General features: G+C 42.6%; 1 protein-coding gene across 1 annotated transcript; it reads right to left on the bottom strand.

Moving 5' to 3' along the window:
* Nucleotides 1-7,531: 7,531 nt before the first annotated feature.
* LOC308280845 (kelch-like protein 24) lies at nt 7,532-102,871 on the bottom strand (the record flags this gene model as incomplete). Its single annotated transcript, XM_080755163.1, has 10 exons — nt 7,532-7,630; nt 92,564-92,693; nt 92,794-92,935; nt 93,234-93,413; nt 94,807-94,941; nt 100,605-100,745; nt 101,083-101,251; nt 101,698-101,841; nt 102,459-102,650; nt 102,740-102,871. 10 exons carry the CDS (start codon nt 102,869-102,871, stop codon nt 7,532-7,534), a joined length of 1,464 nt encoding a protein of 487 aa, XP_080611289.1.
* Between the last annotated feature and the right edge of the window lie 41,308 nt (nt 102,872-144,179).

Here is a 144,179-nt window from a genome sequence, read left to right on the forward strand (position 1 = left end):
ATGATTCTTTGGAGAAAAGAAATACAATACGAAATTATTAAAAATAAATGAAGAAAAAAACACAGTGCCCCAAAACACTATGGGTGTGTATGGGGCCCTCCTCCTGGAGGAGGACTGATGGCATTTACATCAATCTAAATATTGAATGAAACAAATTAAAACTGTTCAGGGTGTTCATAAAAGCCTGATTAGATGATAAAAATACCATAAGTATTTTTTCTCTTTATTTTAAGTGAAATATCCCTTTAAACCCTCAATACTTAGTAAACGTTGTCTCTGTACCTGAAGGGGTCCACCCTATGTTCCTGAGGTTCTATGTTCCCCAGGTTCTGTTTCCCACCCACCCTCCCCACAAAAAGGTTCTATATTCCCCTCTCAACCAAAAACAGGATCTACTGTATGTTCCCCACAAAAGAATGTATGTTCCCCACTCAAATGCAGGTCATGGTGGGACATCTTGCCCAGGTGCCCAGATGTCTCCACGCCTAAAGGCTCTAACAGAGTCCAGGGTGAATTTTTAGGTGATGGCTAGAAAACTACACCGCGGTGAAGTGAATAGCTCTTCACCCTAGACTCTGATAGAGGCTTTAGTGCCAACTCGTCTATCTGCCCACTCGTCCAAATGCCTGCATGTCCCTATTGTCCAGATGTCCAGGTGCCCACTCGTCCAGATGCCCAGACATACCAAAAGTATGGTGTCCAGATGTCCCTAGTGCCCCCTGTCCCACTAGTATTCGTAATCTCTCCCCATTATTGGGTGTTTTGAGTTGTTATTAATAATTATAAAGGAATGTTTCCTGCATTTTTGGATAAGTGGGGAACATAGAACCTATTGTAAGTTGAGCGGGGAACATAGAACCTTTTATGTGGGGGTAAGTGGGGAACATATAACCTGGAGAACATATAGGATAGGCGGGGAACATAGAACCTTTTTTGGGGGGGTAAATGGGGAACATAGAACCTGGGGATCATAGAACCTGGGGAACATAGGTACGGTCCCTACCTGGAGGCTCAACTTTTTTCATTTTTTTCACAATGACCTCCTCTACCCGTTCTTGGGTAGCTTCCTCTCCTCGTTTCTTGACTTTCTTTTTCTTCTTCTTCTTCTCTTCCTTTAATGTGTCCTCCTCTACCCGTTCTTGGGTAGCTTCCTCTCCTCGTTTCTTGACTTTCCTTTTCTTCTTCTTCTTCTCTTCCTTTAATGTGTCCTCCTCTACCCGTTCTTGGGTAGCTTCCTCTCCTCGTTTCTTGACTTTCCTTTTCTTCTTCTTCTTCTCTTCCTTTAATGTGTCCTCCTCTACCCCTTCTTGGGTAGCTTCCTCTCCTCGTTTCTTGACTTTCCTTTTCTTCTTCGTCTTCTCTTCCTTTACTGCGTCCTCCTCTACCCGTTCTTGGGTAGTTTCCGCTCCTCGTTTCTTGACTTTCTTTTCCGTGTTCCTTTCTTTTACACCGTCCTCCTCTAGCCTTTCTTGGATAGTTTCCTCTCCTTGTTTCTTCATTTTCTTATTCTTCTTCATGTCCGCTTCTTTCACACCATCATCCATATCAACAGGTTAAGGAGAAAACAGGTAGACAGAGCACCTATTCAATAAAAAAAACTTCATAAAAAAATATAAGAAGCAGTTAGTTGAAGGAGCTTAAAGGGACTACACTACACCATGAATTTCACATTTTTCATTTTTGTTCTTGTGTTTTATTCTTTCCAGTCTATTCCAGCACAAAAAACAAACAAACAAACAAAACAATCATTAACTGCCTTTCATTTCAGTGATTTTCTGAATGGGCGTGTCTGAATGGTACTCTTTTGAAAATCGGCCCCATTCTATGTCACAGGGGGCTCATTTTCTATTGGCCCCTCTCGAGAAGGAGGCAGTACTTTTTGGGAGGCTGTATTCTATTGAGACTATATACCGTATATGAGGAGGAACCATGAGGTAAAGTGGAGTGCCTCGTTGCCAACAAAGGGCATTGGTATTGCATCTGAAATGGCTTGGAATTAGAGACAGACAGAACATTACATTTCAATATCTGATTTTAGGATGAAACTGTATGAAACCGTATTATGGACTAGGGCTGTCTTGACTCAGGATTTATCAAGTCGACTCGAGTCGCGGGGGTTAATCCGACGTGTCGACAAATCGTTTGTTAAAAGAAAAAAAAAACACGTCAACATAATACAATAAAACAGCAATATGAACATTGTTTTAAGTCTTTAAAGTAAATTAGATCCATTAACTACCGTGCATATTGAGACATGTTAGCGGCGCGCCAAGGACATTAATGGCGATAAGATTGCGTCCAGCCGTGCATAATTGTGAATTGTGGAGCAGAGTAGAAAGACAGAGATGAGAATAATGTATCTCTTTGACAGCACAAATGCGTGTCATTTATTATTTCCACAGGTTGTATTGCACAGCGCTGCTGTATCAAAAGAGTTATGTTGCCGATCTGGTGCGAGACAATAAAAAGAAAACAGTTCGCCCATTGCTACTCCTACTCCTAAAGTGAAAGTGTATCGCGCTGCTGCTTCTTGGACAGCTCTAACTACAACAAGTGGCTCCAGGGGCTTAAAACGACGCGTCAATTCGTCGATTTTTAGAAGACAGTCCTATTATGGACCATATAAAATATATGTTTTTAACTCACCCACCGCTATTTTTAAGACCCTTCTGAGGGTCCACACCGCCAGGATTTTGCCTACCTTTAACGTGGGCGCGCACGCGAATCCATTGCGCGATGGTTCACCGATTGCATTCACAATACGATCCAGGCAGGGTAAGCAACAAAGCACTACAGCCTTCCATCACTCAAAGCGAAACCGACGGAGCGCCACGCTGGTGTTGCACAACATTGAACCGGATGACATTTCGGCAGACAGGATACAGGCGTCGTTGTCCCGCCCCCCCCATTTCCGTTCTGGAACATCCAGATCCGTTTTTTGTGAATAGGGCGGGTCCACAGAGCGCTATGGACGGCGAATCGGCGATCATACTTTTTTGTTTTATAGTTATTAAAGCTAATTGATAGCTCGTCATATTCGTCATAAGCAGAGTGGACCCATAACTATAGCTCGTCAAACTCGTCCAATGTAGTGGATGAGTTAAAAGCATGGTGTGGCCCCTTTAAGTATCTCTGGGTCTTGTTCACGGATGAGAGAAAGGGAAAGACAGAGAAGGAGATCCAGAAAATTGTAGCAGCAGGGGCGTTTTTTGGCGGCGGTGAAGAAAAAGAAGTTGAGCCGGAAGGCAAAGCTCTCTGTCTATCGAACAATCTTCGTTCCTACTCTCACCTATTGTCATACAGTTGACAGTTTAGGCATTTAGCAGATGCTTTTAATCCAAAGCGACTTACAATAAGCAGGTAATACATCAATATAATAAGCAAGATAATGTCAGTACATCAACAACAATACAACACATGCATAGTGTGGGTCATGACCGAAGTATAAGGTACCCTCAGACGGGTGGCTGGTATATCCCATAGAGATAGGGTGAGAAGTTCAGTCACCGAGAGAGACTTGGTGTAGAACTGCTGCTCTTACACTTGGAAAGGAGTCAGCTTAGGTGTTTTGGGCATCTAGTACGGATAGCACCCGAGCGCCTTCCTAGGAAGGTCCTTAATGCACGTCCCATTAGGAGGAGACTCCTTGGCAGACCAAAGACCAGAAGGATTATATCTCCAAATTGGCCTGGCCTGGGAACACCTCTTTATACTCCCTGAGGAAATGGAGGAAGTTGCTCGGGATAAGGAAATCTGGAAATCTCAGTTGGAACTGTTAACCCCGCGACCCGCTTCTGGATAAGCGGTTGAAGATAGATTGATGGAAGTTACGCATCTCCTCCAGTACCAAGTTACCAACACACCTTTTTTACAAAGACGATTGAGAAAAGGTAAAATATTGTAACTTGCTGTCAGGCTGAAACCTCTTATTTAATTTATTTACTTTGTGTGTGTGTGTGTGTGTGTGTGTGTGTGTGTGTGTGTGTTTTTTGTAAATTAAATGCCTACTTAATTGTAAGTTTACCATGAGAAATGTCACAGCTTGTCTGTGTGTAGACGAGAAGCTGTGAAGCTGTGTGTGTACACATTTTTACAGACACATCACTGTGACATCACAGCTGATATCACAGGTGACATCGCCTATGTAAAAGTCCATTCATGGGTATTCCCCAGAATCCCTTTTATGCCCATATATGAAGATCCCTGACTGGCCAGATGGCCAAGACATGGCCCATATCTGGGTGGCTGGTTCAGATAGGGATCTCCATGTATGGGCATAAAACATAATTATTGTATGTTGTGATGCCATGGGAACCACTCTAACAGAATCCCTTTTATGCCCATAGGCCTATATGGAGAGCCCTGACGTCATTAACATTAAGCCCATATCTAACAGAGCGTCATATGGGAATGCCCATATATGGAGGAAGACAGCCCATATCTGTGCGGCTGGTTCAGACAGGGTATGTACTATATACAGTACACAGATCTCCATATATGCCATATATGGGTAACTGGTCCGATATACATCACTGGCCAGATGGCCAAGAATTGGCCCCTGCGGCGTCTTACTAGTTATACTACTACAGGCAGTGTCACACAAAAGCATCAAAAGTAGATCAAAGATCTACAAGCTTGAAATGTTTTGAGCTTGTTGATCTGCTACTTTTTATATTTTTATGAATCCTGAAAAGTAAAGGTTTTGAACATGAGGTTTCCACCTGATTGAGACCATAGTAAGGCATTAGCCGCAAGTTACAACACTCATTTTCATTTTATTTTTTAACATTTGTATATGTTGAATCTAGCGTTGCAATGCCTTCCATTGGCAGCCAATGCATCCAGTTTTTGTTTTTTTCTGATTGTATTAAACAACCTCAAACTCACCAACATTGCGGCTGTACGGAAAGCATGAATCATCTTCTTTCTATCTGCAAAGTGTTTGTTTCATAAAAACCCACCATAGACATGTTATGAGCTACTTTGTCAAGAAATTCAGGTGATTATTTTTTCTAAGTTTGGAAGAGCTTGTTTTAAATCACTCAACGGTCCTGTGTCTAAAATACACATAATGCAGTTATTGAAGACGAGCTCTTCCAAAGTTCAACACTTTGAAAAAAAAAAGAAAAAGAAAATCATAAACTAGAAGCAGTGTTCTTCCGAGCACAGGTCTCCAGGCCAGGCGTCCTGGTGGTGGTATAATAGGCCAATGTAAAAAGGGTGGCATGTGTTCTTCACCAATCTTAGACATTTCATGGCGCCACCATGAGGCTGATTTGAACATTTTGTAGTGTAATTTCTTCCTTGGCCTTTTGCGAATGTGCGTGCACAATTTCATTACAATTGCACACTGCGTTTGATTTGAGGCATTTTGTGCGAAACGGATCAATCCTGCAAAGTTTGGAGGCCAATCTTAGCCAATCAGGATGGAATTTTTAATATGGGACAGATCCGTCTTGATCATATGACTGCAGAGATACTGTGTACAGATTTGTGTTAATTTTGAGTAAAATCTGAAGGAGTAATATCCAAAACTGTGTCTTACATAAGTCGGCCTCCTGGTGGCGCTATAAAAGGCTGATGTGAAAAATGCAAGGAAAGGGTTTTTCCTTGGCCTGTAGGGAGTGCGCTTACAAAGTTTAAACTGATCGGTGGAGTTATAGGTAAAACCACGAATCAGCCTGTTATAGCACCACCATGAGGCTGATTTAAAAAAATTGAAGTGGCATTTCTTCCTCGGCCAAGTGGGAACGTGTGTGTGCACGATTTCATGTTAATTGCACTCTGCGTTTGTGATTTGAGGCATTTTGTCCAAAATGGACCAATATTACAAACTTTGAAAGCCAATCTCAGCCAATCAGGATGGAATATGGACAATCAGACAGATCTGTGTCGATCACATGACTGTAGCCTAGAGATACTGTCTACCGATTTACGTGATTTTTGGACAAAATCTGTAGGAGTAGTGTACAGAAATGTGTTTTGCAAACATCGGCCACATGGTGGTGCTAGAACAGGGCCATTTGAAAAATGTGGGGCAGAGGTTATGAATTGGCAACCAGCGAGTGCGTGTGCTCATTTTGGCAGCGACCGGGCCAACGGCGCCGGAGATTAGCTGGTAACAAACTCGGAGAACGGACGCACGGACGGACAGGGGCGAAAACATACTCTCCTTGTTTGAGATGGAAAGCAACCGTCTATAAGCACAACACGAGAATGAGATATCTGTCTAAAACATAGCGTTACGTGATCCAGAGCGCACACCGAGTGCTGTGCCCATAGGACAGCAGGACAGCATCTGCAGTTCACACACAGCTGAGCTGCTCGCTTGCTCGCTCCAATGGAATGTGAATGTGCGCCCCTCGCTCGCACACAGTGATGCTGAATTATCAGGAGAAGACACAAGTGTGTTATGTCTACCGGAGCTGAGGAGAGTAGGGGGAACTTGTGCAAGGACGCACTGTGATTGGGAGAAATCCCTTGAGCGGCAGTCGGTCGCAGAAGCAGTCCCCACAACAATAGATACTATTCTGGACCCCCTGGTTTACAACTTCTAACGGCGCCGAGTCAGCTCATGCGACCTTCGCAACGCTCGACACGGTGGCTCGCTCGCTCAAGATCGCATGAGATAGCGCGCCTCTGTCATGGTTTTGTCCATCCCTAAATCCACAGTTTGGCCAGGCGAAAAACACAAAGAAAGGAAAAGGAAGTCAACGGAGGAGTTGAGAGAGAGTGAGAAGGAGTATGAAAAGAAAAAAGAAAGTTTCAGCCTCAATGGCGAGATCGGTGGAATTGGCTTGTATTTGATGAGACCACAAATGTGGTATTTTGTGAACTCTGCAGATCAATGCCCGAATTTGCTGTTAGAGAAAGGTTAACGTGTATGAACAGAAGTGTAAGATAACACATTGTTGTGGTACTATGGTGAAAATAACATCCGTTAAGACGATGGTCTTGCTTGAAAACAAAGATATGCAAGCACACAACACGTCGCATGAACGCACTGAGGTCTTGTAGATCGGCGTTTTCAGTGTTGAACTGTGGGCAAATTGTTATCATACACTCCGGTCTCTAAATCATCCTGTCCTGTCATTTGTATAAAGCCCTTTGCACACAGACGCGTTTATCCGCACGGATAAAACAGACAATTTAATTTTTTTTAAAGTAAACAATGATTCTCTACGACCTCATGCACACCGGATCCGAATTAGTCGTGCGACGAGTGGCTGCGGCCGTGCGTTTTTTTCTCGATCGAACCTAGTTCGATTCGTGCGTCTTGTCGCATGCGGTAAAAAACTCATCACTCCTTTTATGACTCCTTTTGGGATCCGCAGCGCCGATTCCGCACAGCATTGCACACCAAATCCAATGTGTTTTATTCATACAGCAAACGGAAGAAACGCAACAGTCCTGTGTGCAAAGGGCTTAACTCAGTGGTTCTCAAAGTGGGGTCCACAGTTGACTCAATTAAAGCACAGCCAAGGCTTAAAAAGCTGCAGGAGGAGCTGCATTATTTTCATATGCGGTACCGTTAGTCCCCAGAGGCACTGAGGGAGTTGAGGGCACTGGCAGATGCACTTGAGGACAAGGTTATCAAGCCTACCAACCTGAAGGGGGCCAGGTGGTTGCCCTACAGACACAAGGCAACGCAGGTAGTTGTTAACAGCTAAGCAATTCTTTTTTACAGCTGATCTACAGGGGAGGTTCAAGAACCTTGGCATCTTTGCCTTCACAATGGCAATAAGCACTAGGGGTGCCACGGTTCGTGTAGCCCACGGTTTGGTTCGTACCTCGGTTTTGGGGTCACGGTTTCGGTACGGTACGGTACGTGTTTTGCATTAAAAAAAAGAACTTTCCAAAAATCTATTTTTATTTTGTTTCTAAGCAAATTGAATTATGACAGTGCCTCTTAGCCTTAACGTGTTTTTGTTGATTTTCCAAATGATTAAGTGACTATTTTTGATAGGCTATTGTGGCAGTCATTGTTCTAATAATTTGTGTGGATTGTCTATATGTTGCTTTTGAAATGCAGATAATCTATAAGCATATAAATAACCACATTTATAATTTAATTCATAATCAAAATCAACAAAAAAGTATCAAAATCATCCCAATTTAAGTTGGTATATGGCCATTTCCGGTTTAAAACGTCCGTTTTGAATTTAGAAAATGTCAGAAATGGATTCAGCATCCTCAATAACCCCCAAAACCACTCCAATATTGTTCAAATCGTCCAATCAGTTTTTGACATATTTTCCATTATTACAGGTGATTATGCTAATTTAATCTAATTATGCTAATTGTGAAAATTGCTCATCATATGCAAGTTAGCATCCGGCAGTTTCTAACTGCTGGGGACCCATACTCAACATTTCTAACATAAAACTTTAGGGTACACAATGGGGCTCTATGGGCTGGCTACTGGACTATATTGGCCATTGTCTTCAGTTACAAAGTGCTTTATTTATGAACAAATTGTTTTGCACACAACAAGAGATACTAGTAGGCTACAAGCTTGAGCAAACAGTTTTCATTACTATAACCAAAATAGACGGGTGTGTTCACTGTGTTGCCACATTTTGCAAGAGGAATAAGCAACCAGGTCTATGAAAACAAGACTTAAATAAGTGAATATAGGCCACGTGAGGTCTTTAACACATGGGATGCTAAGGTTTCTAACATTTCTAGCTGTTGCTGCTGCCGCCGTTTACTCAAGCTTTATTTTGAAGAGCCTCGGAAGCTTCGTACGTGTGCACGTGAGTGTCCGCTGACGATTGAGGAAGATAATCCATTTGTTTACAAACGCTCGCGAAACTAAAATCCGAACCGCGGCCGACCATCGCGGTAAAGTGTCGCCGTGAAAACAATCAGATCTCTGCTTCCCTGGCGTTCTTTTCACCTCATTCATAGATAAAGCCCTTTTTATGTTTCAGAGTAGAATGGAAATCAATGCAACCAGCTCGTGCCATTTTCTCTCTCTCTCTCTCTGAGCTACGGGGTGACGTATGGACTAGGGTCATTCACAGGGCATGCAGCATGCACGCAGAGCTGTACCAGTTAACCCCTTGTTGTCTCGTTCAGGAACAAGACAACTCCTTTTGGCAGGGTGACCCCTAGTGGCCTTAAAGGAGTAGTTCACCCCCAAAATGACTTTTTTTCTATTGATTACTCATGCCATGGAGACTAGAGTTCAATAATATTTTTAGTTTTTTGTCGCATTCCTAAGACAAAAATGTGATAACAATGAATTTACCCCCATTCGTTCCGGATGGTGACCCGTTTCGAAACGGGTCACCATCCGGAATCAATGGGGGGTAAATTTACTCAAATATTTTTTTTGTCTTAGGAATGTGATAAAAAAAATATATATATTATTGAACTCTACTCTCCATGGCGTGAGTAATCAATAGAAAAAAAGTCATTTTGGGGGTGAACTACTCCTTTAACTCGTTACTGAACGAGTTTGGCACCCAAGTTGTTAAACCTATATACGTCGGCTATTTGAAAGTGGCCGAACCGATCTACAAGCTCACCACCGCATCCACCATTATTTAGCCTACAAGCAACTTTACATAAAAACAAGCTCAACGTGGCTTATAATAATCAGACATGGCATCACACCATGCATATTCCTCCACTCACTCAATCAGTCAGTCACTGAGACTAGCGGGTGTCTGACACTCTGGCTGGGGGCTACGCTACGTTTTGCTTCGTTGCTTGCTAACGCTGCCTGCTATGGCCAGTTTAAAAACAGCCTGTAATGATGTATGGGACTAACAACAACAAGCAGATTTCTCCTGGACTTGTTCTCCATGTTACAACTACAGTGACATGATGTGAGCGAGGCATATCTTGCATGAAGAGGGTGAAAACAGTGTTGACTGGTGGTCAACACTGTCCACAACAAATATGACTCGGCTCATGTATCTGACTATTGAGGGGCCACATGTGAAGCTTTGATGCCAAGAAGACTGAGGTGGTGGGCCAAGAACCAGACGCCCAGGATTTACTGCCTGGGCATCAGAAGCCAGAGGGCATCAAAACCAACCAACTGAGGAGGAGATGAAGAACTTGTTTTGCTTGATTAATGCACTGTTGAAACAATTTGCTATTTGCACTTTTCAAATACGTATTTGCACTTTTGAAAGCAGTATTGAATACAAATTATTGAATCATATAATTTCATTATTATGGGGACCGATACATGACAAATTGTCCTGGGCCAGTGGCTACACTGGTGACAATCATGGGAATTTTGCGTAGGAACAAGTACAGGACAGGACAGTACAGTTCATTGATACAAGGTCTACTAAAAGGATTTAAGAGAAACCTCAATGGCTGTTTCCATTGGGGTCCTTTTGTACTGAATTTAATTATTTAAAAAAAAAAGAGAGAGAGAGAGAGAGAAAAAAAAGACACCCGTATCAAGGACTAGTGCGCACGTGTAAAGTGTGCGCACGTCGGGGGCAGTGATCATCAAACTCCATTGGCTCTGGGGGCCAGTAGTACATTTCCCTTAATGTCTAATGTATTTTTTTTAAGTGCCTCTGAGACATAGGCCTCTATTTTGATTGTCTTAAGTAACAGCTCTTATGCCTTAACTTAAAGGCCTGTCCATACTGTCTCCGACCACCAAACTTTTCCGACTTTCCGTCGTGCAGCTTTCTGAACTGTAATTCGGGGTAATGCTTTTCAGAAGATATGAGTGATGTCATTTTCTAGTTGAACTTTCCGACCAAAGGTGCAGTGGTCGGAGACAGTATGAACAGGCCTTAAAGTTAAGGCATAAGACAATCAAAATAGAGCCCATAGTGTCAACCCCATGGGTGGCTTGTATAGGGACACACACACACACACACACACACACACACACACACACACACACACACACACACACACACACACACACACACACACACACACACACACACACACACACACACACACACACACACACACACACACACACACAGGGGGAGGGGATAGATAGATACCTTTATTATCCCAAGGGGGAAAATGAGTTGCCCAGAGGCAGCACAGCAGTATAAGGTTATTTACAAAGTTACAGAGAAGTATGAAAAAAGATAAAAAGAAAAAACAAGTACAGAGTACAGTAAGTACAGTAAGAGCAAGGTACAACAGGAAAGGGAACGAATATATAAACATAAAGTGTCCTAAAGCAAGACTATCAATATAATACAGTGCCCAAATCAAAGTGACCATAACAGTCAATACTAGTTAGTGCAACAAGTATCTCTACATCATGTTAAACACAAGCAGGGGAGGGGGGGGGGGGGGGGGTCACACACAGGCTGTGTCACACACACACACACACACACACACACACACACACACACACACACACACACACACACACACACACACACACACACACACACACACACACACACACACACACACACACACACACACACACACACAGTAGTGCTGTTGCGCAGCCTCTACGACCACCGCTCACTTCACACGGGTGTGATTTTTTTAGATAAGACTAGACTTAAACTATTTCAGTCTCAGAAGACTAAGACTTGATTGATACTGTTACTATATTATTTGCAGAGCGATGTTGCACCTGGCAGTGCACTGTGTCACACACTAGGCAATGTAGGCAATGTAGCCTAGCCCTAGAAGTTTTACTTCTTTTGAGAGTTACTTGAACATTCTATTAGCTGTATTGGCATTACAGCCAAGATAGTCTTTTGTTTATTCTTTTTTGAGAACTCTGAATCTCAGTTCAGGCCAAAGGTGGTACTGCAATCAAAGTGGGTGACAATGTAAATGTAATCACAAGAAAAGATGAAATTACCTTCTGGGTTGCATCCTAGGGGCATACAGTATATTTCCAGTCGCAGAATAGGTGCTAAGGTAACAAAGGAAATCAACCAAAGAACTCATTTTTTACAGAGGATCGCCCTGCTAGTCAGTAAATACACATTGAAGACTCTAGCAAGAGCACTCATTCAACCCCACTTTGACTATGGAGTCCACATATGGCATCACAGCGCCTCAAAGGCGTTAAAACCAAGGCTCCGAACAGCCCAAAACAAACTGATTAGGATAGTGCTTAACCTTCCATTTCGGGCTCACCTTACACCTGAACATTTGTGGGCTGGCTCATGGTAGCTGACAGAGTACAGCATCTTGCAATGGGCCTGGTGTACAAGATACACTACAGTACACCACTAAGATACCCATGTACCAGACAAAGTAATTCCAAGATGTCAAGGATGTACACAATTCACCCTTTGTCAAGTCCCGCCCATTGTCCTGCCCCTCTCCACACCCATTGGTTGCTGTGTCTTGGTGGGACATTCAGTGGGACATTCCATCCACTGCCATGTTAATTCAGTTGCTTCATATTGTTATTCTGTGTGCTCAATTCTAATTTCAAACTTTGTTTCAGTCAATTGGAGCTGCTCAGTGGCAGCATAGTGAATCAGCATGTTTTTAAATGTTTTTATTTCTCCAAAAATTATGTTTTAGCTAATTCAACATAAAAAAGGCGGAACCAGGGCGGGACAAGGCAGATAGAGCCTGCTGGTTGGTCAGTCAGGGACCAACCAGGAGGCTAACAAAGGGTGAATTACAACACCAGAGGCAGCTCCACAAATCACGTCCCAGATTTGGCTCAAACAAAGGGTTAAATTCATTCTCCTGCTATGCCACAAAACATGTGTACTGTATACACGTAACAAAATGTACCCCTCTAGCTTTAGTTAAGTAACTATAAGCACTTTAATGTGTTGTTAGATGACAATATACTATAAGTTCTCTGGATAAATAATTTAGTGATAGTTCACCTATTTTTAACATGAAGCTGTGTGAAATCTTGCCATTAAAACAGTGGTTAAAAATGTATTAATTGATTACCAGAGTCCCGTGGTCAAGAGTTCTGGTCAGTTTTAGATGAATATTAGGCCTAACAAAAAAATATGTTGGTTTCCGGTTGGCGACCGACCCTATTAAATACGTGCGACCCAGATGATTTTATTGGCATTTGGAGTGAAAAAAAATTATAAATAAAATTAAGTCAAAATACGACCGAGTCGATCAAAAACGTCTTACAAAAAATATATTTGGTGCGACCACATTCGCGAAGTTTAATAAAAGTTTTCTTTCGTCTAAAATATCATGTGCGCAAATGTTTTGTTTTACTATTCATGCGTCATTGCGTCATCGCGAGGAGACAGCAGCGCACATTCCGCACAACAGCAGCACATGCATGTCCCCCTCCAGCCATGGACCTGTGTACAGTGTCTGTCGTCTGCCCGTGCAAACCACCTCCTAAAATAATTCGATTGAATACTAAAACGTTTGCAGACATAATTAAGGAGGTGAAACAGTGCCGATGTCAGTTTTCAACTTTTCATCTGCAGCAGGGAGACACGACCCAGCGGATACATGGACCCACATCTCAGTCGACATACTCTCTACGCCCACCGAGCCTCTAGCCTCTCAGGCTGGGTCTGTTTTGGCCATGTTCGACTTTAAATATTTAGCCCTGAGATGCGAGGAGGAAGCCTCGGAATCGGAGCCTTCTTCGTCTCATGCATCTGCCCCTCAGTCAGCATTTGACGGATTGTTTGCAGCCCAACGTAACGTGCACTTGCCCACCGCCAAACAAGCTCAGAACAAAAAGGAGGAGTTGTTTAACGACGTACTAAACTTACTACGAGAGAGATCTTGCCACATGTGTAGGCTATCTGTAATCAAAACAGCATGTATCTATTCTGCATCTAGCTTGAGGCAAGACCCAAATTAACTAAAGTCTTTGCTTCTGGGGATTTTTAATTGTTTATTGTTTGTTGTTTTCAGACACTATTTTGTAAGTGCAGTGTACATGAACCATTTAATGATTTAGAAATTGGTAACTCAGGAAAACAGAATATATTAAAAAAGAAGCATATCGATCATTGCCATAGGGAAAAAAAAAACTACCTACCCATCGTTCCCATGAGGAAATACAATAAAATTCCTTGCTACCCATCATGCCCACAAAAAAATAAAAAATAAAATAAAATAAATTCCCTACCTACTCAGCCCTAAAATGACAGCCAACCGGAAACCAAAGTTTTTTTCTGGTAATGGATGAATACATTTGTAACCACTATTTTAATGGCAAGTATTTCACACAGCTTCATGTCAAAAATAGGTGAACTATCACTTTAACGTTAATAATTATAATACATGTTGTTTTCAAAATACAACAATTGTTTTATCCCGCTGTTCTTATTTCAATATTAATAATAGGCCTGTGCATTATGCCTTCTGTAATCTGTGCATCATTGAAAATGAGGGCTCTGTGTTTCTGAGATAATATTTCCGAGATAATATTTCTTAAGTTTGAAAGAATAAAGTAAGGGAAATTTCTCTTTGCTCCAGTGAACCTTATGTTTGTATGTGCAGATAACTGCTCTTACTATCATCATCATCATTATTGGTGGTGTTGGCAATACTAATAAAATGATTCCTGAGTTGGCTCACACACGAATAGCTTGCCCTTTTTAAACACAATATTAGACATAGAACGAGACAACTAAGGTTTGAATATTACAGTCTGCTTGAGGTGTTATGCAGCTTTAAAGTTTAAACATATAGCATCCAGAGGTACATACAGCCTACTAACTAATCTTCTTCTACAGTAGACCTTTTATGCATGTTCTTTATCACTGCTTTTAAAGTGCCACACAGAAGTAAAAGTCTGGAATTCAAAATGTACTTGAGTAAAAGTACAAAAGTATTGGCATCAAAATATACTTCAAGCACCAAAAGTAAAATAGCTGATCTACAAGCTCACAACACGTTGCGAGGTATAAAATAGGGCTAGAGTGGTAAATACTCCAGTAAAGTACAAATACCTCAAAATTGTACTTAAGTACATACTAGAGTGAAGAGTCAATGCACTTAGTTACTTTACAACACTGACGAGTGACACATGAACCCGCGCGCGCACGCACGCATGCACGCACAACACGCGCGCACACACACACACACACACACACACACACAGTCACACACACACACACACACACACACACACACAGTAGCGATGTTAAACGTTTAATCACATTTCCAATGTTTCAATGCTTCTTAACTTTGTCAGATAAATGATTCAGATACATTTAGCGGCTCCCCCAAAAGCTAGCATGTTACAACCACAATAAAGCACACACACAAAGTTACTTGTGTTACTCATTGGTCAAAAGGTCCAATTACTCTAACGTTGCACTTTGTAAGTCACTCTGGATAAAAGCATCTGCTAAATAAGTGAATTATGAACAACAACAACATGTAAATTATACTTTATATTTAGAAAAGGAGACTCACCGACACGAAGCAGCCCTGCAGCAGCACAGTGGATTCTGTTTAGTAACACAGGCACAGCTGAGTTCGATCCACGTTAATGCAGCCTGGAACTCACCAAGTATGACCTGCTGCTGCCGCCTGCTGGTCGTGTGTAATTACTACATGTAAGTGTATGTGTCGTTTGCTTCTGGCCATTTGAAAATAGCAGATCTACAAGCTCACAATGTGTCGCGATGTGACGCACTGTGAGCTTTTAGAAATGTTATTTAAAAAATATATATCATTTGAAAACTTGAAATGGGATTCTGCACAATGAGTACTTTTACTTTTAGTACAAATAAAATAACATTTTGATGCCAAAACGTTTGCACTTTTAGTCAAGTAGGGCCTACATTTTGAATTAAAGACTTTTACTTGTAACAGAGTAGGCCTATTTAAGGAGTTCACTTCACCCCCAAAATTACTTGTTTTTATATTATTCATGCCATGGAGACTTGAGTTCAATTATATTTTTTAGTTGTTTGTAGTAGCATTACTAAGACAATAACTTGATTATAATAAATGTACCCCGAATTGATTCCGGATGGGGACCCAAATGCATACATTTTTTTGTCTTAGGAATGCGACAAATAGGCCTATAGGGGCTGTCTGACATCATTTTGTAGGCAGAGGAGAACTTTTGCCTATTTTTTACTATTTACTAATTTTTCTTCTCTTTGTTGTTGAAAGGAAAGTGGTAGAATTATACTTTAGTCGTTATTTTTGTCTCGGATCTGTTGAAATAGCGAGGGACAGATTTGACAATAAATCTGCTTGGAGGTCTGACTACAAAATGATGTCACGGCTTAAAAACCCCATACATATATATATATATATATGTATATATATATATATATATGTATATATATATATACCGTAAATCACCAATTAATCGCCCGGTGGCAAACTGCCGCCGGGTCCCATATATCCGCCCGGGGTCTGACCCCATTTTGCGCAATAAACGCCTGTTTCAAATAAGCGCAAGGTTCGTATAAGCGCCTGGGCCGTTATTTGCAATTAATATTATCCTTATTATGTTTTATGTAAGAGCCCGGGCTATTATTTGTTTGGTTGTTTGGTATTATTTGCTATTTATTTAACTTAACTGGTCATTTATGTTGCATGGCAGTGGTGCGCTGAAAACAGCAAATCTACAAGCTCACAGCAGTGCTGTGACAGCACGTTGCAACGCACCGCACTCGCTGTGCGGTAGCCAAATGTAGGCTATATATGGTGCCCAGCCCAGTGCTGCGCTCCCATGACGCGCAGGACGCACTGTGCGTCGGGGAACAGATTGTTAAAGGACACCAAAAAAAAGAGAGAGGAAAAAAGAAAAGGAGTCTGCTGCTCTCTGCGTACTGACCATCATTCATTACTGTCTAAAACGTTGCTACAATGCAAAGTTTGCGTGAGTATAGGCTACTTTAAACGTTGTGATGGAGAAAGACTGGCCAATTTAAAGACCAGCTGGATCAGAATGACTCATTACCTACTGTTGCTGCCTCTTGTTATCCAGTCCGCATTTTGAAGAAGTAATCCATTATTTTGAGGTGCAAGGGGAATGCAGAAAGCTTAATCATAATGCAATACCATAATGGTTTAATGTGAGGATGGAGCTGTTCAGTGGTCATGTCAGCGAGTCCAGTCCAGCACCAGCTGCTAGGACTTCTGCGCTAATTGGGTCGTTGACTCTTTGAACTTGACCTAGATGCGTCTTTGCTGGCATGCGGTAATAGATTATTTTGGAGAAAGATTCCCTTAGTATAAATATAGTATATATATATTTTTAAAAGGCTTTCATACACTCTTGATATTTTTTTTTTTTTTATGATTGGTACTTTATTAAGTTTTCCTTTTTTTTTAACAAGACAATAATGACAATACAACATACAAACATACACATACAAAAAATAAAAATACAAAAATACAATATAAATACAATATAAACAGTTTTCAAGCGCGCACAGGAACAACGGACATCCACAGTCAAACCCCCTATAAAAATGTTATTGTTCACGTTCACCAGTGAGTACAGGCTCGCTCACGAGCCGGGAACGCCGCCCAGTCCCAAGTCCTGCAGCAGGTAGTGACCCCACTTCAAATCGTATTTGTCCGTATTGTTAAGCAACCTGTAAGACAACCTCTCATAGGCCGCGACTTGACCTAAGGCTGCACTCCATTGTGATAGAGCAGGAACTGTTGGATTTTTCCACTCTTTGACCAGGAGCCTCCTGCCTAGCATGATAGCAGTCTGAATCCATTCGGCCAAACAGGGGGCAAAGGCGGACAGTATATTGGGGTCTCCTAAAATGAACAAGCTAGGATTGAAGGGGATGATCAGGCCTGTTATCCGCTGCAGTCTCTCGTGAATGCCCCCCCAATAGTCTTGGACTTTAGAGCAGCTCCAAAGCATGTGTACCAGCGTACCGTCTCCGTCTTTGCATCTCCAACATTCAGAGTTTTCAGTGAGGCCCACCCTAAATAGTCTTGAGGGAGTCCAGTAAATCCTATTAATTATTTTAAATTGAATCAGTCTAGTACGTAGTTCTCTCGACATTTTCCTGATATTCCCCAGAATTCTGACCCATTCCCTGTCCGAGATTGTCACCCCCAGATCCCTTTCCCACGGGATCTTGATTGCGTGCATAGTAGTATCGGATGCTTCACGAAGCATGCACTCTTGATATTTTTTAAATGAGGTTTGGTCTAATAGATCGCAATGTGCTATTTTCTGGGTGTTCATAACAATTATAATAATAATAATTATTATTATAACATTTATTATAACATTTAGATTATTATTACTATTATATAGTTTGAGAAAGAAAAATTTACCAAATAATGGCCCAGTGCTGGCCAGTGCCAAAATAAATAAAAGCCTGTTACCAATAGCCGCCTGGTCCCTTTTAAGCGCCCGGGGTCCGACCCCATTTTGCGAAATAAACGCCCGGGCTACTAATTGGTGATTTACGGTATATATGCGTGTATACATATGTATAGTATTTCTCTGGTCTCAGTTTACAATTTAAGTACTTTCTTTTTCCATCACTGCTACCAATCAATCACGAAGCCAAAGGCACCTGCGCAGCGTTACACTGATATTGGTGACCTATGTATTTTGGTTCCATTATAAACTTCCGTTAGTTGATCGTGCCCGCCCCTGATTGACCCATTCAAACACCTGCTGTCAGTTCAAGTTGGCTTTACTGGGCGAGCAAGACAAGGTTTCAGCTACACTTTGTAAGTTGGAATCAGGCTGAAAGTGTCAAGTTCTTGACTTGTAGGAACGAAAAATATATCTAGGTTGATTTATATAGGCCTAGGTCTATTGTGCTTCAGATTGCTTTGCATGCTTGTTATATTGCTTGTGTCTGCATGTTTTAAATACAACGTGAGCATGCAATTGTTGTTTACAAGGTAGGTAGCCTAATGGAAACAGCTGAATTAAATCAATGAGGGATTTGATGATGGTAACTAACATATAGGATATATAAAAACTAGCAGCACGTTTCAACAAGTGTTAGTGTTGTAGGACACTGTTTGCTGGTTAAAAGTCATGCCGCATGACTAAAAGGGGTTATTTTTTTATCAATGTCTCACTGCTATGTCCCGATTGATATTATATCTTCATTTATAATTATAAACACAATCCAGCTGTAATGTCGACTTGTGATTAGAAGTGACCAGTATTCACCACAAGGTGTCACCAAACATCCAACTAAAATGCCTACCTACACATTATCAGATACAGTCCAGTAAATTAGTCAGTGGTTCTGGTTCTCAAACGTTTTCATGTCAAGGACCCCCAAATTGACACTCATAAGCCTGCAGATCCCATTTTAAAATAAATGCCAGGGACCCCCATATGATAAGGCAGTTAGTAGTGTGGGCTGCAGTGCATAGGCTACACGTGGGAGAATGTTTTTTTTTCCCCTTTCTTTCTTTCTTTTGTACCAAATTCCTAATTCATTTGGTAATGTATCTGTGCAGGGCCGTTCCGGAGAAATGCGGGGCCCTGTGCGAAGTCCTGTGTGAGTCACAGTCAAGCTCAAATGATAAATAACAATAGTGTAGCATATGCCCAAAGATGGTGTATGAAACAACAGAGACGTCCATACATTAGCATAATGAATTAATAGTGTGGTCTCAGTTGTTATATGAGATACATAAAGGTTTCCTGTGCAAATAAGCCGAAAAGCTTACTCGGATTTCCTTTTAGTTGACCTTGTACCAGTGAACTGTACTGTCATGAACCTTTTCCTATGCAAACCTCTAAAGTCTTCAATCAATCAATCAACCAACCAATCAATCAGGGATAGATAGCACCTTAACTCTGGGGCTGCACGGAGGCACTCCAACACAATAGTGCACCAGTTATTTAACCACTAATGTTTCTTCAAAACCCTTAAGTGTATCAGTCATTACAGACAGCAACGTTAGCTTAACTTAGCTTAGCTCATTTGAATATCTTTTGTTTACAGTTGATCCTCTGGTGCCCCCACATCAAGCCCTATTATAAATCGGGCCCTGGCTATCAATCAGACACTGACAAGATCGTCAGATGAGTTAGATGAGGGGATTCCTCATAACTTTGTAGAACATTACCCTGGCCTTACCTCGCGCAGATATGATGCTCTCTCTCTCAATTCAATTCAATTCAATCAATTCAAATAAGCTTTATTGGCATGACAAGCATTCTTACATTGCCAAAGCATTACAGTATTATACAAAATAATAATATAAATAATACATATTCAAAATCAGAACAATATGAACAAAACAAAGAAAAATATAAGCATAATGACATTCATCTATTCATTGTGATCAACACTTATAGTGTTCACCCGTTGTCCCTCATTTTGTGACAGGCTGCTACATATTTTGCTGCCAACCTTGAACATTCGGCTTTCTCACCTAGTAAATAGGGGATTGCCTGGATGGAGTCAAATTGTATCTTTGTTTTTGTTATTTGTGTGAATTTAGGGTAGTATTCCTCTCTTATTTGTTTGTATTTGTCACATCTCTCATATCTCTCTCTCTCTCTCTCTCTCAACTCTCTCATAAGTAACGGAAGGGAAGGGAAGGGAACGCTGAATCGATGTAGGATCCCGTACGTGTCTCAAGACTAGATACATTAAATCCCATAGCCCGAAGGGACAGTCAGCCGTTTCACTGGTTGTTGCTGGTTGTCAGGGAGATATCACAGCCAATCGGTTGACAGGCTCTGTCCCCGTCCTGCAGATTGCGGTGTTTGTGTAAAGATTTAATATGAAAACAAAACTAAATCAATTAACCAAGCCTAGTGCGGGGCCCTTGCAGGTGCGGGGCCCTGAGCGACCGCACCGTTCGCTCTACCCTTCGCTCGGCCCTGTATCTGTGTGTAGTGGGAGAGGGAACCACTGAATGAGCCATTGATGAGACCAAGTAGGCCTATGCCTATTGCTTTTTCTTTAGCATTTTCCAACCAAGTTCATTATTAAAGTTATGATTTCTATATTGAAATTGAATTCTCCCTAGTCACACAGGATAATATTTGTAATTTGTCAATTTGTCTTAAAGGGGATAACCATCCTTTTTCAATATGGTACTATGTTTATGTGGAAATAAGAATAAAGTCCACCGTGATGACATAATCACGGTGTACATACTTTGCAAAAAAAAAAGAGAAAAAAAAATCTCCAGTTCAAGGCAACACAGAAGGGGGGACTTTTTTTTTACACATAACTCAAAAGGTATGACATAGTTCAATATCGAATATGGGTGGTTCTCCCCTTTAATTTGAAATGTGAAAAACTGACAAAGACAAACTGTTTTCAGACTTGCCTTCCATTCCTTACCTAATCCACCTAATAAAGTTGTTTTTTTGTGTTGTCTCTCTGTTTTGTAAAGACATATTGAGTACTGAGTGCAAAGGGAGACAATGATGGACAGCTACAGCGTTGAATTTGAGATGACCACCAGGCATCCCAGCAAGGTCTTAGAGGGCCTCAACAGTCTTCGGCTCAACAATATGTGTTGCGATGTGATACTCTGCAGCGGGGGAAAGGAGTTCCCCTGCCATCGCGTCGTACTGGCATCCTTTAGTGCCTATTTTCAGGTAATAGTGGGGGAGCCAATCAAGTGATTCTGCTGGTTGTAAATTTGGAATGATAATTGTTGGAGACATGTATATCGTCATTCTTGGGGTTCTCACAATGCCAAAAAAACATGTCTTCAATTTTTCTTTTGGGGTTTAGCATGTGTAATTAGCATAATTAGCCAATTAATTGCCAAAAACGGGAAATGGCAATAACTTTGCTTCTAGGTAACTTATAAAGGTGATCTAAGAGTCTAAGTCCATGTTTGTGAGGTCCAGAAATGCATATGTTACCATTGTGAAGTCATACAACCTTTCATAATTACCAAAATCAGCTTAAATTATGCAAAAATGAGTTGAAAATCAGGAAATCGCTTCATTTTTCACATTTAGCTGACTTTGGAGAGATAATCTGAGACTCTTATTGACTAATTGAGTATGTTTACATGTCCAGAAATTCCTATCCTGATGTAAGTAAATCATGCAACCTTTTGTCATTAGTATAATCTGCATACATGATTTATTAATTAATCTAAAAGTAGGAAATTACCTGTTTCTTTTTCTGTTAGTATATCCATAGATTAATTCTTGTCATAATTAGTCAAGCAACTGTGCTTCAGCTGTGAGGGATCACTGCTGATAAAGCTAATCATAGTTATTGAAAACACCTGAATGATGCTGCTTGGACACATCCTCAGTGAGTCACTGATGATGTCACTGATGATGTGTGAGTCACTGATGATGTGTCCAAGCAGCATCATTCAGGTATTTACTATGATTAGCTTTATCAGCAGTGATCCCTCACAGCTGAAGCACAGTTGCTTGACTAATTAGGACAAGAATTAATCTATGGATATACTAACAGAAAAAGAAACAGGTAATTTCCTACTTGACAGTGACTAACCAAGGATAATGTGTTTCTGGTCTGCTTTAAGCTGTAGTAAAATTGTAGAAATGAACAATTGATCTGAATTACAGAGTGGATAAAGGAAATATTTCTCACTGTTGTTACTACTGCAATACAGGCCACTTTTCATCTAAATACAGGTAAGCTACTTTTTTTCGTGATGGCCTCTGGGAACTTCATCTTTCTTCCCTCGATGAGCTATGCAAATCTTTGCTCATGACAAGCAGAAGTATGCCCGGTTGGTTCCAGTCTACCTAGCAGAAATGAAGGCCCTGCAGACCACAGATCCAGAGATATACCAAGAATTTATGGATGGGCAGTTCACTGTCAATAAAAATCAGATACCATTCTGCGCCATTGGGGTGGATCATGCCCTTGAGCACATCAATCGCATCATGAAGGTCACTGGAGGCCTTGTGGGCATTACTCAGAATGCTAGTGCTAGGGAAAGGTTCTTCTTGACAGCACCAGAGCCGAGTAGACGTGCTGAAGAAGCATGCCAGATGGCTGGCACACAAACAGCTACACAAAAGGAGCACCATGACTTGTCCATTGCTGTCTGGACAAGGCAGGAAAAGAATGTACTTCGATTGAAGCATGTGATCAAGTCATCTTTGAATCCTCTATGATGGCAAAGACCTACCCAATATCATCACAAAAGTTGTGATGCCACCCCACGTGGAGAAAGATGTATGCAGCCAAGACAAAATTGGCCAGCAGAACTATGTTGCTTTTGTGAAAGCGCGCATTAACAAAAATGAAATCAGTGTTTGGGCCAGAATGAAAAAGGTTCAACTGAAGATGTGGAAGAGTGCAGGAAAAGTTGTGAAACACAAGCTCGTTGACCAGGTGGTGGAATTGAAGGATGACAGGTCATTGTTTGCTCGAATGCTGATTGTTGCTCGATCACGGTCAGAGATCAACCTCAAAGAAGCCATTGGCCAGCACAAGTTCACTGCCAAACCACGTGCTCTCTTTCTCTTCTCTTCACAGTGACTGGTGAGCTTCGGCCCTGCACAGACAAGAGCAAGCTCATGACCATTCTCGAGGAGCTGCAGAATGAGAAGAGGACTGGTGACGTTGGTGTTGATCAGCAACCACAGAGTGCTGCCACTGACAGTTGTCCCCTGCCATCTAAGAGTGTAACTGTCATAGATGGAATGGCATTGGTACAGGCAATGGGAAAGCCATCATGGATCAAGATATGTTCCCAGTGGGCTGACCACTTCATAGCCATACTGGACAGGAAGACCAAAGAACATAGTGAGACCCATGTAGTATTTGACCGCTATGATATTGCATCTTTACTGAAGGAGGCCACGCGTATGCGACGCCAGGGTGGCAAGCCCCCTACCACTTATCATGTGGAAGACAACACCGATAGGGAAGGTGTCTGAAAAACAGTTCTTGTCAGGTATCCACACCAAAGATGAGCTGACTGTCTATCTTGCTAAGAAAGCCCTCCAACACTTCCAGGGGAAACCCAACGTTTTCATAATCACGTCAAGGCAATATGTCCACTCAAACTATATCGATGTAAAACATCTCCACAGCTCACAGGAAGAGGCTGACACAAGGATAATCCTGCACAGCCTGGATGTTGTCCGAAGAGGGGCAGCTCTACATTGAGTCCCCGGACACTGATGTCTTTGTTCTTGCAATCCGACGGTACAATCAGCTGTGCAAGGACACCTATTTCATCACCGGTGTGGGAAACAAAAAAACGTATCATCTCACTGGAGCCAGTAGTGCAGGCACTGGGTGAAAAGAGGACTTCAGCCTTACCAGGGTTCCATGCCTTCACTGGAGCTGACCAGACAGGCCATTTTGCTGGAAAGGGAAAGTTAACCTGTTGGCAAGCCCTAAACCGGTGTCCTGTGGAGGTGGTATCTGAATTTGCTACTCTAGGTACTTCAAAAAAGCTCAGTTCTGACACAGAAAAAAAAGATTGAAGCATTTGTTTGCCAGCTGTACGAGCCCGGTACAAATCTTGTGGATGTTGGTGAACTCAGGTGGAGGTTATTCACAAAGAAACAATTAGAAGCAGAGAAGCTGCCACCTACACAAGGAACATTACATCAAGCCATTGCCCGTGCCCATTACCAGGCAATGGTATGTTATCAGGACCACGTACCTAACCCACAGATGCCACCAGCAACTGAATATGGATGGGAGGCTGAGGGAGATCATCTGGTGCCAGTCACAACACGGATCCCCTAGCTCCAGCCACCATTACTCAACTGATCAAATGTGGCTGCAAGAAATCCCAGTGCATGTCACATTGTTCTTGTCGATCTCAAAATTTGAACTGCTCTGAGATGTGCATGTGTTGTAATGTAAGCAAGGCACAACTGTTGGGGATTGACGACGACGACGACGAAGATGGAGACCCTTCTATTTAAATGTGTTTACAGAACTTTCTGTACATATTAGTATAAACGATCTGATAATTCTGTGACCATTTCTCATATTGTTCTTTATTTTATATGAGGGATATATAAAGAAATATAGCTATTTCTGGTTTCGGTGTGATTATTACATAATTATTACACAGACAAAAGGTTGAATGATTCATGTATAGGATAATAATAATTCCTGGACTTGTAAACATACATCTTAGAGTTTGTGAGAAGCTTTCAAAGTTGACTAAAACAAAGAAATGCAGCAATTTGCTTATTTTCACCTCGTTGTTTGCGTAATTTATGCTAATTATGCTAATTAGGAAAGGTTGTATGACTTCACAATGGTAACAGATGAGTTTCTGGACCTCACAAACATGGACTTAGACTCTTAGATCACCTTTATAAGTTACCCAGAAGCAAAGTTATTGCCATTTACTGTTTTTGGCAATTCATTGGCTAATTATGCTAATTACACATGCTAAACCCAAAAAGAAAAATTGAAGACATGTTTTTTTGGCATTGTGAGAACCCCAAGAATGAAGATATACATGTCTTCAAAAATTATCATTCCAAAATTACAAAAATTGATAGGCTCCTCTACTATAAACATAGACATTTACTTTCCGAGTTCTTAAACTCATCTGTGTGGTTGAGTCTGGTGTCTCATCTTACTCTTGACAACACAAAACAGATTCCTTTGGGGTTCAGGTCAGGCCAGTAATGCATGGTCAGTACACCAGTTACTAGTAGTTTTGGCTGTGGGCAGGTGCCAAGTGCTTCTGGCTAGAAGAAATCATCTCCATAAAGCTTGTCAACCTATGGAAGCACAAAGTGCTCTAAAATCCACGGGTAGATGGATGTGTTGACTCTGACTTGATAAAACAATGTGCAGCAAAACCAGCATTGCATTGTATTGGTGATGTTGGTCCACTGTCTTTTACACAAGCTCACAAGTATTGTGAGCTTGTAGATCGGTTATTTTCAAATGGCTGAAATGTATATACTGTAGGGCTGAAGTGGTTAATGTATGTTTTGTAATCATAAATCTACAACGTAACTAAAGTTTTGAATTAATAGTCGAGTAAAAGAATGCACATGAAAATACTCAATAATGTAAAAAAATACCTCACAATTGCATTTAAGTTAGGGTGACCAAATATTCAACCTCTCAAATCGGGACCCTTAAATCAGTGTGCACTTTCATCGTGCATGCACGAATTGCACGTGGACATTCATGCAGGTTCATGCATGCAAACCTGGTGGAAAGTAACTAAGTACATTTACTTAAGAGCTGTACTTGTATTTTACTTAGGGTTAGGGTGCGGCTGTGGCTCAGGAGGTTGAGCAGGTTGACCATTGAACTGTGGGTTGGCGGTTTAAATCCTGGCTCCTTCTGTCCACATGTCCAAGAGTCCTTGAGTACCTTGCATGGTTTCCTCCACCATCGGGGTGGGTGGGTGGGTGGGTGTGTGTGTGTGTGTGTGTGTGGGTGAATGTAATGCACAATCTATGTAAAGCCTTGGATAAAGGTGGTATACAAATGCACCATTTAACTTTTACTTAAGTATTTCCAATTTCCAATACTTTTACTTCCACTACTACATCTTGGATCCTAATATTGTACTTTTACTCCACTACAATTATTTGAAAACCTAAGTTACTAGTTACTATATAAATTATATATAAATATAAATTATATTATGAAACATACATAAACCACTTTAGCCCTTTTTATACAGTACCTTGGCTATTTGAAAATAGACGATCTACAAGCTCACAGCTTGTAGAGTTGCTATTTTCAAACGTTTTGTACTTTTACTTTTGGTACTTTAAGTACTTAATGATGCCAATACTTTTACTCAAGTATGTGTTGTGTATTCTGTACTTCTACTTATAACAGTATTTCTATATTGCAGTATTGATACTTTTACTTAAAGGGGCACTCCACCACTTTTCAACCTATCTTATAATAGGTCCTCACTAATGTTCATGATAAAATATTAAAAAAAAAATCTACTCAGTTTGGGTCTCAGGAGAGCTGTGGGTGGGTCAAATCCTTCTACCGTGACATCATCAATGGGAAATGCAAGCTAATAGAAACTGCAGGCTTTCTATTCCTGAAAAAGTTGCAATGTTAAAGTGGAAGCCATTGTTCTCGTGATAATAAAAATCTAAATATTATTTTTCAAAAATATTATTTAATTTTCTTTTGTCAAACGATGATGTCACCGGTAGAATGATTTGACAGCTCTCCTATGAGACCCAGACTGAATAGAAAAAAATGGTGCTATATTATTATGAACATTAGTGAGGACCTATTATATGAAGACAGGTTGAAAAGTGGTGAACTACTCCTTTAAGTAAAACATTTAAGTACTTTTTCCACCACTGTTGCTCTCAGATTTTGTAAATGTTTTCAGATTGGACAGGCAAGGCTGTTTCCATGAAAAGAACATGATGAACGTCTACGCAACCACTGAAAACAACTATTATTATTACACTTTTAAAACCGGGACAATTTCGTAGTGAATGTTGAAAACTGGGTCATATTAGTGTTTTAGAGAAATCTCGGCACACGGGAGACACTCAGCTTGAAACTGGGACGATCCCGGCCAAACTGGTCACTTTTTCAACCCGCACAGGCAATGTTTACAACTGCCATGATGGAGTCCAGACAGCATAAGGTGGAAATCAATGGAGTGGAACCTGAGATGATTGACATGCTGGTTGACTACGCTTACACTGCAAAGGTGGACATTTCCACCACAAATGTTCAGGTGATGATGTAATATCATACATTATTCATTGTATCCATTGTATGTGTTCATATTTCCTCTTTGTCAGATTTCTGTTCATAAAGTAGTGCCCTATTTTGGACTTAAAGTTATACCATGTAACTTTTTTTATAAAACAAATCTTAAAATTGTCCTAACTGTTAAATCGCTAAAGTTTTAGAACCCCCACTCCGTTATTTTCAGCTTCTGAAGCCTTCTCTTTATATGTTTTCTACTTAGCCGTGACAGGGGCGGGATTTCCCGGCAAAATTACGTCATCACACTACCGGCCAATCACAGCGAGGGTTATACACTGCCGGCCAATCACAGCGCATCTTGAAGTGGGGTCGCCATATTTGTAGTCGCCCGTGTGTCTCTATACTCAAAAGGTAATCTCGCCTACCAGACAGGGTGAAGGAGTCCGTTTCTCCGGAATGCCTGAACGCACAGGAACCAGGGACCCCTCTAAAGATAGCTCTCGGCGAGGTGGAGGCAGACGCGGGGGTGTGAAGGTACGAAAAACGGCCGAAAGACGCGGACGCGACCGCGGTTTGCTATAGGGCTAATGACCTCTAGTTGAGCATCTTACACAGCATAGCTTTAATTGCATGACAGCAGCATGCAAAGGTAGTGAAAATAGCCAACCCACACAGTATGTTGCAGTTACCAGTTAGGCAAGTTTATTGAATGTAATGGGGCTGCCTGGTAGGGCCTGGTAGGGCTGTCTTCGACTCAGCATTTTTGAAGAAAAAAAATCAAGTGTTGCTTTAAACCACGTCAACACAATACAATAATACATTAAGATGAATTGAATACACGGTGCACAACACCAAGTACGTTATCTGCACAGCAGTGCACACCGATAACACCGTTAAAACAAATACAACTTCTCTGCTGTTCAACTCTGCCCCGTCGGCAAGCAGCGCAGTAGAGATGAGACATTCGCGAACGATTCGGCTCTCTTGAACGGCTCTTTTAAATGAACGATGGGATCCAGTCCGCAGTCACGGGACACAGAGGACTGACTGAGTAATGAGTCGAGAACAGATTCAGAAACGGATCATGCACAGGGGGAGGCACAGCCCATGCACGTCCCAGCTAGAGCTAGCAGTGTGGACATGTCATGGACGCAAACACAGCGAAACATAAACAGCATGGATTACAAAAACACTGGAACAATTCAGAAGCACTTAATTAGAAAATGTAACTAGTAGCCTACACTTGTGTGTGTTAATCTGACTTTAGTAGATTGTTTACTTCTTGGACATGCGTTTGTGCTGTGGCAGGTTATTTGTCTCCACCAGCCGAAGGCAGGGGGAGAGTATGTTTTTGCCCCTGTCCTTCCGTCCGTGCGTCCGTCCGTCCATCCGTAAATCCGTCCGTCCTCCGAGTTTGTTAACAGCTAATCTCCGGCACCGTTGCCCCGGTGGCTGCCAAAATGAGCACACTCCCTGGATTCCAATTCAGAACCTCTGCCCCACAATTTTCAAATGGCCCTGTTCTAGCGCCACCATGAGGCCGATGTTCACAAAACACATTTCTGTACACTACTCTTACATATTTTGTCCAAAAATCCTACAAATCGGTAGGCAGTATCTCGACAGTCATGTGATCGACACGGATCTGTCCGATTTTGCATATTCCATCCTGATTGGCTAAGATTGGCTTCCAAAGTTTGTAGGATTGAGCCGTTTTGAACAAAATGCCTCAAATCACAAACGCAAAGTGCAATTATCATGAAATCACACACACACACGTTCCCACTAGGCCGAAGAAGAAATGCCACTTTTTTTTTTTTTTATCAGCCTCATGGTGGCGCTATAACAGGCCGATTTGTGGTTTTACCTATAACTCCACATATCAGTTTCAAACTTTGTAAGCGCACTCCCTGGATGCCAATTCAGAACCTCTGCCCCACAATTTTCACATGGGCCTGTTCTAGCGCCACCAGGAGGCCAATTTGTGCAAAACTACCTTATGGCCAGTACTCCTACAGATTTTGTCCAAAAGTCACGCAAATCGGTAGACAGTATCTCTACAGTCATGTGATCGACATGGATCTGTCTGATTGTCCATATTCCATGCTGATTAGCTGAGATTGGCTTTCAAAGTTTGTAAGATTGGTCCGTTTTGGACAAAATGCCTCAAATCACAAACGCAGAGTGCAATTGACATGAAATCCCGCACACACGTTCCCACTAGGCCGAGGAAGAAATGCCACTTAGAATTTTAGAAATTAGCCTCATGGTGGCGCTAAACAGGCCAATTTGTGGTTTTGAAAAGGCAAAAACTCCACGCACACTGTCTTCCAATGCAAAAAGGGGAATTTAATAAAGTAATGCAACGTTTCGGTATTTAAACCTTCATCAGGCAAACTTTTGTACAGAGTGTGAGAGATCTTTTTTAAAAGGCTGACAGACCTATGGTGGACCAATCAGGACGCACCAACATTATGACATCACATTTTTAAGGTGATATACTCTCAAAAGAGAAACACAATTCCATACATCTGTGCATTAATACCATATTCAACATTTTAAAAAACATGACAGTACATAGTAAGGGCAAAATGCCAAATATGAAGTATGAATAGTACAAAAATCATGTTAATTAATCAACAAAATAATAAAGGCAAAAAAGCAGGTGGAACCATCATGAAAAACTGTCCCTGTAAAAAAGAGAGGAGGGAAACAGTTTAAAATATAACCAGGTCAGCTTAAAATAGAAATAACCAGCATAAGTAGAAAAATAGAAATTGACACCATAATTAAAAACGTATCAAGATAAGAACGAATCAAAGCATGACATTTAGCAGTAATTCATCATTCAGACCTTTTGGTGCCAAAGTTTGCAAACTAAAAATCCAATATGCTTCACGTCTTTTAAGGAGCAGGTCATGATCGCCACCTCTGCGTGGCGGATCGACCTTTTCAATGCCGCAAAAACAAAGTGTTGAGATGTCATGCTTATGATCGTTGAAGTGTACAGCCACTGGGTAATCCCTATCATTTCTACGTATAGAGCTTTTGTGTTCACTAATCCTTAATTTTAGTTTTCTAGTGGTTTTGCCCACATAGGCTAAACCACAAGGGCAAAGCAACATGTACACAACATGAGTAGAGGCACAGGTTATGACACTTTTAATCGGGAACAGTTTGTTTGAATGAGGATGGCGAAATGTTTCAGTTTTATATGTGTTATTACATTGCGCACAGCTACCACACCGATAATTGCCATTTGGAAGTGGGGCTAAGAGCCTCTGGCTAGGCTGGGCAGGAGAAGATCTCTGATCAGCATGAACCAATCTGTCTTTCAAATTCTGTCCACGTTTGTACACAAAAAGAGGCTTGTGTACAAAAGTAGGGGCCAGAGCAGGGTCGGATGTCAAAAGATGCCAGTGTTTTTTAAAAACTGGTTTTATGACTCCTGAGTGAGGAGAGTACCTCATGAAAGACACTTTCTGTGTTCATGAGGTAATTTTTACCTAATTTATTTGGTGAGGCATTGCAGAATGTCTTGAGGAAAATACGATTATTTTGTGATTATATTGTATCCTACATTGTTTACAAATAATAATACATGTCAAAATTATTTTGTAAGTAATTCCATGAATAAATAATAAATAAAATCGAAGAAATGTATTGAGGAAAATAAAAATAAATAAAGGTAATATAATTACCTTATGACTACAGGAAGTCCGTTAAAATGCTTTGTTGTGAATCCTTCTCAGTCATATTACAGGATTCTAGCGATCAACAGACTAACTAGATTATATTCTTCTGCTTTCTTATTTTTTATATATATACCACGATGCCTTGTTGTGTACATACTGGCTGTAATAACTCCAGGAGAAAGCTTTCATTTATTTCATTTTCGCTAAAGGGGGCGCGGTAATCACGCGAGACGCGAGACTTCATTCTTCTTCTGTGAGTGCTACTATTGGGATCATGTAAACAACGGCCATTTCCCTCAAGCTGCGATAAAACAGTGGATTACTGGCTGTCTTGGAACTATAAATAGAAGATTTATGAAGAAAAAAGTAACTTTGCAGCGGTGAAAATTAGCGCTTTTGGAGGACCTCAATTGACCGCCGTTTTGGCTGTGGGAGAGAGATCTGAGGAGTCCAGGAGAAGTAAAAACTGGAAGGACTATGATAAAAATCCATCATACCAGGTATGTACAGACGTGATAAAAGGCTGATTAAGGATTAATATGTTTTATTCTGGAATTTTCCTTTAAATGAAATGCCTCAACAGGAAAATGGTCTGTTCATTACTGGACAAATCTATGAATAGACTATACTAGAATGTTATACAAGGTAAAAGTTTTGAATTACATTACAGGGAAGAAAAGAACTATTCCACAACATTGTAATTTTGTGACATGTGCCTGTGCTATTGCAGCTTTATGGTAGTGTATGCCTCGAGTGCTTGTTTTTTTAAGATATTTTTGGGGGCATTTTAGAGATGGGGAATGACACACAGCATAGGTCGTCGGGATAGGGATTCGAAGCCAAAACCGCGCCCCCAGTTTGTCTAAATATTGTACTCTACTGTATGTAACTAGTGTGTATTCATTCATATTGTTACAATTAGGTTCATAACACTATGTTATGTCATAGTCTGAGATTACAGTAGCTCTTGCTTCTTTAGAGTCCATTAATCTTGAGCAGCAGCCATCCTGTGGAAATCAGGCACAGAAAGCAGGTAAGAAATGGAACGTATCCTTTCAGTGTTTTTGCAGCCTGTTTTGGCTGTAATTGTTACCTTATGACAACAATAATGTGCCGCTGGCCTAGCGGTCCTGGTGCGTGATGGTCTCCGAGAGTGTGTCGCCGGTTCGAATCCCAATCCTGGCAACCTTTGCTGCAGGTGACTCCCTTTCTCTCTCCCTGTTTCCTGTCCAGTACCTACTGTACTATCAATAAAGGCAGAAAAGCCCAAATACTGTATGCGAATATGCATGCATGGATTAATTTAGCCAAGATGTGTAATTATTTTATACTTTAGCTATTGAAAAATAGCATATATACAAGCTCACATCTGCTATTTATTTTAAAATCTTGAACATTTTTGCAAATCTTTGGATATATATTTTTCAAAGCAAATTTTGTAACTCAAATCTCTGGCTTCTGGGGGTCCCCGGAACAATATATGTTGTGGCCAAATACACGTAATTTTGAGGGTCCATATATATATGTGTGTGTATATATATATATATATATATATGTGTAACCGAGGTGATCCGAACCTCCCCATCTGGCTTCGAACCCAGGTCTCCCGCGTGAAAGTCCAATATCTTAACCATCACTCCAAAGGGTTATCCCTATGGAATGAGAGCAGATACTAGACTTTTGAGGCTTCAGGCTGGGGCTGCAGCTCTCTCCACCACACTCACCCCCCTTTGACCTCCTACGGGGAAGCCCGGATCCGGGTCACGGCACCAATGTAACGGAGGTGATCCGAATCTCCCCACCCGGTTTCGAACCCGGGTCTCCCGCGTGAAAGTCCAATATCTTAACCATCACTCCAAAGGGATATCCCTATGGAATGAGAGCAGATACTAGACTTTTGAGGCTTCAGGCTGGGGCTGTGACTCTCTCCGCCACATATATATATGTGTGTGTGTGTGTGTGTGTGTGTGTGTGTGTGTGTGTGTGTGTGTGTGTGTGTGTGTGTGTGTGTGTGTGTGTGTGTGTATATATATATCTATATATATATATATATATATATATATATATATAATACTAATCACATCACTGATGATACGTCCCAGTTGCATCCTTGTGATGTTTTTTTTTTCATTATTAGTTCTATTTATAGTGGCTCATAGGAATAGACTATGTGACAACCAGGAATAGTTTGGTGACCACCGGAGACTCGGTTGACGGCCGGAATTTAGACGGCACCCGGGAGCAGGTTGGGTTAGCGCCCCAGCCTGTGTCTTCCGTGAGGAAGAAGCCCAACAAATCCACGGTGAGGCCTTTAGGAGGGCCATTCAACTGCAGCAGCTGATCAGTGTTAATTTTGTCGACTAAGACTAAGACTAAAAGACTAAAAGACTACAAGATTTTGATATTTTGTCGATAGACTAAAACTAGACTAAAACAGTCCCAAAAGACTAAGACTAAGACTAAGACTGTTATTTGTGTTATTCAAAAGACTAAGACTAAGACTAAATCTAAGTCTAAGACTAATGGCTGCAAAAAATTACACTGGCATTTAACTGCAATGAAATTAAAGGCAAATACATATTTTATGTATGTTTTATTTTGACCAAGTAACAGGCAGTAGAAGACAATGACTTCTATATCCTAAAAGACGAAGACTAAAAGTCTAAGACTAATCCCAAAAGACTAAGACTAAGACTAAAATGTTTTGATATTTAGTCGACTAAGACTAGACTAGACAAAAATTATTTCAGAAGACTAAGACAGGACTAAGACTAAACGGTGTGTTATTCAAAAGACTAAGACTTAGACTAAATCAAAATTTGCTGAAAAAATTAACACTGCAGCTGAATGGAATGTTTGGATTGGGGTCTGGTGCAACGCACAGGTTCTGAACCTGGTGAGAGCAGGAGAGGACCTGGTGAGACGTAGGAGGAGCCCGGCCAGGAGTCAACCCATAGAGCCTAGTTCTTCCACGCGCCAGAATAGTACCCCCAATCCCGGCAGAGTAGTTCCGGTGCAGCACATTGAGTGACTCTGTCTTTCCCTAATAGGACTGATCGTGGATAGCTACTGGGACGTAAGTCGGGACTTGATCAACCCCGGCTGGGTCACCTGGGCGAGGGTGTATGATGTTGCGAGACCCGAAACACCCGTCGACCCCAGGCTACATCACCGATGATACGTCCCAGTTGCATCCTTGTGATGTTTTTTTTTTCATTATTAGTTCTATTTATAGTGGCTCATAGGAATAGACTATGTGACAACCAGGAATAGTTTGGTGACCACCGGAGACTCGGTTGACGGACGGAATTTAGACGGCACCCGGGAGCAGGTTGGGTTAGCGCCCCAGCCTGTGTCTTCCGTGAGGAAGAAGCCCAACAAATCCACGGTGAGGCCTTTAGGAGGGCCATTCAACTGCAGCAGCTGAATGGAATGTTTGGATTGGGGTCTGGTGCGACGCACAGGTTCTGAACCTGGTGAGAGCAGGAGAGGACCTGGTGAGACGTAGGAGGAGCCCGGCCAGGAGTGAACCCATAGAGCCTAGTTCTTCCACACGCCAGAATAGTACCCCCAATCCCGGCAGAGTAGTTCCGGTGCAGCACATTGAGTGACCCTGTCTTTCCCTAATAGGACTGCTCGTGGATAGCTACAGGGACGTAAGTCGGGACTTGATCAACCCCGGCTGGGTCACCTGGGCGAGGGTGTATGATGTTGCGAGACCCGAAACACCCGTCGACCCCAGGACGTAAGTCGGGACTTGATCAACCCCGGCTGGGTCACCTGGGCGAGTGTGTATGATGTTGCGAGACCCGAAACACCCGTCGACCCCAGGCTACATCACTGATGATACGTCCCAGTTGCATCCTTGTGATGTTTTTTTTCTTCATTATTAGTTCTATTTATAGTGGCTCATAGGAATAGACTATGTGACAACCAGGAATAGTTTGGTGACCACCGGAGACTCGGTTGACGGCCGGAATTTAGACGGCACCCGGGAGCAGGTTGGGTTAGCGCCCCAGCCTGTGTCTTCCGTGAGGAAGAAGCCCAACAAATCCACGGTGAGGCCTTTAGGAGGGCCATTCAACTGCAGCAGCTGAATGGAATGTTTGGATTGGGGTCTGGTGCAACGCACAGGTTCTGAACCTGGTGAGAGCAGGAGAGGACCTGGTGAGACGTAGGAGGAGCCCGGCCAGGAGTCAACCCATAGAGCCTAGTTCTTCCACGCGCCAGAATAGTACCCCCAATCCCGGCAGAGTAGTTCCGGTGCAGCACATTGAGTGACCCTGTCTTTCCCTAATAGGACTGATCGTGAATAGCTACTGGGACGTAAGTCGGGACTTGATCAACCCCGGCTGGGTCACCTGGGCGAGGGTGTATGATGTTGCGAGACCCGAAACACCCGTCGACCCCAGGCTATATCACTGATGATACGTCCCAGTTGCATCCTTGTGATGTTTTTTTTTCATTATTAGTTCTATTTATAGTGGCTCATAGGAATAGACTATGTGACAACCAGGGATAGTTTGGTGACCACCGGAGACTCGGTTGACGGCTGGAATTTAGATGGCACCCGGGAGCAGGTTGGGTTAGCGCCCCAGCCTGTGTCTTCCATGAGGAAGAAGCCCAACAAATCCACGGTGAGGCCTTTAGGAGGGCCATTCAACTGCAGCAGCTGAATGGAATGTTTGGATTGGGGTCTGGTGCAACGCACAGGTTCTGAACCTGGTGAGAGCAGGAGAGGACCTGGTGAGACGTAGGAGGAGCCCGGCCAGGAGTCAACCCATAGAGCCTAGTTCTTCCACGCGCCAGAATAGTACCCCCAATCCCGGCAGAGTAGTTCCGGTGCAGCACATTGAGTGACCCTGTCTTTCCCTAATAGGACTGATCGTGAATAGCTACTGGGACGTAAGTCGGGACTTGATCAACCCCGGCTGGGTCACCTGGGCGAGGGTGTATGATGTTGCGAGACCCGAAACACCCGTCGACCCCAGGCTACATCACTGATGATACGTCCCAGTTGCATCCTTGTGATGTTTTTTTTTCATTATTAGTTCTATTTATAGTGGCTCATAGGAATAGACTATGTGACAACCAGGGATAGTTTGGTGACCACCGGAGACTCGGTTGACGGCTGGAATTTAGATGGCACCCGGGAGCAGGTTGGGTTAGCGCCCCAGCCTGTGTCTTCCATGAGGAAGAAGCCCAACAAATCCACGGTGAGGCCTTTAGGAGGGCCATTCAACTGCAGCAGCTGAATGGAATGTTTGGATTGGGGTCTGGTGCAACGCACAGGTTCTGAACCTGGTGAGAGCAGGAGAGGACCTGGTGAGACGTAGGAGGAGCCCGGCCAGGAGTCAACCCATAGAGCCTAGTTCTTCCACGCGCCAGAATAGTACCCCCAATCCCGGCAGAGTAGTTCCGGTGCAGCACATTGAGTGACCCTGTCTTTCCCTAATAGGACTGATCGTGGATAGCTACTGGGACGTAAGTCGGGACTTGATCAACCCCGGCTGGGTCACCTGGGCGAGGGTGTATGATGTTGCGAGACCCGAAACACCCGTCGACCCCAGGCTACATCACTGATGATACGTCCCAGTTGCATCCTTGTGATGTTTTTTTTTTCATTATTAGTTCTATTTATAGTGGCTCATAGGAATAGACTATGTGACAACCAGGAATAGTTTGGTGACCACCGGAGACTCGGTTGATGGCCGGAATTTAGATGGCACCCGGGAGCAGGTTGGGTTAGCGCCCCAGCCTGTGTCTTCCGTGAGGAAGAAGCCCAATAAATCCACGGTGAGGCCTTTAGGAGGGCCATTCAACTGCAGCAGCTGAATGGAATGTTTGGATTGGGGTCTGGTGCAACGCACAGGTTCTGAACCTGGTGAGAGCAGGAGAGGACCTGGTGAGACGTACTGTAGGAGGAGCCCGGCCAGGAGTCAACCCATAGAGCCTAGTTCTTCCACGCGCCACAATAGTACCCCCAATCCCGGCAGAGTAGTTCCGGTGCAGCACATTGAGCGACCCTGTCTTTCCCTAATAGGACTGATCGTGGATAGCTACTGGGACGTAAGTCGGGACTTGATCAACCCCGGCTGGGTCACCTGGGCGAGGGTGTATGATGTTGCGAGACCCGAAACACCCGTCGACCCCAGGCTACATCACTGATGATACGTCCCAGTTGCATCCTTGTGATGTTTTTTTTTTCTATATATATATATATATATATATATATATATATTATCGGCCATCTGAAAATAGCCAAACTACAAGCTTACAATGGGTCGCAGTGCGACACGTTTTGAGCTCGTAGATCTGCTATTTTTAATATTTTTTAATTGGAATCCTGAATTATTTTTAGCTATTTTTGAATAGCTATCCTGAAAAGTATTATTATTATTTATTTATTTTAATTTCCAATGCATTTATCTGTTATGTTAACTTTAGGAACTTAATACAAATAGATTGTGCATACTAATATAGACTGAAGTAGGCCTAATTAAAGCGGGTCATGTTCCTATGTTTGGAATTGTAACAGCTGAAATCAATAATATATCAATATTTTCCGATATTAACCTGTGGGCCGCATTAAGTGAAGTTGAGGGGCCGAGTGAAGTTGAGGGGTCTCTCCAACTCTTTTTCCCGGGCTGAATCAGGGGCCCAGCATGTCCCTGTCTACGTGTGCATGTGCATGCATGTTACCATGTGTCCGGTTCATTGCATCATCCTGCCTGTGGTCCTCCTGGTGGTCCATAAATAAACCTGGCTATCTGCTGCAGCCCAGCAGCTGCTGGATTTATGGAACCCATGATGAGGGCTGAGTGTCTGCAGAGCTGCGTGGAAATCTATTTCCTTGCTCAAGTGCAGCCAATCGTAGCCCTCTACAGCTGCGGCAATTTGCCCCAAGTTACGGTGGTTCTGCTGCAACGGTATTAGAATAATAATGTAAATAGCTCAACAAAGGTAATTTTTGTAGTGTCTTTTTCTTTCAAATTCAATGCTAAATGCCACTTTCACTTTCAATTATTCAACTCTTAAGCACACCTGAAAACATCTATAATCAACTGCAATCGACTAATAATCAAGGGCTTAAATAGTTGCATCAGATGTGCAACCTGGCCTGACTGGAGTGGAGGTTTGTTGACTTGTTGAATGTGATTAGAGCAGTTAGAAACATGTCTAAGGAACGGTCTGAAAAGTTCAGAGAAGAGATTATTGCTTTGTACAAAAAAGGAAAAGGATATAAAGTAAATCAAAGGCACTGAATGTCCCAAAAGTTCTAAGTTGGCAAGGAACAGTGGCTATACTAATAAACCAAATTTTATTTCGAGCACAACTGTATGTGCTGCTAACTCGTATGAATGGCATGCTCCAGTTTACAGTTTACAAGCTCCCATGCAGTTGGTCTACTGATCAACTAAGGTTTTTTCAGACAGCAGTAATATCCGTTTTTTTTCTCAGATATGGTCTTCGTATGACCGCATGTACACACTATCGAACAACCATCACGGTGCAATTTGTTTTGAGTTCATAGATTCCCCCCATAGAAATGAACGAGAAAGCTGTTCCCTTACACATGCTACAGTGTCGAATATGCCCCAAATCCCCAAAGTATTTAGAACGTATTCATATTATCATTAAGTATAAACATATTCAGAGATTTCACTGCTGCCACTCATTGCATCTGTCATTAACGTCTGTGTGGTTTCAATGGTTTTGCAACAGTAATTATTCATTCCAAGTTGCCACGGTTCGCTCCCTTTGTGCAGTACAGGACAGTCATCCGTTCTCTCAAGGTTAAATGTTTGTATGAATAATTCAACCCCATAACAGCCTTTAATAAGGAATTGGATTCATGGATGGGAATCCAATAATTAACAATTATTCTAAATTCTAAAGACTGAGATTTATTATTGATTTCCTGGTGAATTCTTGCAAATGTCCTATTGGTGTGTGTGCTTAAAGAGAAGGTATCGAGGGGCGCCCGCTGGCCTGGTGGTCAAGGCCCGTACCATATACTAGGCTATGATGCCTGCTGGCGTCGCCGGTTTGATTCCCGATCCGGACGACATTTGCCACATGTCATTCCCCATCTCTCTCCCCATTTCCTGTCAGTCTACTGTCCTATCGAATAAAGGCATAAAAAGCCCAAAACAAATCTTTAAAAAAAAGAGAAGGTATTGAAAGTGCTATCAATTGTCAGCAAGGTAAGATGCTGTCAAGGCCTGTCTGTGACCGTTTGTTCCCAGACAGGTGAACATAAAGACCGAAACGTCGTGCCATTATTTGTCTGGCAGAGAAATAAACAGAGCTTCGTTTATGATGTTTAATTACGTTGCTATTCATTCCTACCTTGATCGATGGCCCTCAGATTGCTTCCCTAGTGTGTCTATGTTTGTGCGTACGTGCGTGCGTGCGTGCGTGCGTGAGTGAGTGAGTGAGTGAGAGAGAGAGAGAGAGAGAGGCAGACAGACAGAGACAAATACACAGAGATAGAGTGATGACACCGAGGGCAGGCATGTGCACACATAGATGTCAAAGGGGACTTGAGCCCCTGCCCTTTTATCCTTGTGTAAAATGTGGCCCTCTCCAGACCATGAATGCAGTTTTTACTATGGTGAAAGAAATGCAAATGCCCCCTCTTTCCATGCCATACCTGAAGGCAGCATTCAAGAGAAATGCCTTGTCCAAACTCTCCTGAACTTGAATGCAGCATCTTATGTTGAAAGAATTGCCCTCTCTGTGTAGAAATCCACATATACATCAGATCTTTAATATTCACTTGATTATGCTTAGTTCAGTGTGGTATCAAGCACTGAAAATAGACGACCTCCAAGCTCACAACGCGCCGCTCTGCAACGTATTGTGAGCTTGGAGGTCTGCTATTTTCAATATTTTCACCAAAAGGCCCTTTTAGAAACGTCAGCCCCTGCCTCTCTAAAATTCTCTGCACGTCCCTGACCGAGGGCATGTGTCGTCATGCCGCGTGCACGTGCACACACGCACACACGTACGTACACACACACACACACACACACACTCACACACACACACACACACACACACACACACACACACACACACACACACACACACAGAGATACTGTATGCCTCCATGGTAAAACACAGCATTTTGATTGATTATCTGGAGGATGTCTCATGGCATCGTTAAAGGGGTACTGTCACCTAAAGGGGTTGAGGGGCAGATTACACTGTGACATGAGCTTCTCTGAAAACGGTCTGAAACAGTCTGAAGCTCATGTTACAGTGTAATCTGCCCCTCGCCCCCCAACAACAGCTGACCAGTACAGTAAGTAAGTAGTCATACAGTCTATACAGGCTATACAGACAATTAATTTGATTGGCTTATAATTGCGCATCCCCACAATGACATATCATAACAATATTAACTTGTTTTTTAAGATGATTCTTAAAGTGACAGTAACCCTTTCGGTGACAGGCCCCCTTTAAGACCAGACATCTCAGGTCAGGAGGATTTCAGCAGCAGAACACAGTGTTCATGAGAGAGATGAGGAGATGAGATAACACTCAGCCAGCATGGTGAGAACTGATACATCATCCTCAGACAAAAGGCTGCTCTGTTTTTTTCTCTACAACAGGCACGTGCACACATAGACATCAAAGGGGGCTTGAGCCGTTGCCTTTTTGTCCTTGTGTAAAAAGTGCCCTCTCCAGACCATGAATGCAGTTTTTACTATGGTGAAAGAAATGCAAATGCCCCTCTTTCCATACCCAACGGCAGCATTTAAGAGAATTGCCTTGTCCAAACTCTCCTGAGGTTGAATGCAGCATCTTTTGTTGAAAGAATTGCCCTCCCTGTGTAGAATCCATGCCGTTACGCCACACGCCACAAGTACCGAAAATAGTGAGCTTTGAGGTCTGCTATTTTCAATATTTTCACCTAACGCCCTTCTAGTAATTTCAGCCCCTTCCTCTCTAACATTCTCTGCACGTCCCTGCTTTACAACGACCAGGTTCTTCAGAATTTCTTATCAAAAATATATATATTACTGGTCGCACCGATCCAAATGATTTCAAAGGAAGTCTCATATTCAAATCAACCCCCCTGGAACATGAGATGTTGCAACTCAAGGGGCGATCCTCAATACAATCTGAAAAAAGGCCTTGTGGACAGTCACAAAGCTAAAATGCCCATACAGTATATATGGAGACCATTTTATAATAGATTTGAAGGCAGCCTGATAATCTAGTACAGGGGTCTTCAACAGGGGGTCCTCAGAGTTACTACAGGGGGTCCTCCAAATCTTCCAATCCTTCGTATATTAACAACTTGAACCCTAGCGTCCATATTCTGATAACTACTGTAGGCGAAAATAGCAGATCTACATGCTCACAGCGCCTCGCAGCGCGAGGCATTGTCAGCTTGTAGATCGGCTATTTTCGGCAAAGAGGTTTGGTGCAGAGGGGAAAAAGAGCAGACTAAGTACAGAGTGAAAGGTCAAGTTTATTAGCAGAGTTGGGTGTACTGTAATAATACTATTTTTTTCGGTAACGAGTAGTGTAACGGCACTACTCCTCCGAAATAGATAATAACACTACAAATACTGCCTGGTTGCGTTACTCGCTACTCGCTACTTTCGTGCCTGAAGTTCCTGCTTCTGCATTCAGCAGGAACCGATTGTAAACATCATCACTTATCTTTTAGAACATTGGAACTGTCATTTCACTAAAATAACTAACCAGAGAAAAGGTAATCAAACACACGTGATTTTCTGCGCAGCAGCATGTCACGGTGACACTTTGCCAATCAAGCAGCCACCCGACATTTGATAATCGTCGCACATAGGGGCTAAATACAGCAAAACCCTCAAATAAGGAGATTTATAATATCAAGCAAAGAAATTAATTACCTTTTGCTATGATTCAAGAGGGAGAAAGAGAGAGAATGAGAGAGAGACAAAAGAGAAAAAAGAGCGCATATCACGAGGTGCACAAACCCGTTTGAATCACAGCCTATTAATATCCTACATGTGAAAAGATAAACCAAAACCCAAATAGTGAGTATTAAATATCCAGCAAGCACAGGAATGAATTACCCTACTGGAAATCCATGTATTGTAGCCTGAGAGAGAGAGAGAGAGAGAGAGAGAGAGAGAGAGAGAGAGAGGGAAAGAGCACCTCACCTATAGCTCTGAGAATTAATAAATATATTCCTTATGCAAAAAACATTGCTGTTATGTTGCTTTTTTAAGCAAATGGGAAGTTTTCCGCAGCTAGAATCAGTTTGAAATTGTTTTAGTGCTTCTGCTGCACACGGAGTGATCTCATTGTAGTTCCATCACTTTCGCCTGCTACAGTATGACCAGGGGTGGACATGACCTCTGCCAGGTCATGTCCACCCCTGGACTGTAAAATTCATAGGAGCCAAATGGAATGAAATCTGCTTAAACGTATAGGTTCCGAACGGAACCCTGTTTATTTAATACCGGAGGACAAGGTCCCCCTATGGGATATCAGCGCCATCTGGCGGTGCAACAAAGTAAACTCATATACTCCCGTACGAAAAATGTCATTTGTCGGAAGGGCTGTCAATCACAAAACGAGGGCACCGCCCCCGAGTGTATATAAGCCCTATGGGCTATCATGACTTCCTCTAAAGCCGCACCTCTGCCCGCAACTAGCGAACCGAGGGGCTTAATTCGGGGGACCTTGTCCTCCGGTATTAAATAAACAGGGTTCCGTTCGGAACCTATACGTTTATTGTCATACCTCCAGACAAGGTCCCCCTATGGGACTCATACACTCCCCGAGAAGCCATGAACCGACAAGACTGTCGTGTACACCGACCACCCCCGGAAGGAGGTCTCGTCAACCGACGTGACCCCTCTCAGGACTGGTCTGACCCAGACCCACAGGGCCTGGGCGTGTTTAGACAGAAAAAGAGACCCTGACAGACCGAGGCCTGCCTTATGCACTAAGGGCAGACACAGGTCCGCCTTACAGTAATATAAGGGAAAGACTCAGGGTCCCCCCCCAGGTATCCTAGAGACAGTAGCATGCTGTCCCAGGAAGGGGAGAGAGCCGCCCCACTACATAGTAGGCGGGGCAGCAGCAACCAGAACCGTATGCGCCATAGCAGAAGGCGCAACGTCCAGGTGATAGTAGGTCGCAAAGGTGGACGGCGAAGACCAATTCGCCGCCGCACAAATCTCCTCAATGGAGACACCTTTGGACAAAGCCCAAGAGGTAGACACACCCCTAGTACTGTGGCCCTTAAGTGCTTCCGGCACTTCAGACCCAGCCCGGGTGTAAGCCAACCTAATAGCATCCACAATCCATCTCGACAGAGTGGGTTTGGACACCGCTTTTCGCTGACGGGCATTCATGACCACGAAAAGCTGAGAAGTAGACCTGCTGTCCACCGTCTTGTCACAGTAGGCCTTCAGGGCCCTAACTGGACAAAGACAATGAAGACGCCTATCCTCCTCCGATGCAAACGGAGGAGGATGGAAAGCCGTCAAAACAACAGGTTCCTTCGGGACCACTCGGTTCTTAGAAATAAAACTCAAATGAGGTTTAAAAAGAACATTGGAGTCATTATTGAGAAACCTCATACAATCAGGGCTCACAGAGAGCGCATGAAGGTCGCTCACACGCTTAGCCGTAGACAAGGCAAGCAAAAGAGCTGTCTTGAAACTTAAATGTTTCAAAGAGGTCCTCCCAATCGGTTCAAAGGGTGCCTTGCAAAGGCCCTCAAGAACCACTTGTAGATCCCAAACAGGAAACAAGGCTCTGGTCACAGGTCTCAAATGGTCAACACCATGCATGAACTGGACCACCTCAGGGATTTTAGAAAGGCCTTTACCTGCCACCCCCAGGTGGCAGGCATCAATAGCCGCTAAATAACCCCTCAGTGTAGAGAACGCCAGACCAAGGTCCAGGCGGTCCTGCAGGAAATCTAACACCCTCTGGGCCGGAGCTAAGTGAGCCACCACAGGTGGCTCCTGTAGCTCACACCAGTCCAAAAAGGCATTCCACCTTCCATCGTACACAGCCCTAGTGGAGGGGGCTCTAGCACTCTGAATAGTGGCTACAACCGTCGGTGAGAAGCCTGCTGCTAGCAGGTTCTCCCTCTCACGGGCCAAACCCACAGGTCTAGGCCCCGTGGGTCTGGATGGAAGATCTCGTCCCCTGCCTGGCGCAGCAGATCCCTGTGCAAGGGGAGCCGCCAAGGGGGTCGAGAGAGTAGTGGGGTGATCAGAGACCTCCACACTCCCCTGGATGGTGTCACCAGAAGAACCTCCCGGTTGGAACATCTGATCCTCTCCAGAGTGGGAAGGATCAGTTCCAGGGGCGGAAACACGTAGAGAAGGCCTTCTGGCCACTCGTAAGCAAACGCGTCCGTCCCCAGAGGAGAAGGTCCCCTCACTGAGAAGTAAAGGGGACACTTCGCGTTCTCCTGGGAGGCAAAGAGATCGACCCGAGGTTGACCGAACCTGGAGAAAATCTGCCTCACCACCGCAGGGTGGAGAGACCAATCCTCGTAACGAGGCTCCCCCCTGGACAACAGATCGGCGCCGCCGTTCTGAAGGCCCGGAACATGGGAGGCTCTGATGGACCTCAGACGAGGCAAGCACCAGAGGGTCATCTCGCGCGCCAGCTGATCCAGCACGCGCGAGCAGAGGCCACCCTGTTTGTTGAGATAATACAGGGCCGCCGTGTTGTCCGTCCTGACCAGAACATGACAACCCCGAAGAAATGGCTCGAAATGCTTGAGCGCCAAGTAGATCGCCATTAACTCCAAATAATTGATGTGGTGCTCCAACATGGCCGGGGTCCAGAGACTCCTGGCTGAACGCCCCTCGTGGGTGGCGCCCCACCCCGAGCGGCTGGCGTCCGTGGTGATCACCTTGCGTGATATCACCTCGCCCATGGAGACCCCACTCGTCAACAACGCCTGGTCCCTCCATGGGACCAGAGCGTCCATGCAGACCTGGCTGATCGTCACCTTCCTGTACCCTTGCAGGGAAGGAATCCTGAGCGCCAGTGACCACTGCTGGAAAGGTCTCATATGAAACCTGCCCAGATGCAGAAGTTGCACCGCTGATGCCATCAGCCCAGCTAACTTCATGCACTCCTTGTACCTGATTCAGTCGGAAGGAGCTGAGACAAGTCAGAAACCTGTCCACCCTCTCCGGAGAGAGGCGGGCGGACATTGTGGCCGAGTCCAGAGATATCCCTATAAAGGAAATCTGCTGGGAGGGTGACAACATGCTTTTGCCAAAATTGACGTTGAAACCCAAGGCCTTCAGGTGTGACAACACCAGATCGGTATGGCGCGCCGCTCCTGAGCAGGAGGCGGCGGAAATCATCCAATCGTCTATGTAGTTCGCTAGCCTGACTCCCTGATGCCTCAGTGGAGCAATGGCTGCCTCGGTCACTTTCACGAAAACCCGAGGGCTCAGGGAAAGACCGAAGGGGAGGACCGTGTACTCGTACAGGCGCCCCTCGAAGGCGAACCGCAGGAACTTCCTGTGTGGGGGATAAATGAGGATGTGCTGATAAGCGTCCTTCAGATCCACTGAACAGTGGAAATCCCCCTGTCTCACTGATTTCATCAGGGACTCTGACGTCAGCATCCTGAATTTGAACTTTTTCAAGTGCTTGTTCAGAGCACGTAAGTCCATAATCGGACGCAGCCCCCCCCCTTTTTTCTGGACTAGAAAATAACGGCTCCAGAAGCCTAAACGGCTCTGGTCGCGGGATAACTCCACTATAGCGCCCTTGCGCAATAGTGAGCTTATCTCCTCCCTCAAGGCATCCGCTTTCAAGCCGCGGGCTCGAGTGTAAATAACCTTGCTGGATAGGGAGGGTATTTCCGCGAACTGTAGTCTGTAGCCCCGTGTCACCGTCCGAAACACCCACTGATTCGGATTGCAACGCTTCCATTGCTCTGCACACTGTGCTAACGTGTTGCTGAGCAACGGAGAAGCCTTGGGGTTGTACCGCCTGAGCGGGACTACTGGGCCGTGAGGGAGAGGATGGACGGGACCGAGAGGTTCCGTATCCGGGCACGTTTCCGTATCCGCTAGACGCCGGGCCGGAAGGCGCGGAGACACCGGCGGAAAGAGCGTTTCCGTTTCCGGTACGCTTATTTCCGTATCCGGTGGGAGACGGACACGTGACCTCCGAGAAGCCTCGCTTGTTAATAATACAGGCGGCACATAACGTGGAGCCCGGGGGACAGGGTTTATCGCATAAGTAACATAATCCCCGGCTCGGGGAATTGTATTTACGTTTATAACCTGTTCTAAGGCCTTTATATGCTTCCTTACGGGAAGACGAGGCCGACCCTGGGTGTTGAAATGTGCTGGCTTCTTCCCTGACGCTAAGACCAAACTCCTGTCCTGAGCTAGAGTCGGCATAGCAGTGCCGCTCAGTGGAGACAGAGGGGTATTGCACACTAGTGAAACCATACCATTGTGAATAGGAATTAGCTTGTCTGGGAACATTTTGCAATGAGAAATATTCTGCTTGTACCCTGTCTGCGTGACTGGAGAAAGCGATATTTTCTGAGTGGAAAGAAATTCCAGCCTGGACTTCTCTACACTGGCTAAATTCATGCAAAATGGGGTCGTCTGTACTAAAGCAGGTGGGTTTGAAAGAAACAGGCATTGTTTTATCAACACACTCTTTAATACAGGCACTGGAGGAGAGCACAGAGGAGGAGACAATAACATTGTTTTCTTGGCATGAGAAAAATTGGTTATACTGTTCACTCGTTTGCGCTTGAGAGGGGGGGTCCCCTGAATGATCAGGGGGACCCCGCCAGAGTCCAGTGTCACTTTCGCGGCGGCTTCCCACGGGCCTTGTGGGAGCTGGCCGGTATCCCGTGCCTGGGAGGGTGGCGGGATTGAGAGCGGGTCGGAGCCCCCGCTGCAGTGCGAGGGGGTCCCGCGAAGGAGGAGGAGGGGGTCCTAGGGGGATTGTTGGATTTCCCCTGCTTGGAGGAAGAGCGCCCCCTGTCGGCCTGACCGGGGGCCTTGCTTCGTCCCTGCCTCTTCTCCTTTCTGGGTGCCTGGGGGTCCGTCGTGGCCTCCAGGAGTTCCAGAGTGATCTTCTTATCCGCCACCTCCTGGCGGAGAAGATCCAGTCCACCACCCATGAGGGAGGTAGGGTGGCCGGGGAGGTCTTGCAGGACCTTCTCGGTCTCCCCTTCGGAACTGCCAGGACATTTCACCTTCTCAAGCCACCTGGCACGTTCCGCCTGGATGCAGTAATCCATACCGTGTCCAAGCCACTCGATGGCGTGGACATTCAGGTCCATCAGCATGCGCAGCGACTTGCCGATCTCCTCCGCTGTATCGTTAGGCACCTCCCGCAACCCGCTAAGGAGGCGCCTGGTGGAGGAGAGCAGCAGCTGGGTGGCATTCATCGTCCTGGCAGCCAGCGCGGAGGCTCTGTAAGAGTTCCTGACCCTGGACGACTGCTTGTCGTCGTAGCCGATGGCAAAACCAGGAGGCTTCTTCCCCACGGACAAGATGAAGGGACTGCGGCCTCCAGGACCGGTCCGCTCATGAGCTGGCTTGAGGCTCCCGATAAGGGACTGAGCCATCAGTTTGTCCATGGGAGGGCACAAGGGGATTCCCGCCTTCTCTGCGTCGTGGCAGTCGACCAAGAAGGGGAGCTTGGGGGGGTCCTTGTGCGAAGTCCAGGTCGAATGCAGGGCCTCTGCAAAGCCTGGGACCAGTGGGAGCTTATCCATGCGTGGCGGGGGGGAAGGCTCCAAATCCTGGCCTAGGATGGGAACCCTAGCCCGTGGTCCGAGTGGCGCGTCTCCGAGCGGCAGCTCCAGGCCGCAACGGATGGTAGCACGTTCCAGTACCGAGAGCTCGTCCATGGGGATAGAGTCTGGGTCTTGTGCCGCTGCCCCTCTCGCCCCAGCCAGCATGGAAGGGGGGAGAGAGGCAGAAGGGGCTGGGGAGGACGCGGCGGAGGTAGGAACCTCGGCGTGAGGAACCGACCCGGCCGCGCCTCCGCCCTGACCGGAGGGAAGCGTGGACTCGTCTTCTTCCGAGTACTCACCCTCCGAGTCCACCTCGGACATGTCGTAGTCCTCTGGCTCCGGTTCGTCACCGTCGCTAGCATGCCAGGAGATGGGGCTAGGTGGCCGCATGGCCCGGAGCTGGGGGACGGAGAAGGAGAGGGGAATGTCACCGACGACTAGCGGGTGGAATTCCTTAAAAGGGACGGCCAAAGTTGCAGCTGGCGGTGGAGCAACGTGGGCGGTCTTGCATGTTCTCTTCTTGGGCACGGCACCAGTCGAGCCAGTCGGAGAAACAGCAGGGGTAGCAGCAGTAGCAGGCCCGCTAGCATCGGGGCTACCGAAGCTAGCTGAGGGCGAGGCCGCTGGAGGCCTAACCACGTGGCGAGAAGCAGCGCTGTGGCGTACAGCGCTGTCCGGCACACGAGGAGAGGTGTCTGGGAGGGTTCCGGCGGAGACCGTGGTGTGAAGGCCGTAGCCTGCGGCAGCGATCTCACAGCGGGCCTCGAGGGCTGGAACGTCGTACTGGAGGCATTCAGCACAGTTCACACCCGTGGCCGGGGCCGGAGGGGACAGAGAAGCCAAGGCGTGTCCTACCCCCATGCAGACAATGCAGAACGGGTGGGTGTCTTCGTTGGCGATGAGTCCTTTGCAGCTGGGAAGGCCGCACTTCTTAGGGACCCTGGCTAGCAGGCTGCTAACCGTGGGCCGACGAGCCGCCATCGTGAAGCTAACCGAAGCTAGGCGAAGCTAAGCTAGGGCAGGGAAACACGTGGCAGAGCGTACAGAGAAGAAGGTAAAGACTCAAGGACAAAAGAAGAGAAAACCACGAACTGTAGAGAGAAGATAGAAGAGAAACGTACAGGAGGGATTCTATAAAGGCCAGTGGCCGACTTCCTAGCCGTAGCTATAGGCTATACTTTACAGAATTTAATTACTATATGGCTGAGTTCGCGACACTCTAGTTGCAGTGGCAGAGGTGCGGAAAGAGGAAGTCATGATAGCCCATAGGGCTTATATACACTCGGGGGCGGTGCCCTCGTTTTGTGATTGACAGCCCTTCCGACAAATGACATTTTTCGTACGGGAGTATATGAGTTTACTCTGTTGCACCGCCAGATGGCGCTGATATCCCATAGGGGGACCTTGTCTGGAGGTATGACAATAAACTTACTGACAAACGGATACAGAACCATATATAGGCTATATAATGTCAGGTGGAAACCTTGTATGTCTGTAAATAAAAATGAATTAACTCATGAATGTATAATGGCAGCTGTTTTTTTTCTGCACAATGGGAGTCCTAAATTAGGCCTACAACAAGGCACCAGGGGCTCCGAAATATTTACATTATCATTTGTATTGTTATTATTATAACTAGAAGCTCGGCCGCCCTGGGCAACTCGGGAACAATGTAAATAGGGCGTGAATGCCCCGCCCTTTAATGCAAACCCCATTATACCTGTTGTCATAGGATCTGTTTTGACCATCTGTTTGCGTGTGTCCATTTATGCCCATATATGGGGATATCTATCTGTCTACGTCCATTTTATGTCCATATATGGAGATCTCTGTAGGACCCGTTTTGACCATCTGTTTGCCTGTGTCCATTTATGCCCATATATGGAGTTATCTGTCTGCGTCCATTTTATGCCCATATATGGAGATCTCTGTAGGACCTGTATTGACCATCTGTTTGCCTGTATCCATTTATGCTCATATATGGAGATATCTGTATCTGTCTGTCTGCATCCATTTCATGCCCATATATGGAGATCTCTGTATCTGTTTGTCTGTGTCCCTTTATGCCCGTTATGGAGATCTCTGTATCTGTCTGTGCCTCCGACTGTGTTGCAGACACAGTGCTGGTTCCCCTTTAATGCAAACCCCATTATACCTGTTGTCATAGGACCCGTTTTGACCATCTGTTTGCCTGTGTCCATTTATGCCCATATATGAAGATATCTGTATCTGTCTTTTTGCGTCCATTTTATGCCCATATATGGAGATCTTTGACCATCTGTTTGCCTGTGTCCATTTATGCTCATATATGGAGATATCCGTATCTGTCTGTCTGCATCCATTTTATGCCCATAAATGGAGATCTATGCAGACACAGTGCCGGTTCCGGAACTGCGGCGGGGAACGTGCGTGCCGAATTTGAAATAGGGAATGAATGTCCCACCCTTTAATGCAAACCCTATTATACCTGTTGTCATAAGAGCCGTTTTGACCATTGCCTGTGTCTTTTTATGCCCATATATGAACATCAGAATACGTAACCATGGCATTTTTTGTTGACTCATGTGGCGTACGTGATCTCAGAGCCTTTTATGATGTGATGTCACAATGAGTCAGCGCTTGCGCCGATTTCCTCCGGAACAGCCTGATGTCAACAATCAGCCCCGCATAAGGAGATTCCGAACGTTTCGCGCCGGTTCGGGAAAACCATGCGTCGGGTCGGGTCGAGGCCCGGCACTGCACTCCGCGCCGCGGCGGGGAACGCGCGTGCCGAATCTGAAGCCGGTGGGACGAACGGTTCTCCAGATACGCGGATTACAGACAGACAGACAGACAGAAACGCAGAGACTTCTCGCATTTATAGATAGATTATACTCATTCAAATGACCACCAGTGAGCCCTGGGACTCACTTCATTGAACAACAACTGTATTGTATTAGATATTATTATAATATCTAATAAATATTAATACATCTAATATATGTTGGCAATGCATCTCAGACTTTTTTATGGAGTAAAGAAAACAAAACACATAATTAAAGCAACGCAGCTGCTGGAACTAGCACCATTTATTTTCCATTTACACCATCATCTATGATTTCCTTTGATGGTTTCCCATGTGTGACACTTTGTTAAAAACTAAAGTTGAACCAGAACCCATTGGTTTTAATGTGATTTCATAATTGCCTCAGTATAAGTAAAAGTGCCCAACTGAGCCACCTCGATCGCCATTAAATTATAAATCAACAGAAATGTCGCCATTCAAAAAGGGCAGAAAACCCCCTCAACCGATTCTGCGTTACTGCGTTAGTTGCAGGTAATTAAAGCACAGAATTGTCTTAATCCTCAAGTCAACGACTCATTACCTCAGAGATGAGAGGCTATAAAAGAAGATATGACTGAAGTCCATGAAAAAGAACCCCAGATGAGAGGCTTGGAGGCTCTGCCTGTTTATCTGTGCTCCCATGGGGGACATTAGGTTTAACGCACGCCTCGGTCATATTTCCTGGACTGTTGGCGATACTGCGTCTCATAACGAGAGACATTAATTACATTTAGACCTAGAATTATTTAAAGCTTTAGCTATTGAAAAATAGCACTGAGTGCCGCGCTGCGAGCTCGTATAGATCTGCTATTTTTGAAAAGAAACTTTGAATCTATCATTTTTAAAGTAAACCTTAGTAATTCAATTTTTTTACTCTAGGGGGTCCCTGGAACTAAATATTTTGAGATGGGGGGCCCGTGGCCAAAAACATGTCATTTTGGGCGGGGTCCTTGACATGAAAAGGTTTGAGCACCAGCGATAGAAACTTTTTTTTTTTTCTTTTTTTAAACCTTAGAAGGATTTCTAAAGCCCGTATGAGAGTCGGGTCCGCGGCGGAAGGCTATCCACCGCGGTGTAGTGCTGTGTAGTCTTTTTGAGTCATAAAACTACAACGTTAACGCTCAAAAAGACTACACGGCACTACACCGCGGTCTGATACAGGCTTTAGACACTTTATAGAATCGGGTCAAAACATACAAAGATTTGCACAAATTTTCATGATTTTTCCAAAATAGCGGATCTACAAGCTCACAGTGCGGCACCGAGTGCCGCGCTGTGAGCTTGTAGATCTGCTATTTTTCAATAGTTAAAGCATAAAATATTGCGGCGTAATAATGCGTTCCCGGTCTGCATGGGTTTATATTAGGGCTGGGACTTGATAACTAATAACTGATTAATTGTGATTAATTATTTACAGGAAATTAACATGATTAAAAAAATTAACACATTTTTCTTAGTTTTTGCACCGCAGAACCTTCAGTTTCGGGCATACCGATCATAGCGATGCACCAACCAAGAAGAGACAACAAACGCAAAGGGAGAAGTAGCCGATCAGAGCACTTTGCTTGGCCCAGTGGATGCGAAATTTTGATTTAAAAAACTCACTTGTTGATTCACTTGTACAACAAAATGTGTTTTACTTGAAAAAAATGCTTCTCAGGTCAAATATTAATATGCGATTAAAATGTGATTAATTGCGATTAATTAATTACAAAGCCTGTAATCAATTTGATATTTTTTTTTAATTGCATCCCAGCCCTAGTATATATGTTTTGGTACTTTTCATAGGACAGCTTTCATTCCTTCCATATCGTGTTCAATTCACCCTTTGTCAGCCTTCTAATTGGTCCCTGACTGACCAACCATCATGCAGGCTCTTTCTGCCTTGTCCCGCCTTTTTTATGTTGAATTTGCTAAAACATCATTTAAAAACATGCCCAGTCACTATACTGCACCTGAGAGGCTCCTTTTGACTGAAACCAAGTTTAAAATGAGAATTGAATCCACAAAATAACAATAAGAATCAACTGAATTTCAATGGTAGTGGATGGAGAGAAAGGACTTTTTTCCCACCAAGACACAGCAACCAATGGGTGCGAAGAGGGGCAGGACAACGGGCGGGACTTGACAAAGGGTGAATTATTCATTCATCACAGTAGAGGAGGTGAATGACTGCGCTTCGGGCCAACAGTGTTCCATTATAACTACTAGAGCGTCTAGTCGGCGACCTGGCCAACTCGGAACAATGTAAATAGGGAATGAATGCCCCGCCCTTTAATGCAAACCCCATTATACCTGTTTTCATAGGACCCGTTTTGACCATCTGTCTGCCTGTGTCCATTTATGCCCATATGGAGATATCTGTATCTGTCTGTCTGTCTGTCGGCGTCCATTTTATGTCCATATATGGAGATCACTGCAGTTATAGTTCTGGGTCCATTTTATGCCCATATATGGAGATATCTGTCTATCTGCGTCCATTTTATGCCCATATATGGAGTATCTGTCAGTGCCTCCAACTGTGTTGCAGACACAGGAGTATCTGTCTGTGCCTCCAACTATGTTGCAGACACAGTGCCGGTTCCCCCTTTAATGCAAACCTCATTATACCTGTTGTCATAGGACCCGTTTTGAACATCTGTTTGCCTGTGTCCATTTATGCCCATATATGGAGATATCTGTATCTGTCTGTCTGCGTCCATTTTATGCCCATATATGGAGATCTTTGACCATCTGTTTGCCTCTGTCCATTTATGTCCATATATGGAGATATCTGTATCTGTCTGTCTGCAATCCATTTTATGCCCATATATGGGGGCATTCATTTTATGCCCATATATGGAGAACGCGCGTGCCCGTGGGACGAACAGTTCTCGAGATACGCGGATTACATACATACACACACACTCACAGAGATTTTTTGTTGACTCATGTGGCGTACGTGATGTCAGAGCCTTTTATGAAGTGATGTCACAATGAGTCAGAGCTTTCGCCGATTTCCTCCGGAACAGCCTGATGTCAACAATCAACCCCGCATAAGGAGATTCCGAACGTTTCGCGCCGGTTCGGGAAAACTGCGCGTCGGGTCGGGTCGAGACCCGGCACTGCACTCCGTGCCGCGGCGGGGAACGCGCGTGCCGAATCTGAAGCCGGTGGGACGAACGGTTCTCGAGATACGCGGATTACAGACACACAGACAGACAGACACGCAGAGACTTCTCGCATTTATAGATAGATTAGAGCTATGGACTGTTTCTTGATGACGGAGCTATTTTCACCTTTTCCCACCTTGCTGGTGGTCATATGTGACTTCAGTCTACTCAGTATGTGCAGCATAATATAATGTATATGAAGTTTAGGAGAGGTGCAGCCGTTTTGTACTGCTTTATCCCTTTGGGGGGCCGCTCTCCATTCCGACATGCTGCCATTCCAACATTGATTTCTAATTGTCGGAGTGGCGGCACTTCCATAGAGGTTAGGGTAAGGGTCCACTGTGGGCGTCGTGAAGGCTTCATTGACGCCGTCACATCGACGTCCGACCGGCTCCACCGCAGTGGCTGGGAGGTATTCATTCTAGATGGCAATATCCCATTTCCAACACAACATGAACATCACTTTCAAACAGTTATAAAACTATTTGTGACCGATCTGAATGTGCATGTTGTCACACAAACAGCAGAGAGCAACAATGCACAAATGACCACTTTGTTTTGTCATGATTATAGCCTGTTGTAGGCTACATCATTTTATCAAATGGATAAAATGGAACCCCCCGGCTCGGTGGAGCCGGGGGGTTAGGGTTAGGTCTAGGGTTAGTATCACAATGGAGGGATGTCGGAATGGGGGGATGCACCCACTGCTTTATATGGTGGACGGTCTCAATGTAAGGACGTCTGTATGCTCATTGATCACTGGCCTAAACATTCATTTGAACCCCAATATACTGCAATATACTGTATCTGAAATTGAGGAGGAAATTGTCAAATGTTGAAATTAACATACCGCATGTAAAACAACTTATCATTATGATTAAATAACTCCAGTCTTTCGCATAACCAAGGTTACTAATTTACTACATCTAGTGGACATTACACAACATTATAGGCCACATGCATTGCATATGATGACTGAATTCCTACAGGTAAATAAAAATAAAATGCAAATATCTCTGTTGGCTATAAGGGATTTGGAGTTGTGCATTGGTGCAGTCAGCAGCCGACAATATTTTAAATGAAACACTGTGGCACATTGGCACAATAACAAGAGTCTAGGCTGGTGTGTTCTCACTGATAAGGATAGGGACTGCTATCCCTTAAATCAGTTGTTCACAAACTTTTCAGCTCAAGGCCCAAAAGAGAGATTTTATCTCTCTCCCTGGGACCCAAAAATAGGGAACATAGCAGATCTACAAGCTTACATATCAAAATATGACACGTTGTGACACGTTGTGAGCTTGTAGATCTGATATTTTCACAATGTCTCTGTGGAGATTGTCTTCTACATTCAGATATGCTTTTGAGATAGGTTTGGCTTTATTTTTGCAGGAAACGTTAAAAAATGATATACGAAAGGGTCCCTGACCCAAAAAATGTGTCCTGGCCGACTGGAAACACTGGTTTAGATGTCCAGTGTGTTGAGGGAGAATTGGGCAAGCAGGTCCTTGTATTGTTGGTGGATGGCTGTGCCCTGGTCCTCCCATCCCTGACCAGTAACAGACAGCTGAGACATCAGACTGTCCATGGTATCCTGAAGAGAACATCGATAGAGACAAGACCTTTAAAATAATTATTTGACAAATTTAACCCTTATTTCCATGTATTAGTCATAGCATGACCTCAATGCCATTATTGTGGGCTCGCCTAAAGGCGAGCACACTCTAGATATTGTCATTGTGGGCTCGCCTATAGGCGAGCACACTTTAGTTATTGTCAAAATTATTTATATACTAGAGCAAGTTCTCCTTCAAACTTCGGTTTCCTACTACTCCTACATACGTAGTGAGAAAATGAAAATAAAAACATCAATGTGTTCAGTTTACAGTGGCGAAGTGTGCTATTATTTTCTATAGCAATCGGCCAAATGGTGGCGCTGTAGGAAGCCTTCGAAAGTGCGAACTTTGAACAGGTATAGCTCATGCTGTGTTTGAGGTACAGGCATGAAACCTGTATACACGTATGCGTCTCCTCATGCCGAACAACTTTTAGCCTCTGACTTTTGACCTCTGACCTTTAGGTCTCCCACAATTCGGAATTATATGAAAAACAGTAAAAATCTATCTCCTCCTGGGTTTTTTTCGTTACGCGCACGAAACTTTTTTCACATGAACTTTGGACCAATACGGTCAGATTGATCAACCAGATTTTTTTTAAAGTGAAATATAATTTTTTAATAATTTAATCAATATTGCGGTTTTATGCAAATTATTCTTCGGCCTCTAAATCATACATGCAAAGTTACACGTTCATGGCATTTGGCAAAGATGTGGAGGGTTAGTCAAAGTATCACTGAAACCAATTTTATTCCAATCGGCCAAAGGGGGGCGCTATACGAAGCGTCTGAAAATTCAAACTTCAAACGGGCATAAGTCATGACTCGTTTCGTTTGAAGACATGCAACTTGTTACACGCGTGCTTTGACTCAAGCGGAAGACATATGTGTCGTTGTTAAGTAAGCTCCGCCCTTCAATTTTCCGCCATTTTGAGCAGTTTGTAAAACGCATAAACCCGCTTTTATTCTGGAATTTTTGCGTCACGTGCACAAAACTTTTTTTACGTGAACTTTGGACCGATATCTAAAGATCTGTCAGATCGGATTTCTTTAACATTGAAACATGCTTTTTTAAATAATTCAAACAATATTGCATTTTTATGCAAATTATTCTTCTGCCTCTAAAACATACATGCAAAGTCACATTTTCATGACAAAATAGTGTAGAGGGTTAGTTCAAATATCACTGAAACCAATCTTACCCCAAATGGCCAAAGGGGGGCGCTATATAATTTTGAGCAGTTTGTAAAACGCTTAAACCCGTTTTTATTCTAGGATTTTTTTGGCAATTTGCATGAAACATTCTACACGCAATCTAAGGACCTTTATCTAACATGCCTATGAAGTGCACACAAAAAAATTATAAAATAATAATAATAAATATAGCTGCAAGCAGCGATAAAGTGGCCAAAGCCAAAAACACCTCAAATCATGAACACAGCCTGGGATGTGCGTGAAATCTTGCAAGCACATTCCCAATAGGTCAAGGAACAGATACCAACCTTCTCACATTGGCCTGTTATAGCGCCACCAGCGGGTCAACTTTTGCACAACACATTTTTGGAACAAAATGGACCAATCTTTGACGTCAGTAACGTCAAAGAGAGCACTGCCTGCGATCTTGACATTTTGTGCTTTTATAGCCATTGTTTTCTGGCTTGAAGCGAGCCCACAATTGTTTCGAAGGAACAATATTTTTCTAGTTGTGGGCTCGCCTATAAGGCGAGCACACTTTAGATATTGTCATTATTTATTTGTTTATTTATCTATCAGTAGACGGGATCTTCGGTTCCTTTCTACTCCTACATACTTAGTGAGAAAATGAAAATAAAAACATCAATGTGTTCAGCTTACAGTGGCGAAGTGTGCTATTATTTTTTATAGCAATCGGCCAAATGGTGGCGCTGTAGGAAGCCTTTGAAAGTGCGATCTTTGAACAGGTATAGCTCATGCTGTGTTATACATACAGCCATGAAACCTGTATACACTTATGCGTCTCCTCATGCCGAACAACTTTTACCCTCTAACTTTTGACCTCTGACCTTTAGGTCTCCCACAATTCGGAATTATATGAAAAACAGTAAAAATCTATCTCCTCCTGGGATTTTCGCGTCAAGTGCACAAAACTTTTTTCACATGAACTTTGGACCGATACGGTCAGATTGATCAACCAGATTTTTTTTAAAGTGAAATATAATTTTTTAATAATTCAATCAATATTGCGGTTTTATGCAAATTATTCTTCGGCCTCTAAATCATACATGCAAAGTTACACGTTCATGGCATTTTGCAAAGATGTGGAGGGTTAGTCAAAGTATCACTGAAACCAATTTTATTCCAATCGGCCAAAGGGGGGCGCTATACGAAGCGTTTGAAAATTCAAACTTCAAACGGGCCTAAGTCATGACTCGTTTCGTTTGAAGACATGCAACTTGTTACACGCGTGCTTTGACTCAAGCGGAAGACATCTGTGTCGTTGTTAAGTAAGCTCCGCCCTTCGATTTTCCGCCATTTTGAGCAGTTTGTAAAACGCGTAAACCCGCTTTTATTCTGGAATTTTCGCTCCACGTGCACAAAACCTTTTTTTACGTGAACTTTGGACCGATATCTAAAGATCTGTCAGATCGGATTTCTTTAAAATTGAAACATGCTTTTTTAAATAAATTCAATGAATATTGCAGTTTTATGCAAATTATTCTTCTGCCTCTAAATCATACATGCAAAGTAACATGTTCATGGCATTTGGCAAAGATGTAGAGTGTTAGTCCAAATATCACTAAAACCAATCTTACCCCAATTGGCCAAAGGGGGGCGCTATATCATTTTGAGCAGTTTGTGAAACGCTTAAACCCGTTAGGATTTTTTTTTTTGCAATTTGCATGAAACATTCTACACACAATCTAAGGACATTTATCTAATATGCCTATGAAGTGCACACACAAAAAAATAATAATAATAATGAATATAGCTGCAAGCAGCGATAAAGTGGCCAAAGCCAAAAACACCTCAAATCATGAACACAGCCTGCAATGTGCGTGAAATCTTGCAAGCACATTCCCAATAGGTCAAGGAACAGATACCACCCTTCTTACATTGGCCTGTTATAGCGCCACCAGTGGGTCAACTTTTGCACAACACATTTTTGGAACAAAATGGACCAATCTTTGACGTCAGTAACGTCAAAGAGAGCACTGCCTGCGATCTTGACATTTTGTACTTTTATAGCCATTGTTTTCTGGCTTGAAGCGAGCCCACAATTGTTTCGAAGGAACAATATTTTCTAGTTTATCTATCAGGCAGGCAATCAACAGTAGACGGGATTTCGGTTCCTTTCTACTCCTACATACTTAGTGAGAAAATGAAAATAAAAACATCAATGTGTTCAGCTTACAGTGGCGAAGTGTGCTATTATTTATTATAGCAATCGGCCAAATGGTGGCGCTGTAGGAAGCCTTCGAAAGTGCGAACTTTGAACAGGTATAGCTCATGCTGTGTTTGAGGTACAGCCATGAAACCTGTATACACTTATGCGTCTCCTCATGCCGAACAACTTTTACCCTCTAACTTTTGACCTCTGACCTTTAGGTCTCCCACAATTCGGAATTATATGAAAAACAGTAAAAATCTATCTCCTCCTGGGATTTTTGCGATACGCGCATGAAACTTTTTTCACATGAACTTTGGACCAATACGGTCAAACTAGTCTCGGCGGATTTCTTTTAAAGTGAAATATATTTTTTTAATAATTCAATCAATATTGCGGTTTTATGCAAATTATTCTTCGGCCTCTAAATCATACATGCAAAGTTACACGTTCATGGCATTTGGCAAAGATGTGGAGGGTTAGTCAAAGTATCACTGAAACCAATTTTATTCCAATCGGCCAAAGGGGGGCGCTATACGAAGCGTTTGAAAATTCAAACTTCAAACGGGCATAAGTCATGACTCGTTTCGTTTGAAGACATGCAACTTGTTACACGCGTGCTTTGACTCAAGCGGAAGACATCTGTGTTGTTGTTAAATAAGCTCCGCCCTTTGATTTTCCGCCATTTTGAGCAGTTTGTAAAACGCGTAAACCCGCTTTTATTCTGGAAGTTTCGCTCCACGTGCACAAAACTTTTTTTACGTGAACTTTGGACCGATATCTAAAGATCTGTCGGATCGGATTTCTTTAAAATTGAAACATGCTTTTTTAAATAAATTCAATGAATATTGCAGTTTTATGCAAATTATTCTTCTGCCTCTAAATCATACATGCAAAGTAACATGTTCATGGCATTTGGCAAAGATGTAGAGTGTTAGTCCAAATATCACTAAAACCAATCTTACCCCAATTGGCCAAAGGGGGGCGCTATATCATTTTGAGCAGTTTGTGAAACGCTTAAACCCGTTAGGATTTTTTTTTTTGCAATTTGCATGAAACATTCTACACACAATCTAAGGACCTTTATCTAATATGCCTATGAAGTGCACACACACAAAAAAATAATAATAATGAATATAGCTGCAAGCAGCGATAAAGTGGCCAAAGCCAAAAACACCTCAAATCATGAACACAGCCTGCAATGTGCGTGAAATCTTGCAAGCACATTCCCAATAGGTCAAGGAACAGATACCACCCTTCTTACATTGGCCTGTTATAGCGCCACCAGCGGGTCAACTTTTGCACAACACATTTTTGGAACAAAATGGACCAATCTTTGACGTCAGTAACGTCAAAGAGAGCACTGCCTGCGATCTTGACATTTTGTACTTTTATAGCCATTGTTTTCTGGCTTGAAGCGAGCCCACAATTGTTTCGAAGGAACAATATTTTTCTAGTTATTTATATACTAGAGCAAGTTCTCCTCAAAACTTCGGTTCCTTTCTACTCCTACATACCTAGTGAGAAAATGAAAATAAAAACATCAATGTGTTCAGTTTACAGTGGCGAAGTGTGCTATTATTTTTTATAGCAATCGGCCAAATGGTGGCGCTGTAGGAAGCCTTCGAAAGTGCGAACTTTGAACAGGTATAGCTCATGCTGTGTTTGAGTTACAGCCATGAAACCTGTATACACTTATGCGTCTCCTCATGCCGAACAACTTTTACCCTCTAACTTTTGACCTCTGACCTTTAGGTCTCCCACAATTCGGAATTATATGAAAAACAGTAAAAATCTATCTCCTCCTGGGATTTTCGCGTCAAGTGCACAAAACTTTTTTCACATGAACTTTGGACCAATACGGTCAGATTGATCAACCAGATTTTTTTTAAAGTGAAACATGATTTTTTAATAATTAAATTAATATTGCGGTTTTATGCAAATTATTCTTCTGCCTCTAAATCATACATGCAAAGTTACACGTTCATGGCATTTGGCAAAGATGTAGAGGGTTAGTCAAAGTATCACTGAAACCAATTTTATTCCAATCGGCCAAAGGGGGGCGCTATACGAAGCGTCTGAAAATTCAAACTTCAAACGGGCATAAGTCATGACTCGTTTCGTTTGAAGACATGCAACTTGTTACACGCGTGCTTTGACTCAAGCGGAAGACATCTGTGTCGTTGTTAAGTAAGCTCCGCCCTTCAATTATCCGCCATTTTGAGCAGTTTGTAAAACGCGTAAACCCGCTTTTATTCTGGAATTTTCGCATCACGTGCACAAAACTTTTTTTACGTGAACTTTGGACCGATATCTAAAGATCTGTCAGATCGGATTTCTTTAACATTGAAACATGCTTTTTTAAATAATTCAAACAATATTGCATTTTTATGCAAATTATTCTTCTGCCTCTAAAACATACATGCAAAGTCACATTTTCATGACAAAATAGTGTAGAGGGTTAGTTCAAATATCACTGAAACCAATCTTACCCCAAATGGCCAAAGGGGGGCACTATATAATTTTGAGCAGTTTGTAAAACGCTTAAACCCGTTTTTATTCTAGGATTTTTTTGCAATTTGCATGCAATCTAAGGACCTTTATCTAACATGCCTATGAAGTGCACACAAAAAAATTATAAAATAATAATAATAAATATAGCTGCAAGCAGCGATAAAGTGGCCAAAGCCAAAAACACCTCAAATCATGAACACAGCCTGGGATGTGCGTGAAATCTTGCAAGCACATTCCCAATAGGTCAAGGAACAGATACCAACCTTCTCACATTGGCCTGTTATAGCGCCACCAGCGGGTCAACACATTTTTGGAACAAAATGGACCAATCTTTGACGTCAGTAACGTCAAAGAGAGCACTGCCTGCGATCTTGACATTTTGTGCTTTTATAGCCATTGTTTTCCGGCTTGAAGCGAGCCCACAATTGTTTCGAAGGAACAATATTTTTCTAGTTACAAATGTTCTCTGTAGCAGCGTAGTGCATTATTGTCACCTAGTGGGTGGTAGGAGAACTACACACAGAGTTTATGTGGCTGTAGGATTTGGATTCTTTCAACTTGCTTGGCATTTGTTCTGCGGTCTGCTGCTATGTTTGTCTTTGACTGTGAATATCATGGCAGTCGGACTGAAGCCCCTTGTATGTCAAAATCTTTATTCTAAAACGGCTAGTTCCATTCCTTGATTCTGATTGGCTGGTTTCTCTTTAATTGCTGTGGTGTATGAGACTATACTATATTCCACAGTGCACCAATTATCTGCACCTGTGTTGTTGGCAAACAAGCTGGGAACTACTGTCTTGCAGACCTTGTAGTGAATTATTAGTTTTAATTTGTACATGTCTATTATTTTTCATGTTGCCATATTGTAAACGTTTTAGAAAAGCAATAAGCCACACAAGGCATGTGGTTAACTGTATTTTATAACAGCTGAGAGGGTTGGAGACACTCGGCCTCGCTTTGTGTCACACCATGCCTCTCTACTTCTTTGTAACTTGTAACCTTAAACTGCTGTGCTGCCTCTGGGCAACTGATTTTCCCTCATGGGATAATAAAGGTACCTATCTAAGTATAAAATACGTCATTCATATATATATATATATATATTATATATATGAATATATATAATAGATCCCATGTGACCTCGCTCTATTTATATTTACTATAATAGATAAATAAATATAAAACTTTCAATTCAAGTGTTTACAGCATGGGTATTCAACTGGCGGCCCGCGGGCCAAATGCGGCCCGCGGGGACCTTCCTTGTGGCCCCTGGAGCAATTTTGAAAAAAAATAAATAAATAAATAAAAAAAAAAAAAAAATCCAAAATCGTTTTTTTTGTGGAGACTAATGAACGTTATAGGTATGGTTTGCGCGATATTAAACGTGAGCTTCATCTTACCATAATCACAGTAATCCCTAATCATATTCCATCATAGTCAAGTGAAGAGACTCCAGTCAGAGCACTGCAGCAGAGTGGAGTGTGTGTGTGTGTGTGTGTGTGTGTGTGTCTGACCACCTGATCCTCGTTGAGCATCGTTAAAGCATCAAAGGCAATTGTGTGTGCACTGCAATAAGGTCGACATCTACTCTAGATAGCATCAAAGCCAGGTTGGCCATCACTAGTGTGATGTCGTTAGCACTAGGTTTTAAACAAGAAAGCGTGTGTACAGTTGTCAACTTGTTGAACAGAAATTAAGCACATTGACATGAAAAGTAGATGAAAATGTGGTTGTTTGTGAAAATGTAGTAGTGAAAATGTGGTCGTGCCCGTTGTCTCAAGTGTTCATTAGATTAATAGCTTGGGGGGGGGGGGGGGGGGTACGTTAGTGCGGCCCCCGGCCCCTTGGTTTTCTGTCAATGTGGCCCCCTGGACAATTTTGTTGAATACCCCTGGTTTACAGCATTACAGAACGATGTGTCAGCACTGAAGATACAGAACTCATAAACGTACAGTTCTGCTGACAATGACCTCATGACCTCCCTATAGCTCTATTTAAAATGCAACCACATTATTTATGTATCATGTAGAACAGGGGTGGGCAACTTTGATGATGGCGAGGGCCACTATATTTCCACCTTCACTCCAGAGGGCCACATTGCATATTGCTATGTCCTACTTTGTCATTCTAGTATCTCATACAAAAGAAGCAAAAATAGCCGATCTACAAGCTCAAAACGCATCGCAGTAGATCGGCTATTTTTGCTTCTTTTGAATTGGAATCCTGAATTATTATTTTTTGTTATTTCTTGTTGGAATCCTGAAATGTAACATTTATTTGATTTAATTTCAAATGCATTTAGAACTTAACTCTCCCACCGCTTTGAACGTTCACGTTCGCCCGATTGCGCAAGACCTCTCCGCCAATACGGCGCTCGTTCGGTTCGTTCGTCTGATGACTGTAAGCTGATGAGGGGTCGCGCGGCCGTCTACTGTAAACACATTTTCCGCGGTGATGGTGTAAAAAATCCATTATGCGTTAGATCAACGGAGAACAATTCACTTCCTTGTTGATTTCCTCCGGCTGTAAGGCTCTATGGCCAGTGACTGGTCTTCTTCTTCTTCAACACATAACAGGCAAATTCACATTCATTCTCGCATGACGCCGCCCTCTGCTGCCTGGCAGACCAAAGTGCACTATTGCACAACCCAAAAAAATAAAAATAAATAAATAAATGTCTGTCTGTCTATCTACTATAACGTCGCAAAGGTAAGCCGCTTTTTGATGGCACCAGACCCAATAAATAAATAAATAATCTGGCAGTGGGAAAGTTAAATACAAATACATTGGACATAAAAAAAAATACATTTTAATACTACTAGTCATTAAGCAGACGGAATTAAAGCAGGTCATGTTTGTAATTGTAACAGCTGAAATCAATAACATATCAGTATTCCGGTATTAACCTGCGGGCCGCATTAAGCGAAGGTGGGGGCCGCATGTGGCCCCCGGGCCGCCAGTTGCCCATGTATGATGTAGAAGGATCCTGCATGCCCTGTCTTATGGTGTATTGTGCCTGTTATGATTATGATTATAAGATTATATGAGTGAGTGACATTTATCTGCTTGACCCATGCAGTAAATACACGTGTTGTTGATCATCTGTGTACCGTAAGAACATATCGTCGTTGTCGGGTGGAAACCTCGTATCTCCAAGTTTCAAATTTGTACGTTCTTTCGCACAGTAAAGCCCTGCTTCATCATACATGGCCGTCGCACAAAAGTATCTGCTTTATCAGATAGATAGACTGACATCTGTGCTCAGTGATACCACATGCACGTGTTGCGTGTTGAGGTAGAAATACTGTACATCCCCTGGACATGATGTAGCCTAGTCCAGCCTTGTCCACCATAAAGGTTTCAAATAGTACAAGATTTGTCCTATGACGTATTGAATTAATGGAAACATAATGTAAAGTATCTCACAAGTGTACTCAAGTACAGCTGGAGCGAATGTTTTCACTATTGTACTTGCAGTAGTGGAAACTAATTAAGCTATTATTTGTTAAAGATTAAGAATAGCTGGCTTTATGTGCATGGTTAAAGGGATAATTCAATTGATTACTCACCCCATGCCAATCTCGCCTGGGGCGCTATAGGGCTGGAGCGGCCCTTCTATGGAGAATAGACACAAAGTGTCCCCTAAAATTATACGCTTAGGAATGCGACAAAACAATGCGCGTGCATGCGTGCGTGCGTGCGTGCTTGCGTGCTTGCGTGCGTGCGTGCGTGCATGCGTGTGTGCTTGCGTAGGGATCGAAATCCTAGCCCATTACAAACTAAGCTTTGGGCTTATCGAGCATATAGCAGCCCTTGACGTCACGTTTAAACTGTTTAAACATAAAGACAAGAGGTGATCAACCAGTAAGACTCCCTAATCGGGAGATAAGCGACCGTTGGTCGCTTATCTCCACAAACATCACAGCCTCCACCTCTCACGTCATACGGGCAGCCATAGTTACACCTGGAATGTTGAATCTCCATATATGGAGATAACCTACCCATCACACAAAGTCTGACCTCACCAGCCCATACCTGGGCATGGACGACTTATATCTCCATATACGGAGATGGCCATATATGGAGATACGATGACATCACAGAGTCCACAGCTGATGATGTGGCGTGATGTCATACAATACACAAACAAGCCCTATATAAAGGGGCAATTCTCACCAGGGAAGAGAGCATTCCCCACTAGCTGAGTATCTTAAGATGGTTGGATGTGATGATAAGCCACAAATAGGCCAAAAGTTTGTTTTACCAATTATCAAGACATACGGGCAGTTGACAGTTTGCCATTGTTACTCATTGAAGTTGAATCTCCATCTGAATCCCTTTTATGCCCATATATGGAGATCCCTGCTCTGAGTATCTGACATCACTAATCCCTTTTATGCCCATATATGGAGATCCCTGCTCTGAGTATCTGACATCACTAATCCCTTTTATGCCCATATACAGTATGGAGATCCCTAACATAATCCATTTTATGCCCATATATGGAGATACCTGCTCTGAGTATCTGACATCACTGTGATGTCACCTGTTTATGCCTAAATATGGAGATCCCTGCTCTGAGTATCTGGCATCACTGCGATCTCACCTGTGATGTCACAGTGACACATCACCTCAGTATCTGTGATGTCACAGTGACACATCACCTCAGTATCAGGCGTTACACGTATACATTGAGCAGGGCAAAGGTGTGACGTGTGTGACGGACGGACGGACGGACGGACGGACGGACGGACGGACGGACGGCCGGTGGAGGTTTTCATACCAGTAAGACTCCCTAATCGGGAGATAAGCGACCGTTGGTCGCTTATCTCCACAAATATCACAACCTCCACCTCTCACGTCATACGGGTAGCCATAGTTACACCTGGAATGTTGAATCTCCATATATGGAGATAACCTACGCATCACACAAAGTCTGACCTCACCAGCCCATACTTGGGCATGGACGACTTATATCTCCATATACGGAGATGGCCATATATGGAGATACGATGACATCACAGAGTCCACAGCTGATGATGTGGCGTGATGTCATACAATACACAAACAAGCCCTATATAAAGGGGCAATTCTCACCAGGGAAGAGAGCATTGCCTGGAATGTTGAATCTCCATATATGGAGATAACCTACGCATCACACAAAGTCTGACCTCACCAGCCCATACTTGGGCATGGACGACTTATATCTCCATATACGGAGATGGCCATATATGGAGATACGAGGACATCACAGAGTCCACAGCTGATGATGTGGCGTGATGTCATACAATAAACAAACAAGCCCTATATACTGATGCGATACGATGACATCACAGAGTCCACAGCTGATGATGTGGCGTGATGTCATACAATAAACAAACAAGCCCTATATACTGATGCGGAGATATGAGCAGGGCAAAGGTGTGGCGTGTGACGTGTGACCGACCGACGGACGGACGGACGGCCGGTGGAGGTTTTCATAGTAAACTGCTCCCTGACGGTCGCAACTAAACTGCGACCTTACGGTCGCAATAAATGATTACGGTGCTATTCATAATATAAAGCCATTTAACACTTATTGCACAATGAATGGCTTAATTTCATCTTAGATGGTGGTCAGCCACACACTCAAAGTCTAACCTCGCCCACAAGGCCTGGTGTTCGTTCACAACAGGCCGTTTGGTTTCCGCCTAAAGCGTGGAAACCACTCAAGAGTGTGGCGTCGATTTGATTTGGTTCCCTCCGTTTGTTTCCCCAATCCCTATTAAAATGCTTGAGTAGCCTAGTGTAGTCTTGCCAGTCGCTAACAGTTGGACTAAAAGATGCATATACCAAACACATTTTTCAAAAGCAAAACTACTCCGCATCAAGGAGTTTATTATATTTAGGTAGGCCCTAAAAGTATGTCCTTGAGCGCAGGGGAATTATTTTGGGTTAAAACTGAATCCGGTTTGATAGTTCCGGCAAATTGTAGTCCTTTGAGTACTACAACATGACGTAAAGTGGTTTCCTCTCCCGACCGGATCAAACCTCGAAAAGTTGAAGTGATCCCAGACTACTCACAGTCACTCACAACTGGCCAATAAAATAAAATACCAGTTCTGTTCAGAATCTGTCATCTCAAAATATTAGAAAACTCTCAATAGTGTGCTTGATAAAGGACCCAGATCAATAAGCAGGATCCAGCAGGATTGAGGTGCTCATTATCAATACAAATTAACAAGCTGTGTAGTGGCAACCTACTGTCTCAAGTTCACATAATATCAGTCAACCATAACTTTAACCACAACGATCAAACTGTACTTTGACCTGGTGAATAGTTTGATCAAACATCATCTATCTATAAATGCGAGAAGTCTCTGCGTGTCTGTCTGTCTGTCTGTGTGTCTGTCTGTAATCCGCGTATCTCGAGAACCGTTCGTCCCACCGGCTTCAGATTCGGCACGCGCGTTCCCCGCCGCGGCACGGAGTGCAGTGCCGGGTCTCGACCCGACCCGACGCGCGGTTTTCCCGAACGGGCGCGAAACGTTCGGAATCTCCTTATGCGGGGTTGATTGTTGACATCAGGCTGTTCCGGAGGAAATCGGCGAAAGCTCTGACTCATTGTGACATCACTTCATAAAAGGCTCTGACATCACGTACGCCACATGAGTCAACAAAAAATCTCTGTGAGTGTGTATGTATGTATGTAATCCGCGTATCTCGAGAACCGTTCGTCCCACGGGCACGCGCGTTCTCCATATATGGGCATAAAATGAATGCCCCCATATATGGGCATAAAATGGATTGCAGACAGACATATACAGATATCTCCATATATGGACATAAATGGACAGAGGCAAACAGATGGTCAAAGATCTCCATATATGGGCATAAAATGGACGCAGACAGACAGATACAGATATCTCCATATATGGGCATAAATGGACACAGGCAAACAGATGTTCAAAACGGGTCCTATGACAACAGGTATAATGAGGTTTGCATTAAAGGGGAAACCGGCACTGTGTCTGCAACACAGTTGGAGGCACAGACAGATACTCCATATATGGGCATAAAATGGACGCAGATAGACAGATATCTCCATATATGGGCATAAAATGGACCCAACAGATGGTCAAAGATCTCCATATATGGGCATAAAATGGACGCAGACAGACAGATACAGATATCTCCATATATGGGCATAAATGGACACAGGCAAACAGATGTTCAAAACGGGTCCTATGACAACAGGTATAATGAGGTTTGCATTAAAGGGGGAACCGGCACTGTGTCTGCAACACAGTTGGAGGCACAGACAGATACTCCATATATGGGCATAAAATGGACGCAGATAGACAGATATCTCCATATATGGGCATAAAATGGACCCAGAACTATAACTGCAGTGATCTCCATATATGGACATAAAATGGACGCCGACAGACAGACAGACAGACAGACAGACAGACAGACAGATACAGATATCTCCATATATGGGCATAAATGGACACAGGCAAACAGATGTTCAAAACGGGTCCTATGACAACAGGTATAATGAGGTTTGCATTAAAGGGGGAACCGGCACTGTGTCTGCAACACAGTTGGAGGCACAGACAGATACTCCATATATGGGCATAAAATGGACGCAGATAGACAGATATCTCCATATATGGGCATAAAATGGACCCAGAACTATAACTGCAGTGATCTCCATATATGGACATAAAATGGACGCTGACAGACAGACAGATACAGATATCTCCATATATGGGCATAAATGGACACAGGCAGACAGATGGTCAAAACGGGTCCTATGACCAGGTAAAAAACAGGTATAATGGGGTTTGCATTAAAGGGCGGGGCATTCATTCCCTATTTACATTGTTCCGAGTTGGCCAGGTCGCCGACTAGACGCTGGGCCGCCCGAGCTTCTAGTAGATTATAACAACACATCATATCACCATATAAACATGGGAACAGGGAGTTTGTGTGACTGTATGCTCTCATATCTTGTGCCGAGATAATCTTCATATAAAGACACAAATGTGCGCCTCTTAATGGTGGATCAATATCTGCCTATACTTGCTATTAATGGTTACTGGTTATTAATGGTTATTAATAGTTAAAATGCACTTGGCATAGGCCTATTCCCATTTGGAAACTCAAATCAATAAAATATAATTTTAACTTTAAAGACAAATCAATTCCATCCCCTGGAGAGTCTTCAAATCCTTGGCTTTGACCATGAAGTCTGTTGCTGCAATTTTACAATGTATCTCCAAGTTTCAAATTTGTAAATTTTTTCGCAAAGCAAAGCCCTGCTTCATCATACAAGGCCGTCGCAACAAAAGTAGTGAAAACAGCAGATCTACAATCACACAACGCCTCGCGGTGTGAGGCCTTGTGTGCTTGTAGATTGGCTGTTTTTACTAGTTTACAAAACAAACGGTTTCCACCTGACAACGACGAAATATAACTCATGTAATTGGCCCACTGGCTTGTCACTTGTCATGAATGGCAAATCTTTGAGTAGCAGCAGCGCTATAGAGAGAGATCTCTCTCCATAGCGCGCAATGAGGGTCTCTGCAACTCTTTTTCCCGGGCTGAATCAGGGGCCCAGCACGTCCCTGGTTCACGTGGTTAACAAGGTCTGCTGAAACAGCTTACAGATAGTTGCTGTCGGGCAGAAACTCCTGTGTTTTATCTTAAAGAACAACTTTGTTTTTTTACAACAAGGGTTCATATTTTAGATTGAAATTAGAGAAAAGAAAAAGTGAGTGTTAAAATGTTTTCATTTGCTTCGTTCTATTGTTTTATCGTGTTTACCGTGCTAAAATGTGGGGTATGCGTACACATGGGGGCATGCGTACAAGTGGCTAAATATGTCTTTTTAGACACAATAAGCCAGCAGTTTCTTTATTGCTATTTACAGTAACACTTCTATCCCCCATAAGTCACATCCAACCATGAAACGTTGCGTTGTATCTTGGGAATGGGCCCATACTACAGCATCACACAAAAGCATCCAAACTATGTAGCAGGCGTGTTTGTGAGCTTGTAGATCTGCTACTTTTGCTCTTTTTGAATTTAGATCCTGAAAAGTAACAGTTTTGGACATTCGCCCGACAGACGATTTTATAAGATTACATTTTTCTTTAATACATGAACATTCCATTTTGCCTTCAGGGACATCGACCCCCACCTTAAAAATAGGGCTCAAAGCTACACGTAACTTTGCTCCTCTACCCCCCGGGTTTGGACCTGGTTTCCTACGCAAGTGCTGACATGTTTACCATTGAGCTAATAGAGCCTGCCTGCTTGCTCAGGGGATGAATTGAAACCAGGTGTTCATGTTAGAACTTTTGTCTAGAGGAGACATGACCTAAATATCTCAATAGAAGAGCAGGGAGACAAAATACAACCACCCAAATTGTGTAAGTTATCATATTATATACCCATGCAGCCACCTACAAATTCACACATTTCAGAATCCATAACTGTTTCTTTCCAGGAGGGGGCGTCCTTGTGTTAAAAATCTGGACTTGGAAGAAATCCTCTTTCCATACAGACTGGACAACATGACATGTGATTCTTTAAACAAAGTGACATAGTGCTGCTTTAAGTTGTTAACTTGCTTGCTCTATTAATGCATGTTGTCTTACATTTGAATTCTCCCTATTCAAGTCAAAATGGATACAATTCATTCACTAATAAATGAATGGCCATATATGGAGTTCTCTGTTTCAGGCCCTGTTCCTTTTATGCCCATATATGGAGATCACTGATGTGTGGTAGCTGTGGTGTTGAAACTCCTCTTAAGCTAGCCTTACACCTAACAACTTTGAAAAGATTTCTCAGTCGTAATAAAATCGAGTACAATGACGTAACAACCAAAACAGAACGCTTTGAGCCAAAACAAATACCATTCATTCTCCAAGACGCTGAGCTGCCACTAGTAGCTGTTGATGCGGCTACGGCAGCCCTTTATTTCACCGCGTATCATAATAGTACATTATTCCAAACATAAGAAGTTGACAATAAGTTGATAGGATCAATCTCCGCCGGCTATGGAGAGGAGAGGAGAGAGAGATAGGGCTGAGGGAGGAGGGTGGAGCTCGGTGTGTGTGTGCAATGTGCATGCAGACCTATTTTTCTACAGTCTATGATGCAGACGCAGTGATGGAAAAAGTACTCATGTTACTTCAGTAAAAGTATCAATGCTGCAAGGCTGCGATGCGACGCGTTGTGAGCTTGTAGATCGGCTTAATGTTTTATAATATTATAATTTATATCTGCAAAGTAACAAAAGTTTTCAAAGTAGTGTAGTGAAAGTACAACATTTTCCTCTGATTTAGTGGAGTAGAAGAAAAAGTAGCCTACTGAAAACGGGAAATACTCAAGTAAAGTACAATTACCTCAATTACTTAAGTAAATGTACTTCAGCTACTTTATACCACTCTCTCTCTCACTGTGTGTGTGTGTGTGTGTGTGTGTGTGTGTGTGTGTGTGTGGGAGAGAGCTAGTCAGAGGAATATGAGCACATGGGCATGGCTATAATAGGCCTATTTCAGCAAATAAAGGGGAATCTTGAACCAGTCTTTTAGTCCAGTTCTATTTGTATTTTCGTTCAAATTTTCAGGAGATTAGGAAAACTATATATTTTTGGAAACTTCAGAGTGTAACAAATCAGAAAATCCATGATTCCATTTGCGCTGAAGCCAATATGGTGCTCATCTTGGACTTTGAAAAATGGCGACCTTTGAATATTCGTTTTTCAATATCTCGACTTCTAGATTATGTAGGATCATGATTCTAGTGGCTAAATCAACATTTTTAGGGTTAGGAAATCCAATGGTGCTAATTAGAGATATTCACAAATGATCAATGGCACAGATTTGGGTCATCATCCTTAATTTTCGGGGCAAAAGGTAACATTTTAATATTCGTTTTTCCACTATTTTGAACTACAGTACATAGGATCATGATTCCAGTGGTTAATCTAAAATGTTAAGGAAATCAATATATTATCTGAGGAGACAGAGACAGATAATTTCTCTCATTGACACAAAATCGTGTCATTTATTTACACCCAACATAAAACTGAATCGATTAGGTTTCAAACTATTAAGTACAAACTGGTATATTTCTGCTGTCGGGGTGGAAACCTTGTATGAAGAAAGCAGTTACTTCTCAAAAAATGGAAACAATAACCTGTTCCAATGGATCCATTGAAGATATTATTTAGTCATATGCTTTTGTTAATACTTTTTGTTCTTTCAATATTCATAAACCCACAGAAAAACACTTTCAGTGAGGGGGAAGCAAAGGGACCAGGTGGAGATTGACGGAGTCAAAGGGGCAGCATGGGTCAGAGTTCTGAGTGGGCAATCTGCGTGGCGCCTGGTTCTAGAGGGTAAGGCTAGTCATAGTCTGTGGGTCCTGTCCTGTCTAAACAGGCTAACCCAGGGGTCAAAAACTGGCACAAATACAGGTTATAGTAAGCTAGAATAAATCAGCAGGCAGAGAATAGTGGAATAAGTGAGGCAAAATGCTCTGGCTACTCAGTGGAAACAGGCAAGCTTAACTGTAGAAATAGCAAGAACACAGTAATCTATACATCATCCTCATTATCAATCATTGCTGTCACTAGTCAATGTATCTTGACAGTCTTCATTGTGACATCAATAAATGCTAAGACAGTGACATTGACCATCTCAATGATTGCCTCTGGTACTGGGAGGGACTCAGTTGTAACTGATTTCAGCTGGCCATCCTCATACTTGAAATAGCCATTGTTGAGTGGGTCAAGGAACTCCTACTGAGCTACGTGTGCCTGACTCCACACTCTGGCCTCGATATGGACTCTATGCTGCGTAAGAGCACCAAGTGTGGGTGGAAGCTTGTCCCCTTCTGCCATGTGTTTGCAGAATAGATGCCATCTCAGTTCAGGGGTGTTTCCCATTTGGTAAGTATGCAGTGCATACAAACTTAAGCCCCCTTTCCACTGCAAGGTGGAACCAGAACTTTCCAGAACCTGAACCTATTTTTTTGGTTCTGGTGTTGTTTCCATTGCACACAGCCTGGTTCCAGACAAGGTTCCTGGAACCTTTTTTCGGTTCTGCTCCTGAAGTAGAACTAAACTTGAGTTCTGGGAACCTATGAGCGGGGCCAGCAGTGCTGCTGCTCGGACCCCGGTTAGTTCTAGTTTTATGGAAACAAAAGCAGAAGTTCTGGTTCTAGTTCTGGGTCGGCCCTACAGTGGAAATTTTAGTTTGAAGATCCTGTTACATGGTTTAAGAAAGCATCTTCAGAGCCTTGAGGACAACACATCTGTGTCTGGGGAGAAGAACATTAGCTGTGCATCAAAGAGTTTGCTATATGAAGCCAGAACTGTAAGGTGGATCAACAAGGTGTCTGCTTCTTCATAGTTGTTGGCTTTAAAGTGCAGTTCACTGTTAAAGTTGTACTATGTAACTTTTTTTATAAAACAAATCTTAAAATTGTCCTAACTATTAAATCACAAAAGTTTTAGAAGATCCGCTCCGTGAATTTCAGCCTGTAAAGCCTTCTCTATATATGTAAACTGCGATCCTTACCGTGGACCGGATCTCGCGCCAAAATGACGTAATCTGCATCTGAATCCGTATCCGCCTTGTCCCGGATCATACTTCTGGCCAATCACAGCGCGTGTTCTCCGGAAGTAACTAGAGGCTTTGCAAATAACATCAGCCATTACGCTAGCACAGGCTGGCTTGGTTGTAGTTATTCTGGAGCTGAACTATGGAGAAGCAACAGCCGAAAAAACCTGAGCTCCCTGGAACTAATCCTCCACCCACGAAAAGGAAAAAAACACAGGACTATATTCAAAAACAAAAAGAATATGACCATCTACGGCAGAAATCACGGATTTATCTGCTTCATATACACGAGAGGTGGCAAAAGTTGAGGAAAGAAAAAAACTTCCCCACTGATTGGAAACTGGCTCTTTTTCTTTTGAACTGGTAAGTTTGTAAAAAATAAACATACTTGCTCTTTGTCATTGTTGTACTTTTAGTGCAAGTGCATACCATACGTTGGTATAGAATTTAGTCAATGTATACGATGGATAGCAACGCTGGTCAAAGGATGTTGTAGCAGTAGCCCTCTGACGACCGTCCTGTTTATTCAGCAGCCCTTTGTGTGTGTGTTCATTCACAAGTATTTGAATTTGAATACATCCGAATCTCCTAAAGACATTGTTATTGACTCTGGGCTACTCTTACATTTGCAATCATATTGTGTTCTCTGAGTCAATACTGCGGCGATGCACCATTCCCCCAAACTTTCAATGTTTATGAATGGTAGCTTAGCTTGTAGCTTCTATCCCCCCGCCGAAAGTCGGGGGGACGAATATTTACTATTCTGTCCATAACGGCACATAACTCGGTAACGGCGCTGAGTTAGCCTGGGGCCAGCCTATATACTATGCAGCTAACTAGTAACTGCGTATAGATCCCCTCCATGTTTTAACCATAGGTTTTAACATGTGTGGGGATGAAGTCTAGCTCCAGCTAGGCTTATCCTCCCCCATAATTATTTTCCCTTTTTTGTATTTGCTTTGTTTGTTTTACAAATGCTAGCTTGGTTAGTGTAGGAACTACACTGGAAATACCGGTACCTGCAATACCGCTAGTGACCACTACCACTACTTGGGAAAGTTACATGGTATGCCTTTAATCTTTGTGTGTCCTAATAGCGGACCCAATGACAAGCATTGGGGAGTCTTTGCTGTATTCAATGGTCTTTGATGTCAGATCAGATCAGCATTTGTTTGGTCGTGAGAAAGCGTTGCCAGGACTTCATGCCTTTACAGGAGCAGACAACACTGGGAACACTGAGATTTTCGATAGGCAAATCTACATGGTGGAACAGCTACCTCAAAGCTGGTGATGAAGTCTTCAAGGCACTGAAGATGCTTTCTCAAACCAGTGATGTAACAGAGGATCTATTAACTACAGTAGTTAAGTTTGTATGCACTGCACTTACCGAAGGTAAGCTGAGAAGGCATCTATTCTGCAAACACTTGGCAGAAGGGGTCAAGCTTCCACTCACACTTGGTGCTCTTAAGCAGCATGTCCTAAAAGTTCATATCGAGGCCAGAGTGAGGAGTCAGGCACACATAGCTCAGCAGGAGTGCCTTAACCCACTCAACAATGGATATTACAAGGACGAGGATGGCCAGCTGAAACAAATGAGTCTCTCCCAGCAATCATTGAGATGCTCAGATGCCACTGCAAAAAGCAGACTGTCACATAGATGTTCTTGCAGATCAGTGGAGCTACCCTCTATGGAATTATGTCAGTGTAGTACTGACTTCCAAAACGATGAAGGCTGTCAACATAAATAGGCTAGTGACAGCAATTATAGCATTGAAGATGATGTATAGACAACCGTGTTCTTGCTATATTGCTACAGGTAAGCATGACTGTTTCCACTTAGTGTATTTATTGCCTCACTTATGCCACTATTCTCTGCGTGCTGATCTATTCTTGCTTGCTATAACCTGTATTTATGCCCGTTTTTGACCCCTGCCTCTATCTGGATTTGACCCTTGCCTAACGCCCTTGTATTCCAGCCTGTTTGGACAGATCTCCAGTGTTTGGACCAGGACCAGACCCACAGACTACGATTAGCCTTATCCCTCTTGGACCAGGCGCCACGCAGATTGCCCACTAAGAACTATGAACTATGCTGCCCCTTTGACTCTCTCCACCTGGTCCCTTTGCCTTCTCCCCTCCAGCTTTTGTTTAATTAAATCCATTGAACTTTGTACCTGCCTCTTTGCCTGCTATTGGGTCCTATATCTGTTTGGTGACAGTTTTTGCTATTTGCGGAAGAACTTATCACTGAAATTGTCTGTATGTGGGGTTTATGAATAATGAAAGAACAAAAAGTATAGACAAGAGCATAATTATGAAAAATATCTTCATTGGGTCCATTGTTTCCATTTTCTGAGAAGTAACTGCTTTGTTCATTCAAGGTTTCCACCCGACAGCAACAATATAGCCTACCAGTTTTTACTTGATAGTTTACTTAATCAATTCAATTTACTGTTGGGTGTAAATAAATTACACAATTTTGTGTCATTGAGAGAAATCATCTGTCTCTGCCTCTTCAGATAATATATTGATTTCCTAAAAATGTTAGATTAACCACTGGAATCATGATCCTATACTGTAGTTCAAAACAGTGGAAAAACAAATATTAAAATGTTACCTTTTGCCCCCAAAATTAAGGATGAGGACCCACATCTGTGCCATTGATCATTTGTGAATATTTCTAATTAGCACCATTGGATTTCCTGACCCTAAAAATGTTGATTTAGCCACTAGAATCATGATCCTACATAATCTAGAAGTCGAGATATTGAAAAACGAATATTCAAAGGTTGCCATTTTTCAAAGTCCAAGATGACCACCATATTGGCTTCAGCGCAAATGGAATCATGGATTTTCTTATTTGTTACACTCTGAAGTTTCCACAAATGTATAGTTTTCCTAATCTCCAGAAAATTTGAACGAACCTTCATTTTTGGACAAATAGAACTGGACTATTTACACAATCTTTAAGAGGCATCTCACATTTAACAGTTTGACTGCCACGGGAGGTATATACCGCCCGCCACTTCCTGCGCAATCTTGCCAATTAAAAAGTTAGGAGGTATATACCGCCCGACCCTTTTTTTTCATATTACAGTAGTACAGTGTTGGATCTATGCGGTAACCAAGATACAGCCCTTTTGGACGATGGGACGGTTGTCATGCATGACAATTCAGTGGCGTCAGTTCAGAACAAGCTAAGGTATGGCAACATGACTGGTGTCTGGTGAAGACACCAGTCATGTTGCCATACCTTAGCAACAGGCACAATGAAAAGTACATTTTTATTATTTCCCCCTGTCAAGGTATGGCAGCTGCATACCCCTGCCATACCCAATTGACGCCCCTGCATGACATCACACGCTCATGTTACCAAATTCAAGCATGCTGATTGGCCGGTTCCCCCCAGACACAAGGGTCTACTCTAGAGGCCCATTATACAAACAACAAGAGTGACTTTACGTAACCGGACACACAGCAATCAGAGGGAGAGAGAGATATATTGAGAGAAAGAGCGAGAATCAGAAGCAGCAGAGAATTTAGTTATAAAATCATAGAATCATGCCCCGCATCCCGTGGTCTCTCCCCGCGCCGGGTCAGCGGAGTGGCGACATGTCGGAATGGAGAGCGACACCCCCCCGCGCCATGCCCCGTGAACAGTCTGACTCTGGACACCAAGCCCGCAGTCAACGGCGGTGGCCGGCGCTCTTCCACGATCGGTTCATCAGCGACTAGCGAGGGCCTCTGCTGCTACATCCACTGCCTCGATTTTGGATCTGGCGGCGAGAAGAGCTCCTAACGGGCGATCGGTTCATCGAAGGCCTCGGCTGGTAGGATCCACGGCCTCGATTTTGGATCTGGCGGCCAGAAGGCAGAGCACCGATTGCTGCCGTTTCTCCCCGCGCCCTGTAGGATGCACTGCGAACCCGGTAAGCGTTACAAAGTTTATGTTTTCTACGATTCACTTTGTCCTTTACGTCTGTCTTTCAATGTTATATGAGCTCAGTGCTGAGTTCAACCTGTAACGCACGTATACGGCGTCTGCTGTCGGAAAATAAAAGGCAGGGGCAGGTAGGATTAGCCCGAATAGTAGCTGATCGTATGCCCTCAAAAAAAGTCTAGAACACACACCACTGTATGAGATGTGTTCCTGTGGAAATGAGCCATGAATCTGTAGGTCTACTTCTTTCTAATGCAAGCTTGTAATACATTCTTCAATCAATCAATAAGCCTGACCTGCTATTGTTTTTTTTCCACGTGGGGTGCATTTGGTAATACAATTCAATTCAAAGGAGCTTTATTGGCATGAGAAAACATACGTTTACATTGCCAAAGCAAGTATCACAAATACAATAAAAAAAAACAGTTGAAAATATACATTTGGAGGGGGTACAGCATTGTTCAAACAGAGCTATGTCGCATTGTGTCATTTTATATATATACAGGGTACAAATAGCAGCATTATTTTCCTCATAGTACATAAAGGTATCAGCTCTGTTTCATACTGTATGTGCAGTAGGTCTAGATGTCAATCCATGGTTTGTGGTGTATGAAGTTCCTCCAACTTCTTCCAGTAAGAATACATTTCTTTATAGTTTAGTTTTTATTGTGTGTGTATACCTAGATAGATAGTTTAGTAATACAATCTGTGTGTGTGTGTGTGTGTGTGTGTGTGTGTGTGTGTGTGTGTGTGTGTGTGTCTACAAGCACACAACGCCTCGCACCGCGAGGCGTTGTGTGCTTGTAGATCTGCTGTTTTCACTACTTTTGTGCGACAGCCTTTGCTAAAGAACATACAAATTATACAGAAGCACGATCATTTAGTATTTTTTATTTATTTCTATCATATACAGGGCCCGTGGAGTCTGACTGGATGGAGGAAGGATGGGAGCCCGATCTGCAACCAGACCAATGACAACGCAGAGGACAGTATGATGGCGGAGATAGCGAGAGCGGAGGAGTCAGGCATAGGTCATACACACTGTAGGTTCGCTGCCTGGACCAATGTCACTCTAGGGGAGCTGAAGAACTTTCTGGGACTTCTCTTCCTCACAGCTATCGTTCACAAGCCGGAGAGCCATGCACTGGTCAAAAAACATTGCCATGCCGACGCTGTACTTTCCCAGAACAATGGCAAGGAACAGGTACCAGGCCATTTTGAGGTACCTGAGGTGCACGCACGCATGCGCGCGCACACACACACACACACACAAACACACACACACACACACACACACACACACACACACACACACACACACACACACACACACACACACACACACACAGTGAACAGTACCATCTTTGACCTTGATTTGTGGTGCCTTTGACTCCTGAATGTTGGCTTGTTGAATGCCTTTTTTGAGAATACAGTACTTTATTTTGACTTTTATATTATTTTATTTATTCTTTACTTGCTGCACATTTATTTTATTTTACTTTTATCCAGTTATATTTTATTTTTGTGAAGTCATATTTGTGATTTTTTTTTTTGGAAATATTTGTAAATATTGTTGAACATAAATATGTTCATGCTGGATGTGTGAGGTACTCACCAGGGTTAGGGTTCGATGTTGCCATAAAATAAAAGGTTGACATCGCTTTTCTGACTTTTTGTCTTCCTGACCTTTTAGACCAGGTAAAAACACAGTGAATTCACAGTGCATAGTTCTATCAAAATGTAAGGCAATTTCCACCTTCTGAGTCATTTCATACTTTTTCACTTTGCCCCCTTGAAACTAGACGATGGTACAATATTTTTTTCACTTTCTTTGCATAAAATGAAAGTATGCATGCTATTCTTTCTGTCAAGGGTACTTGTGTTCCGTTACCATTTACCAATTTGTTGCTATGGCTTCCTAAAGTTTTTTTTCTTTGAACTCAAATATCTCAGAATCTAGATTTCTGAGGTTATTGACTGGTTTGCGCAGTGTGCACTCTCGAGCACCTATCTCCAAAACCGCTCACCGAAATCACTCCAAATTTTTTTTAGTAAAAAAAGAAATCCTCTTTTACCAAATTTCCCATTTTTGTTCCGATATTCACATCGCATCATTTTCAATTTATTCTCTGGAATGGGGGCAGAAATGAATGGGCCTTGATGGTGGCATTGGCCGGGGGAGGGGGGTGGGGGGGTCTGGCAGTCAAAGTGTTAACAACTGAAATCTTTTAAAAATCATCATTTAGTCTTAGGGTAGTCTTTTAGAAATCTTTCCAAATCTTTACAAAATCTTTCCAAAGTTGTTAGATGTAAGAGAGCCTTTAGTAAATAGCCTAGTTGGTTCATTCCCTCTGTCTTGTGGTATGGGATCAGAATAATGCAAAAAGTCTTACTGTAAATGATGATTTCAAAACCTTGAAAATATTATTTCAAGACTGTAAAATGTTTTTGAATCTCTGAAAAATGATTTAGAAACTCTTAAAACTGATTTGAATCCCCGAAAAAAGGGTTGTATCTCTGAAGAAATTCTGCCAAGACATGGATAAGACCATTTACCTAAATTATAGGATGGGAAGAAGCGCTGTATCCAAGATATCTTTTTCTTACTTGTTTATATGTTTTTTGCATAGTATCATTAATTTCAGTTATTAAATAAACTAGAGGTACAGGCCTATGCTGTTATTTCAAATTGTTAATAAAGTATTCAATCAATCAATGACAGGTGACAGGTGTGTGAATCACTATGGTGAAACCTGCAGCCTTTCTTCATGGCCAGTCCAACAGAGGATGACTGGGTGGAAATTGCAGCTGGATTCCAGGAGAGCTGGCAGTTCTCCAACTGCATTGGTGCAGTGGATGGAAAACATGTGGTCATCCAGGCCCCATCAAACTCTGGACCCACATTCTATAATTACAAAGGTGCGTTTTCCATTGTTTTGATTGCCCTGGTTGACCACAAGTACTGCTTCACCGTTGTGGATGTTGGTGGGCACGGTTCCAGCAGTGACGGTGGCCTATTTGCCCAAAGTGCCATGGGTAAAGCCATCAGCAGGGCACTCTAACCTAACGCGGACCAGTTTGTGTAGGCAGATGGGCGGGCGCGGCGAATCTCTCCGCAAGTCTCTGGCCAATAGCATGTGTTCTCCTCCCCCCACCCCCCTCTGCTCAGCGCAGAGAACGCTGCTGCGTCATGACGTCAACACATTCGGTGCGACGCTCTCTGCACTCTGATTGGTTAGGGAGAATCTACACTTCCTCCAACAGTGATCATAACGCTTCTTTTTCTTCCTATCGCCAAAAGAAGCCTGGGTTTCCGAGGCTATCAGCAGGGGAACCTGTCTCCCCACCAAAACCTCTTCCTGGATCCACAGTGCCACTTCCCCTACTCTGGGAGAGGGGCTGGACGAGGCTCGGAGGATTTATAACTACAGGCTATCAAGGACCAGGAGGGTGGTGGAGAACACATTTGGCATCCTTGCTTCCAAGTGGGAAGTCTACCAGAGGAGGATCAAGTTGAAGCCACAACATGTAGACAAGGTGATAAAGGCCACTTGTATCCTACACAATTATGTCATTAAAACCAGTGACTCACCAGCTCAGCCTCAGGCTACAGATTGGGACAAAATTTGAGGCATGCAGAACCTAGAGGAGGTTGGGAACGAGGCATCAACCGAGGCATTTGACATTAGGGATGCATTCAAGGACTATTTTATGTCTGACACTGGCAGCATCTCATGGCAGTACAAGGCCTGCTTTGGAGTGGCTCAGTTACATGAACTTTAACTCACACAGGGGCTAAAGCAAAATACATCCCAAGACTGAAAATTCATTTCAGACCGTGTCCCAATATGTGATTTTTGGAGCATGCAGCGCACACCGATATTTGAGCAGAGAGTTTCCCTGAAGTTCTGAACTGCCTTCATTGAATGTGTGTGTGCCAATCTATGGTTCATTTTATATTCTGAAGTTCAGTTGTATTTTATGCTAGTCTGGCCAATTCAAATACTCTTATCTTGAAATTCTTTATTTTGGAGATCACTTGACTAGCGTTTTGACAACTTTGTGATTCATTGCTACACCTCTCCCTTATTTATTCATTTTTTCCCAAATCTGCACTGATCTCAGAAACAGATCCCCTGGACTCACATAATTTAATTATTGTAAATATGTCATTTGGTTACCCTAATCAACGGAAGATATTGTAAATGTCTTCATTGAATAGTGAATCTTTTTTGTATATTTATTTTTTGTATTTAAGCAATATGTGTTATTATTTATATGTATCTGTATTTATTATATTTATCATATTTAACACACTTGTGGTTACATACATTTAACAATGTACTTGTGAAACACTATAACAGCATTTATGAAACTTCTTTATTGTAAATAAAATGTTAACAATGAAAGATACCACTTTTTTCCAACTGGTTATAGCCAAAGGCATTTAAGGCATATAAGGCACAAAAGGGAAGGCCTATACGGTTTGGAGAGGTAGAATAGTGGTTCCAAAACTTGAACTGGCTGGCACACATGCAGGTTACTTGAGGTAGAACAATTCCAAAACTTGCAACTTGCACTAGGGTGACCAGATCCAAACTGTTCATTTGAGGGTACGTGTGGGACAATGTGGGACGGGTGGGCGGGGGGTTAATAGCAAATTATTAATTAAGTTGCTAATAAATGTTTTTTATGTCATATTCGACCATAGGCCTAGTATACTGCCTGTTAATTTGTTATTTACCCTCATATAGGGGATATTTCTCATGTTATTTTATTAACAGGCTTAAAAACATATCTTGCAGGGAAAAGAAACAATGAGAGAGATTTACATTACAATGGAATACTCTGCCATATAATGTATTCCAGTAGTCCAGTGTGGTCCAGTCTAGCTTGCTGTGAGCTCACGTTAATAGCTTCAGCAAGTTCAGCAACAATCAGCGCACCTATATCAACACCTGCCAGTCACAATGTGGGACAGAGTCTCAATTTGGGGGACGCCTGAAAAGTCATGGAAATGTGGGACTGTCCCTCGCAAAGGGGGACATTTGGTTACCCTAATCAACGGACTCACTCGCTAGCTTTCGCCGTGGACTGAAGACTCACCTTTTCAGACTCACCTTTTCAGACTCCACCTAAACCCATAGCACTACTGAAACACTCAATTAGCCTCCCCCGGGTGCTGAAGTCACATTTTGAAGGGGAAAATCCTACTATAGCCTATAGAGTTAACACAGAAAGCACAAATTTAATGCAATTTCCGAATAGTAAAGTATAAAATACAAGATACAAGAACACAAGATAGTAAAAGGCACAAAGCATTATAATTTACTTTACCGTTCGAAATAATGATTTGTTGGCTTTAAGTCCAGCTATTTCTGTTATAGTTTCCCCTTCTAAATTGATGTCAGCACCCGGGGGATGCTGAGAAATTTGCTGAGTGGGCGGGCCATGACCATACATGAAGCTAGTTAACATTTGTTTTTAGTTTTTTTAGAATCCTTTTTCTCAACTATCTCACTATGGACTTCCCTGCCAAACGACTTAAATCGACTTTTACTTAGAAAAAAAAAAGAAAATATATATATATATATTTTTGATTTTTTTTACCCCATTAAATCTAGTAAACATGATTTCAATCGCGATTTTGTATGTTCCACCCCCCATACAACCCCATCTTTCATACAGGGCAGCCATCTTTGCTTACATAAAATGTAAAACATAATGGCTATTTTCTCAAGAATGCCTGAACGGATTTCCAATCTGATTTTTTTGTTTGAAAGCTGTGAACAGCCTGCACAAACATGGTGCATGATCTGTGCATGGGCGTGCATGATCTGTGCACTATAAATTACATGGAAGTCTATGGAGATTTCTGGCAATATGAGCCAAAAAGCCCATATTTAATTGGCAGGGAGCGAGAATAAGAAGCCTTTTTATCCAGTTGTTTTCTGTTATCCCATGTATTTCTGGACCCATCTTTGCAAGGCCACGCCTCAGTGTCCATAGACCGGGGTTGGTGCACATGGGGAACACCAGGAAATAGAAGGAAACACAGAAAACGATCGCATAAAAAGGATTCTTATTAAAGAACTCGGAGGATACGGGTAATTATAGTAAGCCATACCATATTTAGACAGGTGTGAGACTTTATTAAGCACTGTAGGGGGCTAAATAAGTCGTTCTGCCCGAACCCATGTAAACCCAGGAACATGACGGTCAGGGCTTCGTCTCTACGGCCATGCGTGAGCTACGAAGGGCTAAAATCGCTTTGGGAAACCTGGCCAGTGTCAGTGTCATGTCAGTTATGATGTCATTGTCAGTATCATGTCAGTGCTATGTCACCTACAGTATGTATGATTTCTTACATAATGAGATGTTATTACATTATGAGTTGCTAGATTATTATTTATCACATACTCAAATGCAAATTCACACATATGACTTCCATAAACAAGTATGTTTAGGGCAGTCACAGTGTTCTTCAAAGTTTTGCAGACAGAGAGAGAGAGAAAGAGAGATGAAGCAGGGACCACCACTACATATTATTGTATAGATTAGAGCAATGGTGGAAAAAGTACTCAAATCAAATGATTTACTTAAGTAAAATACTGCAATCTAGAACTACTCTAGTTACAAGTAGAATTACAGAATTCAATCTTTACTTGAGTAAAAGTATTGGCATCAATAAGTAGGCTACTTGAAGTACCAAAAGTAAAAGTACAACATTTTCGAAAATAGCAGATCTACAAGCTCACAACGTGCATTGTGAGCTTGTAGATTGGCTATTTTCAAATAGCCACGGTATAAAATAAGCCTGTGGTTAATATGTGTTATGATATTATAATGTATATCTGCATAGTAACTAGTAACTTAAGTTTTCAAATAAATTTAGCCTAGTAAAAGTAAATTATATGGATCCGAGATCTAGTGGAGTAGAAGTAAAAGTAATGGAAATTTAAATACAAAAGTAAAGTACAAATACCTCAAAATTGTCTTAAGTAAATGTACTTATTTACTTTACACCCTGGATGAGAGAGATGAAGCAGCGACCACTACAAATTGTATGGATGAGAGAGATGAAGCAGGGACCCCCACTGAGAGAGATGAAGCAGAGACCCCCACTACATATTGTATAGATGAGAGAGAGATGAAGCAGGGACCCCCACTACATATTGTATAGATGAGAGAGATGAAGCAGGGACCCCCACTACATATTGTATAGATGAGAGAGAGATGAAGCAGGGACCCCCACTGAGAGAGATGAAGCAGGGACCCCCACTACATATTGTATAGATGAGAGAGAGATGAAGCAGGGACCCCCATTACATATTGTATAGACGAGAGAGATGAAGCAGGGACCCTATATTTTTATACAAACATTTCATTGGTTTCAACCATAGTTTCATAGACTTGTTTGACAGCAACTATCACTATGTTTATTTCTCATCTATACAATATACAATCATTTATACAGTGGCTATTTTCTAAAATGTTGTACTTTTACTTTTGGTACTTTAAGTAGCCTACTTATTGATGCCAATACTTTTACTTGAGTAAAGATTGAATTCCGTAATTCTACTTGTAACAGAGTAGTTCTAGTACAATAATATGTAGTGGTGGTCCCTGCTTCATCTCTCTTTCTCTTTGAAGAACACTGCGTCTGCCCTAAACATACATGCGAATACCCTAAACGCCATTTCATACACGACTTCCATAAACATGTTTATGGAAGTCATGTGTATGAATTTGCATTGAGCGTCATCTAGTACTAGCCTCCGTGGATAACATGGAGTCAGTCCCCGACTCCCCGTGAATAAAAACAAGACACCTACCACTGATTCCAAGGATGTGGACAATCTGCTCCCAATATTGCTTTGTCCTTGAAGAGTTTCTCCGACTTGTCAAACAGCACAGGGTTCTTTTGGACGTGAAATATTAGCCTCTCTACTGTGTCGAACTCGGCTCCCGACTCTGGTTCCGCCATTTCTGTTGAACTAGCAGTCTAGCAACGTCAGTGTGTCTGACGCCATGACATGATAATAATCGTGACGATATCACAGTGATCCTAACCACATCGTTGTTGATCCTAACAAAGTTGTCAGCTATAGTTGTCTTTATCGGTGTTGGGTGGATGCTGCCGATCCACTTCAATTGAAAACCCTTTTTTTAAATCATTATTGTCATAGTTATCCCTGCCGGTGGAAAAGGGCCTTTACCCATACATTCTATAGATCTATGGAGTCTTCCCTATGTTTTACAGATCTACAGGCCCAACCCCATGTTCTATAGATCTATGGAGTCATCATATGTTTTACAGATCTACAGGCCCATCCTTAAGTTCTATAGATCTATTGAGTCATCCATATGTTTTATAGATCTACAGGCCCAACCCCATGTTATATAGATCTATGGGGTCTTCCCTGTTTTACCGATCTACAGGCCCAACCCCATGTTCTATAGATCTATGGAGTCATATATTTTACTGATCTACAGGCCCATCCTTATGTTCTGTAGATCTATACAGAATCAATAGGGAATCAATTGGTCGAGCCCAACAGGGCAATTGGTTGCCCAACAGGGCAACACATTATAGACCTGGGGTAACTTTATTTATTACTAGGGTAACTTTTCCGCTGCCATTGGAAATTGACAGACAGACAGACAGACAGACAGACAGACAGACAGACAGACAGACAGACAGACTTCTGTAGGGAATCAATGGGAGTGGAATCAATGGGAGTGGGAATTAATAAGGAATCAATTGGTTGAGCTTCACATGACACTTAACTTACTGCCGAGTATAGTCACGTCAGCAACTGTCAGCAACCACACTTGTAATTTCCAATTGCATCTTTTCTATATAATTATATAGAAAAAATCGCACCCGTGCGAAGTGAGCGGTGCAAACTAATTCCTGCGCAAATCAGTGTTGATAGGCATGCATGGCAATATTCTTTTTGTTGTGTATGATGTCAGTCTAGAGGTCTGCTCAGACTATACAAGTCTTTATTGTCATTGCTCAACAGTTAGTTGACCAAGCTACGGATTGTAGCTTGTAAGAGTGTCATAGTGTAATGATAAGTGACCTTATTTACCTCCAGAGAGGCGAGAAGAGGCCAGAAGATGAATATTTTAGTTTTTCAAAGTCTGTTCATTTGTATTTTAAACTTGTATTACCTGCCTATCATTTATAACCTGTAAGATTTTCCACAGTCTGTCTAAAAGTGTGGTTATTTTATCGCTTATAAGTGATATTCAACTAATATAATTTTGAAATTCAAGGTTAGCACCGCTCAATAATTTTTTATGACGTATTTTACGCTGCCTAAACGCGTTATGACGTATTTTACGCGGCCTAAACGCGTTATGACGTATTTTACGCGGCCTAAACGCGGTCTAAATCAGGGTGAACCAATCGAGTGCCTATGTGACTATGACATCATGGACAGATCAACAGAATCGAAGTGTTTCATTGGTCTAGCAAACTCATGTCATCATCATTTGTGACATCATAGTTTTGGTAAAAAAGCGGTCTATAGGAGCGGTTAGCACCGCTCAAAAATGCAAAGACGGAAGTCAGTTCCCAGTGGATTCCTCGTGACTTGCATCAGTGCAACCACACTTGCAATTTCCCAGAATGGCACCTTTCTAGTTCATTCATGTTTTTCAACATTACTTTTTTGAAACAAGCTCACAACACATCATATGTGGTCCATATATCTAGAGAATATAGATCTGTAAGACATAGGGATGGGCCTTTAGATTTGTAAAATATGTGGGCCGATAGATCTTTAGAACATAGGAATGAATCAATAGATGATCTGTAAAACATATGGATGGGACCATAGAAACATGGATTGGCCCATCTATAGAACATGGGGATGGGCCTGTAGATTTGAAAACATATGGATGACTCCATATATCTATAGAACGTGGGGATGGGCATGTAGATCGGAATACATATGGATGACTCCATAGATCTATAGAACATGGGGATGGGCCTGTAGATATGTAAAACATATGTATGACTCCATACATCTGTAGAATATATGGGTAAATGTGTAGATCTGTAGGATATAGGGATGGCCAGGAATGAGCTCATAGATCTGTAAAACATATGGATGTGCCTGTAGATCTGTAGAACAGGGATTGGCTTTTTGATCTGTAAAACATATGGATAACTCCATAGATCTATAGAACATAGGGTTGGGCCTGTAGATCTGTAAAAGATAGGGAAGACTCCAAGGATCTATAGAATGTATGGGTAAATCTGTAGATCTGTAGGATATAGGGATGGGTCTAGGAATGAGCCCATAGATCTGTATAACATATGGATGGGACCTTAGAAACATGGATTGACCCATAGCTCTATAGAAAATGGGGATAAATGGGCATTTAGACTTCCATAGGGAGAGGGACTGGTGATGGAATTAGCTAAACGTATGGATAGGAAAGCCCAGAGAACTTGAATGTAGCCTAGTTCCAGACCCTGAATCGCTAGCCACACCCCTTTAAATTTTTATTTTGGCGATTCAGGGGTCTAGCATTGCTCTCATTGAAGAGGCTTTGCTCGTTCGAAAATCTGTGCGGCGAATCAGTGTCTTGTGATCAGCGTGGGTGGGGCTTTCCCGATAAACAAGCGCCGCCGTACCGCGCATCGCGTCGCCCATCGCAGTAATATGCGATTGCATCGATCTCGCTATGAAACACCAGTAGCAGGCATGTTATGTTGTGTTTGATTCCTAGTTCGTAGTGCTGCCTGTTTCTTTGGTTAGCAAGTAGCACTAGCAAGCAACAGGCTAGCCACTAGCCAGCCACACATAACAACACTACGTCATCTGCTTTACTACAGTTGTGTTGGTCAGACGGTGAACCAATCGCAGAAGACTGCCTCTTTGGCAGCGCCCATCCCAGCAATCGCCCTGGGTGGGAGCAACCTCAGACTGAATAATGGAGTGAAACAAAATGTCAATTCAGGCTGAGTGTCAGGCTACCTTGAATGGGCATTCTACAGATTTATGGAGTCATACATATGTTTTACAGATCTAGTTCAGGCAAACTAGCGTTTTACGAGAAAGTAATTGTAACAGAATTTTTTTCTTCACAGACCTTTTCTATAAGGTCTCCAGAACAACATACTAAAAGTCCTAATAAATCCTAGTTGCGGAAATATGTTTAATTGGCACCAATCCAAGAAATCCACCCAGGAGGAAAATACCCAGAAAAATATTTTTTTTCTGGGTATTTAAGGAGGATCTGAGGGGTCTAACTAGGGGTTTGTCATGATGCTGAATCCATTGCAGGCATTTGTTTTGCACAAAAAACATTCCGTGGGCTAGAAATGGCCTCAGAAAACAATACACGTATGGGTGAGTATTCATGTTAGTCGGAGGCCTTAGTTTTTTTTTTCTCGTGCTAATCAGTCTAAAAGTGCAAAATTTTGCACAGATGTAGCTCAGGGCATGCTCTAATGATTTAGCTAGGGCGCTCGAGTCGGCGACCTTCGGGGTCACCACAGCACCCACAAAACTCTGACTCATCACTTTTCATCACTAAAGTCGATGGGAGCCCAACTTGATTTGGCCGCTGTGGCGACCCCGAATGTCGCAGACTCGGGCGCCCTAGCTAAATCATTAGAGCATGCCCTGAGCTACATCTGTGCAAAATTTTGCACTTTTAGACTGATTAGCACGAGAAAAAAAACCCTTAAGGCCTCCGACTAACATGAATACTCACCCATACGTGTATTGTTTTCTGAGGCCATTTCTAGCCCACGGAATGTTTTTTGTGCAAAACAAATGCCTGCAATGGATTCTGCATCATGACAAACCCCTAGTAGACCCCTCAGATCCTCCTTAAATACCCAGAAAAAAAATATTTTTCTGGGTATTTTCCTCCTGGGTGGATTTCTTGGATTGGTGCCAATTAAACATATTTCCGCAACTAGGATTTATTAGGACTTTTAGTATGTTGTTCTGGAGACCTTATAGAAAAAGGTCTGTGAAGAAAAAAATTCTGTTACAATTACTTTCTGTTTTGGGTCCAAAATGAGCTAGTTTGCCTGGACTTATACAGGCTCATCCCGATGTTCTATAGTCATCCATATGTTTTACATATCTAAAGAAAAAAAAAACTGAAACCGAAAAAATATGATTTGAATCTGCAAAAATAAGATCTGAAAAATAAGATCTTAAAAAGAAAATTAAAAAAATGGCCCCATAGTTTAACTCTTGAAGATGACTTTCAACAATAGCTTAAAAACGATCACCGGTTTCTCACATGAAACACTAAATAATATGCAGGGAAAAAAGTACCAAAATGAATATTCTGAAACTGTGTTTCTGATGAAGTTGAAACAAAAAATCTGTTAGCGAAAACACTACAATGTCTTGGCAGGATTTCGTCAGAGATTCAAATCAGTTTTCAGAGTTTCGAAATCATTTTTCAGAGATTCAAAAACATTTTTCAGAGATATTTTCACCAGACTAAAGCCCGTATCAGAGTGTACGGTGGAGAGCCTGTCTGTCTGATAGTAAAAACAGAGAGATGTGTTGGGACTCACGGTGGAAAGCTCTCCACCGTGAGCAATTTTGTAACGTTGTAGTTTCATGACTCAAAAAGACTCGAAAAGACTACACCGCGGTGTAAAGCCTTCCACCGCAGACCCGACTATGATACAGGCTTAATGGGATGTAGGAACAATGAGATGTCAGACCAATGCCATGGCACCTGAATAAACAGAGGAGCAGGTCTTGCAAATAGTCAAACACACTCATATGAATAGCTACAAAACTTTATTGTACATATAAAGAATATGTGTGTGTGTGTGTGTGTGTGTGTGTGTGTGTGTGTGTGTGTGTGTGTGTGTGTGTGTGTGTGTGTGTCATCACTGATGTTGCGTCCATCTGTCTGCTCGGCTCATCACTGTGTGGGACAGGGACAAATAACATAACAAAATAAACAACAATCCACAATTCATTATGTCACATCAATTGGAAGAATTCCTCACTTAGTTAGCATTCCATTAGGCTGTTAAATGGAGAGAAAAATAACCTAAACTCTCTCATGTTCAGATAACTTTGCATTATTAAAAGAGTCTTTGTAGGAAGGATACTGTATTATGAGCAGTGTTGTTTTTGTTGACGAGACGTTAACGAAAATGATTTTGTTGACGCCCCTTTTTTTCACGACGATGACGTGACGTTAACGCAACGAGCTAAACATAAGTCTGACGAAAATATGACGAGACGAACGTGTGTTTTCGTTGACGTAACGAAGATGAGACGAAGATCTGGTCTATCGGACTTTAAATAAACATGCATGAAAAGCTGCAATATATTATAGTAGTTGTTTCAATGGAGGAGTAGTGGCCAATCATATGGAACGTTCTAGGACGCATATAGCAACAGGCTCTGTGATTGGCTGGGATGTCGGCAGGAACACACGTGTTGTTTGTTGTTGTGGTCAGAAGTTGCACACATTACAGCTGGGAATGTTACTAAGTTTCTATTTGCAAATGAAAGCTAATCATCTGATTGAGTAAAGACCTTGTATCTGCCTCGCGGCAGCAGCGTCAACATCAATTAATAGATTTGGTCGTCGGAAAAGAAGACACGATATGGATCTATTTTACAATCCAGGAAATAATGCAGGCTTACTTACAGTACCACGGAGCGCTGCTATTCCAATCCAGTAAGCTGACGGCACGAGCCTTTTAACAAATCATAATCATTTGCTTTGCTGAGAAGAGAAGAGAAGTTGATTTCCTTTCCCATTGACAACTGGACCCGCCGTGGTCACTTTCCTACTAATCCCTCCTCAACGTTTTCTATAACATCTGGCGCTAAGCTTTTGGACGTAAATTAATTGGATTGTTTGTTGTAAAGCATGCAAACCTTTTTTCCGCTGGATGCGGAGAACGGTACGCGATAGCGAACGGTGCTATTCTCAAAGGATACGTTAATGACGTAGGGGTTGTTTGTTTCCTGTCAGCGGCCGCCGACGTCGCGTATGACTGTGACGTCACTTGTAAATCCTTGGAACTCAACAGTACCGTGTGTGTGTGTGTGTGTGTGTGTGTGTGTGTGAGAGACTACAGTACAGACAGCAAGCAAGTGCAAGTGGCCATGGATACCGTATTCTTATATTATATTACTCCTGTGTGAACTGTGCATATAAATAGGATGGGGCAGGTGTAATATACACTTGTCATTAGCCTATACATTATGAATTCAATTGCACCTGTCAACTTTGATTCCAATGTCTAATACTTAATTTATTTATCTAAAGACACATTTTTCTTTTTGACTAAAACTATTGACTAAAACTGGACTAAAACCTTTGTGTGGGTTCGTCGACTAAAACTTGACTAAAACCTTTCGAGTTCTAGTCGACTAAAACTAGACTAAAACTATCAAGGATATAAATGACTAAAATCTGACTAAAACTAATAAGCATTTCGTCAAACAGACTAAGACTAAGACTAAATCTAAAATGCCTGCCAAAAACAACACTGATTATAAGACCAGCTTTTTAATTTTTCTGTATACAGTGCTAATGTATTACCTTTGCATGTGCGTCCTTCCGCAGCCGGAGAGAGACACAGCTTTGCAATTCTTTGCAATCGGTGGGCATCTCCCCAACAATTTCCCATGTGTCCCTCTCATCATCATACTGCTCAATAGTACTACTTCGCCTACACAAAGAAAGAGAGCGATGAGAGTAATGTCTGGTGTGAACAAGCAGCCACCTTTTTAGGCTTCTATGAATACGTAGCATTCTACTTGGGATCATACCCTCCGAGTGCGTAGATCCGTCCATGGACCACAGCCACGCCAGGCCTGTAGCGTTTCTTGTTCATGGGGGCACACAGTGTCCACTGGTTTGTCTTGGGGACGAAGCTCTCTACCTGGTTCATCTGGTCACTCAACTCACCACCTATAGATAAACAGGATAGTGACTGTTAAAGCAAAGTTGAAGCGAGTCTATTATGGAACTAAGAGCCATTAACAACAGATATAGAAGAATACCTAAAAGGTAGATCTTTCCGTCGAGTGAACAGACAGCAGCACCATAACGTTTAACCGGCGCAGGAGCGACTTGTGTCCATACAGATGTTTCATGATTGTACTTGTATGTCTTGTTGGTATCTGGCCCCAGAGGAAACATTCATTGTCAAGACATTGATGAATATGAAAGGCTTATTAGATATTTTGAGTTTACACCTGTTCCATACCCATAGCATAGATCAATCCATCCAGTACAACCACAGATGGCTCAGTGTGATCTGGCATTCCGACATACTCGATGATCTGCCAGGTGTTGGCGATGGGGTTGTATCGCTCCATTGAGTTCACTGTTCCATCCCTCCCCCTGCCTTGCACAGCAAACATATACCCACCAGACGTCACCAGGTCTGGACCCAGAGAAAATAAAAAGAGAAGATAAGAGAAATCATATAAAACGGGTCAATTGCCTAATGTATAACAAGTACCTAGACCTGTTTTGGTCAAGTAGCAGCTGATGCCCCCCCCCCCCCCCTTTCTATTGGGTGAATGCAAAAATAATATATTCTTAATTGAATAATCCTAATGATGAGGTTGATAAAGGGAATTTTTAGTTTAATCATTTGCATGTTTAAAGAGTTTACATTTGTCTAGTCATTAAAGATAGCTCATTATATTATTTGAGTTTCCAATAAAACCTGAAACTGTGTCAGTTTGACCTTAAACCTGAATTGTGTTGGTCAACTTGATGAGATAATATTATTGCAGCCCTGTGCTACCCTGGTGCCTGTACAGAAAGATAGTACACAGGACCCTTTTCTTTGATGTCTCACTGTCTCCCCTTTGAGGGGAGTGACTTCATTCCTGTATGTAAACTGTGGCTTTTCTCTGTATCTCTCAGAATGCATTCTCTGAACTTTTAAAGGAGCTATAGATAACTTTTTCTTGAAAAACGGATGCTAAAATAAAAATAATGTTTCGAAAATATTTTATAAAAAAATAAGCTTCATATATGTGTTTCTATTCAAAAATGACCACAAAAAGCGTAAAATAATGATAAAATAATCATTTTGGCCATCAGACCGACACTTTGTTTACATTCTAGTCTATAGACTAGGATGTAAACAAAGTGTCGGCCCTACAATGAAAAAGTTGACTATAGCTCCTTTAATTATAAGGTTATTAAAAGGTCCTATTTATCAACTTTTTAGAGGTCACACACAGGGAAACAGCAGTTTGCGCACAACACCATTGTCGGATAAAACAAACTATCAAGCTATACATCAGGATGAGTTATTGGGATGGGATATTTCACTTCAAAACAAATTTGGGTAATTTATTGTCTACCCAGGCGTAATCTAGGATCATAGGTAAGCCTAAAACCTATTTTACCTAAAATCTTGTTTATGATTGTTTATTCCACTAACTAATGTATGCTGCTCCTCAAACAGCAAGCCATGGAAGGACAAGACCGTTGTACACAGCTCCTTAGTAAGCAGAAAGTGTATTTTTCTGTCTCACAGGATATAGATTAAGGTGAAATTGGCAATAATTACACATAGAAATGGGCAGACAAAATTGCTACGTATCCTTCATAGAAAACTAGTGGAGTTGAGGTTATAAGTATCCAAAAATACAAATACTCTTGTCTCACGTAAATTTACTTCCCTGTAATGTCCACCACTAAAATGTGGAGACATTTTAATCGTTTTCATATTGACATACCACACCTCTAGGCCATGTGCAACTTCCCATTGAGTAACTAACACTGTTAAATTGTACGTGATAGTTTGACGGTCTTACCGAATTCAAAGCGTGCATCATTCATGGAAGCCATCTTCATCCATGAGTCATGGAGAGGGTCATAACGCCACATCTCCTTACTGAGATCATAACAATCATCAGAGTAGGATCCTCCAGCCAAATACACATACGAGCCTATGTTGGGAGATGAGCAGACTTGATTGTTAAAGAAGAGTTTCAGAGCTCAAGGTACATTACCATTAAAGATAACATTTATTGTAATATTCTTTTCCCCCGTAGCCGGGGAGCCACTGTGCCAAAATGAGAGAAGACCTGTGATGTCATGACATACTCCAAATTTTAGTTTTTCCTATTAATTTGGTCAATAAGGTACACAGAAAGAGGCCTGCTCTGCCGGAAACACTGCGAAAAAAGGTTTCCCATTGACTGGTCAAACTAAGGGTTCTTCATGATTCTGAATCCATTGCAAGCATTTGTTTTGCATGAAAAACATTCCTTGGGCTAGATTTCAGCCTCTCAAACCTGTGAAAAGTGATGAGTTATCACTTTTCACTGTTATTTTGGTCCATTTTCTAGCCCAAGGAATGTTTTTCATGCAAAACAAATGCTTGCAATGGATTCAGAATCATCAAGAACCCCTAGTTTGAACCCTCACATGCTACTTAAAGCATTTTTTTTGTGTGTTTCTTTCCTGTATATTGAAGTCGATGGAGTGAATATACAAATGGCCATAACCTTTTTTCGCAGAGTTTCCGGCAGAGCAGGCCTCTCATTCTGTGTACCTTAATGACCAAATGAATAGAAAAAACAAAAATAAAACGTATGTCATGACGTCACAGGTAAAACCCTATTCTTTGAGCTATTGGGCCTGTGGCTCCCCGGCTACCGACACAACACCCAGCCGACAGTAATTCAAGTGGTGAAACGCATTGGATGCCATTTTTTTCGAATTATTTGGCTATAAAGTGCCGCCATTGACTTTTGCTTTATTTTGAAGAGCCCCGGAAGTCACGATCGTGTCCATGTTGTGGAAATTCACGGTTTAAAATGGTGTTTCGGTTTCTTTACTTTCGGTCGTGAAACTAAAATCCTAACCGCGGCCGATTGTCACGGCCCAGTGTCGGCGTGAAAAAAATTGTTCTCGATATTTGAAGCGTTTGTGGAAGTAGATTCAGAGATAAAGCTGTTTCTTTGCAGCAGCAATGAATAGGAGCCTATGGAGATTTGTAGGCAGAGTTGCAACATGGAATAGGCTATATGAAGTTTCTTCGCTCACCAGAGCCTGTTTACCTAGTAACCATGGTAACCAGGTAAGAGGTCTCTGAGAGTCGGAAGCGGCGCTCCCTTAACCCTTAAGTGCTGTTCGGGTCATTTTGACCCGTTTTACATTTTCATTTGGAAAAAAAAGGTAGAAGTTTAAATTTGTTCCACCTGAAACTCACTGGCCTTAAAGATTCTTCTGAGATGAACATGGAAAAAAAAAATTTTTGCACTACACCCATGCTACACCCCCCTCATTTTTTTTTAACCTTTAGTGCTGTTCGGGTCATTTTGACCCGGAAGCACAGATACACAGAAATACACAGTATTATGCCAAAACACAGACACACAGTCACCCCCACTTCTAACACCCCCCTTCCGAAGCCCCATTCCGAACCCCCCCCCCCCCCAGTATTAAATAAAGTCGTTTTTTTACCTGAATTTCAGCTAAATCAGTAAAAACGCCTAGCTCTTTCAGTGTTTAATGTGATATAGCAAAGCAGAAATGCAAACATTTACCATATATATCATATGAATTGTTTGGTATTGAGTCAAAGTCAATGTATCATGATGATTGTTAAGTTAAAATTTATATTAGTGTTGTTTTTTTTAAACCAAATATCCCCCGGGTCAAAATGACCCGAACAGAACGAAGGTGTAGTGAATCTGAACAGAACTTAAGGGTTAACTCCAACCCTAACCCCAGGGCTCCACCAAAAAGACGGTGTTGTGCCGGTGTCGGACGCCATCACGTTGACGTCCGATTGGCTCCACTGAATGTGAATTTGTTGATATTTCAATCAAAGATCAGATGAGGATATGAGCATTATCAACTATAGTGTTATGCCTAAAAAAATATAATGTATGCTGTGTTAAAGTGACGGAAAAAAGTAGCAGATCTACAAGCTCACAACACGTCGCATGCATGAGTCAGGACATGCTGTTTTGTGACTGTGAGCTTGTAGATTGGCCACGATAATGTAAAAAATCTGTCTTCAGTGTTCAGACCTGTTTTTGGAGGAAGAAATGAGAAAGGAGTTGTTTCCCAGCCTGTTGTGTTTATACATAATTTTATCAAAGAAGACCACTGTAATTACATTAAAATGTGCTAAGATTTTTGGGACTTCTAGTCACCATTGTGAATGACGTGAATGGATAGCCAACGGCAGAAAAGCGGTCGCTTTGATCCACAACAAAGGCAACGACAACGTAGCGTCTGCAGGAATGATAGCGCCTCACCCCACGGAGGTTAGGGTTAGAATTAGGCATAGTAAGCTAATGGCTAAACACAGCCGAGCTAGGCTAGTAAATAAACAACGAAAGAGTCGCAAACGAGTGACGTCAGCGCCTACACTAGTGAATGGCTGTTGTCACCATCTCATGGTGAATACGCAGAACTACACAGGTGTGCTGATAAGAGACTATCAAAGTGAATTGATCCAGGTGGTGGTGGTGAACGACAAAACGAGCGCTCTTACCCCGATCTCACTGAGCTACCCAAACTGACTGTAACATATATATGTATGCAGGGGCGGTTTTTATAAACTTGGGGCTCCCCACAAAGGTAGTAAAAGAGGCCCCCCCATGAGCGTGCGTGAAAAATAGGTATGCGCGCGCGCGAAGCGCAGGAATTAAAAATGCCACCCTCCAACTCAATACCTATTCTGAAAAAGTGATGATTTAGCATGACAAGACACTGAACTTGACAAGACAATGAAGAGCAGAGGCAGAGGAAGCCTATTTGTTGTCATTATGGTTGGTTTTAAATACCTAACCTGATCTATTTGATTAATTTAAGAAGAGTACAGTAAGGTAAGTAAGGTAATCAAAGGTATATAGAGTAGGCCTATATGTATATTTTTATGCAGGACATATTTGATGCAGGAACAATAATTATTTTAATAACAATAAGGGAATATCATTGAATAATAATACTTTAAAATTTATATTTTTACAATTTATTTTTAATTATTATTTTTCAAAGTTTAGATAAAACAATGTATTTTCTTAACATCATTAATTTTCAAGCCTAATATGTGTAATCTTTGAGTACAGTTTGGATATTGCACGTATGTACAGGAAATTCATAGAGAGACAAGAGAGAGAGCTGATCACTTAACATTCCAATCAATCAACTCAACTGTCGCCAGCTGGTCTCTGTGTGAAATCTATTGACTCCAGTGAGCAGTTGGTCAATTGTTTAAAAAATCATAACTTTTGACAGGACTTTTTTTCCCTAAATGCTCAGAATAATGAGCCCAGCAGGGGGCCCCCCTCTGCCTAGGGGCTCTACGCAGTTGCGTAGTCTGCGTAGAGCAAATGCCCGCCCCTGTATGTATGTACATAAATATATATATATATATATTATTGCGACCGTCAGGTCGCAGTTTAGTATCAAAACCTCCACCGGCCGTCTGTCCGTCGGTCGGTCACACGTCACACCTTTGTCCTGCTCATATCTCCGCATCAGTATGACATCACACTGCTGACATCAGTATGACATCACACCGTACACAAATGACCCTTATATAAGACCAGCATTATCTACCGACAGATTAGTAACAAGATGTCAAAATCGTCTAGGAAGGATGGTGTGAGTCATGCTGGCACCCTTCGCGGCAGGAGGAAGCTGGTGCAATCGACCCCTTGGCTTGTCGGGACCCCTGCCTACTAACGGGGTGGCAGGCTATCACCTCAGACTAGAACCCGTATGGGGTGGCCGACACCAGCCCATTGACAAGAGAGAGGCCTTGATGTCCCTTTACTCTTTGATGGGGTGGCCAGTTGACTAAGAGTTTCCGTTCGGGCCTTCTCGATATTGTACAGATTTCCACGGGAAATCTGGGGGTGGCTGTTACAAAGACCCTCACTCACCTTCACGTCATGTGGCTAGTCGTTAGGTAGCCATAGTTACACGTTGAAGGTTGAATCTCCAGATATGGAGATAACCAACACATCCCTCCATATATGGAGATAACCGACGAATCTCACCAAGTCTGACCTCACAAGCCCCATATTTGGACACGAACAACATATAACTCCATATATAGAGACATAGCTGCTGACATCAGTATGACATCACACTGCTGACATCAGTATGACATCACACCGTACACAAATGATCCTTATATAAGACCGGCATTATATACCGACAGATTAGGGAGTCTTACTGGTATATATATATATAAATATATATGTGTGGCGGAGAGAGTCGCAGCCTCAGCCTGAAGCCTCAAAAGTCTAGTATCTGCTCTCATTCCATAGGGATGTCCCTTTGGAGTGATGGTTAAGATATTGGACTTTCACGCAGGAGACCCGGGTTCGAAGCCGGGTGGGGAGGTTCGGATCACCTCCGTTACATTGGTGCCGTGACCTGGATCTGGGCTTCCCCATAGGAGGAGGTCAAAGGGGGGTGAGTGTGGCGGAGAGAGTCGCAGCCCCAGCCTGAAGCCTCAAAAGTCTAGTATCTGCTCTCATTCCATAGGGATGTCCCTTTGGAGTGATGGTTAAGAAGACTTTCACGCGGGAGACCCGGGTTCGAAGCCGTGTGGGGAGGTTCGGATCACCTCCGTTACATGTATGTATGTATATATATACAGTATATACATATATACACATTTAAATGCAATGCAATTACATTCTTAATCATAATTTATACATGACTGGACGTTGTGGACGCCGTAATTTTTTTTTAACCGGGGCGATTCTCGAGTTTGGACGCCGTCACCAGAGCGTCCGACGTTGCCGTCGGCAGTGGAGCACCCTTCATTGATTAAAACCGGAGCGTTCCCAGCGTTGCGCGACGCTCGCCGCACTCGGTGGAGCCGGGGGGTAAGACTCCTGTACAATTTTGAGGTATGTGTACTTTACTTGAGTGAGTATTTCCAATACTTTTACTTCTACTCCACTACATCTCAGATCCAAATATTGTACTTTTACTGCACTACATTTATTTGAAGTCACTAGTTTTTGGTTATTACCAGTAAGACTCCCTGATCGGGAGATAAGATATACAAGATAAGATATACAAACTTTAGAAGGTAATGGTAGCCAATCATGAGGGAATATGGGAAATGGGACAGATCCATGTTGATGACATGACTTTAGAGATACTTTGTGTGATTTTAGGCCAAAATCTGTAGGAGCAGTGTCCATAAATGTGTTTGGCAAAAAATCGGCCTGATGGTGGCACTAAAAGAGGGCCATGTGAGAAATGAAGGGCATTGATAGGGCCAACGGTGGCGGAGATATCATCTATAATGACTGCTGCTACTAACTCCCAAGTTGCCATGATGAATGGGGAGCTTGTCATCATTTCGACATAGCATCTTTTCAACAACCAAACCTAACCCAAACCCTAACCTCCGTGGGGTGAGTAGCTAACCTGCCGACGCTCCGAAATTATGGGCGTTCGAAAGAGCGAGATTTCCCATGATAAATGACCCAACACAATAATATTCAATAATTTGAATCACCTTTCCAGCAACATTACTACTACAGCTCAATTCAGGGACAAAACAGTTAAGTTCCATTACAGGTCTTAAATTATTGACCTCTACTCCAGTAGAACACCTCACCTAACACGGCCAGACCAGGGTGCTTTACAGTGATGGGCAGAGGTGCCAGACTCTTCCATTGATTGGTCAGCGGATCAAAGCACTCAATGGGGTTGCCAACACCAGCGTTGTTGTCAACCTTTCCCCGCACAATCAGTATCACTGCACACAGAGGAATAGTAGATAAACAAATAAGCAGGTGTGAGCATGTGAAACGTGACAGCACATTTAGCATACATTTAAAGTTAGTCAACCTAAACCATCCATACAAGTGCAAGACACCAAAATCCAGACTTTTGTGCATAATCAAATTATGAAATGATGAACCACAATAATGAAACAGCAATGTAAGCTTTTGAAGATTTGCCACCAATTATTTTATGTCCAGATGTGTTTGCTCATTGGAGGAATGTCTTTGCATTGGAAATACCAACAAGAAAGGATCTGTGATGTATTCATAAATATATATTTTCCACCATCTGTTGCAACATGCATGCACCTGGGGTCTTGCGTGGTTGTGCTCTTTGGCTGTAGGGGAGCAGATGCTGCTTCTTGGCTTCAGTGATGAGCCGCTGACAGGCCTGAGAGTCTGTCACCACATCCACACACTCTATCACGTCACGGAGGTATAATCGGCTGACAAGAGGCAGGCGGACATGCACTAGCACCTTAAACAACACATAGAACACCAATGATTCAATACAACTGGATAGTGGGTGAACATTAAACATTGATTTCAAATATCTACATCCGCCAAGACAAGCTGAGGAAACAAATGTACTGTATGACACCTGGGGGTCCCCAGATGACAGTGAAGTGACAACAGAATGACTTTAGTTTTAAGACCCTTTTAATAACTCAAGAAAGGTAATATTATTGCATCAAGAGTAATGAAAAAAATATACGATAAAAACTGGTCTAACATTGGCCAAATTGTCAAATAATATAATGCAAACTCCACACAAAAAGGCCCTTTTGCCAACACCACCTAAGGTATGGTATCACCACTGTGACCACATTTCTTCATCTCTTCTAAGTGTTCTTGCTGTGAGGCGACAGAGTTACCGACTGCACCGCTGTGACCACATGTCTACGTCACTTCTAAGTGTTTCACCTTTTCAAAGCCGTCCCTGCGGGTAGGACACTTATTTAACCACAGCATGGCCGCCTCAAACACCATCTCCTCCAGGGGGACGTTGAGATGGTCACTAGAGATGATCTCTGTCAGTTTGTCCACAGAGAGAGACAGGAACTCATCCTTGGAGCAGAGAAAATACATGATTGTATTAGTCAACATAGGATTTAATATTGGCAGTTAATCGCCATTATTTATGTAAACCTCTGGCATTCATCGTGTTAATATTGTATAATTTGGGTGGTCTTGTCAGCGTCAAGCAGCCTAACCCCCATCCACTCCCATGTTAATGTGTGACCGTACCCACACTGTGAGCCACCACAGATTTATACGAGGAGAAGCCAACAATAGACAACTTGATAAATGCATGCATTCCTATCCTTCACTCACTAGTCTCGCGTAGCCAGACAACTATTCCACAATCTCTGAATGCTATATAGAGTCTGGAACAGCAGCTCCCGAACGGCGAGTATCGAAAACGGGCATTACCGTTCAAAAAAATATATTTTAAAATGTCATTTCTGCTAAGCAGCACGCTAAACATGCTTAATATGATTTTTATTTATATAATGATAAATGTGTGTGATGTGAGACGGAAACGGAAGTGACGTGGGGGCTTCACTTCCGCTCTCATCTCGCACTCATCATTTCTTCCCCGGTCTGCCAGACTGTATGCTGGGAGCATTTGACCAAATCGCGGAGGCAACAGTCTGGCCACGCGAGACTATTCACTCACTGACCTGCTGGTAGACATCGCTGAAGTGTTCCAGGATGTAATCCATGCTGTGCTGCTCCAAGGTGGCACAGCAGAGGGCATCAGCCAAGCAGTGGATCTTTACACAGTTCAGCTCATCCATGTGAAACTCAATGTAGCGGCAGCAGGCCTCCAGAACACCTGTGACATTGAACAGGTTTGACGCTGCTAGCAGGGCCTAGAGACCAAAGAAACAACATGTGTTTGTTACGCACCCAGGTAAACCCTATCAAACAATGGATAGGGTTTATGATGAGAATACATCACCTGCACATTTCCCTGGGTGATGGATACTGTTGAGGTGTAAGCATAGCTCAACAGAAGGCTGAGCGCCTCAGGATCCACATTGTTGATTTGAATCCTGTCCTGTGTGGACTCCAGCATCCCAGACGTGAACATTCCCTGTGCAAGTTGAAACGGTGAATTGGTTTAGAGTGTTCAGGGTTAGAGTGTTCAGACCTTTCTTATTTACTTTGTGTCAACAATATTCATAGCATATAGAATCTTATTTACATTGTGTCAACAATATTCATAGCATATAGAATCTTATTTACATTGTCAACAATATTCATAGCATATAGAATCTTATTTACATTGTCAACAATATTCATAGCATATAGAATCTTATTTACATTGTAATATTCATAGCATATAGAATCTTATTTACATTGTGTCAACAATATTCATAGCGATTTTGACTGGCCCACCAGCTTAATGTCCTTGAAGTCACACATCCAACGAGCTTTATACTGAGCAGATTGGACCTTGCGTTCCAGAGATAATGTCCAAAACATCTTAAAAGCGGCCAATGAAATCGCAGATTTTCGACTAATTAGCATACCCACAACGGAATTGTAGGCCTAATGCAAATCAAATGGAAGAGAGATGTACTGTAGCTCTACTTAACAACTGCATCATTAGCCATTATTGGTAGCTAAACAGTCTGGGTAATCTATTTTAAGTAGATTGTTTTATTTTATTTTATTTTCCTTAGCCATAACTATCTATTTTCTAAGTTTATTTTCTGTAAAAAGCCATTTGTGTTGAACGTGGGCCAAGTCATAAATAACATTGTGAAGCAATTGAAAGAGAGATGTTCTCAGCTATCTATAATGTTATCCCACTTGATAGTGTTTGTGTGGAATCAGTGGCGTCAGTTCAGAAAAAGCTAAGGTATGGCAACATGACTGGTGTCTTGCACACGCGCGACACCAGTCATGTTGCCATACCTTAGCAACAGGCATGATTTATTTATTTTAAGAAGTACATTTTATTTTTTTCCCCGTTTCTACAGTTTGGGCTGGATATGGCAGCCTGGAACGGTTGTTCAAGTGCAGCTAAACATGTTAGTAAACGTGTCAGACGGTGTAATTAACAATAATGCATTGCACCTGTGCAGCTGACCTGGGAATAAACCATTTTGTCAAGATGAGGAGAATAAAAGTGTGGAGAATATAATTATAATACCTTGTTAAAGTGACTAACCATCACAGATAGACAAATAGAAATTAATGGATTTATATAAGTAACTTTTATTGTTTCCCCTGGACCCAGGGTATGGCAGCTGCATACCCCTGCCATACCCAATTGACGCCCCTGTGTGGAATATGGTAATTGCACAGAATTATTAAAAAATAGAGAAAATGTAGCAAATTACTTTGATTACAAATTGTGTCATTGACAGGATATAATGGAATTCCAAGCCATAAAATAATGCACATTGCACATTTTATCAACGTTTTATTAGACGTTTGCCTGAGAATTTAGAATATCTACAAGCTTGTAGATCTGCTATTTCCATTATTTTACTCATTCATGGCAATTATTAGATTCACATTTTATTAAAATACTTTTGAAAAATATTGTTATTGTTGAGAAGATGTGGCCAGTACATGTGTGTAGGCTACCTCAAAGTAACTGAAGGTTGCGAGTACGACTCTATGACAGGGGAACTCCTGTCCCCCACAGCAGAGAGTCACATCACACAGCTCCTTTCTCAGCCACAGACTGTTTAGACGCTCCAAGATGGTGTTGGCATGCGTGGACTCAACAACGACAACGTCCATGTCTCCTGTAGTATGTAGCCTACATAGAACACAGAAGGAGGGGAAGGAATGAACTGTCGGCGATTGGTTGCATCATGTCACCTTTAATGAACAGAATACTCATGGAGAAATGACAGTGTGACAATATAACATCACATGATGGATGCAGTCAGACAGTATTAACAGGTCAAATAACTAGGCTTATATTGACCTTGCTTTAAGCTGACAATGGTTTAAAGATGTATTCAATTAACAACAAGGTATATAATTATTCATAGGGTTGCAAAGGGTCTAGATTTCTGGATGTACAGTATAGCCTATCTTTACTGTATGTTACTAACCTCGCCCACCAGGCTTTCAGAGAGAAAGCCTGGTGTTTGTTCACAACAGCCCGTTTGGTTTCCGCCCAACGCGGAAACCACTAGAAGAAGCGGCGTCGCTCTGATTTGGTTCCCTCCATTTGTTTCCCCAATCCATTTTAAAATGCTCGAGTAGCCTTGTGTAGTCTTGCCAGTCGCTACGAGTTAGACTAAAAAAAGATGCATATATACCAAACACATTTTTCAAAAGCAAAACTACTCCGCATCAAGGAGTTTATTAGGTAGGCCTTAAAAGTATGTCCTTGAGTGCAGGGGAATTATTTTGGGTTAAAACTGTTTCCAGTGGATAGTTCCGGCCAAATTGTAGTCCTTTGAGTACTACAACATGATGTTTTGAGGTTTCCGCTCCAGACCGGTTACAAGCCCGAAAAGTGAAGTGATCCCAGACTAGTATGTTACTAGTACAGCCATCAAATAAAACAAAAGTGAAGCTGGCTTTGAATAAACCCAACCTTACAACACATACAAAAATGTGATAATGTTGTTGAATACCTCGATATCTGTATTACTCGCGGTATTAGTAAAAGCACTTGCATTATAAAGGCTTTTGTTTTTCCACTTTAGGTCCACTGCCTGCCTAACCCAAATAACGAATAGCATATACCCTGTATATGCATGCACATTGCACAGTAGGCTACACGCTACACTACACATAGAATAAAGACATTAAATGCCTTATCGAAATTTTCAACAAGGTTTTATTGAAATAACCACACCTGGTTACAGATGGATAGCTTTTTTGCATGTGCTACGTGCATGCATATTGTCTGTTAATTTGACACATACACCAATACCTAATTTCAAGCCGTCTTCGTCTGTATTTATACCTTGCATGTTGATAGCCCTGAAACATGACGGTTGTTGATAATCTGACGTACATGATGGGTGAGGATTTACCTCGGTTGGAGGACGCGAATTGATTCGCCTATACAAACTACACAAACATTCAAATTTCAAAAACAAAGTGCTTTATAAAGTCACAACAAGTTATACATCTTGGCAGGCATTATATAATTACTGGCCGGCATTGTGTTCTTTAATAAGAAGCCTTTTTATCCGATCGTTTTCTGTTTCCCCATGCATTTCCTGGTGTTCCCCATGCGCACCAAACCCCATCTATTGAACACTGAGATGTGGGCGTTGCCTTGGCAAAATGGATCTGGAATAAAATCCGGAATAAAAGTACAAACTGTTTGAAAATAGCTGATCTACAAGCTCACAACATGTCGCGAGGTAGGGGGCTAGAGTGGACTAATGTATGTTTTATAATATGAACATTTATATCTGAAAACTAACTAGTGAACTAGTACGTTTTCAAATGATTGTAGTGGAGTAAAAGTAAAAGTATAGAAATGTGTAAATACTCAAGTAAAGTACAAATACCTAAGAATGTTACTTAAGTACATACTAGAGTCAATGCACTTAGTTACTTTACACCAGAGGTTCTCAACCTTTTCAGGCCGCGACCCCCAAAATAATCATATTGTAACTGGGGACCCCCCATCCTACAAGCACTAAGAGTTGAGGAATTACATTTTGTACAACACGGTTATATTGAAAAAATAGCAGATCTACATGATCACAACGCCTCGAGTTGCGAGGCAGTGTGAGCACCATTTTCACAATTTCTGCATCCATAATATTTGACAATTTGGCCAATGTGTGTCATTTTAGAGTTATTAAAAAGTCCATAAATTGTCACTTTAGAAATGTGCAGATACCCTCAATACACTTAAACTTTATGTTGGTTTGTTTACTGTTGAGTGAGAAAACAGTGTTGCACATTAAGTTAATCATCTGGGGACCCCCCAAAATAATCATATTTTATGTGACGGTATGAAGCTGAGCTTTCCAGTATAGTATGCATTATGTAATGTGGGTTGTATATGGTATGGTAACTAATTTGTGCATTTGTGTCCCAATTTGGCTGGGAGCCAGTCATTGGATTTTTTTTCATTTTCATTTTTTCATTTCATTTGAAAGCTGGGGATCATAGCTACAACATGATATATTGGTTGTGGAGATTGACCCAACAGTTTTGAAGATATGGCTTATAGAATGATGCCATGCTGAAATACTACTTTTGAGATATTCAAGTTCTAAATAAATTTCTAACCTGCAAATGACCTGACGATCTCTCACATTAATTAAAAAAAGTCTTATTTACATGCAGAGTTAAGCTCTGGCGTTTAAGTGAAATGTAGCCTGAAATTTATGAAATGCTTTAGTGGCTTTATCACATTTTAGTGAGAAAAAAATATATATATTTTCAGTCCCTGTCTAAAGCTGTACTTTCCGAGATGACTGGCTCTCAGTGAGATTGGGACACATTTGTATATTGCAGGCTGTACTGGTGACACATGGCTGTGGTCAGCAGGCAGCCATTACTCTTTTCCTCATGTTAGTTTAAGAATAGTTGCTATGCTCAAGTACCTCCTCCTCCTTTTGTTCAGTTTTATAAGAGTCTCCATTTATTGTACCACCTAGTTAGTGACCGTGCTCGCCCCTTCCCCATGTTAAGTGTGCAGTGTTTTAAGTCAGTGTTACTAACAGACAGTGTGCAGTGTTATTTAGCTGTATTATTCTTAACCCTTTTGCAGTGGTGTGATTCTATCAAGTGTTATTGTCCCCCGGTCCATTGAAGTGGTACAGACACAGTGTCATTTGTGGAGCCTTTTAATACTGCTATGTGAATAAAGATGTTAATGGTCTTGTATACACAAAAGCCTCTGTCTGTCATGTCATCCTGAGTGGGGATTATTTATTTGGTCATAACGATAACAGAGTAAATGCATAAGATAGGCGGGTCTCCCACCCTGTACTTGGGAGTGGCGTTGTCACTTTAATCCATTCAACAATACTATTCGTGTCCATCTGGTCACATTTAACTGGGGACCCCCCATCCTACAAGCACTAAGAGTTGAGGAATTACATTTTGTATAACACGGTTATATTGAGAAAATAGCAGATCTACTAGCCCTAGAATGTCTCCAATGTTCGGTCGATTGACACTCAAATCTGGAGCCATAGAACGCTCCCATTGCGCGGCGGTTAGCAGCGAATCTGCGCGGTACTAAAGTGCTGCGCGCTACTTGTGTACTCACCCAATAATGTATTCCTCAGCCTGGGAGAACGATATTGTCCAATAGTGTCATATCCATTTGAAAGTTCTGGCTGAAAACATGTACTTTGTAAAATATCACCACTTATCACGAGCCAACACGGACGACTTACACGACCGGGGCGAGGGGCTCGGAATGACTGTTGGACTGAATATATCAAAACTTCCTTTGGGAAGCACAAAACGTACGGGGCACACAATTGACAGGTGCTTGTGATTGACGTGGGGTGACTAATCACACCACCTGCGTGATTGTGTGCCCCGTACTTTTGTGCTTCCAAAAGGAAGTTTTGATATATTCAGTCCAGCAGTTCGGGCCCCTTGCCCGGTCGTGTCAGTCGTCCGTGTTGGCTCGTGATAAGTGGTGATATTTTACAAAGTACATGTTTTCAGCCAGAACTTTCAAATGGATGTGACACTATAGGACAAGGTCTTTCTCCCAGGCTGAGGAATTAATTATTGGGTGAGTAGGCCTACACAAGTAACACGCTGCACTTTAGTGCCGCGCAGATTCGCTGCTAACCGCCGCGCAATGGGAGCGTTCTATGGCTCCAGATTTGAGTGTCAATCGACCGAACATTGGAGACATTCTAGGGCTACAGATCTACATGATCACAACGCCTTGAGTTGCGAGGCAGTGTGAGCACCATTTTCACAATTTCTGCATCTGTAATATTTGACAATTTGGCCAATGTGTGTCATTTTAGAGTTATTAAAAAGTCTATAAATTGTCACTTTAGAAATGTGCAGATACCCTCTATACACTTAAACTTTATGTTGGTTTGTTTACTGTTGAGTGAGAAAACAGTGTTGCACATTAAGTTAATCATCTGGGGACCCCCCAAAATAATTTGGGGACCCTCCTGGGGGTCCCGACCCACAGGTTGAGAACCACTGCTTTACACCACTGACGAGTGACACGCACACACGCACACGCACACGCACACACACACACACACACACACACACAGTCATGTTGACTAGAGATGTTAAACTTTCCCAAACAATGACAGCTTTAAGGTTTAAGCCACTGTCCATTTCCAATAAAGCAGCTAACTACCATCCATCCATGCTTCTTAACTTTGTCATATAAATGATTCAGATACCTTTAGACTGCCTGGGTACAAGCCGTGTCTCCCCCAAAAGCAAGCATGTTACAACCACAATAAAACACACACACACACACACACACACACACACACACACACACACACACACACACACACACACACACACAGTTACTTGTCATTGGTCAAAAGGTCCAATTACTCTAACGTTGCACTTTGTAAGTCACTCTGGATAAAAGCATCTGCTAAATAAGTGAATTATAAACAACAACAACATTGTAAAGTATACTTTATATTTAGAAAAGGAGACTCACCGACACGAAGCAGCCCTGCAGCAGCACAAGTGGATTCTGTTTACAAACACAGCTGAGTTCAATCCACTAACGCTGCTGGTCACTGTAACCCAGAGCTGACCTGCTGCTGCCGCCTGCTGGTCGTGTGTAATTACTACATGTAAGTGTATGTGTCGTTTGCTTCTGGCCATTTGAAAATAGCAGATCTACAAGCTCACAATGCGTCGCGATGTGACGCACTGTGAGCTTGTAGAAATGTTATTTAAAAAATATCTATCATTTTGAAAACTTGAAATGGGATTCTGCACAATGAGTACTTTTACTATTAGTACAAATAAAAGAACATTTTGATGCCAAAACGTTTGCACTTTTAGTCAAGTAGGGCCTACATTTTGAATTAAAGACTTTTACTTGTAACAGAGTAGGCCTATTTAAGGAGTTCACTTCACCCCCAAAATTACTTGTTTTCTATATATTATTCATGCCATGGAGACTTGAGTTCAATTATATTTTTTAGTTGTTTGTAGTAGCATTACTAAGACAATAACTTGATTATAATAAATGTACCCCGAATTGATTCCGGATGGGGACCCAAATGCATACATTTTTTTGTCTTAGGATAGGAATGCGACAAATAGGCCTATAGGGGCTGTCTGACATCATTTTGTAGGCAGAGGAGAACTTTTGCCTATTTTTTACTATTTACTAATTTTTCTTCTCTTTGTTGTTGAAAGGAAAGTGGTAGAATTATACTTTATTCGTTATTTTTGTCTCGGATCTGTTGAAATAGCGAGGGACAGATTTGACAATAAATCTGCTTGGAGGTCTGACTACAAAATGATGTCACGGCTTAAAAACCCCATACATATATATATATATATATATATATATATATATATATATATATATATATATATATATATATATATATACATATGCGTGTATACATATGTATAGTATTTCTCTGGTCTCAGTTTACAATTTAAGTACTTTCTTTTTCCATCACTGCTACCAATCAATCACGAAGCCAAAGGCACCTGCGCAGCGTTACACTGATATTGGTGACCTATGTATTTTGGTTCCATTATAAACTTCCGTTAGTTGATCGTGCCCGCCCCTGATTGACCCATTCAAACACCTGCTGTCAGTTCAAGTTGGCTTTACTGGGCGAGCAAGTCAAGGTTTCAGCTACACTTTGTAAGTTGGAATCAGGCTGAAAGTGTCAAGTTCTTGACTTGTAGGAACGAAAAATATATCTAGGTTGATTTATATAGGTCTATTGTGCTTCAGATTGCTTTGCATGCTTGTTATATTGCTTGTGTCTGCATGTTTTAAATACAACGTGAGCATGCAATTGTTGTTTACAAGGTAGGTAGCCTAATGGAAACAGCTGAATTAAATCAATGAGGGATTTGATGATGGTAACTAACAGATAGGATATATAAAAACTAGTGTTAGTGTTGTAGGACACTGTTTGCTGGTTAAAAGTCATGCCGCATGACTAAAAGGGGTTATTTTTGTATCAATGTCTCACTGCTATGTCCCGATTGATATTATATCTTCATTTATGATTATAAACACAATCAAGCTGTAATGTCGACTTGTGATTAGAAGTGACCAGTATTCACCACAAGGTGTCACCAAACATCCAACTAAAATGCCTACCTACACATTATCAGATACATCAAACATATAATTTTCCAAATGTCAGTCTGTCTGTCTGTGAGTGAGTGAGTGAGTGAGTGAGTGAGTGAGTGAGTGAGTGAGTGAGTGAGTGTCTGTCTGTCTGTCTGTCTGTCTGTCTGTCTGTCTGTCTGTCTGTCTGTCTGTCTGTCTGTCTGTCTGTCTGTCTGTCTGTCTGTCTGTCTGTCTGTCTGTCTGTCTGTCTGTCTGTCTGTCTGTCTGTCTGTCTGTCTGTCTGTCTGTCTGTCTGTCTGTCTGTCTGTCTGTCTGTCTGTCTGTCTGTCTGTCTGTCTGTCTGTCTGTCACAGCGTTTCTCCTCAGTGGCTGGAGCAATTGATCTGAAATCGCATCACCATTAGCATATGAACATAACTGTGAAGCCCGTTTGTCACTTTCACAAATCATATGCTGTATATTAGCATTTTTATGGTGTATCTATATCTATTCTGCATCTAGCATGAGGCATATCTATTCTGCATCTAGCATGAGGCAACATGTTTAACCAGCTGTGTGTGTGTGTGTGTGTGTGTGTGTGTGTGTGTGTGTGTGTGTGTGTGTGTGTGTGTGTGTGTGTGTGTGTGTGTGTGTGTGTAGGCGGGTGGGCGTGCGCGGGGGTCTGGCCCTGTTACAGATGTTGTCCAAAAATCATGCAGATCGGTACACAGTATCTCTGTAGCCATTAAACGAAACGGGTATTTCTTACATTCCTACATATTATCATGCAAGCACCAGTTAAAGTTACTTTCCATCCCTCATATACTGTGTGCACAGTGCACATCCCATAACCCACACACTGCACATCATTTAGGAGCTCATATCTTTGAACGGGTAAGGGCTAGTTCCAGTAAATTAGTCAGTGGTTCTGGTTCACAAACGTTTTCATGTCAAGGACCCCCAAATTGACACTCATAAGCCTGCAGACCCCATTTTAAAATAAATGCCAGGGACCCCCATAAGATAAGGCAGTTAGTAGTGTGGGCTGCAGTGCATAGGCTACACGTGGGAGAATGATTTTTTTTTCCCCCTTTCTTTCTTTTGTACCAAATTCCTAATTCATTTGGTAATGTATCTGTGCAGGGCCGTTCCGGAGAAATGCGGGGCCCTGTGCGAAGTCCTGTGCGAGTCACAGTCAAGCTCAAATGATAAATAACAATAGTGTAGCATATGCCCGAAGATGGTGTATGAAACAACAGAGACGTCCATACATTAGCATAATGAATTAATAGTGTGGTCTCAGTTGTTATATGAGATACATAAAGGTTTCCTGTGCAAATAAGCCGAAAAGCTTACTCGGATTTCCTTTTAGTTGACCTTGTACCAGTGAACTGTACTGTCATGAACCTTTTCCTATGCAAACCTCTAAAGTCTTCAATCAATCAATCAACCAACCAATCAATCAGGGATAGATAGCACCTTAACTCTGGGGCTGCACGGAGGCACTTCAACACAATAGTGCACCAGTTATTTAACCACTAATGTTTCTTCAAAACCCTTAAGTGTATCAGTCATTACAGACAGCAACGTTAGCTTAACTTAGCTTAGCTCATTTGAATATCTTTTGTTTACAGTTGATCCTCTGGTGCCCCCACATCAAGCCCTATTATAAATCCGGCCCTGGCTATCAATCAGACACTGACAAGATCGTCAGATGAGTTAGATGAGGGGATTCCTCATAACTTTGTAGAACATTACCCTGGCCTTACCTCGCGCAGATATGATGCTCTCTCTCTCAATTCAATTCAATTCAATCAATTCAAATAAGCTTTATTGGCATGACAAGCATTCTTACATTGCCAAAGCATTACAGTATTATACAAAATAATAATATAAATAATACATATTCAAAATCAGAACAATATGAACAAAACAAAGAAAAATATAAGCAAAATGACATTCATCTATTCATTGTGATCAACACTTATAGTGTTCACCCGTTGTCCCTCATTTTGTGACAGGCTGCTACATATTTTGCTGCCAACCTTGAACATTCGGCTTTCTCACCTAGTAAATAGGGGATTGCCTGGATGGAGTCAAATTGTATCTTTGTTTTTGTTATTTGTGTGAATTTAGGGTAGTATTCCTCTCTTATTTGTTTGTATTTGTCACATCTCTCATATCTCTCTCTCTCTCTCTCTCTCTCTCTCATAAGTAACGAAAGGGAAGGGAAGGGAACGCTGAATCGATGTAGGATCCCGTACGTGTCTCAAGACTAGATACATTAAATCCCATAGCCCGAAGGGACAGTCAGCCGTTTCACTGGTTGTTGCTGGTTGTCAGGGAGATATCACAGCCAATCGGTTGACAGGCTCTGTCCCCGTCCTGCAGATTGCGGTGTTTGTGTGAAGATTTAATATGAAAACAAAACTAAATCAATTAACCAAGCCTAGTGCGGGGCCCTTGCAGGTGCGGGGCGCACCGTTCGCTCTACCCTTCGCTCGGCCCTGTATCTGTGTGTAGTGGGAGAGGGAACCACTGAATGAGCCATTGATGAGACCAAGTAGGCCTATGCCTATTGCTTTTTTCTTTAGCATTTTCCAACCAAGTTCATTATTAAAGTTATGATTTCTATATTGAAATTGAAATTCTCCCTAGTCACACATGATAATATTTGTAATTTGTCAATTTGTCTTAAAGGGGATAACCATTCCTTTTTCAATATTGTACTATGTTTATGTGGAAATAAGAATAAAGTCCACCGTGATGACATAATCACGGGAAATAAGAATAAAGTCCACCGTGATGACATAATCACGGTGTACATACCTTGCAAAAAAAAAAAGAGAAAAAAAAAATCTCCAGTTCAAGGCAACACCGAAGGGGGGGACTTTTTTTTTTACACATAACCCAAAAGGTATGACATAGTTCAATATCGAATATGGGTGGTTCTCCCCTTTAATTTGAAATGTGAAAAACTGACAAAGACAAACTGTTTTCAGACTTGCATTCCCTTCCATTCCTTACCTAATCCACCTAATGAAGTTGTTTTTTGTGTTGTCTCTCTGTTTTGTAAAGACATATTGAGTACTGAGTGCAAAGGGAGACATGGCTGAAATGTTGGACAGCGACAGCGTTGAATTTGAGATGACCAGGCATCCCAGCAAGGTCTTAGAGGGCCTCAACAGTCTTCGGCTCAACAATATGTGTTGCGATGTGATACTCTGCAGCGGGGGAAAGGAGTTCCCCTGCCATCGCGTCGTACTGGCATCCGTTAGTGCCTATTTTCAGGTAAACATAGACATTTACTTTCCGAGTTCTTAAACTCATCTGTGTGGTTGAGTCTGGTGTCTCATCTTACTCTTGACAACACAAAACAGATTCCTTTGGGGTTCAGGTCAGGCCAGTAATGCATGGTCAGTACACCAGTTACTAGTAGTTTTGGCTGTGGGCAGGTGCCAAGTGCTTCTGGCTAGAAGAAATCATCTCCATAAAGCTTGTCAACCTATGGAAGCACAAAGTGCTCTAAAATCCACGGGTAGATGGATGTGTTGACTCTGACTTGATAAAACAATGTGCAGCAAAACCAGCATTGCATTGTATTGGTGATGTTGGTCCACTGTCTTTTACACAAGCTCACAAGTATTGTGAGCTTGTAGATCGGTTATTTTCAAATGGCTGAAATGTATATACTGTAGGGCTGAAGTGGTTAATGTATGTTTTGTAATCATAAATCTACAACGTAACTAAAGTTTTGAATTAATAGTCGATTAAAAGAATGCACATGAAAATACTCAATAATGTAAAAAAATACCTCACAATTGCATTTAAGTTAGGGTGACCAAATATTCAACCTCTCAAATCGGGACCCTTAAATCAGTGTGCACTTTCATTGTGCATGCACGAATTGCACGTGGACATTCATGCACGTTCATGCATGCAAACCTGGTGGAAAGTAACTAAGTACATTTACTTAAGAGCTGTACTTGTATTTTACTTAGGGTTAGGGTGCGGCTGTGGCTCAGGAGGTTGAGCAGGTTGACCATTGAACTGTGGGTTGGCGGTTTAAATCCTGGCTCCTTCTGTCCACATGTCCAAGAGTCCTTGAGTACCTTGCATGGTTTCCTCCACCATCGGGGTGGGTGGGTGGGTGGGTGTGTGTGTGTGTGTGTGTGGGTGAATGTAATGCACAATCTATGTAAAGCCTTGGATAAAGGTGGTATACAAATGCACCATTTAACTTTTACTTAAGTATTTCCAATTTCCAATACTTTTACTTCCACTACTACATCTTGGATCCTAATATTGTACTTTTACTCCACTACAATTATTTGAAAACCTAAGTTACTAGTTACTATATAAATTATATATAAATATAAATTATATTATGAAACATACATAAACCACTTTAGCCCTTTTTATACAGTACCTTGGCTATTTGAAAATAGCCGATCTACAAGCTCACAGCTTGTAGAGTTGCTATTTTCAAACGTTTTGTACTTTTACTTTTGGTACTTTAAGTACTTAATGATGCCAATACTTTTACTCAAGTATGTGTTGTGTATTCTGTACTTCTACTTATAACAGTATTTCTATATTGCAGTATTGATACTTTTACTTAAAGGGGCACTCCACCACTTTTCAACCTATCTTCATATAATAGGTCCTCACTAATGTTCATGATAAAATATTTAAAAAAAAATCTACTCAGTTTGGGTCTCAGGAGAGCTGTGGGTTGGTCAAATCCTTCTACCGTGACATCATCAATGGGAAATGCAAGCTAACAGAAACTGCAGGCTTTCTATTCCTGAAAAAGTTGCAATGTTAAAGTGGAAGCCATTGTTCTCGTGATAATAAAAATCTAAATATTATTTTTCAAAAATATTATTTAATTTTCTTTTGTCAAACGATGATGTCACCGGTAGAAGGATTTGACAGCTCTCCTATGAGACCCAGACTGAATAGAAAAAAATGGTGCTATATTATTATGAACATTAGTGAGGACCTATTATATGAAGACAGGTTGAAAAGTGGTGAACTACTCCTTTAAGTAAAACATTTAAGTACTTTTTCCACCACTGTTGCTCTCAGCATTGAATTCAGACACACGATGATTTTGTAAATGTTTTCAGATAGGACAGGCAAGGCTGTTTCCATGAAAAGAACATGATGAACGTCTACGCAACCACTGAAAACAACTATTATTATTACACTTTTAAAACCGGGACAATTTCGTAGTTAATGTTGAAAACTGGGTCATATTAGTGTTTTAGAGAATTTGTCGGCACACAGGAGACAATCAGCTTGAAACTGGGACGATCCCGGCCAAACTGGTCACTTTTTCAACCCGCACAGGCAATGTTTACAACTGCCATGATGGAGTCCAGACAGCATGAGGTGGAAATCAATGGAGTGGAACCTGAGATGATTGACATGCTGGTTGACTACGCTTACACTGCAAAGGTGGACATTTCCACCACAAATGTTCAGGTGATGATGTAATATCATACATTGTTCATTGTATCCATTGTATGTGTTCATATTTCCTCTTTGTCAGATTTCTGTTCATAAAGTAGTGCCCTATTTTGGACTTAACACATATGGTGCCAACCCCAAGTTTCCCGAGTTTGTATTGGTATTACCGCTGTGCCAACCCCGAGTTTCCCGAGTTTGGGCCGTTTTTGAAAAAAAAAAAGTTTTTTTTTTTCAATTTTTTTTTTTTTCAATTTTTTTTTTGGGACCTCCAGAAATGTATTAGGCATGATCGCGATCGCGAAATTGCATGTTTAACCCCCATACCAACTCATTCTTTCAAACATGGCAGCCATGTTTGTTTACATCTGAAGAAAACATAATGGCTGATAAATCATGAATGCCTGAACGTATTTCCAAGCGGATTTTTTTGTTGAAAGCTGTGAACAGCATCTACACACGTGGTGCATCATCTAGGCATGGGCGTGCACTTTTTACACAATTGCACAATTACATGGAAGTCTATGGTAACCATGGCAATGCGAGACATTGAAGAGAAAAAATCATTGCAATATAAGTGTTAATTGCATGACAGCAGCATGCAAAGGTAGTGAAAATAGCCGACCCACACAGTATGTTGCAGTTACCAGTTAGGCAAGTTTATTGAATGTAATGGGGCTGCCTGGTAGGGCCTGGTAGGGCTGTCTTCGACTCAGCATTTTTGAAGAAAAGAAATCAAGTCTTGCTTTAAACCACGTCAACACAATACAATAATACATTAAGATGAATTGAATACACGGTGCACAACACCGAGTACGTTATCTGCACAGCAGTGCACACCGATAACACCGTTAAAACAAATACAACTTATCTGCTGTTCAACTCTGCCCCGTCGGGAAGCAGCGCAGTAGAGATGAGACATTCGCGAACGATTCGGCTCTCTTGAACGGCTCTTTTAAATGAACGATGGGATCCAGTCCGCAGTCACGGGACACAGAGGACTGACTGAGTAATGAGTCGAGAACAGATTCAGAAACGGATCATGCACAGGGGGAGGCACAGCCCATGCACGTCCCAGCTAGAGCTAGCAGTGTGGACATGTCATGGACGCAAACACAGCGAAACATAAACAGCATGGATTACAAAAACACTGGAACAATTCAGAAGCACTTAATTAGAAAATGTAACTAGTAGCCTACACTTGTGTGTGTTAATCTGACTTTAGTAGATTGTTTACTTCTTGGACATGCGTTTGTGCTGTGGCAGGTTATTTGTCTCCACTAGCCGAAGGCAGGGGGAGAGTATGTTTTTGCCCCTGTCCTTCCGTCCGTGCGTCCGTCCGTCCATCCGTAAATCCGTCCGTCCTCAGAGTTTGTTAACAGCTAATCTCCGGCGCCGTTGCCCCGGTGGCTGCCAAAATGAGCACACTCCCTGGATTCCAATTCAGAACCTCTGCCCCACAATTTTCAAATGGCCCTGTTCTAGCGCCACCATGAGGCCGATGTTCACAAAACACATTTCTGTACACTACTCTTACATATTTTGTCCAAAAATCCTACAAATCGGTAGGCAGTATCTCGACAGTCATGTGATCGACACGGATCTGTCCGATTTTGCATATTCCATCCTGATTGGCTAAGATTGGCTTCCAAAGTTTGTAGGATTGAGCCGTTTTGAACAAAATGCCTCAAATCACAAACGCAAAGTGCAATTATCATGAAATCACACACACACACGTTCCCACTAGGCCGAAGAAGAAATGCCACTTTTTTTTTTTTTTTAATCAGCCTCATGGTGGCGCTATAACAGGCCGATTTGTGGTTTTACCTATAACTCCACATATCAGTTTCAAACTTTGTAAGCGCACTCCCTGGATGCCAATTCAGAACCTCTGCCCCACAATTTTCACATGGGCCTGTTCTAGCGCCACCAGGAGGCCAATTTGTGCAAACTACCTTATGGCCAGTACTCCTACAGATTTTGTCCAAAAATCACACAAATCGTTAGATAGTATCTCTACAGTCATGTGATCGACATGGATCTGTCTGATTGTCCATATTCCATGCTGATTAGCTGAGATTGGCTTTCAAAGTTTGTAAGATTGGTCCGTTTTGGACAAAATGCCTCAAATCACAAACGCAGAGTGCAATTGACATGAAATCCCGTACACACGTTCCCACTAGGCCAAGGAAGAAATGCCACTTAGAATTTTAGAAATTAGCCTAATGGTGGCGCTAAACAGGTCAATTTGTGGTTTTACCTATATATCCACCGATCAGTTTCAAACTTTGTAAGCGCACTCCCTATGGGCCAAGGAAAAAACATTTCCTTCCATTTTTCACATCAGCCTTTTATAGCGCCACCAGGAGGCCGACTTATGTAAGACACATTTTTGGATATTACTCCTTCAGATTTCACCCTAAATTAACAAAAATCAGTACACAGTATCTCTACAGTCATATGATCAAGACGGATCTGTCCTGTATTAAATATTCCATCCTGATTGGCTAAGATTGGCCTCCTAACTTTGCAGGATTGATCCATTTCGAACAAAATGCCTCAAATCATGAACACAGCTTGCAATTGTAATGAAATTGTGCACGCACATTCGCAAAAGGCCAAGGAAGAAATTACACTACAAAATGTTCAAATCAGCCTCATGGTGGCGCCATGAAAGGTCTAAGATTGGTGAAGAACACATGCCACCCTTTTTACATTTGCCTATTATAGCACCACCAGGACACGTGGCCTGGTGGAGACATGTGCTCGGAAGAGCACTTCTTCTAGTTTAATATGGGAATTTGACAGCTTGCTTCTCCTCCTCTTAACGGAACGCGTCGCATCGACTCAAACGATTGGCGTCGATTCCCGGGGCTCAAAGCGACTCGTCGATTTTTAGAAGACAGCCCTAGTTGAAAGTGGTTCAGTCCATGAGTTTTATGAATATTTAACCAATGAAAGATATTAACATAAGAGTTTATGTGCCTTGCGAAAGTATAAACCCATTCACCTTTTTTCCACATTTTGTTATGTTACATTTTTTTCCACATTTTGTTATGTTACATATTCAAGAAAACAAATAAAATTCATTTTTTTTCCTCAGTATTCTACACACAATGGTGCAAAATGACAAAAAGAAAAAAGTTATTTTAGAAAGGTTTGCAAATTTGCTAAAAAATACAAAATTACAAAATCACATGTGCATAAGTATTCACCCCCCTCAACACTGGCAGCAATTAGAGCCTCAATTCTTCTTCACTATAATGCTATAACTTGGCACACCTATCTTGGGTCAGTTTCTCCCATTCTTCTTTTCAGATCTTCTCAAGCTGCATCAGGTTGCTTCAGTGCACAGCCATTTTCATATTTCTCCAGAGATCAGGGTCCGGGTGGGCCTTTTCCAGAAATGGGGGTCCGGGTGGGCAACTCCAGGACATTAACAGACTTGTCCTGAAGCCACTCCTTTGTTATCTTGTCTGTGTGTTTAGCCTGCTTGTCCTGTTGGAAGGTGAACCTCTGCCTCAGTCTGAGTTCCAGAGCACTTTAGGTTTTCATCATGAATCTCTGTAATTTGCTGCATTAATTTTTCACTTGATCCTGACTAGTCCCACATATCCTGCTGTTCAAAAATATCCCTAAAGCATGATGCTGACCACTATGCTTTCCTGTAGGGATGGCGTTGGCCATGTGATGAGCGGTGCCTTTTTCTCAAGACATTACACTTGGATTTCAGGCCAAAGAGTTCAATCTTTGTTTCAACAGACCCGATCATTTTCTAGGTTCCTTTTTGCAAACTCCAAACGGGCTGTCATGTGCCTTTTACTGAGGACTGGCTTCCATCTGGCTATTCTACCATGAAGGCCTGATTGGTGGAGTGCAGCAGAGATGGCTGTCCTTCTGGAAGGTTCTACCATCTCCACAGGAATACTGGAGCACTGTCAGAGTGACCATTGGGTTCTTGGTCACCTCCCTGACCAAGACCCATCTCCCCCGATTGCTCAGTTTGTCTAGGTGACCAGCTCTAGGATGAGTCCTGGTTGTTACACACGTATTGCATTTACAAATGATGGAGACCACTGTGTTTGTTTGACCTTCAATGCTGCGGAACGTTTTTTGGTAACTTTCCCCATATCTGTGCCTCGATACAATCCTGTCTCAGAGGTCTACAGACAATTCCTTTGACTTCATGCCATGGCTTGGTTTGTGCTCCAGCATGTTACATGTGGGACCTGATAAGAGACATGTGTGTGCCTTTCTAAATGAACTGAAATCTATTTCATTTACCATAGGCTGAATAATCAAGTTATAGAAACATCGCTAGGACGATCAATAGGAACAGGGTGCACCTCAGCTCAATTTTGAGTGTCATAGCAAAGGGGGTGAATACTTATGCACATGTGATTTTGCACGTTTTCCTTTTTTTATATACATTTGCTAAACATCTAAAAAAAGGTTTTTATTTTGTCATTATGGGGTATAGTGTGGGAGATTTTGAGTAAAAAAATGAATTTAATAACATTTTGAATAAGGCTGTAACATAACAAAATGTGAAAAAGGTGTAATAGTTTCGCAAGGCACTATATTGTTTATTTGGTTTAGGCCCTGATGGCGGCAGCAAACTTCCTGGATTTCACGGATGTGAAAATGGTTTGCTGTCTCTACATGGAGAGTCACTTGGATGAATCCAACTGCGTGGGTATTCACTGCTTTGCTGAAGCCCACTTCTGCAACAATTTAAAGAGAAGCAGCATGGATTACATTCGTCATCACTTTGGTGTCATCTACCAACAGGTCAGAGATTTAGGGATGCAAACATTTCCCAAGTTGTTTGTCGTTTGTTGGCTTTTTCTCAGATACTGTACTGTATGTTCGTGGTGACTTGAGTACGAGTCAGACTAGTCATAGCTGATAACAATCTGTCACCACCACAACTGACCCAAACATCTGTGTAGAAACACTCAATCTTGTCCACTTCCATTCTGGCTGCAGTAAAATTGCATTTTCTCCCTTTGTTTTCCCACATCGCTTGTTTTGTCAAAACGGCCCCATTTTCTATGGACTATATCTGTCTCATGGATCCTCGCAGTCGTAGTTTTTCTTCTCCTTGTGAAAGAAGACGCATCGGGCGGCCACACTCACAATGGGCATGTGCAGCTTGCACAGAGCTATCAAAAATCTGGTAAATAATATTGATTTGATTATGGCATGTTTCACCTATTGGGGTCCAGTGGGCACTTAAATGTGGTGGCCTTAACCACTATTGCACCTTAACCACCAAACTACTTAAACCACCAAACAAAACCACCTGTCACCATAGAGCACTTCCTGTAAAAGGTACAGTAACAGGGTCTTCAAGGAGGCATCCTGACCGAAACACATATAGGGTTAAATCTGGCTTTTATCATACCCCTTCATACCTGCTTTAGTCGATTTTTTCATAGCTGCCCCTTTGCTAGATTTCGGCTGCCCCTGTTGCTAGATTTCACAAGCCCTCTCATAACTAACACGGTGGATTGTCATCCCGCTAGTGACCTCACAGACACCCTTACTTGTCAAACAGACGAGAAGCTCCTCTGCTCCTCCCCTCCCTTTCTAGGCTCTCCTCTCTCTGCTCTGGTGCAGAGCAGAAGCCGTTTGACAAGTAAGGGTGCCTGTGAGGTCAAAACAGCGTTTTGGTTGGTCTCAGGACATTGTGTAAACAAAATCCAATAAAAAAAATACTAACTTTGAAGCTAAAGAAATAACCGCACTAGTGGGATGACAATCCACCGTGTTAGTTATGAGAGGGCTCGCGAAATCTAGCAACAGGGGCAGCCGAAATATAGCAACAGGGCCAAAAATCGACAAAAGCAGGTATGAAGGGTTATGATAAAAGGCAATTTAACCCTAGGCCTATGTTTTGGTCAGGATGCCTCCTTTAAATGTCTATTGTATTTCTCCTGCCCCTAGGAAGAGTTCCTCTCTCTCCCTGTGGAGAAGCTGACAGAGATTCTTGCCGGTAACCATCTCAATGTGTAGGACATGGTGTTTGAGGCGGCCATGTTGTGGTTGAACCAGTGTCCTAGCCGCAAGCAGAGCATTGAAAAGGTCAGTCACTTTTCAGAGAGATTGAGAAGTCAAAGCAATGTGTCTGCTATGGCAAGCACAAAAAAAATGCTAACTTGCTTGCTAGTTAGCTGTTGATGGTTTTCACAGTACCATGTTTTTCATTCATACATTTTACATGACTAATAATTGTCACTCAAATCATTGCGATTAACGATTTAATTGTTTACATTACATTACAAATTATATTTCTGTTTGGTGTGTAGGCAGAAATGGGTAGTATATGAAATACATGAATTTGAAATACTTTTTTTGTATTTTGTTATTTGTATTTGGCTGGGATGGAAACATTGTAATTTGTATCAAAATACTTCTGTGTTTGAAATACAAAATACATTTTTAATTACATTTTTATTCTCAAATGGACACATTTTAAACATTCACCAAGGTTAAAACTGTAGGAAGACACATTTTCTTTCAGTCTAATTTGGTGTGTGTGTGTGTGTGTGTGTGTGTGTGTGTGTGTGTGTGTGTGTGTGTGTGTGTGTGTGTGTGTGTGTGTGTGTGTGTGTGTGTGTGTGTGTGTGTGTGTGTGTGTGTGTGTGTGTGTGTGTGTGTGTGTGTGTGTGTGTGTCATAGGGTGCATCTCTCCATTCCGACATGTCTCCTTTCCGACATGTCACCATTCCGACACTTACCCTATCTCTTACCCTAACCTCTATGGCAGTGTTGCCACTCCGACAATAAGAAGTCACTGTCAAAGTGGCGACATGTCGGAATGGAGAGCGCCCCCCGATACAGCCATAGCACTTGACTTTGATTTGCTTCGAATATAACGTGCGTTTTGATTACAGTTTCTAATTCCTTGTGCCAGCAGAGCGCACAAGTACTGTGTTCGGCTGCGTATGTATGTATGTAGGTACAGTAGGTACAGTAGGTAGGTAGTGTGTGTTTAGCCCAATCAGGGACCAGCATTTCTGCCGTCATGTGCTAATGAGGGATGAAGCACTCCTGGTGATGTCATATGTGGAGATGATGGTGATGCCACATCATGCCAGTGGTGAGCACACCTCATGGCGCACTCTGCTGGCGCACAATTAGGCCAAGTTGGCCTACTTGTGCACAAGACGCCAGTTTGCACCTCGACAAAGTCCAGTTTTAGTTATTTGTGACCATAGGTTGCAGTTTAGTATCAGAACTGACACATCCTGTCAGTATGTATGATTATTATTCATGCCAGGTTGGGTCTGTATGTCGTTCTGTCCCATCTGTCTGTCGAACAGCTACTCTCCGACTTCTGAGAGGCTAAGGAAGAACCTTATATGTGCTATAAGAGGTCGTAACAGCCCTTGTTAGGCAACCCGGCCTGGCAAAGATCTGCACTCTGAGGTTACACTTTTCCATTTCCATAATGTTGTTCAACTAATATGTTCTATTTGTTATTTAAAGGTGTTAACGCACGTCCGGTTGCCTCTTATCAGCCCCTCCTACCTCCGCCATGTGATTGAGTCTCTGGATGTGGTGAAAGAGAACCCAGGCTGCCAGAGGTTCATCTCTGAGGCCAAGGCGCGTCTACCAGGTAGCCTACATCAAGGTTTTTGGTTTGTCCTGAGAAAGATTCCATGTGCATACAGTACATACCTGGCAATAGAAATGAGTTTAGTTTGCTATTGAGGGCACTGCATCACGATTTCATAATTTAGATTTTACAATTCAAGCTTTAGATGTTTGTGCTTGTCAACATGTATTTCAATTCTCCCTGGATTCATTCAGTGCATACTAATTAGGGCTGTCATAACACTTCACTGCAGTACTAGAGACTAAAGGGACAACCAGGACATCTCTGTAACACGTGTAGTATAATACTTTGTTGTATGAAAGTAGCAGGTGTACAAGCTCACCACAAGTTGCAAGATACAAGCTTGTAGGTTTGCCTTTCATGCTATGTTTGACAATTTTGTTGGTTAAAAGGTGACAAACTGCATACCTGTGAGATGGTCCCTTTACTATATTGAATGAATTAGGATTCCTCCATGAACTCTTACTGTACTGTAAATTACTCTGGCTCACCCACTCCTTCTTCCTGCATGCTGAAGTGATCTTGACGGTGTCTGCAGTGAAGAAGAGGTCATACACCCACATAGTTCAGAGCTGTGATCCCCTGACCAGTCAATGGAAGACTCTGGGACGCCTGCCATTGAAAGTAAGCGGGTATGCTGTGACTGCATCAGGTGAGTACCATCAGAGTCAATGTACTTACAGTAATCTACTTTAATGGATACTACTCTGTTGCCTCATTTGGGCTTGCAAAGCAGGTGTCAAACTGGGCTGCCCCTCCCCCGGCAGCCATTTTGGGAGGGTCGGGGATATACTAGCTAGCAGGGCTAACTTTAACTTTTTGAGGCACAGTGTCATCTGGACAGTACATTTCCCATTCACTTGTCAAGGCACAAGTCACTTTGTTAATTTGCCATTTCACAGTCTTTTAAATTTTATTTCGTTGGACAAATAATTAAGATCCACGGGTTTCCAACGCCCCATAGTGCATTGCGCAGACGTTGTACCGAGCTTCCGGCACCGCAGCCGAGTGTGATTTACAAGCTCACAACGGGCTGCATCTACGACGCGATGTGAGCTTGTATGTCTGCTGTTAAACTGGAAGTTTGGTCCAAATAATCTCCAGTCGCCTCCAGCAAACTCCCGCGGAAAGAGGTGGATACAGCACAAAGCTGCTAGGAGCATCACAGAAAAAGTGAACCCAAAAGCCACAAGTAAATTTAAAAATGTTCCTTAGAGCTAGTACGCTGCATGCACGCATTGAGGATCAACTTGATTTTTTATTAGATTTTTTGCGCTGCAAAAAGTCTCATAGACATAAAGGCTTGTCCTGTTGTCCAGGACAACTAATAGGCTACATCCTTATGAACAAAAATGTACTTGACCCTGGGTGAAAAATGGGTTACAAAATCGTGGGATAAAGATTTAAGAATCTTTATCCCACAGAAGATTTCTGCGATGCTCCTAGCAGCTTTGTGCTGTATGCAGACTGTGGAGTGGAGGGGGCCAAGGGGGTCTTATTAAAGAAAAGGAAAAAATATAAAAAAAGACTCAAATGACACTGTGCCGTGTCAAGCCCTGCTACTATAGCTAGTATATATCCCCCGACCCTCCCAAAATGGCTGCCGGGGGAGGGGCAGACCAGTATGACACCTGCTTTGCAAGCCCAATTATCAGTACCAATTAGTGTTTAAGATTTTCCCGAATTTAGGTCATTTTAAAAAATGGTATTTTTCTGAGCTTCTCCCGGGCTCCCCGGTATTTCCCGTTAATAATAATAAACATTATTGTTTAATAATTCACTGAATATTGAAGTTTTATGCAAATTATTCTTCGGCCTCTAAATCATACATGCAAAGTTACACATTCATGGCATTTGGCATAGATGTAGAGGGTTAGTCAAAATATCACTGAAACCAATCTTATTCCAATTGGCCAAAGGGGGGCGCTATACGAATTCAAACTTCAAACGGGCATAAGTCATGACTCGTTTCGTTTGAAGACATGCAACTTGCTTACACGCGTGATTTGACTCAAGCGGAAGACATCTGTGTCTTTGTTAAGTAAGCTCCGCCCTTAGATTTTCCGCCATTTTGAGCAGTTTGTAAAACGCTTAAACCCACTTTTATTCTGGAATTTTTGCGTCATGTGCACAAAACTTTTTTAACATAAACTTTGGACCAATATCTAAAGATCTGTCAGATCGGATTTCGGGTCCCCCGACCTCACTTTGAGAACCACCACGGACCACTTGATAAGCCCACAGTGTCCCTCTGAGGGTCCCCCGAACTCACTTTGAGAACCGACCATGGACCACTTGATAAACCCACAGTGTCCCTCTGAGGGTCCCCCGACCTCACTTTGAGAACCACCACGGACCACTTGATAAGCCCACAGTGTCCTTCTGAGGGTCCCCCGACCTCACTTTGAGAACCGACCACGGACCACTTGATAAGCCCACAGTGTCCCTCTGAGGGTCCCCCGACCTCACTTTGAGAACCGACCATGGACCACTTGATAAACCCACAGTGTCCCTCTGAGGGTCCCCTGACCTCACTTTGAGAACCACCACGGACCACTTGATAAGCCCAGTGTCCCTCTGAGGGTCCCCCGACCTCACTTTGAGAACCGACCATGGACCACTTGATAAGCCCACAGTGTCCCTCTGAGGGTCCCCCGACCTCACTTTGAGAACCACCACGGGCCACTTGATAAGCCCACAGTGTCCCTCTGAGGGTCCCCCGACCTCACTTTGAGAACTGACCATGGACCACTTGATAAACCCACAGTGTCCCTCTGATGGTCCCCCGACCTCACTTTGAGAACCACCACGGACCACTTGATAAGCCCACAGTGTCCCTCTGAGGGTCCCCCGACCTCACTTTGAGAACCGACCACGGACCACTTGATAAGCCCACAGTGTCCCTCTGAGGGTTCATGTAAAACTACTGGTCGTGAACACCAACTAGGGCCTGTGTACATATGGCTCTCTGCTGCCCCCCATTGAGAAACTATAGACGGCACAGACCGTGTACACGAAGGGCAGGAGCAAGTGTTCAAGTCCCATAGAATCTATGGGAAATGTACGAAGTCGTATACAAAGTCACCGGTTGGTACACGAGCCATAGTTTTTTCCATTGTAGCTCCCTACAGTGTACACGACTTTGATTATTATTACCCTTATTATTATTATTATTATTTTCATTTTACACCATTTACACTATTTTGCATTTTGGAAAAAAACTGCATATTTAATGTTGAGCTATCCTAAATTTGTATTGCAAAGCTGCCCACTGGACTGTATCCATCTCTGGGTACAGGGGACTTTCACATAGGAAAGGGGCCATGCCCCCGCAGGGGGCTTTTTTCTAGTTCTATTTATTTATACATAAATCGGTGTAATTCTGCTCCTCTCCCACTATAGGCTCTACTCTGTATGTGGCTGGAGGAGAATACTCTAAAAAGGGGCCAATCAGTAAGGAGATGTGGCGCTATGATGTCAACCATAACACATGGTCGAAGATGGCTGACATGTATCACGGACGCTGCTTCTTCAGTAAGATTGTCAAATTAATTCAATTCTACCACATCAATGTTGACATCCCTATTGTGCATATCATGATATGCAAAATAAATAATTAAGTGCATTTAAATAGAAGATAGAATCGATCAGTTTCAACTGCAGATTCAATAGTGAAGCAAGCTGCTAGTTGTACATACTTATTACCTGTACTTGTTACAGCTTTCAAAACATTCTCAATGCTCTTTCTACTGTTAAATATAATTTAAATGTATGTTGATGATTCCACTCCTGACATCAGAGTCTTGAGTATGGGGAGGCATGTGAATTTTGCTCTTCAAACGTGATTTACAAAATGTATATAACATACAGATGCATTGTATGAATGCCAAATCCTGCATTCATTGAACTTAAAATGTTCTTTTGCCATGCATGTTTAACTTTGTTTTAGAATAATAAAAGACAACAACTGGAATAGATGCTTGCTGTCTTACCCACAGAGATGCTGCATAGTGCATATAACTAATGATTTATGTTTTATTCTCCCTGCACAACCCCACGTGTTCCATAGGGCTGGTGATGCTTGACGGCCTTGTAGTTGCAGTGGGTGGCTCGTACACTATGAAGACTCAAGACTCAATCGAGTTTTACAACCCCAATACCGACACTTTGACTATCAGAGAAGGTGTCGGTGTGGTTTTCAAATCACGTCTTGTGGTTGCACTAGATGGACTGCTCTATTTCATTGGTAAGGAACAGGTTTATGCAAACCCAGGTCAGCTGCTGGGTTTCATTGTCTCTGCTATGCCAAAAGGCATGGCAGAGACTTTGTTTTGCACCCTGTCTATCTGTCTGTCTGTCCGTCCGTGAACAGCTGATCTCTGGCACCATTGGCACGATGGCAGCGCACACTCCGTACACTCCCTGGGTGCCATAGCAGAACCCTTGCCACACATTTCTCACATGGACCTGTTAAAGCAAAACACACTCCTACAGATTTTGTCCAGATTTTGTCCAAACATCACGCAAAATCGGTACAGCGTATCTTCATGAAACAAAACAGGTCTTTCAGATCTGTCATATTGGCTGCTGGACATTTTTCACCGTGCGGCCACACTCAATTGAACAGTGGCCGCTGGTGAGCGAAAACACTACATATCCCATGATGCAACTCGGCTGCCAGCATCAGTATAGTCTAATCTCCATAGGCTCCTATTCATTGCTGATGCAAAGAAACAGCTTTATCTCGGAATCTACTTCCAAACACTGGGCCGCGAGGATCGGCCACGGTTAGGATTTTTAATTTCCGTGTGAAAGCAGGCGGTCTCTGTTTTGAACAAAATGTCTCAAATTTCAGTGAAATTTGACACACACATTCCCACTATGCTGAGGAAGAAATAGCACTCAAAAAAATTTTGATCAAGGTGGTGCTAATGAGGGAATGTGTGTGATATCATTATCATCATCATACAAGTTATGCGGGAACGCCTACTGAGTGTAAAAAAAAAACTACTTTCTGGCCTTGACAGCCCATACATCCAAACAGAAAAGTCCTGTCTGATTGCATTAAACAACGTTAAACTAACTTTGCCACTCACTTTGTCACTCGATTTTCCATTCACTGCTTACCTTCTATAACAGGTTGATTTGTGTTTTTAACTGCAGTGATCTGTGTAAAACTCTGTACTGTTTGTGCCAAAGACAAACGTCTGCCAATTTTACATACTTTATAGGGCCACCAGGAGGCCGACTTATGTGAAACACATTTATTGATATTACTCCTTCAGATTTTATCCAAATTTCACACTAATTGGTACACATGATCTCTACATTCAAGTGATCAGTACAGATCTGTTAGATTCTTCATATTCCAAAAGGTGGCTAGTCTCGCGAGGCAGAAGTCTCCCCTCAGAGAGAAGGGAGAAATGATTTTTTTCCAGGGTGGGATGTCTGTGATCTATAACGTTATGCAACACAGTCCTGTGTAGCCAACCCAGCCTGGCATATCTAGGCTAAAGCATACTAATTAACTGACAATGTCCAAAGATTTCGTGCCAGGGGTTTAAGAATTTGATCGCTAAGTTCTGCCAAAGAAGGAGATCTCCCTTTGTGTATGCCACACTTTTTTTTTCTTCTTTAAAAAAAAAAGAAAATCTGTGTTTTAAGATCGCTATTCTCTGTTGTTCTATCAAGCTACCGTTGCTAATAGTTGCTAGGAGACAAAATACCCTTTAAACAAAACATCCGTTCCTCATCCGGTTCTATTCAACCAACGAAGAAGAATCGGACTTATCTCCGCTCCTAGGTCTGGAGAGGGGAAAATGGCCCCGCCCGCATGAATGTTTGCACATGGCAGGCAGTGTACTTTTAACAGGGAAACAACCACTGCACACTGACACACAGTAAGGGTGTAGAAATAAAAAACGGGTAAAAACATCTGAAATACCTGGCACTGAACTACCAAAAAAAGATAAGGAGATCTCAGTTTTTGGCATATTAAGTATCCATTGTTCTCCTTTTGCCAATTAGTAATGTTTTGCCTAACCCTAACCCTTTTGCAATTTGTGTTATGCTGGGCCCTAGGTAGGTACCATCATCATTCGAATCATACATACAACTATCAAACGAAAGTATGGAGAAAGCTTCCCCCAATGCTGAATCCACGTAACATTCCAGCTGCCTGCAGTCTCAACGGGAAGGTCTACGTTATAGGTACTGTATCATTCCTGTTCTTACATGAATTTGAACCCCAGTCTCCCGCTCGCCAGACCGACGCACAACCTGTTGTGCCAATAGGGCTGAGCCTGATTGGCAAGGCTGTTGTGGGCCAGGTCCCTAAGATCAAGTGTAGTATCAGTTCTTAAAGTTGTTGCACACTGCACACAACAAGTCCCCTGTATGGGGACTACATATTAAACAGATTTTTGGTCCGTCTTTTGGTGTGTGCCCTTGCACTTCAAACTTCAAGCCACGGACCACCGCACACCACATCCCTCGTGCTCCTCATCCTGCTGACTATGTAGTGATTTTCGTTGAGCTGGGATCGAACCCGAGGATCCCACTAGCCAGACCGACAATGGTTGGCAGGGCTGTTGTGGGCCGGGTCTTGGCTGGGAGCTACAAAAGCATTTGGACTCAGCATTTTATACTTCTTAAAATATGCACAGCAGTGACAATAAATATACCAATGCAAAGCAATGAGGTCACGCAGGACGGAATTCAATACAAGTGTGATTCAAGTTGCCGTTGGTTGTTTCTTGAACCCCAGGGGGGTCCAGGGGAAGAATCCGCCTAAAATGTACGCGCAAATTGGAACAGTTGTGGACACAAAACTACAATGATTGTGGCTACTCTTGACCCACCAAATGTCAGCCAACCCCTGAAAATTAACAAATGCAGTGTAAAACACCAGTAAGACTCCCTAATCGGGAGGTAAGCGATCATCAGGTCGCATACACAAAATTTAGAAGGCAATGGTAGCCAATCAGGAGGGGAAATGGGACAGATCCATGTTGATGACATGACTTTAGACATACTGTGTACCGCTTTGCGTGATTTTAGGCCAAAAATGTGTAGGAGCAGTGTCCAAAATTTTTTTTTTGCAAGAATTGGCCTCATGGTGGCAGGTGGATGTTGTGGTTTGGCAGCCAAGGAGAGTGTGTGTGCGTGCGTGCGTGCGTGCGTGCGACACTCACATACATGCAAGAAACGTTTCCGCATCCGGTATAGAAACAGACCTGATCACTGCACAGTGAGTAACGTGATCCCAACCGATTCAATTCGGTGGAGCTTTATTGGCATGAGAAAACGAGTGTTTTGTACAAAAGAAAATGAAAATGGGTAACATAATACAGTTGGAGGGGGTACCATTCCCCCCTGCTTTTACTGCTTAGCAATATATATTTATATATAGATCTGCTATTGTGTGTGTGTGTGTGTGTGTGTGTGTGTGTGTGTGTGTGTGTGTGTGTGTGTGTGTGTGTGTGTGTGTGTGTGTGTGTGTGTGTGTGTGTGTGTGTGTGTGTGTGTGTGTGTGTGTGTGTGTGTGCTGCAGACCATCGTGGCCAGTCCAATATAAAAAGCGTATTTCTCTTTGTGTGAAGTAAGACGCCCTAAGGGCAAGAGGTGGCCTATTACAGCACTATTACACAATTCCAGTTATACACAATTACACTTATTACACTAGTACACTCATCTGATAAGTGCCTGAAGCCATAAAGACAGATATCAAGTGCATTATCTGCTTGAAAAGAGACCATTCACAAAAACTTTAACTCCTTTTCATTTGATTTTAAAGCTTGGAAAATCAAAAGCAAGGGTTTTGAAATGGCTATAACTATAGAATGGTACATCGTAAATGCAAGATTATATATATTTTTCGGTGAAACTAGAGCTTGTCCTCTTTCATTTCCATTACTGTATGACATTGTCGTGCAAACACAGAATTTAGGAAAAATGTAAATATAAAGAAAATATATTCATTATACAAAATGGCAGAAAAGCCATACAGTACAATGTTAAAAGCAAATGAGTTAAGTACCAGCTCTTAGGCCTTAACTTAAAGGTCCGGTTCAATAACAAAATGGCGTCACTCGCCTCTTCTGAAAACCATTACCCTGTTTAGAGTTTAGAGGAAATCCACATGTCAGAAAGTCAGAACTCTCTGACGAAAGGTTCGGTGGTCGGAGACAGTATGGACAGGCCTTTAAGTTAAGGCATAAGAGCTGTTACTTAAGACAATCAAAATACAGACCTTACTGTAGTTCCAGAATAAACTCACTTAAACTTAAGCGCAGATTGGGCACTTAATGGAGCCCATGGTCACTTATCCTGTTGATTCCTTTAATAGGTGGCCGGAGGACAATGGAATGTTTCGATTCCAGGACCAACCAGTGGACCAGGTGTGCCGCCATGCAAGTGCGACGCTACTTTCCACACTGCTTACCTAGCGTGGCTGCATTGGATGGAATGATGTATGTACTAGGAGGACTGAGAAAAAAACAGGTAAGACACTGCTGCTCTGTGCATGCCATGACAAACGTGGCTTCTTGTCCACAACAGACATTTGACTCTTTCCCTTTTGTCTCTCTTTGTGCAGGTGGGTCCATAGCATTGAGCAGTACTGTGAAGAGACTAACACATGGCAAGTTGTTGGGATACGTGGCAGATTGTTGGGAATTTCCCCGCACGTCACTGTGGTCCCAGGTTTGAGTGCGTGAATGATGATGCGCCCACATCTGATGAAGATGATGAATGATGAAGACGATGAGGAAAACAATGATGATAATGATCATTTAGATCACTGGTTCCTAAGCATTGGGTATTTTTTTTCCCAACATTTTGTTTTTCATTATTATTCAAAATCTGAGGTACCCCCCCTTCTTCTGCGCTAGACTTGGCACAAACACCGTTTAGAGGTCTGCCACGAAAAGGATGAGGTGGGGCCACTTGGTGGCATGTAAGCAAGATATCCATATAATGGGAAAGAAATATGTCAAAGCATTCATTACATAGACCGTTTTTTATTGATCTCCACACTGCTGAAACACAACTAAGACTTTTTTTACATACCTAGTATGTATCTGTATGTCAACAAACAAAGCAATACTGGGGACTCTTGGTTAATCTATGAGAGAACTTGCTGGATGTGTGGTTCATTTCACTTTCTCCCCTTGTGATATAATCTTGAACTTCCTGTGCTTTCAAGAAAGCTTAAAAGTTGGTAGTGTTATGGAGGACGCGGTATAAAAATGTAGCTTGTGGAGTCGAGGCTCCTACTTAATCATTTTGGAAGGGGACAAATGTTACAGCGACGCAATATTGCCCACATAATCTCTGCAAGGCGTTTCTGCTTCGACCTGAGATCTCAAGTTGACAAGGATTCAATGTGCAGCTTTGTTTTGATTTGGTGCTGTGCCATTCCCATCCTTTGACATTTGAGCCATTTTTTCCATGATAAAAACAGTGTGTCACAGACTAACATTTAAAACCACATTAAAATCTATTTTGGCCACATTGTATGGAACCTTACATAGGCCTGCCAAGGGAAGCTTATGTTGTAGTATGTATGCTGTAGATTTGATGCACTGTTTAAACATCACATTATGTTATCAAAACATTGATTACTTCTCCCATCACTTGCTAGATTACAGTACATTACATTTTTTTTTTCTTTTTTCAAACTACCTATGTAAATTAATACAATTGAGACTGACCTGAATGAGTGAAGGTTTTTGAGGGGCACACACACTGTACAAGTCTGCCCTCTTGTGGCTAGAATATGTGCTGATGTCAGTAAAGAATACTGTTTAACCATCTCTAGCTTCTGTTCTTTCTTTCAGCCTCACCACCTTCCTAGATATGCTCTTGGTTATACGTCTATCTTATCAGATCTAAAAGCATAGTCACATGTAGCCTGTAGCAAACATCTTTGTCTGGGCAGGCAGACTGGTCTGCAGCAACATACTAATGTATGTAGTTCTCTCCATGTTGTTCTTGTGTGTATTTGTTTGTGCACCATATTTGATGGAGTGAAGTGCAGATGAGGTAGAGTGGCCATTTTCTATCAGACTGGTGAGTTCATGATTGTCACTCATGAGTGTCATTAAACATTGCAAGGATATTACAGCTGTTTTTCAACAGACTGATTTGGTGGAAAACATATTTCAGGGTTTTAAAAAGGAACGGTTTATATTATGTCCACACCATTGTTTAAACAGAAATTACATTTGTAAAAAGACAAACTAAAATAAATAAATCACTTCAATATTGCTTTATTAGCTAATATTCTTTGTATGCATACAATAAAATGGACTTGATTTAACCAATGAAAGGATGCATTTTCAACTTGAACTAAGACACTTGAATGAAGTGTATCCTCTGGTATTTGCCCTCAAAACATGGCAGGTCTTAAATGAAATGCCTCAACAGGAAAATGGTCTGTTCAATACTGGACAAATCTATGAATAGACTATACCAGTAAGACTCCCTAATCGGGAGATAAGCGACCGTTGGTCGCTTATCTCCACAAATATCACAACCTCCACCTCTCACGTCATACGGGTAGCCATAGTTACACCTGGAATGTTGAATCTCCATATATGGAGATAACCTACGCATCACACAAAGTCTGACCTCACCAGCCCATACTTGGGCATGGACGACTTATATCTCCATATACGGAGATGGCCATATATGGAGATACGATGACATCACAGAGTCCACAGCTGATGATGTGGCGTGATGTCATACAATACACAAACAAGCCCTATATAAAGGGGCAATTCTCACCAGGGAAGAGAGCATTGCCTGGAATGTTGAATCTCCATATATGGAGATAACCTACGCATCACACAAAGTCTGACCTCACCAGCCCATACTTGGGCATGGACGACTTATATCTCCATATACGGAGATGGCCATATATGGAGATACGATGACATCACAGAGTCCACAGCTGATGATGTGGCGTGATGTCATACAATAAACAAACAAGCCCTATACTGATGCGATACGATGACATCACAGAGTCCACAGCTGATGATGTGGCGTGATGTCATACAATAAACAAACAAGCCCTATATACTGATGCGGAGATATGAGCAGGGCAAAGGTGTGACGTGTGACGCGTGACCGACCGACCGACCGACCGACCGACGGACGGACGGCCGGTGGAGCTTTTCATAGTAAACTGCTCCCTGACGGTCGCAACTAAACTAATCTGTCGGTAGATAATGCCGGTCTTATATAAGGGTCATTTGTGTACGGTGTGATGTCATACTGATGTCAGCAGCTATGTCTCTATATATGGAGTTATATGTTGTTCGTGTCCAAATATGGGGCTTGTGAGGTCAGACTTAGTGAGATTCGTCGGTTGACCATATATGGATAACATGGTAAAAAACATGGTTGCTATGGTAAACAGTTGGTTGCTAAGGTAAAAAAACATGGTTGCTATGGTAAACAGTTGGTTGCTAGGGTAAAAAAATGGTTGCTATGGTAAACAGTTGGTTGCTAGGGTAAAAAAACATGGTTGCTATGGTAAACAGTTGGTTGCTAGGGTAAACAGTTGGTTGCTAGGGTAAAACCATGGTTGCTAAGGTGGTTGCTAACGTACACTAACAGACCAGCAACAACAGACTGTTGCCACAGCAACGTACACAAAGGTTTGTGTACACATGTGGTGTGATGTCATACTGATGCGGAGATATGAGCAGGGCAAAGGTGTGACGTGTGACGTGTGACCGACCAACCGACCGACCGACCGACCGACGGACGGCCGGTGGAGGTTTTGATACTAAACTGCGACCTACGGCCGCAACTAGAATGTTATACAAGGTAAAAGTTTTGAATTACATTACAGGGAAGAAAAGAACTATTCCACAACATTGTAATTTTGTGACATGTGCCTGTGCTATTGCAGCTTTATGGTACTATAGTGTATGCCTCGAGTGCTTGTTTTTTTAAGATATTCTTGGGGGCATTTTAGAGATGGGGAATGACACACAGCATAGGTCGTCGGGATAGGGATTCGAAGCCAAAACCGTGCCCCCAGTTTGTCTAAATATTGTACTCTACTGTATGTAACTAGTGTGTATTCATTCATATTGTTACAATTAGGTTCATAACACTATGTTATGTCATAGTCTGAGATTACAGTAGCTCTTGCTTCTTTAGAGTCCATTAATCTTGAGCAGCAGCCATCCTGTGGAAATCAGGCACAGAAAGCAGGTAAGAAATGGAACGTATCCTTTCAGTGTTTTTGCAGCCTGTTTTGGCTGTAATTGTTACCTTATGACAACAATAATGTGCCGCTGGCCTAGCGGTCCTGGTGCGTCATGGTCTCCGAGAGTGTGGCGCCGGTTCGAATCCCAATCCTGGCAACCTTTGCTGCAGGTGACTCCCTTTCTCTCTCCCTGTTTCCTGTCCAGTACCTACTGTACTATCAATAAAGGCAGAAAAGCCCAAATACTGTATGCGAATATGCATGCATGGATTAATTTAGCCAAGATGTGTAATTATTTTATACTTTAGCTATTGAAAAATAGCATATATACAAGCTCACATCTGCTATTTATTTTAAAATCTTGAACATTTTTGCAAATCTTTGGATATATATTTTTCAAAGCAAATTTTGTAACTCAAATCTCTGGCTTCTGGGGGTCCCCGGAACAATATATGTTGTGGCCAAATACACGTAATTTTGAGGATCCATATATATATGTGTGTATATATATATATATATATATATATATGTAACAGAGGTGATCCGAACCTTCCCATCTGGCTTCGAACCCAGGTCTCCCGCGTGAAAGTCCAATATCTTAACCATCACTCCAAAGGGTTATCCCTATGGAATGAGAGCAGATACTAGACTTTTGAGGCTTCAGGCTGGGGCTGCGACTCTCTCCACCACACTCACCCCCCTTTGACCTCCTCCTACGGGGAAGCCCGGATCCGGGTCACAGCACCAATGTAACGGTGGTGATCCGAATCTCCCCACCCGGTTTCGAACCCGGGTCTCCCGCGTGAAAGTCCAATATCTTAACCATCACTGTGTTTGTGTGTGTGTGTGTGTGTGTGTGTGTGTGTGTGTGTGTGTGTGTGTGTGTATATATATATATATATATATATATATATATATATATATAATACTAATCACATCACTGATGATACGTCCCAGTTGCATCCTTGTGATGTTCTTTTTTTTCATTATTAGTTCTATTTATAGTGGCTCATAGGAATAGACTATGTGACAACCAGGAATAGTTTGGTGACCACCGGGGACTCGGTTGACGGCCGGAATTTAGACGGCACCCGGGAGCAGGTTGGGTTAGCGCCCCAGCCTGTGTCTTCCGTGAGGAAGAAGCCCAACAAATCCACGGTGAGGCCTTTAGGAGGGCCATTCAACTGCAGCAGCTGAATGGAATGTTTGGATTGGGGTCTGGTGCAACGCACAGGTTCTGAACCTGGTGAGAGCAGGAGAGGACCTGGTGAGACGTAGGAGGAGCCCGGCCAGGAGTCAACCCATAGAGCCTAGTTCTTCCACGCGCCAGAATAGTACCCCCAATCCCGGCAGAGTAGTTCCGGTGCAGCACATTGAGTGACTCTATCTTTCCCTAATAGGACTGATCGTGGATAGCTACTGGGACGTAAGTCGGGACTTGATCAACCCCGGCTGGGTCACCTGGGCGAGGGTGTATGATGTTGCGAGACCCGAAACACCCGTCGACCCCAGGCTACATCACTGATGATACGTCCCAGTTGCATCCTTGTGATGTTTTTTTTTCATTATTAGTTCTATTTATAGTGGCTCATAGGAATAGACTATGTGACAACCAGGAATAGTTTGGTGACCACAGGAGACTCGGTTGACGGCCGGAATTTAGACGGCACCCGGGAGCAGGTTGGGTTAGCGCCCCAGCCTGTGTCTTCCGTGAGGAAGAAGCCCAACAAATCCACGGTGAGGCCTTTAGGAGGGCCATTCAACTGCAGCAGCTGAATGGAATGTTTGGATTGGGGTCTGGTGCGACGCACAGGTTCTGAACCTGGTGAGAGCAGGAGAGGACCTGGTGAGACGTAGGAGGAGCCCGGCCAGGAGTGAACCCATAGAGCCTAGTTCTTCCACGCGCCAGAATAGTACCCCCAATCCCGGCAGAGTAGTTCCGGTGCAGCACATTGAGTGACCCTGTCTTTCCCTAATAGGACTGATCGTGGATATCTACAGGGACGTAAGTCGGGACTTGATCAACCCCGGCTGGGTTACCTGGGCGAGGGTGTATGATGTTGCGAGACCCGAAACACCCGTCGACCCCAGGACGTAAGTCGGGACTTGATCAACCCCGGCTGGGTCACCTGGGCGAGGGTGTATGATGTTGCGAGACCCGAAACACCCGTCGACCCCAGGCTACATCACTGATGATACGTCCCAGTTGCATCCTTGTGATGTTTTTTTTCTTCATTATTAGTTCTATTTATAGTGGCTCATAGGAATAGACTATGTGACAACCAGGAATAGTTTGGTGACCACCGGAGACTCGGTTGACGGCCGGAATTTAGACGGCACCCGGGAGCAGGTTGGGTTAGCGCCCCAGCCTGTGTCTTCCGTGAGGAAGAAGCCCAACAAATCCACGGTGAGGCCTTTAGGAGGGCCATTCAACTGCAGCAGCTGAATGGAATGTTTGGATTGGGGTCTGGTGCAACGCACAGGTTCTGAACCTGGTGAGAGCAGGAGAGGACCTGGTGAGACGTAGGAGGAGCCCGGCCAGGAGTCAACCCATAGAGCCTAGTTCTTCCACGCGCCAGAATAGTACCCCCAATCCCGGCAGAGTAGTTCCGGTGCAGCACATTGAGTGACCCTGTCTTTCCCTAATAGGACTGATCGTGGATAGCTACTGGGACGTAAGTCGGGACTTGATCAACCCCGGCTGGGTCACCTGGGCGAGGGTGTATGATGTTGCGAGACCCGAAACACCCGTCGACCCCAGGCTACATCACTGATGATACGTCCCAGTTGCATCCTTGTGATTTTTTTTTTCATTATTAGTTCTATTTATAGTGGCTCATAGGAATAGACTATGTGACAACCAGGAATAGTTTGGTGACCACCGGAGACTCGGTTGATGGCCGGAATTTAGATGGCACCCGGGAGCAGGTTGGGTTAGCGCCCCAGCCTGTGTCTTCCGTGAGGAAGAAGCCCAACAAATCCACGGTGAGGCCTTTAGGAGGGCCATTCAACTGCAGCAGCTGAATGGAATGTTTGGATTGGGGTCTGGTGCAACGCACAGGTTCTGAACCTGGTGAGAGCAGGAGAGGACCTGGTGAGACGTAGGAGGAGCCCGGCCAGGAGTCAACCCATAGAGCCTAGTTCTTCCACGCGCCAGAATAGTACCCCCAATCCCGGCAGAGTAGTTCCGGTGAAGCACATTGAGCGACCCTGTCTTTCCCTAATAGGACTGATCGTGGATAGCTACTGGGACGTAAATCGGGACTTGATCAACCCCGGCTGGGTCACCTGGGCGAGGGTGTATGATGTTGCGAGACCCGAAACACCCGTCGACCCCAGGCTACATCACTGATGATACGTCCCAGTTGCATCCTTGTGATGTTTTTTTTTCTATATATATATATATATATATATATATATATATATATATATATATTATCGGCCATCTGAAAATAGCCAAACTACAAGCTTACAATGGGTCGCAGTGCGACACGTTTTGAGCTTGTAGATCTGCTATTTTTAATATTTTTTAATTGGAATCCTGAATTATTTTTAGCTATTTTTGAATAGCTATCCTGAAAAGTATTATTATTATTTATTTATTTCAATTTCCAATGCATTTATCTGTTATGTTAACTTTAGGAACTTAAATACAAATACATTGTGCATACTAATATAGACTGAAGTAGGCCTAATTAAAGCGGGTCATGTTTCTATGTTTGGAATTGTAACAGCTGAAATCAATAATATATCAATATTCAGATATTGACCTGTGGGCCGCATTAAGTGAAGTTGAGGGGCCGAGTGAAGTTGAGGGGTCTCTCCAACTCTTTTTCCCGGGCTGAATCAGGGGCCCAGCATGTCCCTGTCTACGTGTGCATGTGCATGCATGTTACCATGTGTCCGGTTCATTGCATCATCCTGCCTGTGGTCCTCCTGGTCCATAAATAAACCTGGCTATCTGCTGCAGCCCAGCAGCTGCTGGATTTATGGAACCCATGATGAGGGCTGAGTGTCTGCAGAGCTGCGTGGAAATCTATTTCCTTGCTCAAGTGCAGCCTATCGTAGCCCTCTACAGCTGCGGCAATTTGCAAACAAGTTACGGTGGTTCTGCTGCAACGGTATTAGAATAATAATGTAAATAGCTCAACAAAGGTAATTTTTGTAGTGTCTTTTTCTTTCAAATTCAATGCTAAATGCCACTTTCACTTTCAATTATTCAACTCTTAAGCACACCTGAAAACATCTATAATCAACTGCAATCGACTAATAATCAAGGGCTTAAATAGTTGCATCAGATGTGCAACCTGGCCTGACTGGAGTGGAGGTTTGTTGACTTGTTGAATGTGATTAGAGCAGTTAGAAACATGTCTAAGGAACGGTCTGAAAAGTTCAGAGAAGAGATTATCGCTTTGTACAAAAAAGGAAAAGGATATAAAGTAAAACAATTGCAAAGGCACTGAATGTCCCAAAAGTTCTAAGTTGGCAAGGAACAGTGGCTATACTAATAAACCAAATTTTATTTCGAGCACAACTGTATGTGCTGCTAACTCGTATGAATGGCATGCTCCAGTTTACAGTTTACAGGCTCCCATGCCATCCCAAGGTTTTTTCAGACAGCAGTAATATCCGTTTTTTTTCTCAGATATGGTCTTCGTATGACCGCATGTACACACTATCGAACAACCATCACGGTGCAATTTGTTTTGAGTTCATAGATTCCCCCCATAGAAATGAACGAGAAAGCTGTTCCCTTACACATGCTACAGTGTCGAATATGCCCCAAATCCCCAAAGTATTTAGAACGTATTCATATTATTTATAAAGTATAAACATATTCAGAGATTTCACTGCTGCCACTCATTGCATCTGTCATTAACGTCTGTGTGGTTTCAATGGTTTTGCAACAGTAGGTTTTGCAGTACAGGACAGTCATCCGTTCTCTCAAGGTTAAATGTTTGTATGAATAATTCAACCCCATAACAGCCTTTAATAAGGAATTGGATTCATGGATGGGAATCCAATAATTAACAATTATTCTAAATTCTAAAGACTGAGATTTATTATTGATTTCCTGGTGAATTCATGCAAATGTCCTATTGGTGTGTGTGCTTAAAGAGAAGGTATTGAAAGTGCTATCAATTGTCAGCAAGGTAAGATGCTGTCAAGGCCTGTCTGTGACCGTTTGTTCCCAGACAGGTGAACATAAAGACCGAAACGTCGTGACATTATTTGTCTGGCAGAGAAATAAACAGAGCTTCGTTTATGATGTTTAATTACGTTGCTATTCATTCCTACCTTGATCGATGGCCCTCAGATTGCTTCCCTAGTGTGTCTATGTTTGTGCGTACGTGCGTGCGTGCGTGAGTGAGTGAGTGAGTGAGAGAGAGAGAGAGAGGCAGACAGACAGACAGAGACAAATACACAGAGATAGAGTGATGACACACCGAGGGCAGGCATGTGCACACATAGATGTCAAAGGGGACTTGAGCCCCTGCCCTTTTATCCTTGTGTAAAATGTGGCCCTCTCCAGACCATGAATGCAGTTTTTACTATGGTGAAAGCAATGCAAATGCCCCCCCTTTCCATGCCATACCTGAAGGCAGCATTCAAGAGAAATGCCTTGTCCAAACTCTCCTGAACTTGAATGCAGCATCTTATGTTGAAAGAATTGCCCTCTCTGTGTAGAAATCCACATATACATCAGATCTTTAATATTCACTTGATTATGCTTAGTTCAGTGTGGTATCAAGCACTGAAAATAGCCGACCTCCAAGCTCACAACGCGCCGCGCTGCGACGCATTGTGAGCTTGGAGGTCTGCTATTTTCAATATTTTCACCAAAAGGCCCTTTTAGAAACGTCAGCCCCTGCCTCTCTAAAATTCTCTGCACGTCCCTGACCGAGGGCATGTGTCGTCATGCCGCATGTACGTACACACACACACACACACACACACACACACACACACACACACAGATACTGTATGCCTCCATGGTAAAACACAGCATTTTGATTGATTATCTGGAGGATGTCTCATGGCATCGTTAAAGGGGTACTGTCACCTAAAGGGGTTGAGGGGCAGATTACACTGTGACATGAGCTTCTCTGAAAACAGTCTGAAACAGTCTGAAGCTCATGTTACAGTGTAATCTGCCCCTCGCCCCCCAACAACAGCTGACCAGTACAGTAAGTAAGTAGTCATACAGTCTATACAGGCTATACAGACAATTAATTTGATTGGCTTATAATTGCGCATCCCCACAATGACATATCATAACAATATTAACTTGTTTTTTAAGATGATTCTTAAAGTGACAGTAACCCTTTCGGTGACAGGCCCCCTTTAAGACCAGACATCTCAGGTCAGGAGGATTTCAGCAGCAGAACACAGTGTTCATGAGAGAGATGAGGAGATGAGATAACACTCAGCCAGCATGGTGAGAACTGATACATCATCCTCAGACAAAAGGCTGCTCTGGTTTTTTCTCTACAACAGGCACGTGCACACATAGACATCAAAGGGGGCTTGAGCCATTGCCTTTTTATCCTTGTGTAAAAAGTGCCCTCTCCAGACCATGAATGCAGTTTTTACTATGGTGAAAGAAATGCAAATGCCCCTCTTTCCATACCCAACGGCAGCATTTAAGAGAATTGCCTTGTCCAAACTCTCCTGAGGTTGAATGCAGCATCAAGAATTGCCCTCCCTGTGTAGAATCCATGCCGTTACGCCACATCTCCATGTATTGACTCGACTTGATTATGCTAAGTTCAGGGTGGTATCAAGTACCGAAAATAGTGAGCTTTGAGGTCTGCTATTTTCAATATTTTCACCTAACACCTAACGCCCTTCTAGTAATTTCAGCCCCTTCCTCTCTAACATTCTCTGCACGTCCCTGCTCTACAACGACCAGGTTCTTCAGAATTTCTTATCAAAAATATATATATTACTGGTCGCACCGATCCAAATGATTTCAAAGGAAGTCTCATATTCAAATCAACCCCCCTGGAACATGAGATGTTGCAACTCAAGGGGCGATCCTCAATACAATCTGAAAAAAGGCCTTGTGGACAGTCACAAAGCTAAAATGCCCATACAGTATATATGGAGACCATTTTATAATAGATTTGAAGGCAGCCTGATAATCTAGTACAGGGGTCTTCAACAGGGGGTCCTCAGAGTTACTACAGGGGGTCCTCCAAATCTTCCAATCCTTCGTATATTAACAACTTGAACCCTAGCGTCCATATTCTGATAACTACTGTAGGCGAAAATAGCAGATCTACATGCTCACAGCGCCTCGCAGCGCGAGGCATTGTCAGCTTGTAGATCGGCTATTTTCGGCAAAGAGGTTTGGTGCAGAGGGGAAAAAGAGCAGACTAAGTAAAGAGTGAAAGGTCAAGTTTATTAGTAGAGTTGGGTGTACTGTAATAATACTACTTTTTTCGGTAACGAGGCACTACTCCTCCGAAATAGATAATAACACTACAAACACTGCCTGGTTGCGTTACTCGCTACTCGCTACTTTCGTGCCTGCAGTTCCTGCTTCTGCCTTCAGCAGGAACCGATTGTAAACATCATCACTTACCTTTTAGAACATTGGAACTGTCATTTCACTAAAATAACTAACCAGAGAAAAGGTAATCAAACACACGTGATTTTCTGCGCAGCAGCATGTCACGGTGACACTTTGCCAATCAGGCAGCCACCCGGCATTTGATAATCGGCGCACATAGGGGCTAAATACAGCAAAACCCTCAAATAAGGAGATTTATAATATCAAGCAAAGAAATTAATTACCTTTTGCTATGATTCAAGAGGGAGAAAGAAAGAGAATGAGAGAAAGAGAGAGAGACAAAAGAGAA

The sequence above is a fragment of the Nannobrachium achirus genome, assembly GCF_963921795.1.
Source record: "Nannobrachium achirus genome assembly, contig: SCAFFOLD_47, whole genome shotgun sequence".
NCBI lineage: Eukaryota > Metazoa > Chordata > Actinopteri > Myctophiformes > Myctophidae > Nannobrachium > Nannobrachium achirus.